Consider the following 144,179-nt stretch of genomic DNA (forward strand, 5'->3'; position numbering starts at 1 on the left):
TAAAACGGATAAACAGATTTTGATGTAGTTTTTTTGTTGAAAACTGGTTTGCCAGTGGTCATTGTTAGACACGTTTCATCAAAATCGGCTTACGATCTTAGAGGTAAAGTTATTAGGAAAAAAAATGCCATCTCTGGTAGGTAGAATTGACATAGGGCTCCAATTCCCAGACTGTTAGAAATATATGATTGGAGTTTTCGTCAATATCTCTTTCCTAGTTTTTAACCATAAACCTGCCTGATAACATAGCACTCAAAAACACGAGTGTGCTACACCTTTTTAAAAGCACACCAAAAACATGCTTACCTCAAATAAAAGTTTGCCAGCAAAAAAAACGCGCTTTATTTTACTCTCTGGCAACAATTCATTCAATTCATGTTTCTACCCTCCGTTTTTTACGTGGCAATGTAAACACACTTCTGTACTACACAGTCGGGCAAATGGTCGTACGTCAAATTTCTACGTGCTTTGGTTTTCAGTTTTAAACGAATTCACCCTATGTCCCATAAAGTTTGTGTCCATGGAGAACAGAATGACTAGTGGAGGTGTCATAACGGAGGGTTGCGGGATCGTTCGAAAGAGTTACCGCGGCCCTGGCACATAAAAGGCCTATGAAGGAATACGATGAATCTTTAGTCAGAGAAAGTCTGACATTCCCTCACCTCTGCTAACCCACAGCGGGAGGTGTCATTTTAAGATTTTTGCCATCGGAAAAAAGGTGTCATAACGGATAATCTCCTAAGAAAGTAGCACGCCAAAATGCAGATGCAAACGTTACTGTCTTCGCCCTTTCATACCATCCTTTTACTCAATCATTTTGTAATACCAAATACAGATGTCTCAAAGAACCCGAACGCCTCTTTAGTTCACTCGTAACTGATCGTTTTGATCATGCCCATCGTACGCATTTGACCTACACGAATGCGCCTGACCTACCTGCATTATGACATCTCTGCTTATCTTTCCTTATCCATGGTAAAGTCCCATAGATCTTGCTGAGTTCGTCTCGTTCAGATAGATGGGGTTTATTCTTATGGCTCATTGTAAATTGTAAATTAAGTGGCTTTTTTATGGCTCTGGATTGTAAAATTTATACTGAGTGGCTGTTTTTTTGGTTTGAATAGCTAAACGGCTATGTAGCTCATTTTTATTTGAGTAAATCTGATTTTATTTTTGATTAAGAGTAGTTGCCTATCCTATTTACTGCGCACGGGGTTTCGAGTTTTATTCTCGGGTCGGGCAAAAAGAGAATAGCGGACTATCGGTCTTTACTTCATCTTTATCTATACTAATATTATAAAGAGGAAAACTTTGTTTGTTTGATTGTAATGGATAAACTCAAAAACTGCGGACCGATTTTAAATATTCTTTCACCATTAGAAAGCTATATTATCTGCGAGTAACATATTATGCTATATGTTATCCCGGTGCGGGCAGTAGCTCCCACGCGACGCGGGTGAAACCGCGGAAAAACGGCTAGTTAGCTATATTTATTATTTCAGATTACCACCAAAAGAACCAAAAAACTTTTTCTGCAACCTAACTGACAGAGCTTAGAAAAATATACTTATTTATTTTTAACTCTTCGAAAAATTTTACGTTCACACCCTAGACTAACCTCACATACATATTATTCCGCCCAAAACAAACCAACATACCAAAAAAAAGAGCCCAAACACAGCAAAAATAATTCGCCCTTACCACGCGGGCCCCGTACGCCATAAAATATATTTGAACACAATAAATACGTTTCTCTTTTATCGTTATTGGTACCATAACCGTAAGTTACCTGTGACTCGGTTAAATTAACTGTCTGTTGTGCGATTCGGCTAATTGTGGTCGGTTTTATTGAACCTCCGTGCAAATGAGACGTTATTGGATTTTCGAAACGCGAATGCTGGTTCGCGGTTCAGATGGGCTTAGATAAAATTTTATGGTTTTCCAAAATGTAAATAGATTGGTGAAAGTTTTGTTTTGTGAGTTTAATTTTGTTTTTAGTGTGTTGCGAATAAATAATAGCTGTTTTGCGAAAATTGTAGATCTTATTATTGTAGGTACTAATTGTAGAATATTTAAAATTATATTTCAAAAACTTACAGTAGCCCTGAACACAAAGAGCTGTAACAAGAATATCAATTAAAGATTCTTTTGTTAAATGCGTGCCGAATGCTCAAAAAAGAGGAGGTTCTTAATTCAAAACTACTTATTTCATTTTAAAGTTACCAAAACAAAGAAACTTCTCATAGCATAATTATTAGCATTTTGTATGTAAGAAAAAATTTTTGTTGTTATTTTAAGTTAATATATCTAAACATAGCTTCTGTCCGCGAATGCACCCACGTCTTGAGGTGACTTCTTGCTGCACCTGGATAAAAAAGAAACTAAGTTAAGAAAAGGGTCAAAGGTAGTCTGACAGACAAAGAGTTATTTCAGCATTTATAATATTACATAAAAAGCATAATAAAGATTAGTGTGATACATACCATAACACCACCTACAAACTCCTAAAATCATCCCCCAACATACCTATAATAACTGCAAAATAGTTCCTATCTGTACTCCCAACGAGTTCTTTGGCAAAGAAATTCAATTTCTACTCCATCAGGCTGATATACCCCAGTTTGAATTCCTCGGCGTATTTGCATGTTAAAATGAGTTGCTTTACTTAGAGGCTCGAATGGAAACAACATGGCGGAATGTTTTATTTGGCTTTTTTTAAATGGTTTTTGAGTTTTTTCTAGAATGTTTGCTTTTTTTGGTAATGTGTAAAAATAATTTGAAGTCGGCCCCGACTGCACCTGAGATACTTAAATGTTCCTTGTGAATTGCTCTATATGTGGGTGAAAACTGCAAGAAACTCTGCAGTAATTTTTGAGCTAATCACGAACAGACGAACGGATGCATTGAAGAGCTTTGTTTTAAATAGTAATATTATGTAATAAGTGTTTTAAATAGGTCTGTAATACTTAAGTGTCTTGCGGTTCAGAGGATACTACCTACTTCCAGCACCCGGATAACTTGACAGTTTGAATTCCTCGGCGTATTTGCATGTTAAAATGACTTGCTTTACTTAGAGGCTCGAATGGAAACAACATGGCGGCATGTTTTATTTGGCTTTTTCAAAATGGTTTTTGGATCTTTTTGGAGTACCTTTATTTGTTTTTTGCCAATGTTTATATTACATTAATGAGAGGTCTACCCCGGCTGCAAATGATATACTTAAATGTTCCTCATAAATAGCCCTATCTGCAGATGAAAACTTAATGAAAATCTGTGCAGCAGTTTCCAAGTTGGTTATACCAACAGAAAGACAGACGCAGCGGACGATTTCTATTATAATATGCGTATTATATGGGATTCTGTAATAAACATGATCTCAATTCAATTCTGAAGATACTCCTTCCTGCACCTGGCATTGCAAGTAGTTCTCTCTGAAATTATGTGGAACCTTGAAGAACAGCTAGTCTATATCTATACATATCTATATCTATCTATATACATATAATAAATCTGTAAAAAAACTGTGTCTGTACATTGAATATATTAAAAAAATAATAATTGGGTGGGGTTTAGAAACAGTAATGGAGCACAAATCCAAAAAAAAAATTCTGTCTGTATGTCTGTATGTCTGCATGTCTGTATGTCTGTATGTCTGTTTGTTTGTACACGCTAATCTTCGGAACTACTGGACGGATTTCAATGATTTTTTCTTTGTTGTATCAGTATTAAGCCTGGTCAACATATAGGCTATAATTTATCTTCGAAACTTGAAGACCTGGTGCAGAACACCAACAGACCAACAAAACTATAAGAGATACCAAAATGGTGCCATAGCAAAAATTGTTTCATGTGATAAGCATTTTCAGCTGAGATAATAAATTTTAAGATCTGGAACACCTGATGTGGAACCCCAAGAGCCCAGCTTCTCTGTACCATATACAGGTATGACGTTTTAGCAAAAGTTGTTCAACTTGATAAGCACTTTCTATTGACTTATACAAATTGAAGATCTAAAACACCTGATGTGGAACTCCAGGGGCCCAGCTAGACTATAGCATATAGAGGTGTGACGTTTTAGCAAAAGTTGTTCAATCTGATAAGCACTCTCTGTTGACTTATAAAAATTGAAGATGTAAAACACCTGATGTGGAACCCCAGGAGCCCAGCTAGACTATAGCATATATAGATATGACGTTTTTGCAAAAGTGGTTCAATCTAATAAGCACTCTTTATTGACGTATATACATCGAAGATCTGGAACACCTGATGTGGAACTTCAAGAGCAATACTACACTTAAAATGTATAGAAACGAATGTTATGAAATAGGTATGGTGACACAAAACCGACGATTATCCCTTTATACACTATAGAAATATGAACTCAAGGACAATCCCCGGTGGACGTCGTTAAAAAAAAAGACAATCCCTATACCATACCGCTAACTGTGGATGAAAATTACTTGGGCTATTGTGATGGGATGCTAATGGACTAGGAATGGGGAAACTACGGGAACTATGGCACCTGCCGATGACAATGTATTAGATACATGTAAAAATTGCTGGTGGAGACTTCGCCAGCTCACTTACTGGGCCCCCGGGAATCAGTCACTGAATAGCAACAAGAGGACAACAGGGACATGAGCGGCTGAAGTGTGAGAATACCTCGGCGGATTTTAAACGCAGATTACGCGCTCCCTGTGGGTCACTTACCACGAGGCATCCTCCGAGCAGGGCTACTAACCCTGCTCTAGCGACTCCACTCTGGACGGCCAAGCCAAGCCAGAGGCTTGAGACCCCCCCGTCATGGTTCACTCTGACCTGCCGGAGATGGGGGCAGTATACTCTCCCTGGAGAACTCAGTATATACAGCCCCGCGGTAGCTACTCCCCGTCATCAGCCTCAGATGTCCTGCGGTGCTTATATCTCATTATTATTGTCGTTATTATCTCAAGAGCCTTTGTCCCAATTATGTTAGAGTCGACTTCCAGTCACGATGCAACTGAGTACCAGTGTTTTACAAGGAGCGACTACCTATCTGACCTCCACAACCCGGTTACCCGCTCAACCCAACACCCTTGGTAAAACTGGTCAGACTTACTGGTCTGACTACCCATAACGACTGCCAAGAATGTTCAATGACAGCCGGAACCTACAGTTTAAGCCTTCCAAATAACGGTCATTGGTATCCAAAATATACGTAGAAAGTACCTACATACGAACTTAGAAAAGTTGCATTGGCAGGTACTTGCCAGACCTGGAATCAAAGACGCACGCTCATACTTGAGAGATTGGTTCTCTACCCACTAAACCACCACGACTTCCACTAAGTCACCACGACTTTGTCATCTATTTAATGTTTTTTACGTAATACGTGTAATATTTTTGCCACACACAACTTAAATGCGGACTAATTAGAATCACTACATTTATCCCTATGGTCGCGTCTATTGCGGTTCAGTTCTCAGCGTTTTGTTTAGTCTGCTGTGCTTTTGCCGTTGAAGTACAAAAATTAAATATATGGAACGTTTCTAATGCATATCCCGTTGTTTTCAAGTCAACGGGCTCTTAAAATTCAATATCAGACGATTAAGATCTTTGATTTTGCTGACCCCGTAGTCGCTGGCATAAGGGACAGGATCCGCGTACGAAGTCGCGGGCAGAAGCTAGTATTAAAATAAGTCAAAACTGTACCCATGTGCAATTTCAAAACTACCATTTAAATCGCACATAGCCAGGTCACGACTTTCTTAATAGGTCAACCACATGCCCTAAACACTTATATAAACGTCAAAATATAAGGTTAAACGTCCAAATTACGGGAAAACAATTGTAATTAATGCAAAATGAGTGAAACAAAGGGCCGAACGACATTCATTACGGCACAATTATGATGGATGGTAGAATGCCCCCAATTTACAGGGCTGCCTTAAAAATAGGACAAAAGGTACAAAAATCGCTTTTCATTTAGTAATCGCTCGGAAGTTTGGAGTTATTTTTGAGGGTTCCGTCTCGTATTTTTTTTTCGTTTTTTTTTTGTTTGTTTTTCTTTTTGGAATACGATATGCTTTTGTTTTTGTTGTGATTTGGACGTTCAGTGTTTTGTTTATTGATTGATTTTATGTAGTACAATATACAAGCATGGCTGTAGGTATAGTCAAACACACACACATTAGCATACTGTTGTTGCATATTAGCATATTTAGTTAAAAAAATACATGTGAATTGATAAATAACCTCCTCCTTTTTCAGTTAGAAACATGTTTTTAACATCTGCAACTATTCTGTATCATAACATAAAAAATCTATAAGATATGGAAAAGAAAAACCCTTAAAGCCTTATAGATATAGCACAGAAAATAAATAAAAACCTGGTTCAAAAACATATTGAAGAATGAAAGATCAATGGAGTATAAATACGAAAAAATAGCCTATTTATACTGATGCCCTATACAATGTCGCCATGCTACCCAAAATAGTCTCATTTCTTTTTATTACAAAGGCTTTTTCTTATCTGGCTTTCTCGATCATTGAATTAAACCCAAGACTTCAAAATTCTGAAATAAACAGGGCACAACTTTATCGAAAAAACCTCGATGCTTTAGTTTTTTTTTGCAATTCTAAAACCGAACCCTTCAGAAAAGAAAATCTAAGTAAACCTGTAAACAAAAGTTTACCAAAAAATAAACTAAAACTAAAATGCCGTAAGCGCAATGAAGTCAGGTGAAAGAATAAAACATTTTAAAATAATTATTATTTCAGAAACTATTTTTTCAGGGGCCAATTACACTGTTTAACAGCGCTTCCCCACTAACGTCTTTGTCACGCGTGTGTATATTAATGCGTCTTTAGGGATTTTAAGTAGTAGTGTAAGCACATTATGTTTAATATGATTACGGAAAAACAAGAACGAGAATGAATAAACATGTTGAAACACAAAGCTAATTATTAATTATTCTGAAACTGTTAGGTTGTTTTTTTTGTGACGATACAATCAGAATTAAAACAAATGATTTCTCTTTAATATTACACGTCAATTATACACGATTCTGTCTTTTCATTTACTCAATAAACTGTCAGTGTTCGCCTGAAAAGGGTATCAGATCAGGTTATAAAAATCACTGGAACAAAGTGCCGACCTTTTTTGAATCTATCACTTTTCTTTGACATTTATTCAAGAGCGGCGATGAAAATCTACTTCTTTTTACCAGCTTTTCCTGCATGTTTTTCTACATAAGTTAATACTTAGGTGTACTTTCCTATGTTTCTATCTTTCATAGTCGTAAGTTATGAATTCGATTCCTATACAGGACACTACAATTGACTTAGAACTGGAACTTTTGTGATGTGATAAGTATATCTATTTACAAGTATACTATTTATATCTATTAACAGAAGGCAATTTTAGAATTATTCACTTAGTGCAAAAAAAAGTAATAATGAATGAGTCAAAATAACATTTTAACTTATGCCTTCTTTTATAAGGAATAGCAAAAATAACGAATCACCTTAATTACAAACGTGTCCATTGCAATCTTAAGCCAATAAAGATATCAGGAATAAAAATCAGCTGTCTTAAACAAATGATGATCCTTCTACAATCGCCTGTCAATTAACAATGAGCAATCAAAGCAAATTAAACATTGGAGGTGTCAAAATCACGCGCCAATCTTCCAAATCCTTTGGATCCTGCAAATCAGCACCAAAGAATTATCGCCTCCGAAGGAAAGTAGCACCTCAATAATTTGTCTAATTCATTCAATAAATGTCGTTACATTGAAAAGGGGTGCGAGTAAGGGGTGCTAAATAATCAGCGGATCGGGGTGTCCAAATCCCCCCTTTCCCTCTTCCCGAAGGTCGTCCAGTATTAAATTATTTCGACGTCCGACATCTGTGTGTCTAAAATTTGTAATTGAGACACGAATTTTTGACCCTCCAGGACCTTTATAGAGCTGTTTGCACGAATTTTTGGTCTGGGTTAAGTTTTATGATGACCTAGAAATTAGGGTATTTTAATTATCATAGTGTATTATTAATAGCCAATGTGTATTATTAGCAACACTTTACACGATTGCCCCATTGGATAACGGTGATGGTTTCGGAAGAAACGTTAAACTGTCAAGCACTACGAACATTTTGGCAGTCATTACGGTTAGTTAATAACCAAAATGTTTGACAGTCAGTCTTACCATAGGGTATAGATTGCCCGAGACACTGGACTGAGGAACTCAGAAAAAGACTGGACAGACTGATGATGAAATCAAAACCTAAAAATGCTTCTGCAACTTACCCGGATTCTTTGCATACGGATATAGGACCTACCTATGTTTATATAGTCCCTTTTCATAACACTCTTTCCACGTATTTCAATCGCAAAAAACTATTTTTTCTGTTTCGTTTTATGCAAAGCAAAACACATTACGAAAATGCAAACCATATATTTTTGACTACAAATACAGAAAGTACGAGATCGCATGTCTGTCATGAAAAATATCAGAGAATAGATTTTGTAAAAATGCATTTTCAGTAATCACTAGCATTTGTTCTACGTCGGTAAGACAGCCTTTACATTTTTTAACATGTCGGATTTAGCTCGAACGTATTCAGTGGTGCTAGTTTTTTTTTAAGTACGAGTATTTGACCCAGTTTAAGTTTCTAGGCCTTTTAACGAGGGGGTGGAAATGTATCGATACTTTACATGTGTAATAGGGTTTTTTTTCTAACATAGTGATTCATTTTGTGTGTTCACCAGTTATGTTTAATTTGTCCGAGTACGATTGTGACCAAATATAAAATTAACACCTTTTTCGTTTTGTCTGGGACTGCCAAAATTCTAATTTTACTACGTATGTACTAAACCTGTATAATTGAATATTGTTCTCAAATAAGCATATTTCATTAATAAAAAAAATACTGAAAAAAAAAACACTCTTAATAGCTGAAGAAAAATACTGTATGATTATCGAAATAAAAATATTTTTTGTAATTGCTCCCAATTCATTGACTGTATCGTAAAAACACGGCAAATAATTCCAGCCCATGAATATTAAAACCAAAAATCCATGATATTAACAGCTCTATATAAATACAGGGTGTTGCGTGTGACCTAATTGTGGGTCCGACGGACCTTCACTCGAAATGGTGTTTTTTTCTTTTTTAATGTCCGAACTTTGAAGTCGTTTTTATGTGAATTTGTATATCTGACTTTTGAGTTTGTGTTTCTCATTTGTAAATGTGAAACATTTATGTCACGTTGCGAGTTATTAATTTTTGTTTTTTGACAAATGTGTTTGAGTATTTTTCGTAGATTTTTTAGTGTTTGGGATGCGAGAATTATAATTTTGCGTTAATTATGATTTGAATATAGTTTTTAATTCTATTGAGTCCTTCCTTTGTGATTTCAAACAAAATTCATGGGACACGGGAATATACTGACTGCAATGTTTATAAACACCCCTGCTTCTGCGCCGTAAATTAAGATTTTTTGAATAAGATGCAGCGAACAACACTGCACTTGACCGTCTTAAAATAGTTATCACGCTAAATCAAAGCCAAAATCATTCGTTGAGATTCAACATCATTTGAGAAGGGGTGATGAACAAACTTCCTAGCAATAGTTATTTAAAACGGGAGAATTATTCATAAAAATTATTATTAAACACCAAACACCTCCAGACCTCTAAACTTTTTATTATGAAAGATAACTTATATAACCTAACGCGATATACGAGAACCTAATTTAATGTTGCAAACGTAAAAAATACATAAAAGTCGGTCCGCCGTTAAAAAGCTTTTAGCTAATTAAATGTTTGAATTAATTTTTTAGACCCATACAGAAGTTATGATTTATAAAATTAAAAGTACGGAGTATAATGCCATTATAAAATTTGTTTGGATATACGACTTTTGGGTATCTACGTGACATCATACTTTTATACCTAAGGGATAGGCCTTAATTTCAAAATATGTACTATTTTCTGGCTTTAGATGTCAAAGGTGCGACAAAATTGTAAAAACCTTTTATATAACCTATTTAATCACTCCTAGAACTATAGATTTTTTTAATCGTTATTATGAAATCAATTTTATTACAAGCTATTTCACAGTTGTTTCGTCCAAATCGTTGACGTCAACCGGGATTGCTTCATGCAACCGGGTAAAAAGTAGCCTTTGTCCTTTTTCTAACTCACTCTTGAGTATCTGTGTACCTTTCATTTTGATCGATTCAGTCGTTTTAGCGGTGAAGTTTAACAGACAGACAAACTGAAGCGCGCTCACAACTACCTGTAAATTTTATTTCGGTTATATATTAAAAACATCACATTATCCTATCAATTAACTAAATAACAATAGCCTTTTTCATATTTTTCCAAATAAAATTGTATTTTTAGATATCGAAAACCTACTACTAATAATAACTGTTCCATTTTTAATTCGCACGTCAAATATAAAATATTGCCAGCCTCAATTCTCGAATCATACCAAACGCTGATTGCCACATGAAAAAACGTTTTCCATTTAAAAATTTCATAACTTCTCGTTTGGATGCTAATTTTCATCAATACTGTGACTGAAAATCTGCATGTTTGTGTGTTGGTACGATACTAAAACTGTTTTTATTTTTAAAGTAGAAAAGATTGCTGTTTTTACTCTAGTCTAGCAAAAATGGTAATTTTAAAATTACTGGACCGCTCTTAACAGCTAAATAGTTTTTATTGGAATTCAATTGAATAGATTGTGATGGGAATCAAACCTAGTATCTCTACGGATAAGGTTAGCCGTATCCATAGTAATACTTGCCACCAAAAAGACAATGAAACAAATTAACTGAAATTATAGACATTCCTACTGAAAATTCTATAAGAAGAACTTTCCGAAGGTACTACATTCCACACCCTGAAAAGAGGGAATCAAATGGTCAAATCTTATTCTTCAAGGTACCACCAATCTCCATGCCAAATTTCATCTATATTGGTTCATCCGTTTCAGTACGAAAGCGTCACAAACATACTCTATGAACATTAATAATAAGTACCAAGGTAAACATGAAATTCCTTTTGAAACGTATCTCTGAAAATTATACCAACTTGTAGAATGTATGTTTAGAGCCCAGATATCGAATGTCTTGTCAATATACGTATTTGTTTAACGTCTTGAGATCAAAGGTAATACGTGTATCTTGTATATTCGATAGGTAGAATAGCTTGATCAATATTTTGTATCTACACTTTGGTGCAAATGAAATGGATCACATAATGTTATATCGGGTGTGTCGTTCACAATCACATTAAATCTTATCGCATATACTTTATGATATTCTATGGCGAACTGTAAAAAAAATATCCTAATCCATTCAGTGGTTTAACCACAGGAGTCATTTTTCGTTTTTATAATTTACAATATCATGTGTAAAGCAGAGATAAAGTTAGGAGTATCGTATGTTTTGATCAGTTGACAGCTGTCAGTTTTCAAGGGAGAATTTCAGTTGTTTGTAATGACTGACTTTTACATGGTGTTCTAATTTTTGCACATTTTTATTCCATTTACTTTGTTTGAAAAAATCATTTTTTTATTTTTACGTATTTTTCTTTTATCTTTGTGTTAATCGACATATATTAACCAGTATATTAACGCATTTAATTTAATGTGATTATGAACGACACACCTGATATATTTTGAAGTAAACACTGATAGTGGTTGTTTGAGCTTGCATGCATTCCTTATTCCTTCCATTTCCCTCTCCTAGTTCCAAAAACTGCCACTCACCAAGCGAGACGTGGCGCCACCGTCAATGCAAAAAACTCGCGAGTGCCAAAAAACACGACGCCGGCCGCCATAACATAACAAAATACAACAAAATAAATTCAAAAACTATGTCTAAACTTCAATAAACTTCTTGAACTAATCAAAAACCCCTGCAGGGAGTTACTGGGCGCCCATCATACTATAAATAATATGTGTACAAGTGATCTGTTTACTGTGTGAGTGGATCAAGTTGCAGCAACCGGCGGAACTTTGTAAGTACCTACTGATTCCTATTTCCCATCGGTCCTGTGTGCAGCTTTCCATAAACCTCTCACAGAAAATCTCGTCCAGACTTACAACCTGGATAGATCTGTTAAAACCTATTGGTCTAGGTAAACGAAGCGCCGTTCAAGTCACACCAGTGGTGTTATTTTAAATTTTAAGGAAACAGTTTAAGCAGGGTTTTTTTTTCTGAATAAACAGTCATATTTTGATATTGTCAACGTTGGGCTAACTTTGAGTTTCAACAAAAAGGTTTTAAATTCGTTATGTGAGACCAAACATCCGAATTGAGAATCTCCTCCTTTTTAGGAAGTCGGTTGGAAAAGTAGGTATTAAATAAAAATAGTTTATTTCAGGTATTGTGCCCATAATGGAGTGAGTAAATACAGAACTTAACATTCACCACCTACCCCCTATAAACAAAGCAAAATTCAAAATCAAAAAATAAAAATTAGCTCCGCGAACACCGTTTAATCAACAAATTATTCAGGCGAGCGGTCCCAGATACGTCGCTAGCGTTAAAATAAATAAATAAAAACAAACATACGGGTCGGGAAAAGGTTAAAACGTTTGGTAGATAACCTTAATCACCGCCCAGTTAACGACGTGTGAGGGGTTTAATCACCACCAACGACTTTTAGACACGTTTTTGCTATATATTGTGGATCACCAGTTTTAAGGTTTAATAGGTATATATTTTATTTTGACCTTGAGTTTTTTAATCTGAAGGAAATTTTGTATTTAGTTTGTATTGGGGGATCAGAGGATGCGGGATTGATGAAAGAGTTACCGCGGCCTTAGCACATAAAAGCCATATTAGCCGAAGAACCGATAACCGTTGGGGCAAACGAGTTCTAGAGTGGAGACCACGCCTCGGCAAACGTAGTGTAGGACGTCCTCAGGCACGGTGGAGTGATGACTTGCGCAAGACGGCTGGCAGGAGCTGGATGCGAGAAGCCGAAAATCGATCTCAGTGGCGTGCACTTGGAGTGGCCTATGTCCAGCAAGTGGACTGCGATAGGCTGATGATGAAGTACATAAAGGAGATAAAAAGGAGTATAGTGGGTTTTAGTCAGTATGTCTGATATTCCCTCACAGAGGGTCATTTGATGATTTTGTAGCAAAAAATGGGACTACATATTATTATGATGTTATACGTTAATGATCTTCAAGAAAAGCCGCTATCGCTAACTGTTAGAAAGTAATCTGTACATAATGTTCAAATTATGTACCTACTTTTCCACTCCGAAATTAGCCAGTAGTGACATAAAAATAGTCCCAAAAATTGCGCATGCTCGGGCATCGAATTACTGTTTTCAGAAAAGCAAAGTTATTTGTTGAGCACTGTCATCATCTATTTGAAAACTTAACTTATCATAACACCTCCATTGACAATTCAATTCATCACTAAACCCTTCAATATCACCTCACCCTGGTCACTATAACCCTAAAACACTTTGTATTACAAAGATTGTCCTGCCATAAGGACGGCCCTATATTTCACTATCGACGATCAATTCTAGCCCAAATAATAGTAAGTCCGAAAAGATGGTACAGTCAACTTCAGGTCAGTGGTAACAGTTTTATATGAAAATCGTACTTATTACTATTGAGTTAAGGTGCATGACAGTTACCACTGATGTGCGGTCTACTGTACATTGTGAATTTGGACCTTTTTCCGATCCAATAGTTTTTTAAGCGCCACTGTAGGTAGAATGAAAAGAAAATTGATAAAACGTTTCTTTTCTTCGAACTGTGTTTAGAAGGTTTTTTGAGAAACACTTAGACGTATCTTTGGGTGAGTGCTTGATGTTAAAGGTTTTCAGTAGGTCTAAGAATACTGGGAAATAGGTAGTTCTTAGAAGAAAATAGTAAGCTATGTAAGATAAGATGAAGAACACAGAGTTTAATCATGAGCTTTTAAGAACACAGTTTTGTCGTTTTAAATGGGCTTATATATCAGTATGAAGATGAATTAGTACATAATACAACGATCAGGTATCCGGCCGATATCAAACCGATTAAAGTTACCTTCAAAATAAACTATCAGTCCACTATTGAATGAAGAGTTTAGTCAGCAGTGTACAAGTAGCTTTTAAGACAAAGTCATAAGTTACTTTGCAATTTTTTTTTAAATAGAATATCAATAAAATTAAATGTCATCTTTATGACATTGCTTCAATATTCAAATTAGTTAAATTTTGAAACCCCTTACGCGACCCATAAAACCTGATAGAAAATAAAAATAATTAGATACACTCATAACGTTATATTAATAACAATCTAAAATAAGAACACCCAAAACACTAATTAGGGCCAGAAATAATTTCCAAAGTTTATTAATTAAACGTACCCACATAATGAAGGTCATTAGAAAATTACATACTAACTAATTACTTATCTTTGCGTTAAGGAATCTGTAGGGAGGGGCTTTTCCTTTGATGTAAGAATTATATAGAATGTTACTAATATGGCTTTGATCTGAGGAACTCTGTTGATATAAATATGTAAGGTAGGTATTGTACTGTGTACTTTGTTTGTGATAAGACAAATACTGGTTCAATGTACGTACCTACATGTGTAACTGCATTCAAAAAATTTCTTTTACCATTTTACATTTGCTTTACATCATAACAAATATTTTTACAAAAAAAAAAAACTGAATATCGCTAAGCATTTCAAACTGAGTTCAATTCAGGATATTTTTCTAATTGGCCCTCAACAAAGGGCTTTTTTACTTTACGATCGTATGTCGTCCAATTAGACGAATACGATTTTTCCCCTTTTGGGTATTATTAGAAAGAATAAAGTGACTTATTTCATTTCAAACGAAAATCTGTATGTTACATTTTGTTTTTAATTAAACTCTTTTGCAAAAAAAACGAGCACTTATGTGAAATGTTAGTTTTAAGGACTTCATGTATGTATGTTAAAATGATTTAAATGACTGAAATATGTTACTACCATCAAAAGGGTTAGCCAAGCATGCGTAAGAGTGTATATGGGAAGAGTGTTTATAGACTTAACAAATAGCAGAACGTAGCTATATTATTATATGATATACTGTTCTTATTGTTTACTGTTATAAAATTATTCCCTGTATGTTTAGCGGCCAAAATAATATCAAGTATAATATGAAAGCCAATGACAATTCATAGACTTGGAAAAAAAAAAGAACGTAATTTAAATCCCAATAACACTTGTTTTTTGAAACATCTAAGCTAACATAAAAGCGGACCCTAACATAGTTGGGAAAACACTTGCAAAAATAGATAGTCGTATCGTAATCGTCTCGTTCGTATGTAAAAGTCTTTAAAACTAATACCACTGCAAATTTTCTTGATATTTCGACACCCACACGCGGTTCATGCAACATTTTTCTAGAAAGTACTAATTATTTCTGACTTACAGGCTTCAGTAATGTAGTGCTGTACATATAGCACTTTCGTGTCTGAATATTTCAAATGTGATACAAAGAAAAACATGTTTTTTTGTTTCATGAAAAATAAAAAAAAACTTAACTTTTTAATGTCATTGAGTTTCTAAACAAAGAAAATGTGACCTTTGATTTATAAAACGGACAAAAAAATCACGTTTATTGTATGGGAGCCTCCCAAAATATTTATTTTATTCTAGTTTTCAGTATTTGTTGTTATAGCGGCAACAGGAATACATCATCTGTAAAAATTTCAACTCTCTAACTATCACGGTTCATGAGATACAGCCTGGTGACAGAAGGACGGACGGACGGACGAACAGAGGAGCGAAAACAATAGGGTACCGTTTTACCCTCTGGGTACGGAACCCTAAAATGGAAAGATCGGTTATTTCCTTCTTTGGTCGGTCGGTCGGCTATCGGGTGGATCCTTTATTGTATTCATTGTTTTTATAACGTCTAACTGAATCCGTTCAAAATAAAATGTCACTTTACTTGTAACATCCCAAAATTCACATTTCTCATCAACAATGGCGAACTATAATTTGGCTTTCCTACCCGACATATGGCGTTTCTACCATTGCCAGTATTTCAGTAGAATCAAGCATGCCGTAAGGCCGTCCTTACGGCAATAATGGTCCCCGCACTCTGGAGACTAAATAGTCGGCCGACGGTTGACCCGATGGATGGCAAGAAACATTTTTTAAAGAAAACAATGTTTTCAGTCGGTCTCATACCGGCTAAATAGATTTTTGCAATGTGTTCTACCATTCACCTTTTTTTATAGGAAATCATCAAATGACTCCTGCTGCTGTAGGTTAGCAGCGAGAGTTAGTGTCAGACTCTTACCGACCAAAACCCATCATGTTCCTTCGTAGGCCTTTTATGTGCCAAGGCCGCTTTAACTCTTTCGAACAGGCACTATTCACCTTCATACAGATTTATGAGCTACAAACTATCGGCCGACTAAAAGTTTGCAGTGTGCTCTTAGGGTATTACCGTAGAAGGTGAGCTTAGTAAATGATCGCATTAAAACCGAATCGCGTAGGGGGTGTGCATACTGGAATTCTGAGATTTTATTGCAGGTCATAAAAGTGATTGAAGGAATGATGTGTGGGTGACTTTTAAGTGAATGAGTTAGAATTATTGCTTTAAGGGCAAATTCTAAAAGGCACGAGATTGCAGGATTTATTAGGTGTAGGTACCTAGTAATAGAAGATGGGTTAAGTAAATATAATCTTATCAAAATGATATCAGTTTCAATAGTAAGTATTTTAATTTTTGTAGCAATCAGTTAGGCCAGTATTAATGAACATCAAGTCATTTACTTTTATGACATTCAAAATTCAATCAATAAATCTAGAAATCTTGAAATGTTTTTATTATAATTTAATGACAACAATTTACACATATATTTTTTTTAATACCAGAAAAAAAAATCATCAAAATATATAGAAACTTTCACCCAACCATACTCCATAACAATTAACCCCCAAATAGCACCTACAAAAATAGGACTTCGTAACCTCTTACTACGGTGAAATTCGCAAATTGCACTGCGTAGCCCTCACCGAACGCTAAGTAATAATTCTTATCATTTTAATGCTCCTGATTTTTTCTTTTTTTCACCATCTTCCTTTCCTCACTTTTTTTACGAAATTCAAAATTTAATCCAGATACCTTCAGTACCTTTTTAAATTATATTTTTAACACAAAAATTTCAACTAATACCAAAAAAAAGAGGAAAAAACTTAACATCCATGACTTTCACCCACCCATACTCTATAACAATTAACCCTCAAATAGGACTTCGTAACCTCTTACTACGGTGGAATTCGCAAATTGTACTGCGGCCCTTACCGAATGCTTGCTAAGTAATAATTATTTGCTCTAAATGATCTGATTATGGCTCTGAGAACAGTGTGTTAATGTTATATGAAGTACATTGACTGTAATGTAGGAAATAAGTGTGTGTTTATAATTAATCTGTTAGTTTTTATATGGATGGTGGTTGGTAGAAAATGGTTCGGTTTAAAAAGTTAATGTATTAAAGTAAAATACCTAACTTTAACGTTAAAGAAAGCTGAATTAACAATGGATTGTAAAACCTTACAAAAATATGTGAGCCTAATTTCTAACTAAAGTAAAAGGGGAAAAAATTGTGTTTTATGACAAAGTAGCTTCGAATAATGTTTTCATTTTGAACCTCAATAAGCTTCTTTCCATGTAACCTATATAATAATTTGTACCCGTAACACTACATTACAAAAAACACCATTAATATTCCTATAACGTGAACTAGCAAACGTACATTTGGGACATAAAGCTGATTTATCCGGAAATTACCGGTTTGTGACACTTTCATGTCACCTTAATGACACGCAGGCGTAACACGTAACCCGTAGCGGCCGAAGGGTTAAGTAATGATTTTTAGAATAAATAGTATGGAATAGTATTGTGTTCGGCCTTTTATGGCGTGGCGATGTCGGCAAATTGGTGATCGAATATTGATATTAATGGTATTGGTGTAAACTGTACCTAATGTAGTACCTAATGGGTAGTTTCACTAGTTCTGTAAAGAAACGAATCTGACAGAAATTACAAGCGGCTTTTATCTGGCAGATAGTATTAACTATCGGATAAGCAATTGATACATTATCGGTAGCAAACCCCGCTATATTGCGATTAGGATATTTTTGAACTTGACATTTAAAATCTTTAGCAGGATATGTATTTTTCTGCAAGCCTGAAATAGGTATTCTATAATGCAAAAAAGTCAAACAGCCTACTTAACCCCTTAAGTACCAAAACAAAACATTGACACGCAAAAACCACACACAAAAGTCCCCATTTCAAAAAAACACACAACACACAAAAAAAATAAGTAAGTATAAAAATAACCCCGTATTATGATATTGCAGGGCAAAGCTCTTTGTGACGTGAAAAATTATTATCGAATGGCGGCATTTTTCACCTTTCGCTGTACGAAATTCGCGAGGGTAGGTAAACATGAGTTAGAGTTCTAGATGGGGTCCAAGATTGATGGGGTCTACGGAGTTTGGGGGTCAGATTTATTGTGGTTCAGGATGGGCCACTCCGATTATGATGGGGGGATAAGAGGGCTTCAACTTTTGAAGGCTTTTTGATCTGTTTACAGTTTTAAATTTGTCTTTTTTTAGTTTTGTGTTAAGTAGGACCCACCATTTGGAATCGCGCTAATTTGATGGTTAGAAAGAATTTTTATAAGGCCATTTGTTGTAATCAGTATAAGGTTATTGTTTTTTACGTGCACTTTTATTTTATTTTATGCTAAGACAATGTCTATATATTTGTTATGCCGCAGCCGTCCACTACACAATGTATGAGTTGCTTTAGGAAGTAATTGATTTTTGAAACAAGAAGTACCTACAGCCTGCCTGAGATTTTTTAAAAATTATTTTGTTAATGTATTCCTTCATTTTATGATGCACAGAAAATAGATTAAGAGTTGAAAGAAAGATACTAGTTGTCAGACTTCCTGGACACTTAATACTCCTAACGATTGTCTAATAAAAGTAGTAACCAACAGATTAAGTAATTTGTTTTCCAAATTATAGAATTTCCTTACCATAATCACAAACATATTTTTTCCACACTCTTTATATCCATGTAACAGCATGATTTATGAAACCCCCGCCCGAACATTTCAATTAGGAGTTTGACGAGTCACTCCAAACAGTTTGTATTGATTTATAACAGCCAATCGCCTACTTATTTACTAGGAAAACGTAGGAAACTTCCTGGAATGTGCCATTTTTGTATTTTGTTACAAGTTTTGTGTAAGGGCGGTTGTGAAACATATAAAGAACTATAGCTAAAGCTCTAGGGTTTCACTATATACTTATAACTTGTATATGTATTTATAATACCTTTATATATAATTATATATATTTATAACTTATATATAAGGAAAAAGAGCTAAAGCGTTATCTACTTGAGCATTCTATCGAAGCAATTTATGCTTAGTATCCTATCAATTTTTTCAAAGTACTTATATGTGTGTCCTAAAAATATACAGAGTAACCTTTCGTTATTCTTCACAGGTAAGGAAAAAATAGCATTAGCCCGTTTTGAAACGCACCCTTACAACGCTTTCACACTAGTGAATTTACCGCAAACAATTGACAAGTACCGGGTGCTAACATTCGACCTTTAAAATAGGCAGATTTATGCTGCCAAGCGTACTCGCTACGTATGATGAAAATCCACCAGTGTAAAATACTTGTAAGACGGTTTTTTTATAAAACTCCAAGATAAATCTCGAGGAAACGGTAGGCGACGGATTTGTTGACACAGAAAATATTTATTTGTTATTTTTTAACCTGTCAATACCACGGTCTTAACGAATCCAGTTCCGCAAAAGGAATATTAAAACATTTCTTTTTCAAACCTCGAGAAAGAAAATAATATTTTAGTTAAGAAAATGTGAATTATCCTAGAATTGAAACTAGGTCTTGGTCGGAGTTGCGTCTGTTTCTTACTGAACCAGATGTGTCTGTAATCTGCATATAAATTGTAGTGAAGAAGGTGGAAAATTGTATGCAACAAGTCTGTTTCAGAGAATAGTATTAAGAAAAAAACTTTAACCTAGTGAAACCGCTGGATTTTGCTTCGATTTTGACAGTCAAATTATAACAGTAAGTTTATCTGTAAAATCAAAATTCGAGTTCTTTTTTCATACATATTTAATTGTTAGGAAGTACCTTATTTAATTGAAACATTTACATTAATTTTAAAATTGGTAAAATTATATACACTTTGATATCAATATATTTAATTTTAGAGACTGCATTACTCACAAATTATTCCCAATTAATATCTTACGATTAAGGTGAGCTAGTGAGCGATTTGTTTTGACATATATCGGGACCGCGATTGATAATATCACGGCTCATGTCGTATGTTCACATATTATGTAAAATATCAAAAAACCATTTCATTTAGAATTTCCCGCTATCTTACAGTCGCGTCTAATCTAAAGTAAAAAGTTACTAGATTCTACAACTATAAGCCTCGCTTTATTATAATTGTTTACTTATGAGCCGCGATAAAGTTTTAATATCAGACCTGTCCAAAACACGGCTGTGCTATTTACACGCCACGGCAAAGGCCAGCTGGTGGTTTACAGGGTTGCTACTATAAGAAAATTAAGTGAATAAATATTATGAAACCGATTAGAAAAAAAATATATGGCCATTAAATTACACCACTTTTACATGTTAAACTTTTGGTAGGTCAGTCTAACAAAGGTAGCCCATGTACCTGGGTTGAGAACGTTAGATATGCAGTGTTTCCACGTAAAATACTGGTACTCAGCGGCATCCGCTAAGACTGGAACATAGTTGAGAAAAGGTTAGGAAGCCGGTGTTTATTGGGTGGCTACCTTTACATGAACAACCAAAACCAACCAGGTTAAACTTTCATCTTTTAAGCAAGTTTTCATATATTTTTAGCTATTCTGTGTATAATATTTTAAACAGGGCAGAAAGAAGAATCTTTAAAATAACGAGTAAATATAACACTCCTTTAGTCCCAGCAACTTCTCTTTACATTAAAAACATATTCAACCACCTAAGTTAAGTAGCAACCCTATTAATTGAACCGAGTACCTACTAAGGAAATGAGCGAGAATCTTATGTAAGGGTTAAAATAAATTAAAACGATAAGCTTTGAAACGAATCACCGGGCACAGTTTAAATTTATTCTCTCGTAAACAGTTGTGAAGCTACGTACTAACGTTCGTAACAATGTCACTCACACACGCATGTGCTCGATGCACGACACTCAGTACTGACAGCACCGGTTGCACCGGTAAAAGCTCGTCGATGCAATGAGTGTGTAAGAAGATGTGTGTGTTTGAAGTCTTGGTGTGCAAGCCTAGTGGGTAAAGAGCCAACCTCTTAAGTATGAGAGCTTGGGTTCGATTCCAGGTTAGGCAAGTACCAGTGCAACTTTTATAATTTTGTATGTTCTTTCTAATAATATCTTGGATACCAATGACTGTGTTTCGGACGGCACGTTTAACTGTAGGTCCCGGCTGTCGTTCAACATCCTTGGCAGTCGTTACAGGTACTCAGAAGCCAGTAAGTCTGACGCCAGTCTAACCAAAGGGTATCGGGTCGCCCGAGTAACTGGGTTGAGGAGGTCAGATAGGCAGTCGCTCCTTGTAAAGCACTGGTACTCAGCTGAATCCAGTCAGACTGGAAGCCGACGCCAACATAGTTGGGAAAAAGGCTCGGGAAATGATGATGAAGTACGTAGCGTCACAACTGTACATTTTTATTCTGTGTACCGGGTGTGTATTACTCGGGCAGTGAAAAGGTTGATTTTTAAATACACTTCAGACGTTTTTTTATTTGGTGTCAATGACAGCAATTTTGTTTGCGAAAGTAGGGCAAGATTGGCCGTTGATAGTATTTTTTTCTTTGTAGATAAAAGGGTACAAGATAATGGCTTTGGCCATGTTTTTTTATGTGCTAGGTTAATGTAGTGATTATAATGTGACATGGTTTGGTGACTCAGATCGTTTTTTTTTTGTCATGGAGTTGATTTTTCCTCTATAATATGACTTGATGTCTGTAGTTGAACACACGATAAAAAAAAGTGATGATGATGAGGGCGCTACTGGGTAGTTGGAATCTAATAGACTTACAGTACAGTGAGTAGGTTCTTAAATATGTCTAACCTATAGCTGCTCATTTTAGAAGTGATCACTTTACTGGATGAATTTCCGCTGCGCTATTTCCACCTTAACCGAATTAAGAAGAAAACTATATATATTTTTGATGCTCTGAAAAATAAAAATCCTTAGCACGTTTATAATAATTGCCCATAAATTAAGACACTCTCCCAATAAACACTGTCCTAATAAATTAATAATATAGAAATACGATACCAATACCGGTACATTCTGCTTTAGTTCAGTTAACATAGACACAATGCTTCTCAAGTCACGTACGTCTACGTCTAACCAACGTATACAATATATCTATACGTACAACACACGTATATAATATATCTATGCGTCTAACAGACGTATATTGTCTGCAGCTGAAGCCTGTAATATGGGGCTGAAATATTACTTCTAGATATTAGACAGAATCTTAGTATGTAGTAAAGGTTTTCTTGTTGAAGTAACAATTTATAAGAAAGAGTTCGTGGGTTAGTAACAGCTTTTACTGTGTTCAAGGATAGGCTATGTTATACACTTTGTACGAGAGTGAGATATGTCAACTGCTCGCCGCCAAATAAAACAATAGAGAATCAAATATTTTTCGCGTATATCTGCGCTCCAGCTATAACGAGTTAGGTTAATTTTGTTCCTAATTTTGACACCGATTGGTTCCTTAAGTAATAAAGTATCAATCCTCAATCCTCTATCCACCTCTAGCCTCAATCTCGAAAATCGAACGAACACCATACCGTAATATGCATATATGTATGTATTGAGACAACCTTAAGAATGCCAATAAATAAGTTCATACAAAAATCCAGCTGGATATCTCAAAATCCTAAATTCTTAACTACGATGACTGGACTGGATTCGGAAAAATCATGCATATCATCCCTTAAATCATCAGGTAAGCAAAACCTCAAGGTCCAAAAAATCCTTTGTACTTTGTACAAAAAATAATAAAAACCAATAATGATGTTTGTACTTCACTATATAACAACACCGTATCGAGCGTACACCTAAGTTCATTATACGGACCTACTGTCAAAGTCAATACATTACCAAAATTAATGACAGGGTTACTTTCTATACCATGGAGAACAAAATCACTAGCGGAGATGTCATAACGCGCTGCGGGTTGTTCGAAAGAGATACCGCGGTCCTGGTACATAAAAGGCCTACGACGGAACACGACGGTTTTTAGTCAGTAAGAGTCTGACACTCCCTCACCGCTGCTAACCCACAGCGTGAGGGTCATTTGATGATTTTTGACGTCGTTAAAAAAAGAGGTTATAACGCAAAATCTCCTAAGAAAGTAGCGCGCCAAAATGCTCCGCCCTCATACACCTTCTTCGGAACCTGCCTGTTATTTTCAAAATAAAATCACCAACCAATAAAAACCAATCATTGGCAGATGTCACAAGGAACCCAAATGCCTCGATAGTTCTAGCAACTGATCACGCCTACAGTACGTTACTTGACCCACAATAAGGCGCCTGACCTACCTTGCTTATGGCATCTCCGCTATCTTTCCTTGCTCCGTGTTCTATAACGTATAGCCGACCCTGACCAAATGACCTTCGATTGTAAGGGTCGAAACCGGCCGACTTGTAAATAAGTTAAGTATTTCAATCAATAGAGGTTAATAAAGTTTCTTGATTGTAAAATTGTTGAATAAATTAACACTGAGATTCATTTAGGTATATTTAGCTGTAAGGTCACCAGTTAATATGAGAGTAATTACAGCCTTAAATGTAGGTATATTATGTAATTTACTTAGTTACAATATCTAGCATCTTTAGCTTTTTATAAGAGCACCAACAAGGTAGGTCGAATTATTTCTTAATTATTTGAAGACCTTTGGTTTCTGTTTATACCGCGGCGAGGGTGTGAAGATCGTTCTCTCCCGAAGTACCCATGTTTGGTGAGGATCTAAGTTAGATAGAATAAAGAGAAGACTTATCTTGAAAGAGGATATATTCCATCAGATCTCTCGGTGGCAATCTGGCGAGGAGACATTTAGTAGATAACTGCCAATTTTTACTATCCGACTAATCTGGTAGACAGCAGCAGTTTATATATAAACTAGCTTCCACCCGCGGCTTCGCCCGCGTCGAGTTTGGTTATATCGCGTTTCCAAGAGAACTCGTCAAAAGTCCGGGATAAAAACTATCCTATGTTCTTTCTCAAGGTCAACTCTATCTCAGTAGGTACCAAATTTTAGTAAAATATATTCAGTGGTATAGACATGAAAGCGTAACAGACAGACAGATTGAGTTACTTTCGCATTTATAATATTAGTAGGGATTGTATACTAGAAAGAATGCTACCTATGGGTCACTCTCTGATACGACAATCCGTCATAAACTCATAGTTCAACTCACTACATAACACGAAGAGACTTTTTAATATACATAGAATACACAGCTATATATAGATAGAATATCTACGCAGCTTACTTACCTCCCTTCATTATAACCCCATAACAACAAAGAACTAAACCACAACACAGCATCCAACTTCAGCCTATCCAGGTAATTCTAATTGCATAGATTTGGCCCTGGCACCACGCCAAGTGTCGTTGAGAGGTGGCAACCAGATTAATTACAAGAGATTTACTGTTATAGGTCCCGTAGTTGGCAAGCGTTCTTATTTATAGTAGTAATGATTTGTTATGCTCGTTCAATTGTGCCCGAAAGGCTTTCGGGATTGGTGTTTGGGAATTGCGCGTGATTTTGTGGGGAGTGTTTCTGAAAGAACCTTATTTTTGGAGAGTGTTGATGATGCGTAGGATTCTTGCGTTTCATTTAAATGATGTTTGGACCCATAAATCTAAGGCTGTTTTCAAACCAAACGGGCTTAGAGCGAACGTATTTCTATACATATGAATTCACTTTTTCATTCACATCTAACCGATGATACGCTACGCGTAGAAGCTTATATTCGGCGGCTGACAGTCAGTTTGATTTGGACGCAGCCTAAATGTTAGTATTTTCCAAATTAGTGTATCAAAGAGGAAACATTTTTTAACCTACGGGACGAGGGTGAAACCGCGGGAAAACGGCTAGTACATAAGTGGATAGCTACATAATTTACAAGAATTCCAAAATGATCAACCGACACGATTGAAACCACCTCAGACATTATTAATATACAATGAAAACCTCTATTTATACATTCAATGGGCACATTTGAATTATTTACAAGAAAATGGCCCGTCCGTCCGTCTGGCGAGCGTAACTTCAATTAACACTAGACAAAGGATGGTGTTATGCAATACGGAGATATTCGCCAATGGACGAATATGGGGGGATTGGGGACTTAAACTTTATTGGGGCCGTTCCGGATTGGGGATTTTGAGGTCCAGTTTTGATCTGGTTTCGACAGATTGGGGGATTCAGGTTTTGTAGGTATTTTTCGTTGTTTTACTTACCTGTGGTCGTTTAATATTTTTTGGGTGATATGTAAGGATATTTACTGGCTAAAACTTCTATATAAGGGCCATCGTAATACCAGGAATTTGATTTTCAAATGTTTTATTTAAAAAAAATACAAATATTGCTTGCCTTCATTTTATCGTTTTTAAGTCTTAAAGATAAAAACAAAATGTTTCACATACGGATAACGGACACTTTTGCATTGTTTTGCAATTAACAATTGAGAAAACTTTTAAGTTTCTAATGATTGACGTTGGTATTGAGCGGTCCATCGCTACAATAATAAATTAGAAATAAAACAAACTTGGTAATTGCTTTAATTTTTGACACTTGGACAATAGATATCCATTTACTTTATCAAGTAGAAAATCTATTGAAATATTAAAACAATGAATGTATTTTCAATACTCTGAAAACAAATAACACTGCAAATATTGGCAAATTGATAATTATTATGTTTTAATTAATATAAACTTCTACCTGTTTCGGTGTATTAATTTTCATGATATACAGTATCAGCATCATTATTTTAGTAAAACAATTTAAATTTTATTTGTTACAGCATTTTGTTTACGACTTTGTATGTATGTATTTCGAAGTTGTGTACTCAAAATTCATGTGGTGATCCATGTGTGACTTGATTTGCGATTATTTTATGACTAGCTTTCCGCCCGCGGCTTCGCCCGCGTGGAATTCGGTTATATTGCGGTATAAATCACAACTATAAGAAAACTTCTCATTCCCACGGAAAAATCTAAGAAGCGCGATGTAACGCTGGATACGATTAGTTGTTAAACCAAAACTGAATGGTACACTATATTATACGTTTTCCCTTGTGGAGCAAAAACATGCAGATTTTGGGCACTGGAAACCCGGGAACACGCTACATAGAGCTGACCATGCGAAAAACAATGTTTTTCAAAAACAGTTTAGACAATTAAACAAATTGTACCTACATCATCCCTCGGGAATTCCTCATTTTCGGGGATTCATTATCGTATCATTTAGCTTCTAAATTTACATGTTTATATTCGTTTGCAATATATTACCTTGTTTTAAACGACACACAGCGCCATCTACAATCCATCCATCAAGCAAACAATATTTTTGTTTTCCCTCGGGAATATCTATTTTTTTCGGGATAAAACGTACCCTATTATTTAATCCGGACTTCTAACTTTACGTCTGCAAAATTTCAAAGCAATCGGTTCAGTAGTTACGGCGTGAAAGCGGAACAAACAAACAAACAAACTCACTTTCCGATTTATAATATTAGTAAGGATTACGTCAAAATAATTAACTTTTAGTAAAATAAAGTTCCGTGAAACCAGGAATAAGTGTAGTAGGTAATATTAAACACACTCCAAATTACATACATACAATACTATAACGTAAAACATTTTCTGAGCTGCGTCTGTCTGTCTGTTTGTTTGCCATAAATTTAAAAACGAGTACACTGATTTTGACTCACTTGTCACCAATAATACTTAGACTGTTCTTGATGTAAGTTCATGACGAACTTTTACCCCAGGAGCAGCCGAAGTAGGCCACTAATAAAAAGTAAAAAAAAAAACATAATTTCCTTCTTGTTTCTATCACGCATAAAACCATCTCAATTAACGTTCCGCTGACAAATTAATGTGGTCAATGTATACCTGGGGCGTGGCTGCCTGTCATACTCTGCCTTAGCATGTCATTGTGCAAACTCACATTATTATGGTGGTTAGCTATGGAGCTTTATGATGTAATGCTATGTATGGGAATCAATTGTTAGTGTGTCTGAGTTCTATAATCAGTGTGAAATTTATACCAGTATTATACAGCTGAACAGTTTGTTTGCTTGAATGCGCTAGTCTCAAGAACTGTTAGACCAATTAAAAAAATGGCTTATAGAGGAATCATTTTGTTTGAGTTTTATCAAATACATATCAATGTTTAATCTATATTAATTATAATAAATCATAAGACTTTGACTGTTTAAATGCTCTAGTCACGGGAGCTACTGAAACAATTGGAAAATAGTCTGGAAAAAAGAGGAAGGCTATGACTGCTATTTATCCGGCTGCACGGAGTAGTTCAAAGGTCGCAAGTCAAACCAAAATAACTTATTCATACTACTAAATAACAAAATATATAACTTCAGATCACCCATAAAACGCACCACACTTATAACCAATTCGCAAATGAAAAAATAATAATCCGCCCTTTCATAACCCATAATACGCGGCCTATTTGATACGATACGTTGTTGTTTCATTGCTAGTAAAACCATACCGTAACGAGAGCCATAAAACGGTAAGAAGAACAAAATATTTGTTGGTATAACATTTCGCTACAGTTTTTGGGCAATAAAAATGAGATGGATGTATGAAAGCTGGGTAAATAATATTTTTGCAACATTATTTTTGGCTACTTACTAGTTTTGAATATTATTTTATTATAAATACATTCATGCCTAACATAACATATAATATAGATAGGTAGACAAGTAACATATATTTCACTGGATATGACAACGTCAAAAACCACACAATATGCAAACGTTTCGATACGACATGGATTGCTATAAATAAAAATAGAATAAAATGTTTGGTAATAAACATAAATACTCTAGACTAGTTTAGACGGACTCAGTAGGTATACTTAACATAATAGCTACCGTATTTACATAGGTACTTTAACGCCTGTTTTAATGAACTATGCTAATCAAAACACTCTTAGTGCTTCTAGTAAGTAAATACCTACCCTGAAATTCCTATTTACATAGTGTCTCTTAAATACTACTATTATTTCCAAGAGACAACAGTCTATGCACCAGATCTACCCCATTACACCCAATAACTCCCAGGAGCGTTACATCTTGAGACAAACAGTTACTCCCTACTTGTGTTGCCAGCCTTTTCTGATTATCACGAGCATTAAGCTGGCAACATTGCTTTGTTCACGGCTAGACTAGGAGTTAAAGTTTAACGTTTAGGTTGTTTGGGCAGCCATATTTGAAACGTTACTGGAAGAGTTAGGACTTGGTTAATGGTTGTCGTATCGTTGTTGTAAGGAATATTTTAGACTGGAGAAAGGTGTATGTAACAGTATGTAACACTGTGTTTGTCGTTCATATCATTTATTAAAAGGTGCAGTATATTTATGACGTCTATACCTACAGCTTCTATTGTCTCAAACATAGGACTCTATTTTTCTTTTCATTTCTATCTCTACGCTTAAATTTACGTTTAAAAATAACTAACGACAAAATTCTGAAATTCTGAACACATACCTAATCATTCGCGAAAAATATAGGTACATAAGGTGACTTTGTTTTAAAAATTAGTATCTATTAGTACAAGTTAAGGCCCGATTGCATTTAAGCAATCCATATTCTTACTCCAAACTCTTAGATTACTTTGTAACTCTTATTTCATCTAGAAAAACAAACAAACAGGTATCCATAGAAAATATATTATCATTCTTTTTATACTGTCAATATTATCAGTAAACTCGTATAAACCACAAAGAAAATAACCGTCAACTTAAAGTAAACGCAAGCATCCAGCAGTTATTTCGACCGCAGATCAAACCAGTCTGTCTAGATTTCTGTGTGTCCAGCGACATCTTGCGGTGAAGTCATGAGGTTGAAATGTAATACATTTGCACGAGTGTGGCTATTTTAAGTATTGTCACATTCCTTGGGATTTTCCTTGTGGATGCGCTTGAGGATAAGGAATGCGGGATATAAAATAATCAAGCTATGATTATTTTATATGTTTGAATTGTTTTTTTGAAATTAAGACATTGTAGATTGTAAGATCAGTTTTATTTAAATTCAGAAATATTAAAAAGATATTATGTCATTTATTCAAATAAGGCTTAAAATCAGCACTTGAATGTCGAGTTTACAAAAGACAGCTCCCAAAAATGCCTGTCCTTCGCCACTTCCTATGTGTTTTTGCTGGGAAGAAGAAATGATGGAACTAACTCCCCTGCAACCTACGGTGGCTTACCTATATTTAAATGGTGTAATCCACCCTTAGAGTCCTATCCCTTAGAGTTATATCTAATATCATACTTAGACTAATCTTGTTCGATTCTTGGTTTAGATCAGTAATTGAGTAACAAAACTTTTTATGTATGTAGACACGATAATTATGAACGAAATAATCGTCTTTTCATCGAATAAGCTGCAGGTTTAATCACCTAACAAACCCTAGTGTGACCATGTGAACCCACATCCGACTAACGGCCTCTGACGTGAAAGAATCAAAATTAAATGACATACTTTAAAAATCTCTTAAAAATTGCTACATTACATGATCACACGTAACATTCAAACATACTTTTAAAATACATATAGGTATATCATATGATGACAAATGGTCTCCTAGTGTGACTTGCTACATAGCGGTATATCCACTTACATTTTCTCAGAGACACATACAAATCATTAGTCTTGTGGTCATCAAAAGCTCATTTTGTTATTTTTTCTAGCATTGCGACTGTTTGTAAAAACGGTAAAACTTAAGTGAGATGGGAGGATTGGACTTACTGCGATGTGTAGGATTAATGCTTGGAAATGTTAGCTAAGTTATCGATAGTTACAAAAATAACTTTTACTATTTGAGTCCATCTAGATGGGAAAATTCAAAATGTCTATACTTCTATGTTATAATTAATGTCTGTAAAGTAATCCACTTTTTTATATTATCTACCATTATAATAAATTAATCATTTTTTGTTTCTACCGGGTTACCAGTTGAAGACTCCGAAACTACTAAACCGATTTGAAAAATTCTTTGACTGTTGGAAAGCTACATTATAACCGAGTAGCATAGGCTATACTTATTTTATCCGGGTACGGGCACAAGTTCCCACGGAAAGCGACTGAAAAAAAAAAATTGCTACTTTGACAAATTTTCATGATTTATAACTAAATGTTTCATTTTATAACCTTTTATCTGCTAAAAAAATATACGTACTTACATTGCTAACTCGCTTCTGACAATGTCTGAGATTTTACACTCACAGTTGACGTTTATTGCTCCGTCCCAAGTCATAATGTCGACAAAGTAAATTGTAAAAGTTTCACATACAATAAAACGTCTATCATCGGCCTAGCCTTTTCCCAACTATGTTGGGGTCGGCTTCCATTCTAACTGGATGCAGCTGAGTACCAGAGCTTTAAAATTAGACGAGTGCTTATCAGAGCTCCTCAACCCAGTTACCCGGGCAACCCAATACCCCTAGGTATGACTGGTTGTAGGACTTACTGGCTTTTGACTTCGTGGAACGACTGCCAACGATGTTCAATGACAGCTAGGTCAAAGATAATTCAATGCAGAAATAAAATAAAACAACAAAATAAATAAAATCAAAAGTTTTATTTGTGATAGCATCATTACAATTATTTTAAAAATAATGACAAATTATATTCGCATGCAAAGAACAAACACTGTATCATGCAATATTTTTATATATTTTGTGTTTTTTTTTTCAACAACAAAAAATGTTATTTTGCCATTATTATGCCCATATAGAGGTGCAAGTTTCTTCATGTAAAGCTTTTCCCGTAACTTATATATTTTTTCATATTTACACTTTATTGCAAGTAAAAATTAAAAGTGGCACACGAAATATAAAATTATTTATAAATTATAAACTATTGAATTCAAGGTCGACACTTCTGAATCTTAACTATTATGGAACTATTAAGTTGCAATCCTAATTTCTTTTCACTATATAATTATCACAGAAAATATGATTTTTCTACATCATTGACCATTTTTAGCTAAACAATTAATCTATCTAAATAAGTCTGTCGTAAAATTTGAAAATTATTAAGCGACAGCAAAGATGTTATTTTTTTTAAACAGCACATAAATCGATACATTACAGTTTTTTCTATAAAATTTATAAAATATTTATTTCAGTCTGTACCTATAGTTTACATAACAAGTGAATTACACTACATTGGAAAAAAATGGAATCATTAAAAATCGACTATCGATTTGTCTATTGAGCAATCATATATAGTTCAAATAGGTATATATAAAAGCGTTAAACTGAATAAAATCACTCATGGAGTACCCGCAGACTAGAGACTTTTTAGTCGGCCGATTGTTTTGTCTGCAGTGTGCAGGTACTCATACAATGCGTATAGATCTTTATACAGGTTGTAACAAAAATATTTTAATCATTAAAATAGGTATTTAATATTTATTCATGCATTGTATTTACAGAAATGTACAAAAACACATGACATTGTGTTTAGAATTTTATAGTTCATTTTCGATCAAAATAAAGCGTTTGAACGCAGAAATAAAAAATACAAAGTCGACGTTGTATCGTAATTTTCGTTATCCAATAAATTATTTAAGTCATTACAATTTTATTAGACTGGGTGCAAGAGAGAAGAATTTCTCAATACAAAAAATTTATCAACAAGATTAAGACATTTTTTTTTATACATTTTTCATAATAATTCTACTATCACCTACTATGAAATTGACCTCTCTTACCCCAGTCAAAGTCAATTAAAAATCGATTTTTCGATTATTTCTATTAACAATTTTATACAAGTCTTCTGACGTATACTAACGTATATACAATACACCTCAGTCGTTTAGGAACAAAGTAGTATGTTACACTTACAACTTTTTACACAGCTTATTGTTCACTTACTAGTCTTTAACCACCACGGAGGAAGGAAATATAGCGGAGATGCTATAAGGCAGGTAGGTCACGCGCCTTCTTGTAGGTCAAGTAACGTGACCGAAACGATCAGTTACTATTCAACTAACAAGGCGTTCGGATTCGGCTTCCTTGAGACATCTGTCAAAGATTTAGATTGACTGGGTTCCAAAGAATTCGTATGAGAGCGGATTCAGTAACGTTCTTCGTCGCCCGAACACCCGCATTTTGGCGCGCTACTTTCTTAGCAGATTTTGCGTTATGACATCTCCGCTAGTCATTATGTTCTCCGTAACCCCGACTTCGCTATACATGGGTACCTTGCGTCGGTTGGCTGCTATTACCTGTGAAAAATGACGACAATCAGCTTAAGTGATATTAAAAAAAAACCGTTCAACTTAAGGCAGAAGAGGCCATTAATTATTTTTAATACGGGAAACAAATTGAACGGGATATTTTATGTAATCAGCCTTTTCCGGTATGTCGGTTAGTAGAAAATTGGTTTTAGAATACATGCCATTTTGATATTATGTAGCATTGTAAGTTGTGATTTTTTAGTTAAAATAGGATCACTAACTTTTATACCTTACTTTTTCTACTGAAAAACGGAAATATAGTAGCTAAATTGTGATAGTTAATATCTAAAATTATGACCCTAATGGCCAGTCTCACCGACTACTGATACAGTCTCTGATAGCCTATATGAACTTATGTGACTCTAAACTCTAGGTTTCACAGGTCTCCGATAGCAATAGGCAGAAATTACAAACATTCTATCTAGCAGATAGTATTACCTAACTATCAGATAACTGACCAGTAAAACTGTGCCTATGTGCGTAAGAATAAATTAACTACGTAATTTTTAATTTCTAATTCACCAATACTTATCGCAAAAACATTGTTATATTAACGTAACTTTCCCAAATGGTACAAAATAAAGCTCGCTACCTGAAGTAGCGAGTAAGCTCAATAAATAATTCAAGTCTCCCGGTTTGAATGCAATTAGATTTATGCGACTTTGTGAGCACATAGCGTGTAAGCGGGTCTCACACTACCACGGTGCTGTGGAGCGAGCAGAGAGTATATTTAAATAATACTACTAGGGTGCGAAGGATTTATAATACTACGCATGTCATGGGGTAGACTAACCTAATGCATAATTATTATATGTATAGTATGAAATATACTAATTTACAAAAAAAATGGCTTTGTGCGAAAACAAAGTTCGTAACTTAAGTAGTTTTTGAACGCAGCTACACTAAAAAAAAGAATTTAGTAAGCTTAATAATTGTACGGATGTATACTTTATACGGATGCGCCATGCAGTTAAGTAGTTAATAAGAGACACAGATAAACCCGCTGGCAGCTAGTTTTTATACCTTTGAAAAAATATTCGCATTTATGGCAAACGTTAAAAATATGAGAGCCCGCCCGTTTTCGTGGCGCGTAGCAGTGTGAGACCCTACTAAGATCGATCGTAATTCGAGCCAAGTTTCTAAACACAAACAATTGAGTTGAATTAAGCCCGCGATGGTCGAACTTGCCAATATAACTTTGCAGACAGCCTAGACCGATATTGTTTATTTAGTGGTTTATTTGTTGCATTATTATGGCCCCAGACAAGTCTATCAAACTAGGTTTTTCATAGAAAAGCGAAAAAAAAGACTGTGTACTGTCGGTTACACTAGAAGATGTCAATTGCCTAATAAGCTAAGCTAAATTACATTTGTGAAAATAGGTATGTTATTATAGAAAATTATTAGTGTAAGGAAAAAGGTGGAATTTACTTAAACAAAGTTGTGTTAAACTATTCTATAGAATCAAACTATGAATTGAAAATAAACGCTCAGTTAATACATATCTAAGAGATTTTTTCATGGTAGTTTAATAAGGAGTTAGTTTAATTTAATTAATTTAAATAGCAATTAAAAAAATAACAAGTGTCGACCATAATCTTTTAAGTTATTGTAACCTTAGATGGAGGTTACAAAAACCCAAAAGGTTATACAAACTCAGCGTAAACTCTCAACTCAAAATCTTTGTCACCTAAAACTACAAAGGTAAAGCATTCTCTATAAGGAATACCGCTTACCCGTTACACCGTGTCACCTATTTACCTGTAGGTACCACCACTGAGTTTCTGACCGCCGAGTAGGGGGGAGGAGCCGGGGTGGACGCTGGCTTCGCTGTGTGCACTTGGTTGTTGTAACCTGTAGTTAGGGGTTACAGTTGGTAATGTTTGTAGTTAGGGGTTACAGTAAGTAACATCGAAGAAGTTACTACAAGTCGTAGTAAATGAAATAAGATATATTTTATGGTATGTTTAAGCTCAATAGTAAAAGAACGATTCATAAACATGAGGTAAAATTATTTCGATCAGACCGAAACATGAAAATGTAGGTACTGAAGTATAAGCTGGTGAATAATATATTATTATTATTATAATATATTGAAATTAACACTGTTTGATTAAAGTTGTTTGAAGGCGCTGATCTAGGAACCTATGTGAACCTATTTGAAAAATCTTTCAATTTTAGATAGCCTATTTTTTTAGGAATATATAATATCCCACAGGACGCGAGTGCAATTTCTGGCGGAACCTGTTTTAAGTTATAATAAGACTGCAGAAAAGCTTCAAATTGAAAAAAAGTCAGTATAACTTACCAATATTACTATTCCTCAAGTAAGGGTTGCCGTAAGCGGCAGAGTATCGAATGTCCACGTTCGACGGTTTGGTGTTAGGCTGGGCGTATATCGGCGTTGGTGATGCTGATACAAACAAAATAATTTCTATTTAACAAACATGGCAGATAAATAAGACATAGAAGGTATATGAAGCAAATATTTTCAGCCTATTAATACCATAAGTTACGTACCTAACTGACTTTCAGCAAATTAGATTTTAAAGGACAACAATTTACTTTTAATGTTTATGGGTGCTTACATAAAGAAACAGTTTGCTGGTACAGACAAACCTGTACGGGTAGGTACCGGTTGTAACTTACCTGTTTTTTTATAAGTGAGCCAATAGGATTGTATTAAAATATTATACCTGCACTGATCTGTCCTACCCGTACAGGTTTGTCTGTACCGGCAACCTGTTTCTTTATGTAAGCACCCTAAGATAGTATCATTACTTGTGTAGCCTTTTCCCAACTATGTTGGCGTAGATTTCCTAAACAGATTCAGCTGAGTATCAGTGTATTACACGAAGCGATTGCCTAAATGACCTTTTTAACTCAGTCATAAACAGTCATCAATAAATCCAAGCATTACAAAAATATTATTTGTATACCTACTGAAATTCACAACACATTACTGCGAAACTCAGACCATGCTAAACTACATCTGGTCTCAATTAAAACAAACAATAATAATTTTAACTGCAACAATTTAACGTTCTAACTAAAGTTGGGAACTAGTCGGCGTCTACTTTGAACTTAACATGTAAAACAAAATTACTAGCGGAGGTGCCATAACGGAAAATCTCCTAAAAATGCGGGTGTTCGGGGGACGAGGAACGTTACTGTTTTCGCCCTTATACGCCTTCTTTGGACCTGAACATTTTTTGTAATACCAAAAATCGTCGAGAGCAGTCCCAAAGCACCCGAACGCCTCTTTAATTCACTCATAACTGATCGTTTTAGTCATGCCAATAGTAAGAATTTGACCTAGAAGAAGGCGCTTGACCTACCTGCATCATCAAATGACTCCTCCCGCTGTGGGTTAGCAGCGGTGAGGGAGTGTCAGACTCTTACTGACTAAAAACCGTCGTGTTCCGTCATAGGCCTTTTATGTACCAGCGCCGCGGTATCTCTTTCGAACAACCCGCAGCCCTGCATTATGGCACCTCCACACATCTTTTCTTACTCTGTGAAACTTACCATCACCAACCGGGAGACCCAAATTATTAATGGCGTCCGTTTCGTCCGACTTTATCGTTCGTTGTAAAGTGTTGTTTTGCGATCCATTGCCAGCTGACAAGGGAAGCGTTGAGGCAGTGTCAATGCTTCGCGTCAATGATCCTTGAAGAGACCTGGTGGTGGAAATTGTCGGTTAGTTTTGGTGTGTTAGGGAGTGGTGTTGAGTATTTTAGCATATTGTTGGGAGTTATTTTGAAACCATGTTGTATTCTAGGATTGTGTGAATATAGAAAAAAAATGCTTTCCCGGGCACTAGGTACTACTATGGTTACAAAGGGACATCACTTACAGCCAGTTTCTTCATCAAAAGTTAAAGCCAAAGTAAAAGTCAAAGTAATGTCTAAAGTAAAAGTAACGGTTAAATTCAATTTTTCTATGAATTTTGCTGTCACTTTAGCCTTGAAAAAACGAATTTGACCGTTACTTTAACTTTAGACATTACTTTAACTTTAACTTTTGATGAAGAAACTGGCCGTTACTGCTCTTATTAAATACCTAAGTCAAACTAGATAAGTACACAAAATACAATTTCACATGCACATGCGTCATCAAATGACTGCCTTCGGAGTAACAATGTCACGTTATTTGACTAGATCTATTATAGCTTTCTAATGTCGCATAATGCAGTGTTATATACCCATACTGATATCCGTCATACTAGGGTTTGTTTCAAAACAGATGAAAATAATTATGTTATCTGGCACTATTTCAAGTAAACAGCAGTTTACACGTATCTACCACTGTAGCTTTATATATTTTTATATTCGAAATAACTAAAACCACAACCACCTATGACTAAGCTAACACAGACAATAAAGCTACCAACATTGTATTCTACCACTATATGGAGATAAAACTTATTCACTGGTCAGACAAATCTTGACAATAACATGAAAAAAATAACGTATTTTATTTTATTCTCACATAAAAACTACTATTGGAAGATCTCACAAAACTAGCTAAACGAAAAATCTAGAGAGAACCACATTTTTCATGTCGAATAAAGGCCATCTCACATTGATGGAAGATATCGCGACAGAATACTTTTTAAATGTTTTGTGTCAAACATTATTTCAATAAATGAATGTTGTAAATAGCATTTATCTACATTATATTTAAATGTAATGTTTTTTACTTTATGTTTTCTCTCAATATTTCTTTTTTTAAGAGAAATATTTTAAAATGTTATTATTTTATAAATAATATTCTATAGTTAACTACTTTTGATTTATAAATTAAAACTAACTTGATCTATAACTAACCTTTTTTGATAAATTAAAAATATTTTGAATGAAAATAAAAACGTAGTTATAACGTAATCTAGAAGCCATATTCTTTTAGGATTTCATTACTATTAATCTTTGAGTCTACACTTTAATTCTACAAATCCTAAGATTTATAACCTAAAACTAAAACAAAATAGAAACTATTTACCGTAATCATGGCACTATACACTGTCTTATCTACCCAGTTACCGAGGCGTTAAGTGGGTGCGAACCCTTAATCCCCTTTTAAGCCACACAATAAAGAAAATAAAAATAAAATAATCATGTACTTACCTACTAGGTGGGTCGAGGGGGGGCGACTGTACCCGCAGGTGGGGCGGGGGGGCGTATCCCTGTGGGTAGTCGTACACGTAGCCCGCGGGGCTCTGCCATGAAACATGTAATACCACCTTTATTTTACCGCAGTAGGTTATGTCGTAGGAAAATGCAGAAGGTATATTAACTTAATTATTACAATAACATTTATATTGAAAGAATTATTGGTATAACATTATAACTTTACTTAAAAAAAGAATAGTAAACAATATATTCGCATTGCTGTAATACTATAACTAAATAGAGATTAGGTGAAAACTGGTGAAAAAACAGCAGATTTTAAACAGCCAAGATGATTTTGATGAAACGTATAACGGTAGACTTTGCCGTTTGCAAACCAGAATTCAATTAATAAACTACATTAAAATCGTTTCGTTCGTTTAAAAGCTACGGTGCCGATAGACGAACTGACGTACAGACATACAAAGGGGTCAATCTCATAACATAAAAAACATATTTGTGACCTAAAAGGACATAACCAAAAGGACGCAACTTTATAAACGTTTAGTATTTTAAATAATTAATCATTTGTTTCAAGTGGGTTTACTGAACTAACTCCCACAGTGCACACAAAGGTATTATTTCAGATAAGTTGTGACTGTCAAATTGGTTTCTTTTTCGCTTTTGTAGTTTGATCTGAATTTGAGCTTGCGAAAATATGTTTTTTGGCCTTTGTTGCCACATTAGCCCGGCTTTTCTTTGTAATAAAAATAAAGTGAAAAACGTTATGGTTTACTGAAGTTTTTCGACCGTATTTTAGATTTTGATCGACGTATTAGGTTTTGGGAATAAAATTGCTTTTTTTTGTATTACAGTAAATCTCTTTTAATCTAGGCTGGATTTATTTTGTTTGTAGATGATGTTTGGCGATTATTGTAGGCGTTCAAGATTACCAAGCATTTTCCTTGGATTACTTTTTTTGATAAATCTGTTTTTCTAGACAAAAACACACGGTAGAAAAACAAGTTTACCCACGTCCTGTTACCTTGTGTAATTTAAGAGGAAATTTAATTCCGCATGTTTTCTCATGTGTAACAAGGTTTACGAAAACAAGTTATTTTAATCAGCTTTTTTTTCCTCAAAAGAAGCGCCTTTTTAGACATATCCCACACTACCACGAGCAATTGAAGGTCGCTTGTAAGTACTTTCGTTTACATACAAAATTCGAACACTGGAGTTGCTGATAACGCATAAATATGCGTCGTATCAGACGCCTATCAGAGTCAGTGCGTGGTAGTCTGGGATCCGCCTAAACACACAATATCTAATAGGTGTTAATTACAATGATTATATTTTTATTACAGTTTAAGAGCGTTGTTGATATTATCCTTAATAATATAACTCTAAAAGTAGAGTTAATTTTTTCTTTCGGGTGTTCGCGTCATAATTACACAACCAGTTTAAATGGCATTTAGTACACTTATAGTCTTGAGCCTGAGAAACGACATAGGCTACTTTTTATCCTCGAAGTAGTTCCCTCGAGACATGGGTGGAACTGCGGAAAACTGCTAGTATTGTACATACAAGTTCACATACAGAAACTTAAAGGCATAAGTTAAGATTACTACTGGGCCACTGCTGCGTTTTATTATTAATTTTCAATTCCTTTGCTTGCATTGTTCTGATTGTGAGTTTGTAGGTTGTGTTCAGTTTCAAACAATTCTTACGTGTATGTTCGTAATTTTCAGTTTATACGGTTATGGCCTGAATATACTTGTTTAGTTAGATAGTTCATTTATGTTGATAAAATGTAGTGTATGTCGGGAATGATAGATCAAATTCTAGTACCTATAATTGAAATTGTATATGTAAGTTTAAGTAATTACCTGCGTCTTCTGATTTCAGTTCTTTTAACCAAAAACCTATGTAAGTACGTAATTTCTACTTTTATTATTATATATTTATATTTTTATATCATAGTCGGCCGGTAGTCTGATAAGATGAATACTTAGTAGTATTAATACGACCAGTATCAGGCTGACCAAAATGTTTGGCAGTAGGTACACAGTAGCGTAAACTTTGACCTCTTGTAAGTTGTAAGCTCTTAACCTGGTACCTACCTTAAAGTAAGGGTCACTATACGTAGGGTCGGAGTAGTCGTTGCTGTATCGGAACTGCATCAGAGGGTCGTCGTGCCTCATGTTCGGGAGAGGCACGGGGCCTGCTAGTGGAAGACCAGCATGCAGCTTGCTGTCTGAACGATCGGAGCTTGTGTAGTCCTGTGAATGGGGATAATATTGTAGAATTTGGTATCTATATACCAGGTGGAAGATTCTACTAACTTAAATGATTTGCGTAGGTACATTTGTTCGGGAAGAAAAGGTACATAAGCGCGAGTATACTGCTAGCATGTATTGGTGCAAAAAGATTGCTTCAGAAACATTTTTGTTTTGGTAACACAGTACCGCAAATTTGTGTGATTGTATCACCGAAACCATAATATAATGTATAGCGAAAGCGATATTTAAAAAAATACATCCACGGTTAATAAGTTAAAACAAAAAAAAAACATGTTTGAAATGAAATGAGTTTGTGAAAACGTTTGACAAGTTTACAAAGTTAAACATTTTTTAAACTAGCATACTAGTACTATGTACTGAACTTTACATTCTAGTTACACATAGATAGGTACATAAGATACACCAAGAAAAGTTTAACTACTATACTTAAAATTCCACCAAAACTTACCAATTCATAGCTCCCATCGCTTTGAGGCAGCTGCAGCTTCAGATCACTAATATTAGAACTCCTATCACTCTCCTTATTATAAACATCTCCCGTCGTCACGGTAACGTCAGGCTTCTCATTCATCTGACCCTTCTTTCTTCTTCTTCTGTGGCAGACGACTACTAGTATGATGAAAGCCGAGAAGATGATGATGCCTGATGTTACGCCGATCAGAATTATGTAGAGTGGTAGGGTTTCTGTAAACAAGATTTGGGTATTAGGATCTGTAGATAGGGTTATTAAAAGGGTGGTAAAGTTCAGAACAATTTCTATAGTATTGTTGGTTTAGAAATAAAACTCTTTCTCCACAATAAGGCCTAGAATCCAGCAAAGTGGAAAGTAGAAGTCTTCACAACCCCAACTTTTCTGTTAAGTCTCTGATGATTTATTTATTTATTCGTATTTTTGGTCCGCATTTTTCCTTTTTTGTTGTCGGAATATACAAGGTGTTGATTTGCATTTGTGCCATAGTTCAGGAGGAGGACATACAATACGTAAATAATCGATTGGAATTACAGTAGATGGGAAATAACTAATATGCACTGCTTATTTTGTCATTGTAATGTCGTGGTATTTCCGAAGTAATCTAATTTTATGAATGAAATTTATGAGTGATCGTTGCGTATGCTCTGTGTTTGCGTTTGTGTGAGGGTGCAGCACGGTTTTAACGCCAGTAATATACGCGCCAAGTTTAAATAAGGCTAGATGACATTTACGGAATTCCGAAAAAAAAAAGAAGAAAAATTACGTACCAATTTTTTTATTGATTTGGGTCGAGAATCATTAGCATAATTACCTCCTTGAATATGGCACGGATGCAAATCAACAGCTTGTATAATATATTTTCTATATTTCTAAAAAAGTAACTTATGTGCAAAATCAAGCTCTTTATTCTCTAAAGCAGAGACAGAGGAACTTCAATATTTAACGGAAAAATACGTGCTCATATTCCTTTACTATTTATTTATATGGACTACGAAATCAATATGACAAACAAACACATTAAAACTTACTCAAAGGCTTTAACATAATCGCAGCGTTAGCATTTCCATACTCATTGGTGACACTACAATTGTACTGTCCATAGTGTTTAGACTGGCTCGCTCTTATCACTAGGCTGGATTTTATCACGCCATCTGGTAATATTTCTTCTAATGTCGCATAGTCCTGGAAGAAAACCTGTGTTGTAGCTTTTTTTGGGTGTAAAATGGGCTTCATATTAAGTACTAACTATTCGTTGTGGTTCCACCCATGTACTGAAGGAGCTATTTCTCGCAGTCGGTTAAAAAGTAACCTATATCATATGTCAGTACTATCTAGACCATTTGTGTGCAAAATTTCATTGAAAACGCATTAGTAGTTTTGATGTCAAAGTTGCGTGAAAGCTCGAAAGACATATTTACTTTTGTATCTCTAGTATTAACAAGGATGTCGAGGAATGAACGTCCATCTATTTTAGAATTTGAAAACAAGTTAGACGCAAGCTATTTCCATAATAACAATAAATCCATTTCGCTTAAAAAGATAAAATAATATTTACAAACAAAAAAATAAACTGGTTTTATAAGACCATTGACATTATAATGGATATTGGATATAATAATGCATTAATAATTCTCAACGGCCACAAACCAATTCTTTGTAAAATAGATATTATAAGTTCAAAGTGTGTATGTTATGATAACTTGGTAAAACGACTGAGCAGATTAAAATGTAGTATTGTTTAGAAGAACTCGTGAGAGGGTTGTAGGCATTTTACCAAGTGCCGAACGGGGACGCCAGTGAAACTGTAAGAAACTTCTAGTACTAAATAGCTACTGATAACTCAAAACTCAACATTATTTCTTTACAAAAGGCTGTAAAAGATTTAACTTTGAACGTCAATTTGGACAAAACTTAAATTCAATAGGAACATTTAACTGAAAACCGTACATTTTGAAAGTCAATTTCCACAAAACGCAATCCCTAAAACGCCCACCCTTCACAACATTCTACATGTTTTCACTAGGAATAAGTAGGTACACTTATCAGAAACACAAAACTTACCGGATCCTGTATAACGCTGATCTCCCGACCCTCGAAGTACCACCGGATGTCATCAGGCTTGGGCACGGAGCGAGAGGCGCATTCTATGCGTACACTCTCTCCTTCCATGCCGAACTGTGTTCTGTTTGATAGGATTGTGGGCGCACCTAGGATTGTAGAAATAGTATAATTAGGTTATTTTATTATGGTTCACCTTTTAAAATAGATTCGGTTTTTTTATCGGGCGTTACTTTGCGGAAATCTATAACATTAAAAAAAACTACCCTATCATTTAACATCCTAACATTCAATTTGATACATTACTATACTAACCAATGACTTAGAGCTTGTCTTACAGGTTAGGAGAATTTTATACAGGACAATGAATGACTCAATTAGTGATAAGCCCATTTAAAAAAGTGTATCTTTCTATTTCAAAAGAAATAATATATTTAAAAGAAAAGTCACAGAGGTGAATGCACTTGGAGTTATTTCATGACATAAGACATTTAAATATTTTTCTTTCGAGCAATTTGTACAGAAATAACTGAAAGACATTTTTGCATGTTGTATTCAAATAAATAAATAAGAAAAATTGTTTTAAAACAGTTCAATGCTAAGTAGTCATGACAATGCACTGTAGCTTTTTTATATTCGAAGGATGTTCGACGGGTACCTATTTGTGTGAAGAAAAAATAAATATATGTTAAAAGAATGAATCTACATACTTTTGTTATAAATAAAACCTACTGAAATTAAGTAGAAATCAAAGTAATCTAATTTTGAAATCCAGATTCTGTTAATAAGTAATCTGTTCAAAACTTATGAGAAATGTGGAGACACCGAAAAAGGCAATAAAAGCATTTAAGTCCACCATATCATAAGTAAGAAAAACTTACTCTTAATAAAAATGGTGGCTTCGCTCTCGATCTCAGGATACCCTTCCTCGATGACCTTGCAGATGTACCGTCCTGCCGTCTCCCTGTTCACGTAGACCTTCAAGTTCGGGGCCTTTCCTTTGACCTGCTGGAAGATATCACACGTTCACGTAACACTGTCTTATAAAGTTCCAAAATTGGAAAAAATATGGTGAAAAATGTTGGGGACAGATAAACATGAAAGAAAGATGAGGAAGAAGGTAGAAATCAAGAAAGTGATTAACACAGACAAAAAACAATAGGCAGTAATGAATCTCAAAGTAAAGGATTACCAGTATTACCACTATTAGTCAGCTGAGCTTAAATCAAAATTAATTGATCGCAAGGGTATAAAATCGGAATTATTATTAAGATTACATGCTTATCAAACCAATGTTGGGATATTGAAAATAAGATGACATACTCAGCAATTGCATTTGTAATTACCAGACCGTAGAGACATAACACTCCATCAAAAACAAATAATACTGATGCAATCAGGCTGACATTTTAAACATTAAATATTTGTACAATAATCGCTCATCTTCATAATAAACACCGAATGATGAGTGATCTAATATCCCCACATGTTTTTGCGGTCAGACACGATGTTAGTCATCAGGAATACTTATAGGATTGACGTAATGTTTTCAGAGATATCCCACATAGCTGGTTATAAAATAAAATTTTAATATGTATTGCTATTGCAACCACATGGTTTCCTTAACACAATATTAAGATGGGTGACTAATTTGTTGATTTAGTGATAATAAGCCCGACCACAAACATATGTTCTCATTTGAACTTCCAGGTCAGACATTTTTTTTAAGTCCTTTAATAAGCATAGTAAGTACGGCTATACTCTTTCCTTACTCACCTACATTTTTTATTCGATGTCAATTAACCACTTGTAGGTCGCTTATTACAAAACAATAGAAAATCAATTGTGTCTTGCGTATATCTGCGCACTAGGGTTAAGGATCAAGATGCTGAAAAAAAATAAAACAATTTCTCTGCCCTAACTCTGAAAATTGTCTGTCACTACAAAATACATCGATTGTACCTGACATAACATAAAGTATAGCTAATTCGTCATGGGTTCCGAAAAGACCTGTTATTCCACCATATACACTTACCCCTATCCGCCCGGCTCGTGGAACAGCCACCGGATCACCTGCAGCGGGTGGCCATCCACATCACAGCTCAGCACCACGCTGGATCCTATGTCTGTCTCCACGTCCTGAGACCTTCCCCATCATGGTATTCACTTACCCCTATCCGTCCCGGCTCGTGGAACAGCCACCGGATCTCCGGCTGCGGCTGGCCGTCCACATCACAGCTGAGGATCACGCTGGATCCTATGTCTGTCTCCACGTTTTGAGGCCGTGTTCTGAATGTTGGTGGGTCTGGGGACAAATGTATTTGATTGTATTTTAAAGTTCAAAAAATTAATATTTTGTCAGACGTTTGTATGTTCTTTTAGGTACATAAAGTATTTTGTAGATTTAATCAACTATTTGATTATAATTTCAAATGCCTTATTTCTTTACGGGCGGCAATTTTCATAGAAACAAACGTTACTAATGAAAGTAAGATCAGTAAGCCAAAAAGCGACCAACACTGAGATCTCAATATAAGATGATGCTTACAGTTATTTCGTCGCTTGTTCACATACTGCAAATTATCCTTTCACCTAGTAAAGCTTTATGAGCCTATACACTTTCAATTACAAATGCTTTGATCTCATTTCTAAACCATAGAAAAACTCCTACTTTTCTAACACATTATCATTTCCCTCAACATGTTCCTCAAAATCAGAGCATACAACTATGACGTCACCGCGCCCGCGCACGTTGTTATGGGCAGTTGTATCATCAGTATAAACACGGCGGTTGTTTATACCCACAGAATACCGGAGCGTGACGCCGGTGTAATAAAATGTTTAAAACATTGGCTGAACTATTTTACTTGAATAGACATGTTGAAAATCGAAGATCTAGAGCAGTGGTTCTTAACCTTTTTGACATGAGGGACCACTTTAACTAAAGTTTGTCTTGCCGGGGACCACCTCATCGGTTTACCTAAATTAGCACTCATTTCTTTATTATGTATCAAAAAAAAAAACTGAATTTTTGGGTCAGTTCTACTCAAAGCTGAACGCATGTCGGCAGTTGTGTAGGTAAGCAAATGCAAATAAAGAAAAACTTGCCTATGTAGTTTCCAAATGCGCGAGCGAAGCGAGCGCGAAATTTTTATCGGACTTAAACCAAATACTACGTAAAATGTAGCCCAAACGTACTTAACTTTTTGTTTGTTGACAAATGCAAAAATAAGGGCATACAGTTTCTGAATACGCGAGCGAAGCGAGCGCGAAATTTTTATCGGACTTCAATAAAATATTACGTAAAATTTAGCCCAAACGTACTTAACTTTTTGTTTGTTGACCAATGCAAAAATAAGGGCATTGAGTTTCTGAATACGCGAGCGAAGCGAGCGCGAAATTTTAATTATTTTTTAAGACCCAAAACCAAAACCACGTAAAATGTAGCCCAAACATACATTTTCATGAATGGGGGACTAGGTACGACACACCCGATATACGTCCGTGTGAAAATCCCCGCTCGCAATTACAAGTCGATAAAAATTGTCGTCAAAGCTAAGCTTCGCGGACCACTTGGAATGCCTCCAGGGACCACCAGTGGTCCGCGGACCACCGGTTAAGAACCACTGATCTAGAGGCTACTCCCAAAACTAAATGGAGGGATGAAGTATATGAGAGAGTGTTAGGTGTCCGTGAACGACGTTGAAGATAGAGCGAAGTGGAAAAGATAAGTCAGGAACATACCAAAGAGTAAGATAAGTCTACCACAATGTGGGAAACAAAGCAGGGAAGAAAGACACAGTTACCTCACTTGCGTAGTTCGTTCTGAACACTTAATTCATAGAACTACTCGATGATTGTAATCGTAAACATACAAATAGAATATAAATCGATCTAATACAAAGTATCTTAAAAACTGACCACATCGCATTCAACATTCATATTTACCATACAGTCTTAAAAAATAGTTTAGAAATTAAAAACTAAATGTTTCAGTACTTACAAGTAACTTCTAACGTGGTATTTCCTTCGCCTTTTCCCACAGAGTTGCTGACTTCACATCTGACCACAGCTTTGTGGTGTTTTCTTGTTACATTAAAGATGATCTAAAACAAAATAGTCGAATCAGCATTGCAGCATGCGTCATACTTTTCCCAACTGTGTTGAGTTCGGCCTCTTGTCCAATCAGATGCAGCTGAGTATCAATATTACATGGAGTGACTACCTATCTGATTCTTCAACCCAGTTACCTAGCAACCCGATACCCTTTGGTAAGACCAGTTGTCTAATATTATAAATGTGAAAGTCGAGCTTTCGCGCCAAAATACTGAATCGATTCAAAATTTAACACCCATAGTCTGAAGCCCGAGAAAGCATAAGGACTACTTTTTATCTTGCGGATAATTGTTTTCCTGAAACGTAGCCTGCAAAAGGACACAAGCTACTCTTTACCCAGTTGCAGAAAGTGGGCAGCTAGTAAAAAATATGTTTATGATATTACTTGTGTCAAAAGCGTTATAAATGACACAAAAATAATTTCTCACTAATGACTGCAGTACTGTTACATTTTTCAGTAGATGACCAAATAAAATTCAGTCGTTTTGCTAACGTTACGTTTGTTGCTCATTGTTGCTGAATTAATGGCTGTTGCTTGTTTTGTTGCTGCTATTGCTTATTGCAAGTTGATATTGTTGAAAGGTGACTCAATTTTGTTGTTTTGTTATGTCATATAGTTGGATATCATATTTTGTTTTTGCCGTTTATAATGGACTATGTAATACAGTATTTACTGTTTTGCTTGAAAATTAAGTGATAAAACAATGACAGATTTTTTTAATGTCATGGTTTGTTGATTATGAGGGATCCATTTCTTTGCATTAAATAATTACTCAGTAGCGTCCCGCATCCGGATGAAAAGTAGCCTACGTCTTTTCAGGCTCATTAAAATTGGTTTAGTAGTTTTGACGTTAAAGCATGACAAATGTAGGGAGTTATTTTTGCATTTTTTCTTATACTATCTTCTTAGAATTTAACCTTCAAGTATGTTATGACTTGATATACACTACAGTTCCAATAAAGACATTGTGCACACAATATTTACAAGTTTACATGCAATTTAGACTATGAATGACATGACAATGACTGACAATGACTATGAATGACATGAATAAATGTCGGACACTATGTGTCCGACATTTATTGCGAAATCTCCTCAACTGTGAAGCGCACTGTCAGACATTAATGTCGCAATTTGTCCGGCGTAAGTAACAGCTTAAATAAACGTTTATGTTAATCTTGAGATAAGGATCCCGAAATTATTATTCTCCTCTGAATGTATTTAAATGAGGGCTTTCCTATATAAGGTTGGTGGAAAGAAACAAAATATTCTTAATGCCTATTAAAATTATCAGTATCTACTGAAAGTAAATGTTAAGAGATAGGTATGATTTGAGTATTTTTTTTTATTCTTGACTAGTTTCTGCCAGCGGCTTTTCACCTATACACCCAAATAAAAACCTAGCCTTCATAAATGAGCTATCTTCAACTTAAATAATTGCTGTTTGTTTACTACTACTAGGTTGCTTATAAAAAAATATTCAGCGTTAGATAGCCCATTGTTGAGGAAAGCTAGGCAACTTTGTATCCAGATAAAACTGCTGGTGGGAAGCTAGTGTATGACAGGCGCAAGAAAACAGTTCCTATAATAAAAGTACCAAAATATAGAAAAAAATCTATTACTTAAATAAAAGATTTCACTTACCATCTCATCAGCATAATCACCAACTACCGGATTATTATTGATATACCACCGGTATATCTGAGCCGGGGGGTTTGCGTCGACATCACAACGGACCCTGAGCTCTGACCCCTCGGGGATCTTGCGGTTGTGACCAGAAGTCATTGACACATTCACTTTTGGCACGTATTTGACCTATAGGATAATTTGTAAATTAGAAACTGTGAAGGTGTGAGTTGACTTTCGAGATCTCCATAAAAGCAATTCTAATGCTGATATATAATATATGTTTGGTGGTTAAGCAATAGCCTCTTGAGTACGAGAGTGTGGGTTCGATACCAGGTCAGGCAGGTTCATTCATTTGAGGCAGAAGAACCTTAAAGTTATTTTTCCTTTTAATTTGGGAATTTTTGACAACCCACTCACATTAAAAAACTCGCCTTTTCAACTCAATCACAATATCATCCATATAAAACCACTCATAACCCTGAACTTCTTGCCTCAAAGAACCATTAATCAGGCTAATTAATACAAATTACCTCTATATGTACAATAGCCATCCTTGGCGCCCTATCAGCTGTGTTCTGTGCTTGGCACGTTATAGTCTGATTGTGGTGAGCCTTAGCTGGCGTTAACCGCAGCACTGATCTGCAATTGACAATGCATAATTAGTTGGTGTACGGTGTCCGTTTAATTGGTTAATTGAGGGGATATCTTGTTCTGTTGTGGTAAATTAACCTTGGTAGGAATATAGTGATGAAGACGCTTCTAGCTTCTGTTAGGGTAACCTTCATGACCTTATAATAAATATGAAGGTTTTCCTAGTGGCAAAACAAAAGACAAGGGTCAATTCCCACTGAAAGAGCAGCGGCCGGCAGCGGCCGTAAGAGCACGGAGAATGTAAGAGGCCGCGCTCGCTCTCAATCACTTGCATTTACGGCCGCTGCCGGCCGCTGCTCTTTCAGTGGGAATTGACCCTAATGGTCATCATAATCAATGGATCCTTTTGGGGGACAATTTGTTTTACATGATTTAATTGTCATATAGAAGTTAATGTAACCTACGGGGCATTGTCTTTTAGAAGTTAATATATAAAGAATATGAAGTACTAACCTGGTTTTATACCTCTGTCCGTCTGGTAACAGTTCCACGGTGCTTTTGACGTGCTTCTTTATCACGGATTGGTTGCCGTCCAACCAAGTGATCTAAACGGAAAAAAAATGTGTCAAACCAATAATGCAAAAAGTTTAGAATCAAATAAGTATTTTCCGGGTATATAAATCGCGACCTTGTTACACAGCAAAAAGCTGTAATAAATAAGTTTAGGCCCGGTTGTAATCGTTACTGATAGAGTGTCAGCTAGTTATTTGCACTACATGCACTTTAGATCATTTACACTATCAATTACCAAAATTATGTCATACAAACCTCAGAAGCCGGTTTGCCCCCCGAAGAGACGCACTCGATCTCAACAGGTTGACCCTCAGTGGCATCGATGAACGCTCCTCTCAGTATCCTGGGTGCTTCGGGAGCAACCAGCACTGTGAGTTGAGCGTAGCGGGAGCGGATTGCTGGCTCACCTGGTAAAAAGAGATTGGGAACGTTAGATTAATGGTGATTTTTTGGATACGATTGAGAGAACTTTTAGCTTTCTTACGGTCCAAATTCACTACAGCACAAAATTTTTTACGTAATTTTTTTAAAGTACAGTTGTTTTCTCAGCAAACTAAGGCCTAAGCCATGGTAAACTTTTATTTGAAACAAAGTTTCATCAACATATTGCTGAGTTGCTGGCAATACTGCTTTGCATAGTTGATAGTGGAAGAAACCATGAATAGAAGAATTTGTTGCGATTTTAAAATGATTACTGATTACTTCGTTTTCACTGTTTTAATGTGAAATTAATATACTAAAATTAAATAATGAAGGAATGAATCTTTCATACAAGCATTAAATTAAATGTTTCTAAAAATATTAAACGTTTCGCAAAGCGTGATATATCGTATATTTTGCTAATCATTTTACATTATTTCATCTGTGCGTTGCTTTGCTGAGTCATATGTACATAAAATAGAAATAACTGTAATTTTCAATGACTTGAAGTAAATAAAAATATGATTTGTAATTACATATTTTGTTTAGCTAGGCTTCACTATACATGTTGATTTCCTGTACCATTAATTTCATTTTATTTTAAATAATTTTAATACATAACACTTTGTTATAGTTTTGACAATGTAAAACCACGTAATAATCTTAACGACTTCGAAAGCCACCGCTGGTGAAGACATTAACAAAAGCTTAGACGTAAATCTCTTTTGTAGTTTAAGTACTTAACTGTTTTTCTCATGGGAAAACCAATATCTAGTACTTAAAAGGACAAACTATAAAACGCTTGAGACTCATAGTGTGATGTTATTGGAAACTTTATTAAGGTCTTCACTTGCTACTGTATTGTAAAATTTAGATCAACAGCTGGTCAATATTGTTATCTTAAAAAAAAATATAATTTGGGTCCTGTCAGGAAATCAACACTTAATCAAAGGACCCTTTCTGCTGTGGGTGCAGCGTGAGGGAGTGTCAGACTCTTACTGACTAAAGCTCAACATGTTTCTTCTTAAGCCCTTTATATACCAGGACTTTGAATGGAAAACGTTGTTTGTCTTGGTATGTATGATTATCATTAGCCTTTTTACGATCACTCTACAGGGCTGTGGCCTCTTCTCACACAGAGAAGGAATTGCTCAATGCGGATTGGTGATTCCAGACAAAGATATGACAGTAACATGATTTCACATACACTCAGCATTATGACAAAAAAAATATGGAGTCATACATTCTTGTAATATACACACATTATATTAATAAATACCAATAATAGAAAATTATTTCTCATAACAAGACAAAACATACATAAGACATATTTCTCATTAGGAGTTACAAAAGTTCCGTTATTCTTTCTATTAATAATTATCTACATACGATACTCGTTATCGTTGTAAGTGTTCCCATTATATCTCATAATTGAACTATTGACAATAACTAGGATACTGGTGGAAACAATAAGCTTGTGTCCTTAATTAGTACTCTTATGACAATTACAAACGAAAGAGATCTAATTATGGAAACTCATAATTGGCTGATGATGATCGTGTGATCAAAATACTTACTGCTTGTCTGTCGGCTACACTATAATGTCTTAACTAAGAATATGTTTTGGAGCTTAAAGAATAGATAAAACACATTGAGGCAATGAGAAAAATCATCATCGTCTTCCTGCCCTGTTCCCAAGTCATTTGGGGTCGGCGCAACATGTCTTTTTCTTGCATTCCTCTCTGTCAGACGTCATACTTACATCCACTCCCTTCTCCAGGCATGGAGAAGTATACCTACCTCTTATTCATAGAGCGATTTTTGTAAAGTGGTCCACTCACAATTCTAAAAACACTGCAGATAACAGCTAGTAGGTATTATGTAGGTAATATTTAATACAACTCACCATTATGACCGGAGCTGACTTGGCACTGATACTGTCCGTCATCTTCCAAGGTCAGATCTTTGATGTCTAGAGAGAAGTCCCCTGAAACAAACGAAAGACGTTAAAATTAAACATTTACATCCAATATTGGACATTGTCAATAATAATAGAGGCCATAATAATGCAATGGTTAATACGTTTGCCTAGTGGTCAAAAAGTCGTGAGTTCGATCCCCCCCCATTTATGCTCTTCATATTAGGTTCAGGACAATTATTATCGACATTGTAAGTATAGTTCTCAAATGTATACCATTTTACAAGCTATGTTATCAAACCACTAAAATACACTCCCTTACAATATTACTTTTAAATCAAAGTCTAAAAATAAATCTCTGAATGCAATCACCAGCTATTATTCCTCCCTCATTAATATTGCCACTCAGAACAATAAAACTAATAAAGTTATCTCTAAAAGATGATCCTACAGCACTTTAACTGGGTCTCCTATTTAATAAGCTGACAACCCCGTTTTGTGCCGGCTCGATAAAAATGAACGTCGCTCCGGGATTACAATACTTCAGTTCTTATAATTAAATATAGACGGATAATTTTGTAAGGTAGACTATTCGTGGATTAGGTCTTTCAGTTTATCGAGATGATGATATTTTAAATGTTTTTAGTTTTTGCATGTCTTTTGTTTTAGAAAGGTTGTGGAAAAACTTCGATACTAATTTTGGCTATTTATGCTAAAATTCATAGACACTTGCTTAACAGCTATGATTAGTAGATAGAAAGATTATTCTTTATAGTGCACCATAATAATAATTCACAATACTGTAAAATACAAACACAAATAGTTTGGCGGTCTTAACGAAAGAGAGCTATTTCTTCTCGACAACATATACCAAGATGATAATACTTTGAAGACGTATGTTTTGTGACTTTTTTTTTCCGACGTCAAAAATCATCAAATGACACTTCCCGCTGTGGGTTAGCAGCGGTGAGGGAGTGTCAGACTCTTACTGACTAAAAACCGTCGTGTTCCGTCATAGGCCTTTTATGTACCAGGGCCGCGGTATCTCTTTCGAACAACCCGCAGCCCCGGCAGGCCTTGGCCCTGCTGGGCCCCGCTGGGTATGTTTTGTGACTGACTTACATTTTTGTATAGTGTAATACATTTCACTAATAGTTTAATAATAATGAGGTCCTCAAACAATAAACGTTATCGAAATGCTAAGAAGTCTTCACTTAAAATGAAAGCTCCAATTTCGAACAAAAAGCTTTTATATCTACAAGTAAACTTTAAGGCCTTCTCTATTATTAAAACAACGGACGAAATAATTAATAACAACGGACCAACAAATACTTTGCAGCCAATTAAAGTTGGTAAGTATTTCAATCAAAGATTCAAGTTACACTTTTTGTTTTACACTTGAAGTGGAACGAAAGTAGCCACCTTGGTTTGTCGGTAGATTGTGAGACAAAGTTGAGATGTAGCTAGTTCTTTGGTTTGTATTTTATCAACAAAGTAAGCTTTACTAAGTTTGATTCTGTGAGCGATCTATTCTTTTACGGATATACGGAAGCTAGAATGTCTGAAACCGACCGCAACATTATTGGGAAATAGCCTACAGCGGTTAAGCTGTGTACAAACTTAACTGTAAATAAATCTCTTAAAAATAATTAATACGATGACGAAAAGATTGGGATAATATATGCTATAGTAATACGATCATGAAAAAATTGGTATAGATAGAATAAATTAAAACTAGAAACCGATTCATAAAGACCGCACTTTAAATAAATAGAAATATATCAAAGAATAAAATATTACACTAAGCTACAATTTTCTCTAACAGATTTAACTTAAACAGGACCAACATTTAAAGTTGCGCTGACCCAAATAAAATGCACGTAACCATATAAATGTATGTTTGCACAGACCAACAAACCTACATACGTACATAGAAAAATGAAATATCTTTTTCCATCTGCCCCAGCGTACACAGAAATATAAATAAAGCGTGTCTGCAGAACGGACCAGAGAAATACGGTAAATTTCATTTTTAACTGAGTGAAAAGAGCTCAGGTTTACGAAGCCCACTTAAGAAGATCGTTCGACGTCTAAGATAATATAGACAACTGGAAAAGCCGTGTCTTTATTCGTGGTAAAGACACAAGATTACCACTTACATCCGTATTCACATATGTATGTGCGTCAAGGTTTCATGGCATTCTCAAACTCAAAATAATTATTCAAACTTGACTGCAAAACAGCACTATTTGAAAGTCAAAATTTACCAAAGGCAGCCCCCAAAACGCCCACTTTTCACTATTATTGATCGACAATACAGGACTGAACTATATTACTATTTATTGAGTTGCCTCGCCACTTCTTGCAAAGACATTTGTGCTTATAGCGGTTCCAGTATTTTAAATGTTCTAAGTTCAACGTGTCTTTAAAATGTTAAAAATACATTTTTCATCGCCACGGTAAAAGGTGCTGAGGTAATCTTGTGTTTACATCTGACCATTGTTTTTGGGGTTATATTAATGGACGTGGGAATATTATCAGGTATAAGAATTTGTCGATTCATTAATGCAGATAGATGCTATAGGTACTCGTATGTCCCTAGACAGACAATTGTCAAATTAAAATAGTTGGAGTGAAAGTATGTATATATTTTAATTTTTCTTTTTGTTATCATATGGGAAAGCTATACAATTTTTCGGTACATGTCATCCTTTTGTGAACTCTTTTGCATCCACTGGCTGTCATAAAAAAAACATAGGGACATCGTCTTGTAAGGAATCAATTGTTTCTTAATGCCCTTATATTTGTACTGATGTTTATAAACAGTATCAAAAGGTGCTATTAAAATCATCACCTACCTCAGTATTAGTCCCATAACACGCTTATCAGTTGTCTAGAAAATCTTAAATAAATCTGGCAAATATTTTTCATCATACACTAGACGTATGTCAGGCAGTTAACTTGTTGACAAGCTAATATCTTACTATCTGTGTGAGCTATTCTTAAACGGTTCACATTAAAAACATTGTGATAAAAGAAATCTTTCATTGGCAAATATTTTCGGTACTTTTCACCATTCCTGCCAGATCTATTTTTAGTACAATCAGTCTAGTTTTTAAGTGTTGTTTTTACCTATATCACGAGGTTTTTTGGACACAAATTGCCTTTGAAATTTTACTATTGTTTTTCTTCTGCCAAATAAATTGCGTATAACCTTGAAAGCAATCCACGTTCGTCAAATATTATTGCTTATTGCTAGCCAAGATTTGAGCGGTCATTGACTTAGTTGCGTAAATAGTCTAATAATACCGACTGATGCAAAGATATGAAATGAAAAGTGAATGGTTTTTCTTTATATTTAGATGTACATACATCGTAATATAAAAGCATCGCGCAAAAGTGGCTTAATGCATACCTTCAATGTCTTATTGCACAAGCCGAACCTATCGACTGATGCCCAAATTCAGTACTAAGACAACTTTGGTCTGCCTAACTTTTTTCCAACTATGTAGTGGTAGACTTTACATAAAAGGCCTACGAAGGAACATGATGGGTTTTAGTCAGTAAGAGTCTCATTCTCCGTCACCGCTGCTAACGGTCATTTGATGATCGTCCATCACAGAATAACTACCAGCTTTTTAGAAGATGCGACCGCTTGTCACTGACCTCATGCCCAGTTACTGGTTGTCAGATTTTCTAGCTTCTGACTACCCATAACGACTGTCAAAGATGTTCAAATGACTGCCGATGCCCACTACAATTTAACATGCCTTCAGAAACATGGAAGAACTCGTCATGACAAGATGGTCATCCATCCACGGACCCACTTAAACATATGATCGACGCATGTGGCTGATACTTAGCCACGAGCTCCTCAAAGAGTAATACGTGTAATACATTAATATATTTTTAGTTGCTAACCCTATTTCTATGAATCTTGATAACATCAGTCAGCAGTGCGTGAGTCTGTCTTACACTGAACGTTTTTAGATAATATAGTCATTGTTTACGCGTACAAAAATGTGGGTAATTAAATAAGTATTTTATAGTACATGTTTATTAGGTACGCATGTATTTATGATTGTTAATTCGCTTGTATTGAAATCGGAAATTATATCGCGCCGTACATTTATTGCTGGTAAGAAGAGAATTTTATGTAATGCTGATGAGATGTATAGATGAGGGTAAGGTATGTATATTTGTTCACATTTCACGCAAAAACTACGCTATCGATTTTGATGAAAGTTAGCAGAAATACCTATAGCTGATATTAAGTAGACGTAGGCTACTATTTATTCATGTGTGCGAAGCAGTACCCTTGAGACGCGGGAACTGCTGTCGAAAATTCTAGGAACCAAACGCCATATTGAAATTGCCAGCATACAAGGCATAGGAAACGTCATATCAAACTCTATCTTGATCGAAAGCTCCTTCCACTTAAAATATCGATTTCTCGAAATATCGAGACATCAAAAGATCGATCATTCAACACTTTGAATGGTTATCGAATCAAAGCTCGCGAATCTTCAAATAATAATATGACGTCATGAATGGTTTCCTTGCAGGGTTACAGAGAAATTATGTATTCTTAACAATGATCGATATTGATTTAATCGGTTATATTTTTGTGTAATGAACATGTTGTCATCAATTAAGCATAATTCTAACTAACATTAAAAATGCAAAACTAACTCCGTTTAGCTGTCGCGTTTCCACGCAAAAACTACTGAACTGATTTCAACGAAAATTGGTCCACGAATAGTCCAGATACTGAACAGGTTTAAAGGAAATTTGGGTCTGAGTAAGGACGTAGGCTACTTTTTAGGGTTCCATACCCAAAGGGTAAAACGGGACCCTCTTGTTTTCGCTACTGTGTCCGTCCGTCCGTCCATCCGTCTGTCATCAGGCTGTATCTCGTGAACTGTGATAGTTAGAGAGTTGAAATTTTCACAGATGATATATGTTTGTTGCCGCTATAACAACGCATACTGAAAACTAGATTTAAATAAATATTTTGGGGGGTTTCCATACAACAAACGTGATTTTTTTGTCCGTTTTATAAATAATGGTAGGGAACCCTTTGTGCGCGAGTCCGACTCGCACTTGGCCGGTTTCTATCTAAAGGCAAATATTCCTCTCGGAACCGCAGGAAACCACTATACCTACTAATAATTTCTTCCATCTGAGTGCCGCAATTTCCTCAGGATGCAAGTAAAACTGCAGTCAACAGGCAGTGTAAACAAAGATACTTATTACAAAGATAGGGCAGGTTATCTTAAAGCTCATCTTTGGACTATAAATAGCATCCAATTATCTTTACCTTTATCTTTACCCATCTTTCAATAAAACGAGGAAGTATGAAACCTATAGGCTTTTGTTATCGATTCCTTTGTTACTATCGCTTCAATAGTAAAGTGGAGTTTGATTATTATTTTTGGAACAATGTTCCTTAATATAGGTTGATAAATCGTTGTGTTATTGAAAAGCTTCTGTCTACAGTCAGCGCACACACTTTTGGCCTGGGCGCAAACAACAGACTATTTAGTCGGCCCTTAGTAGGTTTTTTTTTGATAACGTGAATTCAATCAAAGTTTTTAATCGGTCTGATACCGAACAAATACCTAATCGTTGTTAGGTGTGTACTTCCATTCATCTTCATACTAATTTTATGAGCAAAAATCAACTAACAGTCGACTAAATCTTTGTATTTTATTATCTAGTTTAATTTATTAGATAAAGAGGTAAAATATTAATTTTACCATCATCATCATCATCAGCCTATCGCAGTCCACTGCTGGACATAGGCCTCTCCAAGTGCACGCCACTGAGATCTGATTAATTTTATACTTTCTCAAAATAACCCTTTTTCAGCATTTATCCCTAAGCGGAAAATTCAAATTCGTCTAACTACAGACAATACCATATATTTTAAGCCCACGAGTATTTTCGAACTTGTCCCTAATTCTTACCTAACAGGTGCTAGACTAGTCTACCCCCCTTTCCCCTTTACCCTAAATACATCAAGTGCTTAGTAATTTACCTAAATATCTGTTCGTGCGTTATTTTTTTCTGGCGAGAACTCGTGTGCCAAATAATCGAAAGTTTTTTTGTAAATGGTTGCGTGAGAGCTGGGTAAGGTAAGGGTTCTGTATGTTAGAAATAATTGATTTTATTTTATTGCATGACTAATCGGTTAACGTAATTTAATTTTAAATTTATTTTATTTTATGCAAAAAATGTTATTTTTTTAAGTAGCGAAAGTATTTTTATTTTGCATAAAATAAAACTGTTTAATTAAGGCGAATTTCATTATTAAAAATAACAGTTTACACAAACGCCATTTTTATTTCACTAAGTTTCAAAAGCCAATAGTATTTTAATCTAATTTACAGATAAACTATTTTTTTTTTCTTAGATAGATCTGGTAATAGCCGTCTAACATATTTCATGTCTTACACCACTGAACCCTAAAAGATAAAATTGTTCTGGATACACAATGTGTTCACACGATACATTCGATTTACATCTTTATGTACAAGACATAAAGTTTAAAATACTTTGTTTACATACGTTGGTGTTTTAAAAGTGCGTTTTTATTTACAACTGAGTCATGGCCAAAATGCGTAGCGATGAACGACCAATGTTTTCTTTTATTGCAATAAGGAACATACTGGGCTAAATTATTTCGGAAAAGCGAAGATTTGTTAATGGTTCCTCTAAACCCGGTCATATTTTTACTCTCATAATAAATTATGTAGAAAATTCAACTGTAATAGTCGGAATACTTGAGTCTGACATTAAAATCCTAACCTGACCTAAGGAAGACTGGCAGAGAACGCCTAAGCCGTATAGTCCGTTTGAATCATGTGTATAAAATATTTTAAACAAATAAATAAAATGTATAAATAAATAAACCGTGAGAATTGTTTCTGTTTTTTTTTTTTTCAGTAAAGTACATAATAAGTACTCTTATTGCACTCTGTAATGTTTTTTTTGAGGTGCCCGATATATTGATCAGATCAGACATAATAATAATTTCATTATAATCGTATAAGGCCGGATGCAGGACTCACGAATGCCTTTATTATTTTGTCAGTAATCTCCGGTAGATAACGTCTTAATTTAGATGCCCATGATTTGCAAGAATTTTTGCGACCAGAACATCCTTCTTCTATTAATTAATACTTTAAATATTAAAGGTTAAGATTTTACTATTTCTTTCAAGAAACTACTATCCATTGTTATGGCTTCTACATTAGAATAACACTTCTGATAGTTTTTCTTCAAAATGACATGAAAAGAATTCCTGCGTGTTTAGGGATTCCAACTATATTCGTTATTAGCTGTTTCCCACACTTTCATGCATGTCCCGTAGAAACTACTCCCCAGCCCAGGTAAAATATAGCTTATATTACTCGGAGATAGCGTAGCTTTTTAACGATACAAGAATTTTTTAAATCAGTTTAGTAGTTATGGAGCCTTTAGGCTTGGAACCGCGCTAAGCAGACATGGAAGCAGTTTTGTACCGAAGTGTACCGCGCGTCCTTCGCGATGGACACAAACAAACGAACACAAGAAAATACTATTCATAATATTAATAATCTTATATTTAAAAATATAAATAATATGTTGTAAGATAAATAAATATTAATAATAGATTGTAAACATACCTTCTTCGTCGCTCCCAATCATAGCATATCGGTCGTATCCGCTGAGGTTGCGGTGTGTGCCGAGCCCGAAGTCGTCCTTTGTCCATTGTAGCGCCCCCACTTTGTTCTCGACTCGGCACGGGAGAGTCACTCGCGAGCCCACTATGGCACTCTGTGAACAAAATACGAAGGTTAGACAGGAAGAATTAAAATTATATGCTTAAAAAACATCCCAAAATTATTGCTGCAAAATATCCTAAAGTTTAGCAAGAAAATAAATAAAATTGGAGATAAGAAGAATAACAGTAATATGCACTTAAATAAAAAAAGAGTTAACTGAAAATTGTATAAATATTTCTAGAAATAAAAGTATAGAATATTCTATAAGTAAGGTCAAGTAGAGGGGGTTTCGACCTAAAGGTCTTAACCTAAGGTTAAAAGAATAAGCTTGATCTATAGTGGCATTTCATCTAATCAAAGACATCACTATTGTTACTGAATTAAGTTCGCAAAATAATATACCATTATCATTCTTATTTGTTAATCAAACAAGTCATACAATTTCAAAACCTTAATCCGTAACAAAGTCGATATTGTACTACACTTTTAATAAATAAAATCGATTTTATAATCGGTTACACATTGAAATCGAGTAAAAAATAACCATCATTAAAACCAAGGTTATTATCGAAACTGATCGTATTATCATCGAGATATTACGAAATTGCATTCACTACTCAATTATGGAATTAAAATTAATAATTGTTGGCTGAAAATTGTGTATAATAGTGGCATTATTATTGCTAAATCACATGCAATTTGTGGATAATGTAATATGTAATAATCGAATTGATTAACCTATAATGTTTGGTGTTTCGATGCATCGCAATCGCTATTCGAGTATGTTTTGTAATGATTTGTGTAAATCGAATGCTAGTCTAGAAATGATTGTCTTTTGTTTTTTCCTTTTGCAAGGGTTGTGGGTGGCCAATTCTGCAAATGAAATTAGTTGGTCAGATAAAACCAGCATTATTTAACAAATTGAAACAAATATTTTCTTTTTTTTGCCTCAAATTATTCGAGGTACCGTTTACAAAAACGATATAGCTTTTAGCTAGATCCTCAATATGAAATAATGTCTTAACTTACTACGTAATATCTACCAGTGTGGGTACCTATATACCATAGTAGTACCTACTACCTATTACCGACATTTTCACATTGAAAGAATACACCTTCTAAACACAAAACCATGTACAAAAGCACAAAATATACTTACATATCTATCTATCTTAGTACAAGGACACTGTTGAGACACCCTATGTCATTACTTAGTACACAAACGCAATCTTTTGAAAAGCAGCGTTAAGCGCGGTTTTCTAAAGAAACCCGTACCGAGCTCGGTTTTTATCTTCTAACAGTGGGACTTTGAATCTAAGCACGTTTTATGCTTAATAGCTTAATTTTAATTTTTGAAATGAGGTTTTTAATTTTTCGTTGGTATAGTCGGCAATTTACGTTTTAAGCACTTCGGTAGTCAAAAAAGATATGACATGAAATACATTTTGAAAAATGATTTTTGAAAAAAAAAAATGGTTGTTAATACACAAAAGATATTCCATATTTCAATACAAATCGAAAAGACATCAAAATATATAAAAATGAGGCATTCAAGAAACTACCAAATAAGTCAATTGTTATTACAAAAAAAATACTAATCAAACAATTTATATTCATTCAACCATTTCTATGTATGTCGAACTACCTGTTCATAGTTATAGATTCCTTAAATACTCTAACTCGGCTTCTGATAGTCAGACACGGTTCTGACACAGCCTAACAAAATGCCTATGTAAATCAGTCTGACAATTATACATTTAAATTTAATCTGTGGCCCAAGTTATAAGAGGAAAGTGGGACAAATAATAATGACCCATAAAAACAGTATATCGTCTGGACTTTGACTTTTTGGTCATAATTTTCAAGTGTTATTGAGTTTTAATTATTTTTAAGTGGTTAATTAGTATCATGGTAATGGAAAACAATTTTTTATCTTTTTAACACGCTTTTATTATCTTCACTTGTAACTGATTAAATAATATGTAAATAAGAAAATCTTGGAATCTTAATTTGATCCACTTCCCGGTCTTCGATTAGGATACAATTTTGCACACGCTTTGAGTTCTGATGAAAATACATTTTTTGACAATACATGACTAGCGTGTTTTTTAGTTCTTAAAACTATTTTTGTTATTTCTTTAAGTTTTTTCCTTTGCGTGAAAGTTGTGGAAAGATAAGGGTCCACACGTTAATGTATTTATTTCGGGACACCATCACTATACCTCTGTAAATGTCACCCCTTGTTTTTATGTCACCCTAGTCACGCGTACTATTTCCGTGTACATCTATTTTTAAATACGGATGTTGCAGTCTTATCTTACTTAAGGTATTTTCGAAGACTTGCCTTAAACCAAGTTTACTTCTTTACTTCTAAAATTATCATGATAAAAAGACATACTTTAATTAATGCCTTCACTAAGAACAGTATAAACTAAGTCTGGCAAAACTATATAAAATCTTTTTCTTTACTATAGTATAAACTTTCTTAGCTAGACGTGTATTCACTTATAATTGGAAGATATCTAACTCAAGTGATACTCACACATGTCATTATTTGCTAGCTTTCTCTTCAAATTAAGCAAGTAATGCTATGTAATAGTAAAACTCATGATTACAGACCACGGAGAAAGGAAAGATAGCGGAGATGCCATAAGGAAGGTAGGTCAGGCGCCTTCTTATAGATCAAGCAATATACGGTAGGCGTGATCAGTTACATAGAACTAACGAGACGTTCTTGTCAAAATCAAAACCAAGCTGTCAAAGATTGGTCTTGATTGATTGGTGATTTTATTTTCAAAATAATATGCGGGGTCCATAGAAGGCGTGTAAAAGCGGAGCTAGTAACGTTCCTTGTCCCCGAACACCCGCATTTTGGCGCGCTACTTGCTTAGGAGATTTTGCATTATGACATCTCTGCTAGTTTTGTTCTCCATGTTGCAAACATAAGTCTTATGGTTCAAGCAGATTTCTACTATTTCAGAGTATTAAATTAACAGTTTCCTTTAACGAGCTTTATTATTGCGGAATAACCGTCAAATAATGGACAAATAACTAACTGCAGAGTAATTAAATGTACGACGGTTACTTCATTTAGAAAATATAATATTAAATCTAACTGACGTTAGTTTTATATTGAGAATTGTTTCTTAAAATCATGCATCAGCACTTATTAATAATTCAGCTAAATATTGTAAAATTATGTACAAAGTGAAGTGATAAATGATTTATTTATTTATTTTGTTATATTGAAGTTGCTTTTTCACGCAGTTCCAACGGCATCCAAAGAAAACTATTCATCTGAACCGGATAAAAATTATGTCCTTTTTCAGCTTCTAGGCTAGATAAATTGTTATTTGAACCGGACTAAATAGTCTCAGTAGGTACTCTTGACGTGAAAGTGCGACGAACAGGCAGATATACTTTAGAATTGATAATCATCATCATCATCATCCTCCTGCCCTTATCCCAATTTTATTTGGGGTCGGCGCAGCATCTTTTCTTCTTCCATACTCTTCTATCTGCCGTCATCTCACAAGTAACTGATAATATCAGTAAGGAAAAAAGAGAAAATGATTCTTTTGTTTACATTTACGTAAAAGTACTGAATTTAAATAGAAATAAAATTATTGATTAGAAACGCTTTCCTCTCATGGCTTGAATTCCTACCTAAAATACTCAGTTTACGTATTCAAACTATTCAAAAACTGTCGCCTCCCGTGTTTACATCAGATCAACCCATAATCGTATCTAAATTATGTATGTATGTTTGTATATCAAGATTCTGCTAATCTGCTATATCAATATTCATGAAACATTGATTTAAGAATAGGCGTCTACATAATTATCATAAATTATTCAACTGATTATTATCTTTTATATAATTTATGCATACTGATTTTTTATCTGTAGTCTGATTAAATGGCAAGAAAGAATAATTTGTGTATAAAAAAATATTTATTAATTAGAAAGTTTAGTTTTATTTTAAATAATAGGAAAGGCATTCTTTTGTATTATCTTTAATTATGATTTAATATTAACTATATAAATTAAATAAAAACATATTGTTGTTTAGGTTAGAAATACCACTATTTCTTAGAACTTGCGCAATATATTAAAATGAATTAGTATTCAAATGATATTTTTTATTCGTCATTTAGCTCAATAGCCCATGGTTATCATAAAAGCAGAATTGATAAATGAAAAGTCGTTAAAATATCGTAAAATTCTAGTTAATGTGTCGCTGTGTTGTTTTAACTATTAATTAAATTTAAACTTTAATATAATCTTTACGCACTGTGTAATGAGTTCGCCGTGCTTTTTAGTAATACCGCATTGGTTTTGAAAATGAAAATCTTTAAAAAAGAAACTGTTAAAATACTAGCTTTTTCCAAAAGCCCCGGGAGAAACTAAATAGGTAAAAAATAGCTAGACTATGTATCTGTATATAACTTTCATTTCAATCGGTTCAGTAGTTCTGGCGTGAAAGCCCGTAAACAGATCGACATTACTTAATTTTAATTTTAAAATTACGTTACTTTTGCATTCTAAATATGTATTAAAGAGTATCAATTTTTTTAGAAGTCGGTATTTTATTTAATCTTTAACTTAAAGATTAGTACCTACGAGTAGAAATAAAACTAATTAACCAATGATATCTGTCAGCACTGTTAAATTTTAATTAACTTTTAATGGCGTTATACATTTAACTAAAAGGTTTTATTGCTATTTTTTTAATGGTTATTGACATAACTGGACATTTTTACCGTTAATAATTTTATGTCTTCTTCAGTTATCTTAGTAAATTAGTTATACCTTTAAGGGCCGATTTTTTAATCATCAGTTAACTTATATCTGAGGAATTAACTAGTATAGCGTATTGACATTTTTTCTATACAAAAGCTGCCGAAACGTCAAACATATTCTGCAGATAAAAGTTAATATATCTAATAATAATAATTAATTATTATCATGGAATTTATGCTTGTAAATTATTTACCATTTAGGTATGTTTTTTTACGAAAGTAACATTATTTACTTTTTTGGCTACACCATGTTCTATCCTTCAACGAATTAAACAAAATAAAACTTTTTACTAACACCCAAAGCCCTTCCAAGAAGGATTTGTTTATAATAAAAACCTTATTTATTTATCGACGTTTTAAACATACCTGATCTTGCGGCTCCATCGCGAACCTCTGTTCTTGGTAACCATGGCAACCGACTATCAACAGCAAGCACAACAGGATCTGAATCCCGACATCCGGCCAAGCCCATTTCCGGCGCCTTTCCGTTCTAAATTTGAATTCGGAATCAGCCCTGCGCGCGCGCAGCCCTATAAATGGCGTTCCATTTTCAAATGTCTCTTTGTGTGATGCCGCCATAGTTTATATGTGTGAAGCATATTGATGAGTGATTTCAGTTTTTTGGTTCATTTGTGTTGGTTTTTTTCAGAATATCCTCGGGAACATTTTATCTGTAACAAAATAAGAAGAATGTTAAATAACTAATTAATGATTAGAGGTTTTTTTGTTCTAACCAATAATATATATATATAATTATATTGTAAAAATAATTAATTTGAATATGCTGATTATGATGTCAATTCAAAATACCTACTACATAGAAAAACATTTTTAATAACCTTTTTTTTATTATTATGTTCACAAGTGATCATGATTACCTACAATAACCAGCCGATTTTAAAGAATAGTTAGCATAGTTTTATTAATTACCCAGAAAATCTTAGTAAATTAATGATAGCTTATTGAAATGAGACAAAAACCATTCAAATAAACCATCTTATTATAAAACGAGATCTAAAAAGTACCGGCTTTAGTTCTAGGATTAGACAATTTACTTCATTTCGGGACGATGGTCTAAACCTAGGACTAAAGCTGGTACCTATTTAAAACCACTTTCTGTAATGAGGTAAAAATATTCTTAAAAGAAGCATAATAAAGTGTTAACATAATATTAGTAACTTTTAAATAATAATTAAGTATTATAAATTCGACATTGTTTAGTGGACCCCTGCAGCTATATATTGCATTTTAAACTAGTTTTAATAAGTTATTACTATTTGATCGTTCATTAATATTATATTTTCTTAGGAATGTCACATAAAGTTTATTTCAAGTCAACTTATTATTTATGGATTTGATAAAACTATCGCTTATGATGCATAAGCTACCGCTGATGACAGTGAAATTTTGTTTCTACGTAATAAAATTAATCGGAATTCGTCTGCACTTATTATTTTTGTTCTATTTGTGATACAGGTAATAATATATTTTTAACTATAAGACACAAGTATTGGGATTCTATAAAACTCGATCAACAACTCGCATTTCACTTCGATTCGTAATGTCATTTCATACTTTAGGGGAGGTAGGGGAGGGATGGGCACTTTTTCACATTTATTGCATAAAAAATCAGATTTTACAGATAATCAACTTTTATTGCCATTTCTTATGTTGTGCTAGATAAAATCAAAGAGCTATCCTAAAAATTACAATCAGTTTCAACATTACGAGATATTTAAACGGTTTAAATAAAACCATCGACACGTCAAAATTTTGTTTAGTCTGACATGCTTTAGTTGGTACTTACGTAGTGTTTAAAGTTACTTTTTGCTTTTTATAGGGTTTATCGTTTATAACATTTTGTCATAATAATCGCGTACTTATTTGGGTCGGGGGTTTTTTTTAATTTATAATTTTATTTTATTTCATGGTTTTTTAAAGGAGCTCCTTAATGTTTCCTTCTTTTTATGATGGGTTCGCTAATGCGATCTCAGCCAAAGGAAGCTGTTTAACAATCCTCATGACAAACTGGCTCTGGGAGAATTGCACAGATTGAGAAACAATAAAGATGGACCTTTGTTGATTCAGGGTTATATATCATTCTAGGGTTTCATCCGCCACATCCCATTTCCAGCATTAGGTTCTCGTCAATTAGAAACATGAAGAAAACTAGTCAAGACAAAACAAACGAGCCCAAACTCGATGGGTTTACTAAAAGGCAGTTTAGGGTTACCTATCTTCGTGTCCTAACAGCAGACCAGCTCAGTGGTTCCAGAAGACATTAGTATTTCAAATTTTAGATCCCACATATGCTTGCAAGTAAACTGAGCGTGTAACATTCCTATCACACCTAACAAACGAGCTGATGACCTTGAAGACCTGAACCGATTTCCACCAAACATAGCTAAGAACACTCCCGAATGACATTCCTTTTAAACAAAAAAAACCGCATTACAATCGGATCATCCGTTTGGGAGCTACGATGCCACATACACACACACACACACAGACACGTCAAACTTATAACACCTCGTCGTTTTTGCGTCGGGGGTTAAAAAGAATGGTTTGCGACGGGAAATTCCTAAAGATTTAATATAACGAGCAATACAAGAGGTATCAAAAGGTTAAAAAATAAAATTAACAGCTGATAAATATGGAGTCCCTAGATCAAGTTGGCAACGGTACCTGAAACAAGATTCTATAAAGGATTTTAGCGCAGATTTATAACCTCACAAATTTTCACTGAAGAAGAAGAACAAAATTTACAAATTATACATTACATGGTATGTCCAAGCCTCCCTACCATAGGGAGCATTGGACACTTTTGACTTAGTTTATAAAAAAAAAATCGGTAAAAAAACTTAAGTAAAACGGTTATTTTATGTGCACTGAAAACTAGAAAATAAAAAATAGTTACTTACCTGTCAACCTACGTAGGTGGTCCCGGTCATATTAGACTAAAATAAAAACGTGGGGCCCATAAACTATTGCTGTAGTACCTCTTCTAGAGGTATAATAGGTGTGGATTGCATCGACTTACTATAATCGTAACTGGAGATTTTGACAATCAATCATTAATAATAGAAAATACACATACCTTTCATTAGTTTTCTCTTTATAACGATCCGAAACCGCAACAAAATATTTAAGTACTTTTACGAGTGTTTGTTCTTGATAACTCACAGAAATGACAGATAGTCTATGGATGAACACCGTTACCAGTCGGTAACGTAAACTACCCAATAAAAAAAAAACTATGATCAAATCAGAATAAAAGGACCCCCTTTTAATCTGATTTGATCATGTCTCCAACTGCCCATCTCTCCCCTACCTCCCTATAGATAGACAGATTTTGGCAGATCTGTCAAAATCTCGACTTTAATTTAGTTCAACTTGTCAACACGCTCGATAGTGTAGCGCTAGTGTAGTTTGACAATGTCAATCACGAAACTTTAAGGTAGAATTCCGTGGGTCGCGATTGTCGCAGCCGCGCGCGACAAAAGTCAACCTATGAAAATGTATGGCACCGCTGCCGAGGGCCGCGACAGTCGCGCGCGGACGACGAATTTCGTGAGCCGCTGGCGGCCGTACGCTTCTCAACATGGTCTAGCGCTTAATAACATCTATAGAATTTTAGTAAAACCAGAATTAAATTGTTGACAATGCCGCGAGCAGCTTACGAAATTCGTCGGCCGCGCGCGACTGTCACGGGCCTCGGCAACGGTGCCATACATTTTCATAGGTTGACTATTGTCGCGTCCACGGAATTCTACCTTTAGATCGAAGTCGAAGTGAGAGTGATGTCGAAGAGTTGTGATATTTTATAGAATCGACATGAAGATATATGTATAGAAAACATGGCGCTTGCTCCTATTTTACAAAAGTTTATTACAAACACCAACATATTACCATAATATATCAATAGGTTCATACATACGTTTGCTTACATTGTTAAGGAAAATATTTAGATGTACAAATGTTTAAAAAACGACTCACTTATGTTATGAACTCGTGACTTTTGACAATAAAATAGTCTACGTTAATTTTGACCACCAAGTGACCCCAAACGACATTCCAATCAAGACACACAAGTACGTATATAATTAAAGTTTTCTCTACAATAAATCACTTTTATTTACGTCCTAAGTTATTTTAATAATACAGTTATAAATAATTTATATAATCCTTTAGAACATAACTGCTGATCTTATGACACGAATTCTTAAACAGTGTTTTTTTATTAAAATTTATGTTAATTAGTCTGGCGCTTAGTAGGTACTTAATAATCATAGTGTTTTTATATCTTTACTATAATAGTATTCTCGTAAACGTAAGTATCTATAATCTTTTAGAATTAGGTAGTTTTGGATATAAAAATCATCACTCTAATCTCTATCTATTTTTTACTATATTGGGGTCGGCGTCAATTGAATTATATCGCCTGTGGTTTACTACTCCAACCAACCAATCAAATAGTCAGTTAGTAGCCTTTATTCTTCCCCGCTCAACGGGCTATCTAAGCCTGAGAGACTTTTAGGTCCAGTAGTTTCTTAGATTAGCGCGTTCAAACAAACGAACTTTTCAGTTTCATAATTCCTGGCTTCCAACTACCTATAACAATTATTTAAAACCTACAAATTTGAAACCAAGGGCTTAGAATGACCAGGAAAGCACAAAACTTCATCCATAGCAATTGAAACCCTACTAGATATGCCAAAAATATTTTTACTAGCGACTTTTTTTTAGATAAGTACTTAATGGCACAGTGTCATTAACCTATTTCTTAAAGTAGACATTTCATTCATCAAGTAACGGTACATTCAAGTACAAAAATATATTAGAGTACATTGAACGACAATATCGAGACACATGTTCAGTCCAAGCCATGTGTGAAAGTATCAATTACATAGATATGACATATCTGGATGTGACAGTTTTGTGCGTGAGTGTACTGTTAGGTGACGAAATGCAGTTGATATTGGTTTTTGTTGGTATTTGGTTCAATGATGTGTGATTGGGAGGGTGTGATGCATTGGTGACATAACTCATGTTTTTGGAATTTTGGAGATAACTTTCTAAGTCAAAAAAAAAAGAGTTGATTAACATTTTTTTTAATAGAAATTATTACGACAATTTTCATTTATTTTAACTTCTAACTCAAAACATATCACACTTATCTTAACACCCTTTGATCATAACACCATAACACTTTTACGACCATCAAACTACGCTCAGCTTCCCTTCAACTTAACACCCTTGTCACATCCATTAAGCCAACATCTTAAGACCACATGGCTTTAAGAAATATTATTTCTACATCTCCTTTTTATAATTATGTGTACTTTACTTAATTATCATCTCCCACGGGACGCCCAAAAGGTTTTTTCCGTTTTTTTTTTTGTGGCTGACAGTTTTTTTTTATATATCGTCTTTTGTTTTATTTTTAATAGACGGGGTTTAGTGGTAAGTGTGGATGTTAAGAGCATGATGTATGTGTGTTTGTGTTGAGTAATTAGAATACTCCTTTGGCTAAGTGATAGAGTATGGCTTGAGATATATTTTTAAGGGGTTAATGCGTAAGCCCCATAGAAAATGGAATGTGTTATGAAAAGAAAACTGTGCTCAACACTGACTTGGGCCTAAGTTCACCGACAGTATAAAAACCTTTGTTTTTTTTTTATAGAAAAACTTGTACCTGAAAATTCATAATAAACAGTGTGCTTGGGCTTAGGTCATAGGCCTATGTTTGTGATATCTATATTATTTAAGAAAAGGAATATCAACAGGATACTTCGTATCTATAAATACGGGAAGATAAAAGTTCTGAATCGAAAGCTATTGTATATTTATTGACTGTTAGCTCTGTGTGGGGTCCCTCAATTTTCTAAGGTAGATTACATATACAAACTGGAAGATGGGTAATTGTATGTAAACCAATGTTAAGGGTGGGGCATAGCTGTAGATTCTATTATAAAAATATTTAGTTGAAGCTGTAAAAAAGTCAATTTCAAATTGAGAATCTCTTGAAAAATAAAATTTTGAAACTGATAGTTGAAAGACGACTGAGAGTTCGAAAATAAATTTATAAACTTATAGTTAGTATTTTGAAGGCATAGATTAGACAAGTATGTGCAAATATGCATGGTTAAATAATAATTGGTCACTAAGCACCTAGAATAGAGAAGACAAAAGCAGCTTTTTCAATCCAACATTGCTCAAATAGGCAAGGCAATTTTCAAGTAAGTATACAACTTTAAAAAATCCTCTTAAAGCTATATCTTTCTTCACCAAAACTTCCTTTAAAAACGCTGCTCTGACAAAGAAGAAGCACTGCATTTAAAAATAAATAAAACGTTACAGCTATTGTTGCGCACGCGGCGCCATAGTTACGCTAGATATAGAACGTCTGGCATATGTGTACTACTGAATAAATAGAGGGAACTTCATCCCATTTAGCTTAGAGTATTTGCTTTTGAAATTAAAGGGGGTTTGAACCATAACCTACGCAAGTAGTGTCTATTCTTGTCATGCTTAATGTCATCTTACGGGCTAGTCCCGCCGGAGTCAGGGTTCATGAGATACAGCCTGGTGACAGATGGACAGTAAAGTCTTAGCAGTAGAGACCCTTTGAATACAGAACTCTATAAAAACAATATATTCAGACTCCAAATATACGCACCTTACTCGTGCCATATTTACCACGGTGAAGGATCTTTTAGCGATTTCCAAATACTAAAGGGGTAGTTTTTAGCATTTCCAATTGAGATCAATGAACGAAATCATCATTTTGACTCAAACATATTATACCCCACGTAGTGAATTACATTAATGACGAGGTGCCCTAATGCTTAAAGTGATTCAGATATTTTGGACATGGATACCGCCAGACTAATTACTACTTGAGCAGTATAAAATGGAATTCATTTTGGAAAAAATAACAGGTAGTTCATAAACTACTCAAAGAATTTTCAAAGTTCTTCCCCACCACTACTACCGACATGGTAGATAATTTTAAGTCAAGCGAAGACAACGGGAGGACCTAAAGTTCAACGATCGGCCCGATATAGATAGGAATGCAAAACAAAACCATATAGACAGACGGACGGGATATACCTACTAATGATGTTTTAGCTGAAAGCTCTGAGAAACTCACTGTGAAATATGAAAGCAGTTAAAATCTCTTAAGAGAAGTGCATATAATTGTCGTTTGTATGATTAATGCTGAATGGTTGGTCGCAAGGCGCGACAGCTGTGCACGTGTTCTCAAGGTTTCGATTTTAGTGGGCTTCTCAGAAACTTTCTTGAAGCAACCCATTGTCTGGAAGTCGTGGTGATACTCCCTTGTATTGGAGAGCACGTTAATGTCAGTCCAGCGCCTATTCTGATCTCTCTCCAGTCGTGTAGGATTGACGTATCATCTGGTTATGATAGTAAGAGAATAGGAAGTGGACCTGTGTCTGTGAAATTGCTTGTTTACTATAATACTTCCTGAGTAGCTATTTATCGCTTTAGACTCGAGACTTGCTTGCACCATTACCTAAACTAGTTTTTCTCATATTTATCTTGGGACCTCAAGTGTGCATAAACAATGAAGTGAAGAGAGCTTTAAAACACCCACACATTGCCTGAAAGTCGAACTCCAAACCCCTCGGTTGACAACATTTTGTTAAACAAAAATCGAATTATTCGAAAGCGGAAAAAAGCGTAAATGAAGCGAACTAACTTAGCCATTAAAGCTTACAGGACTCATTAGCATCACCTAAAAGTTAGGGGAAGGTAAACAAAAGCGAACTTTCAGGTTTCAGCCGAAACATTGTTACAGAAAGTTTGTGCGCCAGCTTTTTGATGGAACCTATCTTTTCAATTTAATTTAATAAATTATTTTCGGGTTTTACACGAGTTGTCCAACTTTTTGTGTAGGTACTGTGATTTTGGGCTTTTTATTTGTGACGTTAGCCGGTGTTTCCGTTCTGTTTTACTTATTAATGACTCGTTTTTGAACAAATTGTGTACATTAATACCGTAAAATTAAACAAGATATACATAATACTCTTTGATATGGTAACACCCCTTTCTATTACTACATTATTTTACAACCCATTCTTCATGAAACACAAACTAAAAATTTATCTTAAATCATCTGTTCGGCAGCTACAATATCACAGATAGACAGATAGAGGCACATACATATCGCCCCATCATTTTAACATCTGGACAAAAACCTAAAACAACTACTAACACATGTTACTTCACAACTAAGCTTTAAACATTTAAATGCACACATAACTTAGAAAGCAGCCCCATGCAATTAATCGTACCGTCTGATAGTGCCATGTCCCATGTCTCCCCTAGTTTATCTGAAGACAATGTAGTGGGAATTCTTTAGTGCTGTATCTAAGTGTGCTAGTTTGGTGTGTGGAATTTTGTTCTAGTATATAGAGGGGCTCGTGGCTAGTTAGTAACCCGTATAAAGTAGTAATAGTATGTATATAGTAAGAGGGGTTCATGGCTAAGTAACAGCTGTATGATTTGGTTAAAGTAACGTTTAGCGAGGTGGGTCCGTGAATAAGTGATCATCTTGTCATGACGAGTTCCTCAATGCTGTTTGGTCCATGTAAACTCAAAGTCAATGATACTCAGCTGTATCTGGTTATGTCTGGAAGTCCACTCTAACATAGTTCGGGAAAAGGCTATGTACCTCTAAATAGTTCAAAGGTATATAAGGTTCATATGATTACAGGATTTGACAACCGTAAATGAGAAATTATATATCAATTTGGGCATCTTATGTATTACCCATGAGGTTTACTAGTTTAAAAATCTGGATAGGTTGCCTAATTATTGCATAAGACTTTATTCATATGACGCTATGTTTGTGAAATTTTAATTAGTCATGCCTATGAAATAAGCAGTGCTAAATGTTAGACCATATGCCATAATTTGTTTTGAAAATCATTGTTTTGAATTGTAAGTATGTATCTGTCTATTGTATTAGTGTTTCGCGCGATCATTCAGGCATAGTCCTTATGGTTATGAAAACATTTTTTTTTATTAGTTTATAAAAGAGATACAAAAAGCGATTTAGGTAAACTACAATAAATGACCTGCAATTCTGTCACAAGTTGTAAAAATATGCATGAAACTAAAATACTACTAAAGTTTTTTATTTATTTATGGAACTTTGAAAACACGTAAAATGAGAGTAAATTTTAGTAGAAAATGCTCAATTGAAAGTCGTTGAAGTTTTAACTGTTATTTTCAAAAACAATTTTGGCATGACATTATTTTTCTGTTTTTCAGTACCGTTGTTATTTTATGTAATAGACAGAGTGCTTCAAATTCTATCGCGATAGAGTTAACTAAATGCATTGTTGTACCGATAGGACTATATTTTTTTATTCAATTCACTTTGTTTAGATTTTCAATTTTGTGTCAGAGATTGTGTTGACAAATGTCAGTACTTACATGATATGTCATGAGTTACATCGATCATTTTTTGTAACAAATAAATACTTTTAGGTATTATTCAACTGAAATATTCTTCTTTTTTATTTCATTTGAAACACGCCGAAGCTAACTTTATTTTAAACTAGCTTCCGCCCGCGGCTTCGCCCGCGTATAGTTCGGTTATATCGCGTTTCAAGAGAATTCTTCAAAAGTCCGGGGTAAAAACTATCCTATATTTTTTCTCAAGGTCAACTCTATCTCTGTACCAAATTTTATTAAAATCAGTTCAGTGGTTTAGACGTGAAAGCGTAACAGACAGATGACAGACAGACAGACTTTCTCATTTATAATATTAGTTGGGATTTTAACGTCTTACAACTAAGAAGTAAACCTACAGAAAGCACGTTATGACATGAAAAATATATTTCAGGCTACTCTGAAAGTTTCCACGAAGAATTTTCAGTAGACACATATGTCTAAATAAACATAGCATTGTTAGTAGCCCATGAAGTCATCCTATATTTCAGTCTAGACTAAAGGAAGATCTACATCCGTTTAGATCTAAAATAATTCGAAGTTGAGAAACTTAGGAGAAAATGTATTTAAAATCTTTGTTTGAAATATGGCCGTCAGACAGAAAGTTTCACCTGTGGTATATTAGAAAGAGATAAAAAGTAAAAGTGAAATTAAAGTATCATTACTTTATGTTAGAAAGACTGCTTCTCTTTTATATCATCATCATCATCAGCCTATAGCAGTCCACTGCTGGCTCTTTTATATAGTGGTATATAAAAAATATCAATTTTATAAAGGTTTTTTAGTTGTTTTGACCGAGCTTATTAAGGAACCACAAGACAGATTAACATAATTATTTAATTGTTACATAGCCCATGCAAAAAGGAAGGCTATAGGCAACATTTTATTTGTGGTGGAATGAGCAAGTTCCCACAAGACGCGGGTGAAACCGCTAGCAGAAACTAGTTTACGTAGTTTTTTCAGTAGCTTGAACAATAAATAAAAAAAAACTTTACATATATAACAAAAATACATAGTAACATACCGAGTCATATATTCAGACTTTCTTTGTTCCAAGTAAGTTCCACTTTTATTACCAGAGTTTTTCAGGAAAAATGCGTTCTGTAGACGCTGAAACGGCGTCAAATAAGCATTAAGTTTCCGACATTCATATTTTATAGACTAGCATAAAAGTACAAAAAAACTAGTCACTATTTCGCAAGAAAAATATTAAAGTCATAGAGAAAACGTGAAAGTATGTTTTCTGAGAATTTGTTACACATTACTCTCTGAAATAGTTTATTATTTTGTGCGTATTTAGAATTTAAAGAGGTCGGCCCCAGATTTTTCTAATATAAATAAATCTGCTACGCGTACCTAGGAACATTTAATTTTGTTTACATTACTTATAGATTTTCACACGCAAATAACATCGCGAAACCATTTTATTCTAGCATTAAAATACAAATAAACACAATCTTACCAATTAATAAAAAATTCTTGAAAAAAATCCACACAATAAAATCACAGAACAGATTTAAAATCCGTTTTCCGAACAACACTCAAAGACGATGGTTAACGAACAAAAGATCCGGGATTCCGGTATTCCGGATTCAGAGACTCTAGCCACGGATTTCGGGACCGCGTATCGTGGTGAACGCGTAGTGACTAACCGAAACCGTATTGCGTTTATTCTGTGTGTTATATTTTTAGAAAACGCCCCCTTGTTAGAAAATGTGCGTGCACGCATACACGTGGTCGGTATCCGGTCGAAGGGTTTTTTTCTAAATATTTTATTTGTTATATTATTGACATGCTGTGAAATTCTACAGTTTTGCTGTCAGAATTTTTGGGGTTAAAAAGGGATGCACTTTTTGTGGTATTTTTTGCTTATCTTTTCAACCATAAGTCATTAGGTTAGTTCATTTTTTTTGTACTTTCACGCCCCCAATTAACCTTTATCTCGATATATTCCCGCGGTTTCGTTTATATTTTATTAGTTCTCACACCCAATCAGTTACAAGTCAAAAAGTGTTTTATGACTTTCTCCAGGTGTTATTCAACCACCACGAACTTTAAGCCATAGAAAATTAACATTTAATAAAATAAATGCATTCAATCAATGCCTAGTAATGTGTTGAAATTTTTGAACTTGCTAATTTCAGGAACTGGACCGATTTTAAATGTCACAGTAAGATAGCCCATTTGACAAGGAATTCCGTAGGCTACTTTTATTCGGATGATCGGAATAGTTCCCAAGGGACGCGGGTAAAACCGTTGCAATGGCTAATATATATAAATAATATATGCTAATATATGTAATATATGTAATAATAATATATATATATATAAATAATATATATAAATAATAATATATAAATAATATATGCTAATATATGTAAGTTTCTTTACATCATTTCCATCTACTGAACAAAAAGCTGAACACGCCAGCATAACGATAAAAATTAAACAGTACGAATAGCTTTTCTTAAAATTTACCTTCCTCCTATCCTACGTAACTCGTAAAGTCAATTAGGGAAATAGGTTACAGTTATAACCGGGATGAATGACTGATGTAACTAACGAAATAAAACCTAATTAGACCTCTTATCCTATTTAAAATGTGGTTAAAATCACAATGCATATTTTAAATATCATCGTCTCGTTAAAACTAGCTAAAAATCTTCGAAGACTTTCGGGCTTCGCAGCTTTATATTGCCAATTTTTTCAATACAATTAACAATTGGAACTGACAAATTATCAGGATTCCAAGTAGCTTAGAATAAAACGGGTGAACACCTAAATAATGAAAATTCTAGAGGCGTAGGTACTGAAAAACCAAAGAAAATTCTATTATACAGAAACAAGTATAAACCTCCAACCTGAAACTTGCGAATACGTCCGGCGTCATAGACATAATTTATTTCACAATATCTTTCAAAACCTTAGAGCATTCAACCAACCGGAGCCGGCATAAAGTATGGAAAAAGATAGAAGAAAAAAGAAAGACGAAGAGATTTGATAATTTCTTGATATGCTTTATTATTTATTGCTTTGTCATAATTCATGTCACTATACTAAGTTGTTACAAATTGTTTAGCACCTCTGCTACACTAATGAACCGGTTACCATTCTCTTGTTCGTTAGTAAAAATTCCACTAAGTTGCTTATCGCGCTGTATACTTCAATGCGTCAAAACTAAAAATATGCTTAACTCTTTCTCACCTGTACGATCCATACGTTATTGCTTGTTTGCTCACACAGTTGTTTACCACAATATTACCCTCACGCTAATTAAACTATTGGTCATTTGCTTACAACAAACATATTTCTTTTTTTTTGTCTTCAACATTGTATCGATTATTCATATGCTTTTTAAACGACTTTTATTGCTATTTTGTAATGGTTTCTTTTTTGTTATTGATTTGATGCGCAATGGCAACTAATGCGAATGTAAGCTTATACGGCCTAAACATATTCTATCAGAATGTTCGTGGTTTACGAACTAAATCCGATATATTCTATCGTCAGATGGCAGCTTGTACATACGATATTATTATTCTCACGGAGACGTGGCTGTTGGATGGAGTTTTGAACTCAGAGTTTTTTGATGAAAGGTATATTGTGTGGCGTAGGGACAGGGATTATATTTTAACTGGTCAATCGCGCGGTGGTGGGGTGTTAATAGCTACTCGTCGAGAATTGTCAGTTACATGTCAACAACATTTTCAATCAACTGCTGAAGATCTCTGGATAAGTATGCATTTGAAGGACTTTAATACACGTAAGTATATTAACTTACATCTTTGTGGAATTTATCTTTGTAAACAAAACCGTGGTCTTTCTTTTTCTTCACAGTTAACGAACTTTCTGTCCAAATTAAATACATCTGTTATTGATAACTGTCCTGATAAATTTCTTGTTATTGGCGACTTCAACATGAGTGGAATAAATTGGGTCTCATCTGATGGCATATCGTTCGTCCCATCAAATCTTAAAAGTAGTGATGAAGTATTATTTGGCGATGAGTTATGTACTATAGATTTTAGTCAATATAATGGTGTGACTAACAAACACGGCAAAATACTCGACTTAGTACTTTCCAACGTGGCAGTCGGCGTCTGTAAATGTTTAAGCCCGTTGGTACCAATCGATGATTATCACCCGGCATTGCAGATTACAGTAGATCTTGTCGAAACGCCTCCTCTTGAGAGAGCATCACGTTTACAATTCTTATATGATAGGGTGACTATGATTCTCTTAACCGCGATATTTCTAAGACTGACTGGGATAATGAATTTTCAGTAAGGTCAATTGACGATTCGGTAAGCTTTTTCAACAGCATAATTTATAACCTCCAACTTAAATATATTCCCCAGAAACTTTTCCGCAACAAATCGTATCCGACCTGGTATAGTTCTTCATTAATTAAAATCATAAAGGAGAAACATAAATACTTTAAAAAATTTAAAACCTATGGTAATATAGCTGACGAACAAACCTTTAAACTTCTTCGCGAAAGGGTAAAATCATTGGAAAGTCAATGTTACTCTAATTACTTAAAACTTACCGAAACGTCTATAGAAAACAACCCTAAACATTTTTGGACATTTGTTAAAAAACGTCATAACACGAATGCGATCCCGAGCTCGTTCAATTATAAAAATGAAACACTGCGCACTGGTGAATCTATTTGTGAGGCTTTTGCAAAGTATTTTCACTCGACTTTTTTAGATCCCAACCTCGATCGTGATGGTGCTAGCTCTCCTTTTGCTCATGTTACGGAACCATCAAACCCTTCATCCGATATCAGTTGTATCACGGTAGACACAGAAGATATTATCAACATGCTTCGAAAATTGGATATGTCAAAAGCGCCAGGACCGGATAACATCTCATCCAAGCTTCTAGTACGCTGTGCTGCAACTATTGCATATCCTATTTCAATTTTATTTAAGAAATCTTTATCTTCTTGTATTGTCCCCCACATGTGGAAGTCGGCATTTATATCGCCAATACATAAGAAAGGAGTCAAAACAGAAATTGCAAATTATAGACCGATATCCAAACTGTGTACTATCGCCAAGATGTTCGAACGTATAGTATACAACCAAGTTTATTCGGCTCTAAAATTATCATTTAGTCCCTTCCAACACGGTTTTCTCAAAGGTAGATCCACTGTTACTAATCTTGTACTGCTAAACAATTACATCACAGACGCAATGGATCATGGTGGGCAGGTTGATGTCATTTACACAGATTATAGTAAATGTTTTGACCGGATCGACCATTCCATCCTATTACGGAAGTTAGAGGGGATCGGTATACGCGGTGACTTACTCAGATGGTTTTCATCTTACATAGAAAACAGGTCACAGGCTGTAGTATTAAATAACTACATTTCTAGCTGGGTTTCAGTCCCTAGTGGTGTCCCCCAGGGCTCCCTGCTCGGTCCGTTATTATTTATTATTTACGTAAATGACATCGATTCCTGCTTCACTTCATCCAAATTATTGTGCTTTGCTGATGATATGAAGATATACGCAACTATATCTTCAACAGCGGACATGTCAGCACTTCAAAAAGATTTACAGAGTCTTCAAAATTATTGTAAAAATAACAAGCTTGACCTGAACCCCAGCAAATGCTCTGTTGTGACATATTCTCGTGGAAGATCGGTTCTAACCACAACGTACACTCTAGGTGGTCAGGTCTTACCCAGATGTGATACTATTCGTGATCTGGGAGTGTATCACGATTACAAACTAAGTTTTGATAAGCATGTCGATGCTATCGTTGCTAAAGCGTCTAAGTCTCTGGGTTTCGTTATGCGATTATCTAAGTGCTTCACAAAAGCCAAAACTTTAAAAATTCTTTACTGTACTTATGTTAGAAGCCACTTGGAATATGCATCTGAAATATGGAACCCCTGCTATCACAAATACATTGACCGCATTGAGCGTATCCAAAAAAGATTTATAAAATTCTTATGCTATCATCAAAGAGTACCGTATCAATCAGTTAACTATCCCAATCTCTGTAAAAAATTTCATCTTTTACCACTGGCTAATCGACGTGACATCTCTGACTGTATATTTTTATTGAAAGCGGTTCAAGGTGATATAAATTGTTTTGAAATTTTATCGTCTTTCTATTTTAATGTGCCAAGTAAATCCAAAAGGTTCAATCCACCGCTAAGCGTACCATTATCAAATACAAATTACAGGCAAAATTCTTATTTTGTGCGTGTGTGTAGATATTTTAATAAGGTGTGTAAGCAGTTTGACTTCGACATATTTAAAACAAGTGTGACTTCGGTGAAAAAGAGTTTAGCATTGAATTTCTTTAAAAATTAAATTAATTTTTCCCATTTCTCAATTCAATTTCTAATACATAACATTTCCCTCAAAAAATCCTGTAGCAAAGTTATTGGTTTTGCGATTTTTAATTATTGTTTTTTGTTTTTGCTCAGGCGTTATAAGCAGTGTGTTGAGTTTGTTCTACTGTCCTTTTTATGTTAAACTAGTTTTAGAAGTGAAGACTTGTAATTGGCTGTCAGTTAGTCACACAATTAACTATTATATGTACTTAGCTGTAAGTCTTCCATACTCATAAATAAATAAATAAATAAATAAATAATTTAAAGAAGGCTCAATTTTTGTCCAGCGGGCTGGGAAAATAAGATGGTAATGTGGGACTTTCACCTGATAAAGTTTTCACCGTCTGTCCAACTCCCGATTTCTGTTTTTTTGACCTAACCGATTGTATCTGTATGCGACCGTGTCATGACGTGTACCTACATGCTACATTACGCTAAATAATCTACGACATTGCTTAGTACATTGACACATAAAAGTATGACCACCTGTCTCGAACCTTTGCCAGACGAGAAGGGACAACAATGGCGTCTCCAATTGATTAAATGCTCTAAGATGAAAACATTAAAACAGAACATATGGCTTATATTCGGTTCCCATTGAGTCATGGTATTCCACGTGGTGATCTTAACCAATTGTTACCACATTAATTATTCACGGTTATAATTAGTTTTGTTATATGTCTCGTGGACGTTGGCCTTTACCACATGGGATGCGAATATTGGTTTATTGTGATCCTATTATTGCACGCAATAAACTTTATAGAATATCTTAATTGTGTCTAGTCAGAGAGTCAGTATACATATGTCTGTTGTCTGTAGAAGAAGTAACTATTTGTCTTTCTGTAACGTGTTCATGTTAAAAAAAACTACGTTACACCGATATTTTAAAGCAAGGGCATAGGTTTCTTTTCCGAGTGCATTAAGTAGCTCTATCGAGACGCAAGTGAATCCTCGGGGACCAACTATTTCGCCATCTAACGAAATAAGAATTAATTTACTCTCATTTGAGTACCACTGAAAGTCCTATAAGATTATTCGTGATGAACGTTCAAAAATTTACCTAGTTCTAATATTTTTGTCCTAGTATTTTAATAGCTTTACAAATCTTACCTTTACACTTACGCAACAATTTAGCTAGTTTACGCATCGCACTATTTTCTACATACAAGAATTAATCATCGTCTGCTGCGCGTGGGCAGAAACGCACACTAAGGTAATTCCGTGTGTACGATATTATTAAAATGGAGCATGAAACACATAGATTTGATGTAAGACTGTAGTACGAAAATACTGTGCGATTATGTGTGTTTTTAAGTCTATGTAGACTAGGTATATAACGTGAAAATTTTGTTATTTTTTAACTGACAGGACTACTTGAAAGGGGTCCTGCGTTTGACCTATGATCCTCTTACGTACATATGTATGTTTGTTCACAATTATTTAGTTACTACGTTTGGCTCAACCGATTTTGATGCGGTTTCAGCATACCAACTATTTATCAGATTTAGGAGAAAGTTTTATGTATGTTGTTGAAGTTGGTCCTCTTTCTTTTCAAAAAGTTTTTGTAGCTTTGAAATTGAAGATAATTACTGTAGCTTAGAAGGTAAGTGTTTCAGTACAATAAAATACGTTGCAGGAATAAAAATATTAAGAATAGAAATATTGAAAATATATCAGATAGAAACTTGTACACTTTAAAGTCTAAAACTTTAAGCAATGCAGAGATATTGGCTAAAGATATTAACTGACATTATCTTCACACAACTGTTTCCAATTGTTCCAAAAATTTACGACAAATTACTAAATAAGTGCCAGGTTTTTGGTGGCAATTTTAATTTTGGCAATCTGCTATCTTGACCAGCTGTTGCTTGGTGAATAGATCAACCAAGGGCCTTTAAGAAGTAACCAGTTTCTGTGTGGTTTGGTTGTTTTGTAACCACATAATTGATTTGAAAAGATTAAGCGATTTAAAAATTACAATATAATTAAGCTCATTCTATACCCACCAGCAATATTTTTTTTTTTAAGTAACGAAAGAATGAACTGCATTATTTACTTAGATTAAAAGAAATTAATTTTGCTGTGAAAATGCTCTCGTTCTAGCTCTAGTTAGATAACCAGTTTATTATAAAGCCATTGGCCAAATCTCTTCGATAATCGTTGTTTCTTAAAAACATCGATCATTCTTTTTTTTCTGAAAAAATCATACGGTTAGATTTGTCCCAGTTCATATTTCCTACTTTTATTTCACTAACAAGTCACTGAAAACACTTTAATCTCCAATCTGTTTCACCGAAAAACAGAAACCATTTCCAGAAACGATTACTACATTTTATTTTCGTCTCTTCCACCAATATATCTTTGACATTTAGCAACGGAAGCCACTTCTATTCTATTCTATTTTTACAACAAAAACTACACTCAATTGTTTCAAGATTTCTTCCAATCTCTACTACAGTACCTAATTAACTAAAAATATATTTTCCTGACGAAGAAATTTAGGTCTTATTAGTAAAAGAATAAGGTTTATTTTAGTCTGAATTAAACCTGAAATAATTAATCTCTTTCGTCTGAACAACAAACCTCTTGAAATGATGATTAGCGATTATAAATTCCGTTTTGGTTATTTTGGTAGATCAGAAGTTACTACGCTGTTAATTGGGAAATTCCGCTCTGAATATTATAATTTTAAAAAGTCAAGTCTGAGTATAAAACTTTGGTAATTTAAGGTTTTAAGGAAAATATTCTCAAAGAAAGTCCACCTTATGTTTATGTATTTAATAAAAGCTAATAAAATATTAAAGACACCAAATCTGTGAATTGACAAATAAATAGGTAATGTTCAAGGTCCAAAATAAATTCTCTTTGCCTACATATGTCTAGAAATGTAATAATTTGTACGGACGTATGTTTTCTTGTCTGTATGTTTGTAACACTCTAATGCTAAAACTAGTGAATGGATTTCGATTAAACTTGACAGTAACGTGAAGACATTGTGCAGTGAATAACTTGTGCATAGGCTGCATTTTTAGCAAAGTCCAGTAATTTGTTATCTCGGGAAGCGTATTAAACCGTAGATGAAAGCTATTCTTAAAAAATATAACTAACAACTAAAAATAATATCACAAAATGGAACTAAAAATGTTCAAATGCGAGATGGAAAAGTGGTGTAACCAAAAAAAGGCACGATTCGAGACTTATATCCGAAGATCTACACTCCATTTTTTTTCATAAAATCCTAACTAAACACTCCTTAAGAGTTATAGCTGAAAATCTTTTGTTCTGGAAATATAAATCATTGCGTATTACCGATGGCCTACAAAAACTTTATTTTAGATTCTGATTTCATGTATTTTTGAAGAAATTTATTTGGTTAAGAAGAATATGTCTACATAATATTGAAATACGCAAATCCATGTGAGCAATAATCTTTATGATTTAAAAGCCATTTTCGTATATACATATATTGTTACAAAAATCTGTTTGTCTGTTTGGTTACTCGGATATTTTAGTTGCATTTTTCAGTCTTCCAATAAGATACAGTTTTACATTTTTGTTCATTTCTCCTCAAAGTCTGTACAAAACATGGTGAATAGAAATACAGGCACAAAACGATACCCCAAAGTAGTACAACATATTATTTTTTTATAAATTTTCTTATATGCGTTTACTGTTTATATAAATTGTTAAATAAATAAATAAAAATGGACACTGTCATTAGATTCCGCACTTGTTCAAAGAACAAGGATTGCCTATACTTTTGTATGAACGTTAAAAGTGCGGCCACAAAATATTTAACAAAACCAAATTATTTCCTATAATCCGCAAGCAAACACATGGTCTCAGCTTGTACAAAAGTTTTGTTTATTTATTTACCCAAAAAGCATCCTGCCGATTGCTGATGTACAAATAAACGGCTAAAATTAGCGATTTCACTAACAAAACAATGAAATGACGATCCAATGCGAACCAAATTCGTGTGCAACGAAAGAATAATGTGGCTTTTTGTTTATTTACATTAAGTGTGTGTGTGTGTATGTTATTGTTTTGCACTTTGAAGTGGAGGGAATAATAAATATAAGTTATGGGATTTAAATAATTTTGAAACAATGAATCAATTGCATTGTGATAAGTAATTGACGTGCACTTGGAGAGGCCTATGTCCAGCAGTGGACTGCTATAGGCTGATGATGACGATGATGAAGTAATTGACGTGTGTGTATTAAGAAACAGAGTATTATGACACGTTTTTAAGACAAACATTATGTTTTTTTTGTACCTATATATAATCGCATTGTGCAAAGACTAACATGTAATTAAAAGATTGTAATGACTTTTCTTAAATTAAAAAAATGTAGGTATACCATATTTCCGGAATAACATTGAAGAAAGATCATAGTTAATTAATATTATTAATTTCACTTCTAACTAATTAGATTTTTTATACTACGTTATTCGCTTGCTATATCTACTTTTCATAAAACAAGCTATTCTCAGAACAAGTACCACGCAAAAAGTATGCATTACCGGGAAAGTCCCGGGAAAAAAGTACGCATACCTATTTTAATTCCTGATGCGCTCGTGAAATTTACCTTGAAAAAGGGGTGCCAACGTCTGAGCTCCCTTTTTTGTCCCCTTTTCGTCGTCTCTCGCTAAATTTGTCCGCAGTGCACCGCTTGTTTTTTTCCCCCAAGTCTCGGCGAAATGCACCACTGTGTTATGCAAACGAAAATTAACTTTATAATTTGAGGAATATGTTTCATATTTGAAATTACGTTGGAGTTTTAAGATATTTTAAGGTATTCGGACTCGTTTTTGAGCTCTGTTAAGTCGAGTTTGCTCAAAGTCTGAATTTAAAATAACTGGATATTTGAAGCTTGTATTTTTTAGCTTGTCCCTTTGGATACGATTTCGATAATCATATAATATTGAACAGAAAATTTATGAGATATTTTTGACATAGTCTTTTTAACAAATTCCACTTCACTTCGGTATGTGACTTTTACATATTTTATTTTTGTCTACAAATTGCCCGTATTAGTAGCAGTGTGCAGTATATTAATAAGCAAGAGGATTTCTTTGATTTAGTTCTCCCAGCTGTTTTCACATGTCTGTTAAAAATGCAAGTGAGTACAGAAATAAATTTAGCGCCGTATGAAAGTAATTTATTAATCAGTTAACCAGATTTTGGGTATGGTACATAATGTTTAGATGTCATCTATTTGAGTTGGGCTTCTTAATCATTTTAATGGGTTATTTATTAGTTTTAATTAATGAAGACATTATTTTTGACACGAGTATATAATGGTCTGCTTTTTTTTGTTGCATATATGATCAGTATATGTATCTATTTATTTATGTATTTAACTTTATGCAGAATTCATTACACAGGCGGACTTAATGCCACAGGCATTCTCAGTAGTCAACCTTAGGGTGATGCAGAGATAATATGGTAGGTTCATTAATTAATTAAAAAGTATGTGTAGTTAAGACATGAGTACGGACTAACGACTGACAAAATCTACATTTACATTATTAATAGATGGTTTTTTTTGTATTTCCTTTTTAAGTTACATTTTCAATTAACCTTCATTAATTAGGTACTATAAGTACGCAATGTATTTTAAGTACAAATTGATGACGTAAGTTTTTCCAAAGATTTGATCTCGAAACAATGAACATCGAAGAACTTTATCCAAAATCTTTTGCCTACTGTTGAAGGAATTTTTTTTCGTCCCGATTTTATCAGCTTTTTTCCACTTTAATTTGAAATTGTGTCTCAAATCTTGACCACTGTGCATTAGAACATTTGAAAGGTAACTTGATACGTTGATTTTTAAGTATTGATAAGGCAACAACACTCTTTGGTAATTAAAACTAATTGGTTAGCCGACTGGTTACTTTTATGTTCTGTATTTACGATCCTATACTTTTAAGGGTATAAACATGTTCACATGCTTAGCGACGTGTAATCGCTCGTCGTATAGAAATTCTATTGAATATTAAAAGCAAGTTAATTAGCTTTTTTGGAAAGAAAATGGATGTATAGATGTTGTCTTTGTATGCCTAAACTTTTATAATTAAGCAACGGATTATGACGCGGGTTTTCCAACAGACAAAATTAATTAAAAATAAGGTAGAAGAATAGAGATAGAATGGTATTAGGTAGTTTGTAAACTAGGCCTAGTACTTTACAAATATAAAACCATTCTGTGCCGAATTTCAACCACCTTATCCGTCGGACCCTAGTAATATGATAAAATAGAATAAATATATGATGCAGAAAAAATATGGGACTACTCAGTACTCACCCAGCCCATATAAATATAGAACTTTACAAATAACACAAGTTAGAACAAGAATAGAACTTTGAAGATCGCATTAAGCTATAGCGATTTAACCAATTACCCGCTACCTCCTGTGCACCATACTCGTACCATACTCTGATTAATTAATATACAAATCAAACATGAGACAGTGTACAACTTCTGGAATACATGCCGGTTTGTTTAATTTTTAATTGAAGACCCATCTTCTCATAACGAGGATGTTATTAAATTGTACTGTAATGAGACAATAACAAGAAACATAGTAGTGTAAAACTAAAACAAATGATCTTCTTTAAACATAGTACTAGTGTACTATGCTTAAAGAAGATCATTTGTTTTTTGTTTATTCGTTTGTACACGAAAGGCTCCGAGACTACTGAATCGATTTGAAAACATAGGCTATATGTTAACCGGTTACAGGAGGTTCCCAAGTGTCGTCATAGCTAGTAGATTATATTCGCACCCAATAATGTCAAAAAAAATATTACTGTGAGTGTCAGTGTTATGACTGTGTGAAACAAAAGTATAGGAAAATTTAAGGGTCTATTTTACCTTTTTGTACTTATGTGTACATTCTAAACATACTTAATCTTGTACCGGTTCTAGATTTTGAAGGTTTAGCAGACGATTTAGCAGATATAAAAAGCTACTATTGTAATGATTTTAATTTATGTTACGTCACCATGTCTCCTTTAATATATTCCTTAAGAAACACACCTTCCTTTCTAGCAGCAATTATTTCCCCCCCATAAACCAGAGTTCACATCACAAATACAATTAAATTCGTATACAAATAACACGTCGAGATATACAAAGCAAGCAATTTGGTTAGACGCAACGACAGAACAGAATAGCACACGGTACATTACTCCGCCGAAACGTAGGTGTAAACGCATCGAAATAGGGCTGCTGCCAAGGAGTAAGAAAAGATGCCATAAGGCAGGGTAGGTCAAGCGCCTTCTACTAGGTCAAATACGTACGGTGGGACTGACAAAAACGCTCAGTTACTAGTGAACTAACAAGCTGACGGGTTCTTTAAGACATCTGTTAATGATTTTTGGTGTTACAACAAACGGGAGGGTTCTTAAGAAGACGTATAAGTATGGAGATAGTAGCGTTCCTCGTCCTCCGAACACTTGCATTTTGGCGCGCTACTTTATTAGGAGGTATCTTCACTAGTTTTTTTTTTTTCATTCACACAGTGTCATCCTTCACTGAAACATGGGTGTAAACGCATTTATGTAGGTTGCTGCTTATGTATGAAGAAATATTCACAATTTGAATAAAGGGTGACATATTAAGTATAATGGGCAACTAGAATCAAACTTAGTTATAATTTTGACGTTCATAAGTGCTTGTGAAGGCCTAAATGAAATAAATGATTTGACTTTGACTTTGACTTTGAATATGTCCAGTAACACTCGAAACATATAACACAAGCATAAGCGCAGACACAGACGTACTATATTTTCTTATTTCTTAGGTATAAACCCATGAAATGGCGATCCCAAACGATCGGCTCAGAGAGAGAGAGATCAGGCGCAGAACCGAGCTCTCCTAACTCAAGAAGCCACGTCACCACGTACATAAAATGTAAGTACCTATGTAAATGATCTCTATAAAGAGAAGAAACCAGATCACATCCATCATAAAAAACGTCTGACACTGCACAACAAACTGCAGAAGAAACAAACTTGTTGCATCCTAAATTAAACAACACACACAAAACAGCACTTTACATAAACAATGAAATTCACACACAAGGATCAAAATTACTAAATCCTAGGTTGTAAGCGACAGCCCTACTCAGAGTCGTGTTAAAAGCATTTGCCTAATTGCAGGGATTTGTCTCAGGTATGCTCACAATGCATCTTGAGGCGCGTTTGAACTGACACTTTACTTGCTCTGAGAAATTAATTGCGGGCGAGTGGGATTCGTTAATTTTTATGTAGGTATGTATGTATGTATATTTTTGTTAAGTTACTATGTGGTATTAGAAGGATTTGAAATATAACGTATTTCCCTTACTTTATGTAATAAAGATTTTGTATGGTTTTTACAGTGTGATAGTGTCTTATTTACAAAAAAAATATATAAGTACTTAATGTTCTTCAAAAATATTTTATAATCTAAATTTTTAAATCATAAGCAAAAATGTACTATTACATGTGAAACCTCTTTTCATTAATCTAAAGAAGGATTATTTCTACTTTTCTGACCCTCAAATTTATAAATCCTACAAAAAATAATAAACATCTGCCAAGCCTTTTCCCATCTTAGTTAGGATATAAACATATGCACATATTATTGAAAGGATAAGCCGTCCGCCATTCCTACGTCATAAAATCAAACTAATATTTATCCTTTCATTTCATAACTTAACTCTTAAAGCCAGTCGTTGATACGGCGACAGCTTAACCTGTCAGGCTTAATAAAATAATACGATCCAACTGGAAATCTCATTTGTTATAAATATAACTGGTAACAGCGCCATCTATGTGAGAAAGTAAAAAACAACTGGCAACATAAGTCAATTATCTTTACTAATATAATAAAGAATAAACCTTTTTTGTTAATTTGTTTGTCCCTAAAGGCTAATAAACTACTGAACGAATTTGAAAAATATTTGGTTGTTTGAAAGCTACATCTTCTCGAGTAACAGACTATATTTTATCCCGGTACGGGCAGTAGTTACCCCGTAATCGGCTAGATTTTTGTTATAAATGGAACTGCTTTGCGTTATCTATGAGAGACAGTATAAGACAACTGGAAAACAAGTAAATTATTATCAAATAATTTTATGACAACCTCAAGTACCTAATAAAGATGCAAACTAACAGTTTTATTACCAATTTATTGTTCAAAATTAATGACGGTTATTGTTGTAAAAAACTTAAAATCAATGATCCTTTTGTGTTATCGCTTAGAGAATAATAAAAATCTTTTATTAAAAATCAATTTAAATGACAGTTTATTCGTAATAGTATATTTATGGTATTTCAAACGAGGCTTTTTTAAATAATATTCCAATCAATAATAGCGGCCTATACCGTAAAATGCTTTTGCATAAATTGACAAAAGAGTATAATCAATTCGACTGTGTGACATGGCGTGAGTTACTAAGGACCGTTCTCAATATCGTATCTGGAGGTTAATTTGCTTATTAGAGATAGAATTTTGATATTAGCTCCATAAAAGTTTCATCTTATTCTTATCCCTAGTACCTAAGCAAAACTCATCATCATCCTCCTCCGAGCCTTATTCCCAACTATGTTGGGGTCGGCTTCCAGTCTAACCGGATGCAGCTGGGTAAAACTGCTTTACAAGGAGCGACTGCCCTATCTGACCCCCTCAACCCAATACCCCTTGGTTAGACTGGTGTCAGACTCAGTAAGCAAAACACATAATAGCTAGAATATTGTGAACACCCGTGAATCGATATCCACTGGAATCGATTGAGAATAAATATACGTTTTTCATCGAGTTCTCGATAAAATAAGAGTTGATGCATCGTTAGTCGACTGACTCGACTGTTTTGTAGAAGGACTATAATATTTTCACAACAGTTCTTAGTATTAAAATATTGTAAAGCGTTGATTGAAACTCTCCGAGCCTTTTTGAATAACAACTATTAAAATATCTCTTACAACTTATGACATTATAATAATAGGTTTTGCTTGAGTGAAAATGATGAATAGATATTGTTTATTGCGTTCCAAGAAAATGCTGTTTTATCTTTTTTATTACTTTAATACTTTGAGCCTTTTATATGACATCTCTTTGTGAATTTGAAAAGTTATTTGCTAATGATCTTAGTTTTTGATGTTTATTATAACAATGCAAATGCTTTTAAGGAGAATTGCTTTAAAGTATTATTTGTGAACAGTAAATTCAATTTTATTGAATTAAATACCGTTTTTGACAATAAACATTTTCAGATTATTTTCTTTTTTTTTCTTTCCAGTAACTAGCATAAAAACTAGACAGTAATGTAAACGAAGCATGGAATTCGCAACCAGACGCAATGTATCGTTTGGCACAAGAAGCGGTAGGCCCCAGTGTTGCCATCAATTATATTAATTTGTACCATGAAGGAAGAAGTGAGGTGTGATATTAGTTTAATTAGTAGGTAAACCAACGTTGTATTAAGTGGCGGATCAATAATAGATCATTATTTATTTATTTATTTATTTATTTATATACTTTTTGCACAAACAGTACAATGGCGGACTTAACGCCTTAGGCGTTTTCTACCAGTCTACCTTTGGGTGGTGGGGAAATAGCAGTGGTAGGTGCAGTTTTTAAGATAATCTATGTAAAGAAAAAAAAAGAAAGAAATATTTATATATATATAGAATATATAGACAATATTACATAAACATAATATATACATATATACATACATACATACATATTACATTTGCCATGAGAGACAAAGAAGTAAAAAAGAATCGAAAACAAGCTATGTCATCGATTCTGCCAATGTCTTGTGAATGTGATCGCGTAGTTTCTTTTTAAAGGAATATCGACTGTTAACCATCCTGATTTCCAGAGGAAGCTCATTCCAGAGAAGAATGGATTTAACGAAAAAGGAAGAATGAATGATGTCTGAACGGTGAGTAGGGCAGTGCAGAAGACGATTATTTGAAGAGCGAAGATTTTTGGAATGTTGAGAGCACATATATTGAAAGTGAGGTGTTAAATAAGAAGGTGAAGTGGGAGAAGATAGAATAGAGAAAAGAGTAGTTAATGCCCTCATCACACGTCGTTGTCTTATCGGTAGCCATTTAAGTTGCGCTCGATACGCTGACACGTGATCGTACTTGCGGAGATTAAAAACGAATCGAATGCAATTGTTGAGAAGCCGGTCGAGTTTATTGAGCAGATCTGCATTCAGGTCATAGTAGCAAACATCACCATAGTCAATTATGGGAAAGATTAAGGTTTGCATAAGCGTCGCCTTAACCTTGAACGGGAGAAAATTTTTCAGGCGATAGAGGAACCGTAGCGTGCAAGTAACTTTTTGACTGACAGCTGCAACCTGTGATTGCCAATTTAGCGTAGAGTCAATGTGTAGGCCAAGATTTTTCACAGTGCAGCTGTACGGAATGTGGATACCATTAAAAACTAAAGGTGGTAAGCCAAGACCATCAACCCTGCTCATAGCTCTCGAGCCCCCAATAATTATAGCTTGACACTTGGTAGGGTTAACCTCCACCCCAAACCTGTCAGACCAATTCTTCACCACTTTCAAATCTGCATTAATTTTGTCAAGCGTATCAATCAAGTCAATGGCCTTGGTGTGTCGATAAAGCTGCAAGTCGTCGGCATAGAGATGATACGAACACTGAAGATCATATTGCCTTACCATCAAATTAAATTATGAACAAAGCCACTGCCATTTAATGCCTAACTTGTGTGCAACATAAGGCTGTCGTCTTTTGTTTTAAAATAAAACAAAGTCCAGCTGATTCTCTCAACATCAATCGGTGTATAAACAATTGACAACTACCAGTTCAAAAGATGACGTTTAAAACCGAACGACAGATTTTTAGCGCTCGGAATTTATCCGCCCGTTTTAGCTACGCGCGACAAAAACCCGCGAGTGTGAAACCGCTGTTCAACAGGCATAATTATTTGCCGTTAACTATACAAGACAATAATTTATCTTCAAACTTTAGATTTCAAGATTCTTCATGATATTTCTGTCACTGTAAATACTAAAGGAAACGAGGAGGCAATAAAAAACATGAGTTCAAAGCTTTATCGTTTCCCATTGAATGAATGAGTGAACGAGTGAATGAATGACAGTTCCGGTGACGTCAGATATAAAGATGGAGTCCTTATTTTGGACCATGATTCCTTGAAATGGGATGTTGGGATAGGTCTTGCTTGAAATACCAAGTTTTTAATGAGCCGTACGGTTTTGGAAATTGTTGTCATTGCATGGACACGAATGTTGGTTTATTTGCATTACATATAGGTTAGTATTGTATGTAAGCCAGAAAGTATACAGTGGTACTAATATCTTATGCATGTGGTTCGACAGAAATCCTACATCAATAAAGTTGGGATATTATTATGTAAGTATACATCCCTTAACGAATTGTTTGAAGAGATCTTTGCCTCAAATCATTGTTACGAAAAAAAAAGCTCCCTATAACATTAAAAACGTCCATCTTAATGAAAGCTGGTTAAAAACTCGTTAAATAAACCAAATTATTCTTAAAAACGCCATGAAATCAATCGTAACCGAAAAATAATTACAAAGGAGGCAATTGAAACGCAATTAAGAAAAATAACTCCAATTTAAAGCAATATTTTGCATACTTAAAAACTGCAGTTTATATTTTACACCACAATTACTTTTAAAAACCTTTTAAAGTACCATTGACACCCCATCAAAAAGAAATAAAAATATTCTCTGTAATCGCCTGTAAATTGTCACTTTTTAACTGGTTCAAATAGTTATATTTTATGATCCTTATATCAAGGACATAGAGTTCATTTTTGAAGTGTAAAAATAGTATTTTGCACTTCATTCTGGTTGTTATTAGTGTCATACAAACGACAAGTGATTAGTAGCAACCAGTGTATGTTGAACTTTTGTAGAGTAAGCTATGTTGCAGTGTTACAAAGGTTTGAGTTAACGCACACATAGATAGATGTAGATAGTATTTGTGACATCATTGTAAAATGTCACTAGATATTCGATTTCGATTCGATCATGTCATCATATCATATACCTAGTATGTCATAAATGAGAAAGATTGGATGTGCATTTCTGTTACTCTTTCATGCAAAACTATTAAATGGATTATGATAAACCTTGGTAGTTAAAAAACAACTGAACCGTTATTTGTTTCAAGGATCGAACGATCATTTTGTATTGCGTATAGGAGTGACTATATTAAAAAATATAAAGCCTTGAAAACCCTTTTGGATAGTAACTAAAAAATAGACTATATAAAATGTCTAGCTCTGTGGTCAAATCTGAATCTAGTATGTACATTTTTAACTTATTTGTGAATTGCACACTGCAGCTCAGAACAAACTGGTCATACACTAAACTATCAGAATATCGTTTTTAAAGGTTGTATTTTTCATTTTATTTTTGTTACGTTGGCAGCGTGTAATTATTGTTTTTTGATCCTTTGACAAGCCGTTTCGTAATAAATTAATTTTTAACAAAATACTTTCATCATGGTTTATAATATTAATTATTATTGGTTAGGTGGAGGTTGATCATATCCTGTGTAGGTATCATCAAATATCAGTTATATTGGTTCTATTTTATTTATTTTGCAATATAATGAGAGCGGTTTTATTCTGAAAATAAGCTTTTTGACTATTATTGTATGCCCTAGCTAGATGTAACACTGCCTGCTTTCAGACTCTGGGCTGTTTTATGAAAGTTTCTAAAATCCGCAAAGCGATTTCAGCCCGATCCAAGAAATAAACCAAGGACTCTATGAATTGCAACGCACAGGACAGTTTTTTATTATATTGATTTAATTAACTTAATAATCTTCTTTGTTTGTATATGCTCCAAACCTTCGATCACAGTAAATATCACAATCAAATTATACAAGTCACTAATTATTTTATCTGAATTCTATGTGCCCTTGAATTACAGCATCAAATCACAATTTGGAAAACGTATATCCGGATTTAAGATAAAAATAACACATGACCCAATTAAAATATAATTCCTTTGATATCAATTTTGTTACATTTTCGACAGAGAACATTCACATGGCAAACGCTTGAAGTACCCAAAAAAGGTAGATTGAGTTAATACACCTTTTTGGTAATGAATAAGATCATCCGTTATGCATTGAACTCAAACGTTGACCCACTGTAATTCGTATTTTCTTTGACCATTTATATAAATCTTTCTTGTAAGTACTTCTTTTCGGTTGAAAATCATCAAACGAGCTCTCGCGCTGTGGGTGCAGCGTGAGGGAGTGTCAAACTCTCACGGTCTCAAACCCACCATGTTCATTCTTAAGCCCTTTTGACCAGTCCAACAGTTTAGAACAAAATGCATTGTATTTGTGTGCAAGGCTCCTTAAAAAGTACAAAATATACGGGTAAACGCCCAGCAGCTTTACTTATAAAAAATTCACTAATATTACGCACTTTTACTTTCACCTTAATATTACGCGATTAAGACCTAACACAGTATTAACGTTTCTTTTTAGCTTCAAAAGCCACTACAATTTATCTACCATTCCGTACAATTTGTTAGAAAAAGCCGTGTGAAACTCATCAAAAAACAATGTGAACTAATATTTCTCTACACAACACATTTGACAGAAGACTTGTAATTTGGCAGAACATTGCCGTCAATTTAAAAAGGTAATGATTTAGAAAATTGGATCAAACGACGCGAGTAAATGATACATTATGTTAAAGTTGATGATGATTTTTAGTTGAGTTATCATTTACGCCGTTTTTGTTTAACTAGCTGAGCTTATGCTCAATATTATAGAAAAAACGGGGCTTTTTCAGTACCATTGCAATTCAAGACTCGCCAATTAAATAATTACGCAAATGCTCATTAGATAAAATATATGAAATATAAAGTCTGACACTTGTTAGAGACTTGAGTCTTGAAGTGATGGCCGTTTTAAGCAAAAAATTAATAGATTAACTCACGGTAGAAGTGCTTAGAAACTGGTAAATGAAAACATTACAAAAGTTTGAAAATTACAATATACAAGTACCTAGTATTTGAAATGAGTCCATGGAGAAATAAAGGCATTTCCCGAATAAATATAAAGGCTTACACAGATCTATGATAGCGATAAAAAATGCCATTAATCACTTAAGATAGTCATTATACTCTTTAATGAATTCATTTACGAGTACCTATATACATGTACCTCTAGTATGCCATCCGACTCACCGGAAAATTCAAGTTTCATTTTATTAGCAAAATGATTAACAGCATACCAACAAATTAGTGAACTAATTAAGATGTTATTTTAGGCTATAAATAACTCATAAATACGTATATAGTCAAGTCGTAAATTTTGCTGTAATTAAAAAAAACTTGAGCTGCCAACGCTAGGATGTGATGATATAAATTAAATATGTCGATAAAAAATTCTATTTAGAGTTGTAAATAATTTTGATTATTTTTCCGACCCAAATATCGACCAATAGAATTGCACCATTCGACGTCACGTGGTACAACCTACATGGTATTATACTGAAAATTTTTTGAATATTTTCTCTGGTCGTTGCTATGTCAAACTGATAGGTTGTGGCCGACATTTGGGACGGAAAAATAATCCCCCGAATACCACACGAGCTTCAAAATTATCGGGTATTTCCCGATAGGTTCGTTGCAAACAAATGAAGGAGTCAAGTTTTTCAGGTTAAAAAATCACGAGCGCGAAGCGCGAGTGATTTTTCCTGGAAAACTTGACGACGAATTATAAGTGATAAATCATCAGATTATAAATCATTTTTCGTTATTAACACATGTCTAACGTTTTCCTAGGACTATTTTGATCAAATTGAGAGCTTTACAAACGAAGTCTGACTAAATTTCAAAATTTACTTTTGTGGAACTGAGTGTCAGACTTACAAGATTTTAAAAAATTATAGTGATAGTCGTATATTATCAAATTATTGAAGATATGACAGAACATGAAACGTAAATGTACATTAAAAAAACCGGCCAAGTGCGAGTCGGACTCGTGCACGAAGGGTTCCGTAAATTACAGTTAAGTCAACCTATCTCAAAAAAGAGATACTTTGATCAAACCAAAAATCGTTGAAAGAGTTAATTAGCATGCATCACCTCTATTTTTTTTAGAATTTTATACCCCGTAGTTATAAAAATAGAGGGGGGGGGACATACTTTTTACGACTTTGAGAGCTGATATCTCAAAAACCGTTCACTTTAAGAAAAATGTTTTTTAGAAAACTTTATATCATTTTAAAAGACCTTTCCATTGATACCCCACACGGGTATGTACATCGAAAAAAAAAATTTCATCCCTCAGTTACATGTATGGGGGGCCCCACCCCCAATTCTTTTTTTTACTATTTAGTGTCATATTTTTGTAGCGGTTCATACAACACATATTCCCATCAAATTTCATCACTGTAGTACTTATAGTTTCCGAGTAAATCGGCTGTGACAGACGGACAGACGGACAGACGGACATGACGAAACTATAAGGGTTCCGTTTTTGCCATTTTGGCTACGGAACCCTAAAAATCAAGTATTGGTTTATTGGGTTTTTTAAATTAATTTATTACTTCGTATTGTTTTACAGAGCCACACAAGGAAAATAAATCGAATTTGTCAAGTTTATCGATACAATCAATCGATATCCTAACTCGGTTTGTGTTAACACTGGTTTAGATTACCGATAACGATTGGTTTATGCTTTGTCGATCGTTAGTTTTTCTCATTTTACCGTTTTAACGAGTTGCTAATGATGTAAGATGGGTATCTTGTGATCAAATGGTGGGAAATATTGCATTCTTGTCTTTTGTCTCTTTTTTATAGTTTTTTTTTTGTAAATTATTCTTATTATTTTTTGTCTTTTTGTGAATGACGATGATAAAATATTTTGTGAAAAATGTGCATGTAGTTTTTGATTAATGTGAGATGAAAGGTATTTTAATAAGTTGGTCGCTGTTTTTTAATGGTAATATTATCTGATTGTAGATGTAATTGAACTTTTAGTACCTTTTAGCATTTTCATACACCATGTGTTGGCTGCAAACTTGGGTTATCCCGACTCACCTTATACTTAAGTCTTTTTCTCAAAAAGGTCTTTAGAAGTTCTTTTGTAAAACGCATTTAAAAAAGAACTTATAAATACATAAATGACTTTAAAAGTTCTCGATCACGAACTTGACATCACCTTATTACCAAAAGTACCAGATTTAGTACAAGGCTTAAAATGTCTAAATCTAGTACTATACCCAGTTTTTAAGACCACGTCTCATAATAAGTTAGGATATAAGACTGCCAGTTAAATACTTATGGAAAACCACCTCTGACTTAACAACCAACAGACACATTCGGCAGCTCTCAAAGATCAAAATATCGATAATAAACCCATCACTACTGTTTTACAGTTGCACCTTCCAAACTAGTTTGTAATGCAGGCCAATCTTATGTGGTGATTACTAAATATTTCAATATCATCCTGAAAATGTCAGATCCTTGATTGAATTAAACTTATAGTACTAACTTTTGCATAATAACTTTAATAAGGTTTTGGCTGCAAACTATGGGTAAACCCAATAAATATATTAGGCTAAATAAAATGATTTTAAAAGTCTAAATAATTAAAAATACACGATCACCAACCTCATTGACTGTGCTTTGTCTGATTTTATAAGACTGCTAGTAAAATACTTATGGAAAACTTTACCTCTGACTTAACAACCAACAGACACATTCGGCAGCTCTCAAAGATCCAAATATCGATAATAAACCCATCACTACTGTTTTACAGTTGCACCTTCCAAACTAGTTTGTAATGCAGGCCAATCAGATGCGAGCTGGCGAGCTGGGGCGCTAATTATTTTAATAGATATACATTTTGAGCCGGCTCCAACCACGGAGGATGGAAAGAACGGAGATGCTATAAGGTAGGTAGGTCAGGCGCCTTCTTGTAGGTCAAGGAATGTAAGCGAGATTAGTTACTAGAACGAGCAAGGCGTTCGGGTTCCTTTTTGAATAAAAACCAATCTGTCAAAGTTAGGTCTGGATTGATTGGTGATTTTATTATGAAAATAATGGGTGGGTTCCATAGAACACATGTAAAGGCGGAGCTCCGTCCCTTGAACACCCACATTTTGGCGCGCTAATTTCTTATGAGATTTTCCATTATGGCACCTTTTCTTTTTTTGGCGATGGCAAAATTCATCAAATGACCCCTCCCTCTGTGGTTTAGCAGCGTTGAGGGAGTGTAGACTTTTACTGACTGAAAACCGTCGTGTTCCGTCGTAGGCCTTTTATGTACCAGGGTCGCGGCAACTCTTTGGAACAATCCGTTATGGCACCTCTGCTAGTCATTTTGTTCTCCATGGTTCCAACTGGTTGTGAGTGCACTAGTTAGTTTTTTGTTTTTTTTTTAGTTTGTGGCCAAGAAATTATGTTGTATGGCAGGTAGTAACATAATTAGGTCTCTTGAGAAGATTATAAGTTGCTTGAGAAATTGATCTTCATAGGCAATATCGAACGATATTTTATATTAATATACGTAGCTTGTGTCGTAGTACATTTTATCGACTCTAGTACATAGATGAATACTGGTACAAGGACTGTACATATAGGTTTTCAGTAGGTAAGTTTACTACAAAACCAAAAACGTTGTGTTTGTATTACGATAGTCGCTTAGAAACCGAAATCATCATATCGAAGACCTGCGTAGCCTAGTACAAAGATTATAACCATGGGTTGCAGGATTTAACTATATGACGATAACCGAACCATTTACAATTTCACGACTGGATAAGGTTTGGTTATCGTTATAGTTAAACGGCGCAACTCAACCTTAGAGTGTCTTGTGTAAGTTTTGACGTATAAGCCAGACAGACAGCCAGAAAGAGTTATGCCCAATAAACACCTAAATTTAGGTATCTCGTAAGAGCATTTAGGGAACACTTACTATGAATATCATTTTCGCCAAAGTTGAGGTGTCCCTTATAATCTTTTAGTATAAGGGAAGCCCTTATTCTAAGTGATACTTAGTTAGGGAAACGTTAAGATATTGTTGGTGAAAACGGGTATTATTTTTGCATTTAAAATATTACTTACGATACATTCATTTCTTAAACAATGGCCAATAAATTCCTCATCCTAACAACAAACAAAACAATAGAAAACAAACAAAAACAAGTAAAACAACATAGAGTAACACAACACCTTCGAGATATAGTGAAGACATGCAAAGTCAGGCCTTACTAAAGAAATATTGATTACCGAAGCCCCGTCGCGGCGTCATTTAGATAATTCTAGACCTTATATCTTGGATCATTGAATGGATTGGATACGCCAATGACGATTGTACTCGTATGTGGGTATGTGTGTCGAGTCTATGCTTGTATTTGTTAATTTTGTCGATGGGAAATCCATGTGACAGTTACCTTACTTCTACTTTTTATCTGGGGGATTTTTATCCGACATCAAAAAAGAAGGTTCTCAGTTTGACGTGTATGTACCTATATCAGATATATCGGACCTAATCACATTAAATGCTATTTATACATAATACTTTATGATATTCTATGGCGAATTGTAAAAAAAATTACCTAATCCATTCAGTGGTTTAGCTAGATAGGTTGGTTAGATGCTCTTAGCCTTACAACGCAATTTGTTTTGAAAACTTGACATTTTTGCATGAGAAAAAAAGGTTGGAAAGAATGTTAAATACTAGTTAAAGGAATCTTTGCATTCTTGAAACATGTTTTACGATAGATAATTACGTATTTAACTATGTTTAAGTATGAAGAAAAATAGTAATTGTCATGTATTATACTAGTACTTTATGCACATGTCTAGAAAATATTTACGAAAGTATTTTCTTTGCTCAGTAAAATATATTTTCAACTTCAATTATGAAATAGAAAAAAATATAACATAGATATATGTCAATTATTTTGACGTAATCTAGAATTCTTTGACTTGACTTTATTTATATTCCAACAGAATCTATCATTATTGAATGTAAATTGACACACAATTACACAGAATTTTCAAAAAAAGAATCATTAAAAACAGTTTGCAATTCGACCAAATAAAACAAAGGAACCAATCAGCATTGAATATTGAAAAACAAAAGAACGTTCGAAATACAAAATACACAAGCAAATGTATCGAGATAGAGCCATCGGGTAAACTATTAGTACAGTTTAGATATATTGTCTTGTAAACAGTTGTGAACCTACCTACTAAAGTTCGTAAAAATGACACTCATACACGCATATATGCATAGACGAGCTTTTCTGTTCGGTGATGTCAGTACTGAGTGTCGTGCATCGAGCACATGCGTATATGAGTGACATTTTTACGAACGTTAGTACGTATCTTCACAACTGTTTAGACCAGAATAAATTCAAACTGTGAATGTATCGAGATAGAGCCATCTGGTAAACTATTAGATAGAATTGTTAGCGCGCCAATTTTTATTCAAATCCAGTGAATTATGTAAAACATATTGGTCGTGTGGGGCTACGTGGCCAGCATTTTACACTTTGTACAAGAATAGGAATAGCAAATAACATGTCGTGTGTGTTTTGGAAATGTACGGGAATAAGTTATGTCAAGCCGAGCAAGGAGCAAATATTTTATAGAGCCATAGTGAATTAAACAGATCGTTACGATTAACCAAAATGACTTACATCAGTCTTACCAAGGGGTGTCGTGTATAAGGGGTTAGAGAGGTCAGATGAGCAGTCGATCCATGATCCACTGGTCCTCAGCTGCACCCGCCCGACAATTATTTATGCCATCAACTGCATACCAAATAATTAAAATATTATTACCAGACGATTTGATGTGTAAATATGTTATGTTTTATTTTTCTTAAGATAGTATGTAAATTATTAAAGCTGTTATATAATTTTGTATTTAAGGATCACATCGACCATAAAAACAAAAGTAACACGTACAAGTTCGACGCAAACCGCTCCCATGAATCCCCAATGTTTTTCTTGAACCAGTACTTGGCGTATCTATGCAAATGGCATAACAAACCCTAGCACCCGTTGTTTTTACACAAACAATACAAAATAACTTCGCCGACTAACAAGGCTTTTTAGCCGAAAATATTGTACTTTTTCCCGCCTGTCACGTTTAAGCGAAATTGTGCTATCTTTGGTTAGAGATATGGTATGGATATGTTTTACTGTAGGTATTTTTTGCCGTGTATTTTGGCGAAATCAGTCAGGTTTTGGCGAAAACAAGATGTGTGTAAAAAGGAAAAAAATACTTTCAAAGGTACATGGGGTACCTAGATTTATTTTTTTTACTACCTGAAATTGCATTAGTTCAGAATATCTAACTAAGGCCCATAGAAAATAAAAATACATATAAATAAAAAGTATGTACTCAGTTAGACTGATATTCCCTCAATCAAAAGCGGGTTATATAGAGCAGATACTAAAACAAAAAAAAAAACAATCAGCCATCAAAATTAATACAGCTAAAAACTCTTTTTTTTTTCATTACAATCTACTGTCAGATGAATGAAAAAAAAAAACAAAAAAAAACGATAGTTCAATCAAAACTGTTTGCATGATAAAACTTATATGTTCACCAAATAACCGGCGAACGGAAATGAGAGCCAGATATTTTGAACATAGTGAACAAAAAATATAAGTATACATACGTACTTACGTACGTGTGAGTGTATGTGTGCTTTTTAACCGGTCGGTATAAGGTAGTAAAAGATTTGGTGGCAGAAGTTCCAATCGCATACGCCTTTGGATATACTCCTACGCTGTAATATAGTCTTTCCTCACGGTCAAAATATCAATCATCTAATAGGAGAAAGTTATTTTGTTTATTTTTTAAAAATAACACCACACATTTTTCCTACTATAACAACTGTAATGAATAGACAGTTCACTAGATAAAACAGTGTTTTCGCTTATTCATATTTTTAAACTTGTACAATAAATGCTAAAACAATACTATGTATTTGCCCCTCCAATCCTCCTAAATTGGTCCATAAGTGTCAAACAATAAGTACTTCTAGTCCTCCTAATGCAAACACATTCTTTATGTTTTCATTAGGTCAATCCAAACCAAGAATGCAAAATTAGCCCAGAGAGAACCAACCTGTACTCCGCTAAAAAGTTGAACTTCTGTCTCTACTCTGTATAATGAGGTGGAAATGACGCAAAAGGCTGGCTCCAAAATAAAATACAGTTATGAAAGTATACGCCTGTTTGCTCCGTGAGTAAATAAGGGTAAATAAATTGGTTTAAATCATGCAGCGTTATAATTAATTTTCGGTTTTACATTAATCATTTTTGAAAATTGATACGAAACCTGCCTCTTAGCGTTTACTCTGTAAAGGCCATCATCATGTAATAACCATCTACCACCATAATCCAATACAGTTGCAAAACATTAAGTTTTAAGTTTCATCATCAGCCTTTTTTTGTCCCACTTCATAACACAGGCCTCTTCTCATACAAAGAAGGAATGAGAACTGAATAGTGCTAATCACAACGCATGCTCAAAGCAGATAAGCCATTTAAGACTTCAAAGTCCAGGTTTCCTCCAGATGTTTTTCTTCAGCTTTACTCAGTCATCAATAAAAAATAAATAAAAATAAAATTTGCAAGACACTTAAAGAATTAACCAAAAATCAGGTCTTAAACTTGATTCGTAGAACAAAATTTACACAAAATAACAATTATATAATTTTTAATTAGATTTTGCACAAAAATGACCGTTACAATTTAAAATCTACATCATCTACAGAAACAAAACAAATAATTACTCTCTCTACATATCCAAACACGATGTTTGAAAAGCCTGTCTTTCAAGACCCATAATAGGTAAGATCCGAAGAAAACAATCAAGTAAGACCCGTTTGTGATGAAACTAGTTATAGGAGAATTATCGTCTACTTCACTTATATGGTAACTAGTAATATAACTATTAAAGAGTAATAAGAAACTAGATTGTATGGTTGTAAGGTAGAAGCATGTGGAATATGCTTGGGTGATATTTTCTCTCACATTGTGAGAAGCTTGAAATATCTTAAACATCAGCTACGATACTTGTGACAATCCTTGTCGTCAGGGTTAGGAATTTTTAGAATGGCGGGAAAAGGCCCAGGCTTTTTATACCAGGTATTTTAACTCTTATAGTATCCCGCAGACTAAACAGTCGGCAGACATTAGGCCCGATGGTAAGTTTTTTATTAAAGAAAATCTTGATTTATTAAAGAAAGTTTTCAGTCGTTTTGATACCGGATAAATGAAACCTGATCTTTGAAATGTGCGTACTACCATTCATCTTCATACTTAATATGACTACAAACTATAGGTCGTCTATAAAGCAGTGTGCGTATGTGTACCTATGGCTTTTGGTCACAAATGCAAATCTTTGAGAATACAAAGAAAAACCCGTTTTGACCAACATAGTAACCAAACAGGAGATTAAACATAGCAACCGTCGTTAAGGCATCTAGTCAAACAGGTATGCTATTATTGATAAATACTAGATTCCAGATAGGAATCTATAGGTAATCTAAAAGAATGACTAGAAAGAAAAGACTTATTTTTTTATCAAGCAGGTGTTATACTAGGTTTAAAATAAAATTTACGTTTAAAGGTCCCATGTATCCGTCTGTCACCAGATTGTGTCTTATGAACCGAAATAGTTAGACCGTCGAAAGTTTTCAGCTATAAAAACGGCATGAAAAACTAGAATAAAATGAACATTTAAGGGGACTTCCATAATAATAACCAAATTTTTTGATTCTTTTATAGGTACGGAACCCTGTATGCCAAGCGCGAGTCAGTGAGACATCTACAGGTAAGATCAAAATCGACGACATAACAAAACATTCACACATCTCTATTACACAAGAAAAGATACACCACGGGACAATTAAATCGACTTAATTGTTAACTTAACAATGTCTATGAAATCGATAAACATTCCATGCTTCCCACGGGCGTGTAATTCTCGATTATCTCGAGTATCGATTAACAGTTGTCTCGGTCTCGCGACTCGATTTTATAGATTTTACGAGACGCTCTATTTGCTCGTAGATAAAGGTTTTATGGTTTTAAATTATTAGAGGTAAATGAGCGTATGATCGTTCGATTTTAAAAAATGGTTCGAGAATTAAAGAAAGCATGTCATGCTTGCTGTTGACTGTTATCTTGTGGGTGTTATGTCCTAGGATACATATAGAAGAGACCCTTTTGAAATTAATTGAAGAATTGTAGCTATCTTAGTACATGGTTTTTAAGGAATAGCCAGTTCGTACAGCGCTTTAACGGTAGCGCTCTTCTGCACGGAGCAAATGACAACTATCGATACAAATGATTGTACTTGAAATCTCGCAACAAGTTTTATGCGAAAATTAGTCGCGCTTAAAAAACTTACTCCAATCTCCAATTTGATCTAAGCCAGTGTGCAAGAGTATCCTGGTAGGCTAGACTTTTCTGAGGATTTTCCTTGAAAACCACATCATGCATATTTTTAATGATATAGCAGTAGTAAATAGGGTATTATTTTATGTCATTCTGAAGGGTACACAGTATAACATGTCTGTCTCAAGAACTTGTACGCTTGTACAATAATATGTGCGAACAATTTTGGTAGTCTCGCCATAATAATATCAATACCACACATTTTCCTCACAATCCACAAAGCAATCTGCATTTGTACGCCATCTAAGTGAATAATACAGACATCAGACATTTCAAAGACTTCTTTCCAGTAAATATATCTAATAATAAACTGAGTGCTGTCGGTTTAAGAAAACGTCGAGCAACGTAACTTGAGCTTAGTGGGTCAAGCACTAACTTAAAAGACAACCAACTGAAATGATGGCACTTGAAAAAAATATAAGTTTTTGTGAATATTTGAATGAAGTTTGCTATTTGTCAAATAGAATGAAGTGTTTGTAGTGTTTTGTGACTTGTACATGAATGTTTACACGGTATTTAAATGAAAACAGAGTTTTTAAGTTTGCCTTTTTGTCAATAATCGCCTTAAAGAGCAGAACTGATAAGTGGAACTTTTGTTAAGATACAGTAGATGTTATGTTAGCTTCATCATCAGACTTTTTTACTACCTATCTCACAATATGGCATAGACCTCTTTTCATTTAGAGAAAGAATTACCAATATTCACCACGCTTGTTCAATGCAGTTTGGTGATTCCATACTTTAGTCTAGGTTTCCTCAAGAAGTTTTCCTTCATTTTTACACAGTTATTGGCGTTCAAGATATACATAGATTTTCCCTTACAAGTAAATTATCCTTTTTGTCACCAAAAACTGAAACTAGAGCCACTATTTCAGCAATATCTCACTACTTAAATCGTTTGCCTAATTTACTCGCATAGTAAATTACCCACATACCTAAGGGACAATTTGTTAGCTGGTTTCGGTAAACGTAATGGCAGAAACATTTTAATAAGCTCTAATTGTCTATTCCTGTGTGACACATCAAATTAATTAGTTGAAATGTCACTTTGTTCTGTGCGATCGTCATTTGTCTTGTTTTTACATGCCGCTGTGGATTATTTTAGGAAGACAAATGATGGTTATGAATGAAATTAGTACATTTTTTGAATATTTTGAACTGTCGAATAATATTATTTAAACTTGAACCATTGAAGTAAATTACCTAATGGCCTAGTAGTCGAAAATATACGTTTAAATTGAGTGATAAGAATTTCCTTAAAATGTCAGTTTGCCTGTAATTTATTAACCAGCATCGACTATCGTTTTCACCAGTATCTCGTGGGAACTATTCCACCACCTGGATTAAAAGTAGTCTTTAGTATTTTCCGTTATACAGGCTATCTATATGTCTATATCTAACACTGAAGTCATTTTTCAAATCGGTTATGCAATTCCTGAAATGAAACCCGTTTTGTATTATACACGTTATTGCATCACGGTAGTACAATGACACTTAGATACTAACAAAAGCACTTGAGACATACCTCACATCATTCTAATTAACTACCACACAATCGTGACAAAACAATAGAAATAATACCGTTCCACGTTCACATATGAAGACATAATTAAATATAAAAGACAGGGGTCACTAACATATCAAACGTGACGATAAAATTTGTATCTTTAAACCATTCAAACAAATACAAAAACCGGATCGGGGAGCGATTGTCACTTGTCAACTTATGACCGACCAGTGTAGCTTGGCCTCTCAAATTGGCGCTACTGTCAAAAGGAACGTCAAAAATTGAGTGTGTATTTTTTAGTTCTTCATTTGGCCACGGGTCAGGTTATATTGGGTTTCTGCCTGAAGGAAAACAAGCACCAATTAACGGACTTTCTCTTTAGTCTCGACTTGTGTCATTTCCTGTCAATAGTGACGTTTTGAGTTAATAGATGGCGTTGTACGTGCTGTTATTATTATTATTAAATTGCTTTTATCGGTAGATTTTATCTGGTTTTATTGGTATTTTTGGGTCATGGTCCACAAAGATACGCTAGATTTTTGCACAGACTAAAATCATTTGCAAAACTGTTTATGAAAAAAACTTTTATTGATGAAAAAGCGTTTTTTGCGTGAATATAGGTTTAATGTTTCAGATATAAAACCAGCGGAGGTAATACAATTTGTTTATATTTTAGAGGCATTCAAATTGACCCATATTTCCATATTTTTATTCCACTCTAAATTTCGATCACCTAAACGAAGTGTAGCGAAACATTTTTGCCTAAAACTCGTATTTCGTGGCACCCAAAAATATTTTCAAAAATCTAATATCGATACTGAAAACTGCAAGCCTGTTAATAAAAATATCACGAAACCACGCCATGGAGACAATTCAATTAGTGGTCGAATGTCGAATGAAGCCATGTTTTTTTTTTTTTCAAAATTTTCATCTAACCCGGTCTCTGAGTAAATGGGAGTCTATATTGCAGAGCTGAGTTTATTTCGTTCAGGAAAAACTTTTAGTCAGGCTTGCACAGTTTTGGGTTATTTTATATGTCAAAATGTAGGTAAAGCACTTTTTTCCTCTCCTAATAAAACCCTACACATTGAAAGGTAGCTTTAAGAGTTTCTAACTTCATTCAATTTTCAAGAGGGCATTCGCTTTTTTTGGTATTTAATTAGGTATTTACGCATTAAGGTGTACCAACAGAAAAATATTTCACAGTTACATTAAAACAACAGAAAATAAAAAAATGGTATTAGAAATTGACTAACTTTCTAGCAAATCTTCAAAATGCTGAATTTAAACTGTATCAAACACAAAACCAACGCGATGTATTATAAGACCCTCCATCCTTTGCGTGACATTTAACCAAAAATGTTGATTGAACGGAAAAGCTTGACTCAAGCGTTAATTGGCCGTCTGCATTTTAATTGTCACATTCATTAACAAAGGGTTAAACAAGTGAATGATTTGATGTATTCCTGGTATAATATAAATATGTTTGTTCGTGTCATGTTGCAAAATTATGATGAAGAGATCAAAGGGTAAACGTCTTGAATTTGACACTTTCAGAGAATCTGTCTTGTTGATGCTTATGATTTATTATGGCTTGTGCATGTAGATTTGGAGTTCATGTACCTTTTTGTATATAAAAAACTTTGTTAACCAGCTTTTTCCGCTTGCTACAGTTGCCTTTTGTCAATCCCTAATTTAAATTGGGCGGTTTTAGTACTTTTTCCGTTATGACGTGTGTGTCTGTCTATAGCATAATAATAACACACTTGAAAACGTTTTTAACTGGGTTTTATCACTAACTAGCTGTTTCCCCCGTGTCCTAGGAGAACTTCATCCCGTACTCGGACAGAATAGCCCTATCTTACTCGGGGATAGTGTAGCTTTCTAACGGTGAAAGATTTTTTTGAATCGTTTCAATCGTTTTGGAGCCTTTAGGGTACAAACAAACAAATGTTTCTCTATATCATAATAAGTACTAGTATAAAAAAGATTTAAGATAAACAAACTCCCTAACGACTTTATTTCATTAGTTCTTAAGGACGAAGGCCGTGATACCTACCTTTACAGTTCCTTCATTACTACTGAACTACTCTTCCCATGAAAGTCTACCCTGATGTCCTTCAGTCACGCGTTTCTCAGTCTGATCCTGTAATGTTCTGAGGTCAGACGTGTGCTCGTAAACATGGGTGCTCAGGTGTAGTCTTGTTTTACCGGTATTACGCAGTTCTTGTTGTTCCTGATATGGTACCAAGGGTAATGACAATATTCAAGAGTGGTGTGTCTTTGGACTTTTCGACAGCGAATATTTACTTCCTAATTCACTGGCCTATAATTTATCTATATCTTTACTAATATTATAAAGAGGAAAACTTTGTTTGTTTGTTTGTTAGGTTGTAATGGATAAACTCACAAACTACTAGACCGAATTTAAAAATTCTTTCACCATTAGAAAGCTATATTATCTGCGAGTAACATAGGCTATATTTTATCCCGGTGCGGGCAGTAGCTCCCACGGGACGCGGGTGAAACCGCGGGAAAACGGCTAGTGATGTATAAAGTGGAATTCTTGGGATTTGCAAAAAGGGACATGAGAAGGCAAGAGACAAATATGTCTTTAATAGAAAACTACGAAATAAAATGGCACGTTAAGGGACAATAAAGTATTTCCATATGAAAAGTTCTCTCTCCATTACAAACACCTGGTAGGCAAAACTCACTATTCTCCTTTTAAAGAAACGTGTCATGCATACAAACAGTATAATGTTGTAAAATACTTTTAAAAGCTAAAAAGTACAAGTAGGTAAGCTACTCAATAAAACCAAACTACTGACAACTATTTAAAGACTATTATCCAATATAAATAAAATTACAAATAAAACTATCCAACAATAAGTTTATTACACGTAAACTATTTCTATTTATACCTCAACAACAAGAAAAAGATGTTTATATACATTTTTATCGTAAATAAGACATCCTTGGTACAAGCAAAGTTCAAAATCGACCGTTATCAAGATAATAAGGTAGGTTCTTAATAACTTTTGTACCTGAGGATGGAGTAAGGTAATCTGGACTTTGTATCAAAAGGAATAAGGTAGAGATTACAATGTGTGACATATAAACGATTTCAATAAACTACACCTACGCACGAACATAGTTGTATTTAGAAGTAGTTGTAGGGATAATAGAATAGCGATAGACAATTGTTACTTGGTCTCTCTTAGGTAGACGGGTCACGTAGTTTTGGCACTAATTTTGGTGGTTTTGAGAGGTCTAGATAAAATGGTGGCTCACGGGTATTGTTGATCAGTATTGAGACATGATATATCTGCTTTTTTGGAATATTGTATTTATTAAACAAGCTGTCTAAGGTTTCACCTGTTTCAAAATAAACTTTTATAAAGATAAAGGTTGGTTTGTTTGATTCCTCTAATTTAAGGAACTACTGTACTAATTAGAAACAATATTTCAGTGTTTGATAACCCATAATCGAGATAGGGTTTAGGCCTTTTTTATCTGGGCGTGTAAGGCGGTTTCTATGGGGTCTCCGGGGGTAACCGGTGGCAGAAGTAAGTTTTATTATAAAATTGGTATTTTTTACAGGATTGTGTAGTACTTAGTAGATATTGTTGCTCAAAAACATTAAATAGTTGTCGGATATTTATTATGATAATGTCGTGTAGGTGGCTAATTAATCATGTACTTATCTCATAAAATACATTATTCTGTGTAACATTTACTTGAAGATATATTAAGTTAACCTTTGTGACTACAGAACCGACAAATAAGTTTTCTTATTACAAATGTGAACACCCACGTAATTTAAACATAGGTTTTTCACAAATAACCTTTACCTACCTACCTATTTTGTAGACTATTATATGTAATTTAATTTGGATGATAAATCATTTGAAAGAGATTAGGTACAATGTTTACTGTGAAAAATTCAAAAGTTTTGTCACGGCTAGAAAGAGTGTTACTTGTGAGATGACGGCAGATAGAAGAGTATGGAAGAAGAAAACATGCTGCGCCGACCACAAATAAAATTGGGATAAGGGCAGAAGGATGATGAAAAGCTATAAAATACAACTGTAAGTCGCATTTCTATTTTGAGCATAAATTAAAGGAGATGAGTATTAAGATATTGCTTATCTTAACAAGTTGTTAAAGTTAAACTGTAACAAATGAAAGCTAAATGGGATGAGGCCTTCTGATGGATGTCGCGGATGACGGAGGGATAAACAAGATGTAAACACATACATTCATGATATAGGTACATTTAGGTATAAAGAAGTATTCTCAGATCAAACAATTAGATACATTCTTGGTGCTTTTATGAATTGGAACTGATGTGATTTTTAAATTGTTTTATTTAAGTGCGGATGTGAGAGGTAGTGTTCAATATTCAATAGTCTTAATAGGTACTATTTATAACATCAGTTGGATCGTTAGATCAAACCCACCTAAGTATGTTTCTTCTAGAACCCTTTATTTACCAGGGCCGCTTTAACTCTTTCAAAAGTCCAACTTATGTGTTGTACAAAAATATTTAAGGTACATAAAAGTTGTGTCGTACATTTATTATGTACGACACAACTTTTAAAAGTGCCACAGATTGCCTCTTTGCCCTGTCTAACAGAATTTTAAGTCTAGACTGAAACATTTTCTGCAGTCAGTTTCCCGACACGAGCAGAATAATAAGCAATTTCACATACTGAAAGACTTTGTAGCTTGTATGTTATTTAGCTCGGTTTTAGAGCAAAAATATTTAGGTTCGATATCTGAAATTTTAACCTAGCTACAATGGTGAAAATGTATGAACAAAACACCATTGTTCAGGCGAGAGACATGAAATTGCTGAATATTTGACGAGAGCAATGCATTCTTCATTCTTCTCTTTCTAAAATAATCTCACAAATAACATTTTACTAGCCATATTGTCTTTCACATCCATCATGTCTTTGGCCGTCCTTTTCTTCTATATCCCTCTATATTCACGCTCAAATCCTTTCCCACATCGTGATAGTCATTTCTTCTTTCAATCAATGAAGAATCAATTTGGTTTTCTGTTCTTATATATATTTTTAAGTATATTGAAGACCCTAGCAACTAATCTCAGCTCAGCCAAGTCATTTGAGGAGAATTGAACATCAAAACAATATAGCAAAGAAATGTAAGTCTGTAAAAAGTCCTGTATGTAATTATTACTTCGTTCCGAGTAGACATGATTATTGCTTGTGCCTTCTCTCTTTGAAAAAAGGCATTTGCGATATGACGTGTCGTCTTTTGTTTGTTTTTCTTTTGTTTTGATTGGTTTTACAAACTGTGGTATTGAATTAAGTTGATGTGAGTTTGAAGTTGGCTATTTGACTCTTTTCGTATATTTTGTAGAGAGGTATGTTCGCACAGATCTTGTTGAAAAGCTGTGGGTGTCCAAAGTTAGCTACTATTCAATGTAGCCTAATGCGCATGCGTGAGGCGTTAAATGGCTAACTTCAGAAATGCTAATTTATTTGACTCGAACTGTACCATGATGTTCAGGAGTTATTAGAACTAAATCATTAACTATGTAATCCCAGAGTTATTTTTTAGAATATATCTAGATAATTCAATATACATAAGTTTAAGTTATACAGCTCATTAAACAATCTCTAAAAGCTAGGCACGTAGGTATTATTGTCAAGGTCTGCATTCTCTGAAAAATAAAAACAGGTGACTCCCCGTGTTAAAATTAGTATATACTAAAGTGTTTTCAGTAATCCCCCACGCGCCTATCTGACTTGGTAAACGTCACTTGAACCTAAATTTACTATTAGTCATAGTCAAAATAATATACAATGTGTCCTGTAAAATGACATATTTTTAGCGAAGATAAATTATTATTAGACTTAATATTTTTGTTACGTCTAAAAGTGTTAGCAAACTTGGCAATCATGTTTTCTGAAAACACAATACCTATTACCTATATTGTTTTTGAAAAATTACTCTTGCTACTTATTCTCTTATTACTCTTTATGACTAGAAACGATAAAATTAAATTGGATATGTAATACTTAACTAATCAACAATAAACATCATTATTAATCCAATGCCCTTATATCCTTATTTCCTATGGAGTTAAAGCAGCATACCTATCTTCTTCTATACTTCTCTGTCTTATATCATCTTACAAGTAACATTCTTTCCAGCCAGTATCTTTTACACAATCCACCCATAGTTTCTTTGGTATTTTTCTTACACTATATCTATCCATATTCATGCTCAATACCTTCTTAACAATATAATTCTCATTGATTCTGTCAATTAAAAGGTACCTGTACACAAACGTTTAATACTTATAATGTGTACCTATCTATGTCTATTCTAAAGCTATATACACACGTATAAAATGCATAACCCACAAATAACAGGTAGCCAAAAATTCTAAAATTAAAAGTTCCCTCAAAACAGCCTCACAAAGCAACATCTCCACAAAAATAAGACAAAATCAAACGAAAACACAACAAAAAATCCACCGCCATTGAACACCTGCCCTAATTACGATCCCTAACGAGTAAGTATCAAACCTGTTTATTAAAAAAAATATACAAAGTTATCTCTGCCGTCCTTCAAATGATTTGTAACTGTTAGTGTGAAGTGTTAAGGTCGAAAGTTGATCGTGTTTTTTGTTTTTGATATGTGATGTTGTGTTGTATTAAGACTCATCTCGATTCTCGAGATGTCTTATGTTTTTTGGACACCGACTACTTTATAATGTCTTTTTTATTGAAACCTTCGTGCGGTTTGTTTTAGGCGGAGGGCAGATACGCTGTAATCCAATTTTGGAGTCCATTGATAAAGATTTTGATTGTCTTCCCTGAGATTTCGGAATGAAGTGTTTTTTAGATTAGATTACTTAGGTACGGGCCTTTTAATGGAAAGAAAAGAAGTTCAGAATTGTCTTTTCTGGGTGTACGTTTAATTTTAAATTATCTAAGTTTTACGTGTTATGTTATTTTATTATTATGGTAAAAGACGTTAAATAGATATTAAACACTAAAAATATTTAAATAAACAAAATCTATTCTGACGCGCAAAACAATATTAAAATTAATACATATCATACTTAATCATGAATGTTTCAAAACACATTGATTTACTTTTTTAATCGTTGCGACATTAATTTATAATTATAACTTCATCTTACCTGTCATCCATCAAAATATTCTGGAGATATTTTATTAAAATCCAAAACAAAAGTCACACACAAGTCACCCACTGTCAACAAAGTTTCCAAAACAACACACAAATTACAAAAAAAAAAACAATTCCAAAAACAAAAAAAAACTGTCTATTTAAAAACACACGGAACTGTCAAAAAGTATTTAATTAAAAACAAATTTTACATTGTCCGCCGAATTCTCATTTTAATTTAAACTTTTCCCGCTAAAAGTCTGCACGTCAACAAGTTATTTTTTTTTATTGGGAGGAGAGCAAAAAGGTTGTATTGAAAACGGCGCGAAACTCTTTGGGCGCGGGACGTCAAAACGTCAGACGTCCGTATAGGCGCCTAGTTGACACAGAACTGGGGGTCCATACATACAATGCTTGCAGTCCAGTGGCTGTACCTTTTGATTATTATAAATATGTTTACTATAATTGGTTTATCTTTGAGCTGTTTTAGTCCGGCATTGTTTTAATTTAACATATGTTTCTGTGATTGATATGGTTGGAATTTAAGTAGAGATAATAATTTAATTGAAATTGAAATATCATTTTGGACAGTGTTTTAGAAATTGAAAACTAAAATAAAAATACGTTACCAATTAATATTATTATTTTATGTTGTAAATATTTCAGCGTAGAGAATATTAGGTATCTACTATTAGTTTCATTGGAACTAGTTTTTACTTAATTACGATTCTTATTAATTAAAAAAGATTATTCTTAATTAGTTATTAAAATATTAGTTAGGTAATAAAAAATATTGTCTGTAATATTTTAGTTTATTAATAGTTAATGAAGTAACAAGAATGCAATATGAAAAATAATGCCTGATAAATTCCCAAAAATGAGTAGGTATAGATTGGCAACCCGTCAATGCCTAGTGCGATGTTATCGACTTTTAACCCTCTGAATGGTTGCCAAACATGTTCCTAAAGTAGTGCTTTGACACAAATTGTACTGCTTTTACACACATTACACGTTATGTATGTGTATGTTGGTCTGTATGTCAGGAACTTTGTGTTTACAACTACCGTAAATGAGAGATTCATTTTTACTCGACTGCAAAAAAGGGTTGTTTTATTGGTTTGTTATGTCGTTAACATGGCTATGATTTTGTTTCTGAATTTATTAATAAACAAAATATTTACTATAAAATAAAAAAAATACGCATCGAAATTCACTATGTGTCTGATTAATTCATGGCTATTTAAAACATTTTTTATACATGTACACCTAAGTCAGTAGTATTACTACTAAGATTTTTTGACAAAAAATACTCATTCAGGCAGTTTTTTTAAACTAACTTTAAAAAAACTATACTTACAACTAGCTAGCTATCAGATTTTTTCCGTTAATATTTTATTAATTTTACAACTTTATCTTCCATAAAAAGCAACTCAGAATTATTTTTGGATTCATTTTAAGCAACCGATAAAAAACTCGAATGGATTAATGGAAATGTTGATGATGTTTTTTAAATCAACTTTTGTTGAACAACTTTTTTCTCAAAAATAAAACCGATTTCAATAATATACCTAAAAGCTCTCCTTAAAATCACTTCAAAATCGGTTCAGTCAAACATACAAGTCTAACTGAGAACCTCATTTTTCTGAAGTCGGTTGATAAGGTTTAATTCCCTGAACGAACATAGTCACCATTTTGCCACATCGACCCTACGGCCAGTTCACTACAATAACTACATAGACTACATACATACAGCTACACAGGGCTATTCCACATACAAATCACGTGAACAAACACACAGACAGACAAATATCTGTGGCCTGAACAAATGTTTGGTTTCATTCATGGATTTCGTGTGCATGGCAGACAACGGTGACTGGCTGTGTAGTTGAATTTAAAGGGTTATATTGGCAGTTGTATTGTGACACAATTTTGGGCTACATTTATATCCTTACTTAATATTACAATAATAATTGGTAGTTGTGTTGTTATAGAATTTTGGGGATGTATCCCTACTTGATATAATAAATGCGAAAGTAACTTTATATAAATAATTCAGTATACCTACTAAGTAAATATGTTGGGCTTTCATGCCAAAACTACGGAACCGATTCAAATGATATTTGGTAAGTAGTTGCGTAAATATGTATTATAACAGACTGTCTAAGCCTGAGAAAGGATACTGGCTACTTTTTAACCAGTTGCAGAAAGTGGTTTTCTTGGGGAGTGGGCTAAACAGCTAGAAATACACAAGCAAAAGAGTTTGTTTAGTTAAAACATAGAACACTATTTTTTGTGTCAGATAGTTCCGTTTATCAATTGAGGCTATTGGTAACTTTTATCCAGATACGCAAAAAAAGTCCCCAATGTACACGAGGCTTCCTCGAACAGACAGCTAGTTTTGTGTATATTTTTGCAGCATAAATTAACTCATAAAATAACTAGATCACCACAGTATGACCTTGGTGAACTATTAGCGGTATACAACTTCCTTACCACGGGTTTTCTCGCGCTGCTATTGTTTTGTTTTATTCATACACATAACAAAGGTGATTCTCAGAGTTTTTTCCCATCGTTTTGAGAGCATAACACATTTATATGACCCTTTTTTCCGTAAAGGCAGGCTCGTTATGTGATTGTTATAAGTCTTCGAGAATTTGAGTGAATATATGGTCTGCTTCTTCTTTCGTGTCAAATGAAGCGAATATATGGTTAAAATGATTTTCATCCCACCATCTCGGAAAGAGTAGTTTTACCCTTTGATATCTGAGCGCAAAAGCCGTTTTTATCCTCTAGAGCGGCAAAGTGATTTGAATTTAGAACATCGTGTGCAATACTCCATTTGTGACAATCTTGATCCTACAATCTTGACCTTTCAAACAAATACATATTAAACAAATAAAATACTGCTTAAAATAATTATTCAATTAATTAAGTAATTTTTATTATTGTTTTTACATAGATTTTTAACCTCGTTTCATTTTTAAACTGAGTTTTCGACTAAATGAACTTTAATAGGTACATATTTTTAATTTGATACTCATATGTGCGCGCCATTTTGTTTTTTTTTTTAATTTAGTAATTTCCTCGATGAGGTGGGATGAAAAGTTACGTGTTGCACTCGAGTGCAAAGATTTTTCACCTTGTGCTCTTTTGATTCCCTCGCTATCGCTCAGGATGCTAATTATTGAAACACTCGCTATGCTCGTGTTTCAATTTTAGAATCCTTCGCTTGCTCGGTCATCAAAATTGAGCCCGCGGTTAAAAAGCAACTTTGCACTCTTGTATAACAAATAACTATTATGGTTGAGTGAAGAGATAGTACTTAAAACTGATTTGTAAAGACCTTATGCCATTTCTTGGTGTCCACTTAAAAAAAAAACATTCAAAAGGACGTTTATAATGCTAGCTGCCGACTGCAACTGCCAACCGCGCTTGCCCCTTCTAATTATTGCCCGCGGTTTCACCCACGTCCCAAGGGAACATTCTTTCCGCATACGGATAAAAGGAAGCTAAGGTGTTATGATGTATACTATACTAATATTATAAAGCTGAAGAGTTTGTGTGTTTTGAACGCGCTAATCTCAGGAACTACTGGTCCGATTTGAAAATTTCTTTCAGTGTTAGATAGCCCATTTATCGAGGAAGGCTATAGGCTACTTTTTATCCCGGTACGGGAAGTAGTTCCTGCGGGATGCGAAACCGCTGGCAGAAGCTAGTACCCTATATTATGGACATGTTTTATCAAAATCTGTTCTGCAGTTTTAACGTGATACTCAATACTCAATACGTTTATTGCACTCCATATGTTTTAAAGGTGTTACATAATAATATAGTACAGTATGGACCCTGTAGGGCACGGCAACGTAGAAGAGAGGAGGACGCTAATTTTATTTAGATTACATACATACATTATAATACATATTCAAACCTTCATATGCTCCACAGAAATAAAGCTGTAAATAACATAGATATCTAAACAGTGTGTATTTAAAGTACCTAAATTCATGATTTAAAACCTGAACTTTAAATTAAATCTTGACCTTATATATTACCACAAATGGAATAATATTACATCATCATCCTCATCCTCCGAGCCTTTTCCCAATCACGTTGGGGTCGGCTTCCAGTCTAACCGGATTCAGCTGAGTACCAGTGCTTTACAAGAAGCGACTGCCTATCTGACCTCCTCAACCCAGTAACCCGGGCAACCCGATACCCCTTGGTTAGACTGGTGTCAGACTTTCTGGCTTCTGACTACCCGTAACGACTGCCAAGGATGTTCACTGACAGCCGGGACCTACAGTTTAACGTGCCATCCGAAATATTACAGTATAGAAAATTAAATGGTTTTGCTCCCGGCTCTTACCTATTATTTCTCAAACAAATTAGCTGTCTCTAACTTATTAGAACGACCTAGTATTCTGATATTATTTATTATAAATTACATTTTGTTGGAACTAGCTGACGATATATTATATTATAATACTAATTTTAGCTGGCGGCGTTGCTTGACTTTTATTTGACCATTGAGTTCGTGTTGAGAGGTAATATATTGTCAATAATAGCAAATACGTATTAAAAAGTAAAATATCTATCTATTATGTTCATCTCAACTCATAAAATATGGATCCAAGTATGTTGAAATTTAGGACGAATTTGTATTAAGTTTCATGGATCTGAAAATATGCAACAATGTTTTGAAACACGTAGGAAAATTTACAATGAGTGTTTTAATTTTACCGCTTTAGACTCATCGGCACGAATCTTGAGCGCTGACCTTCACCTGCGCAGAAGTGATTTAATAGCAAAGAACCAATCCCGAATGACGGCCATGACGCGATGTGCTGCTTTAGCCCGCCCCCGCGCCTCACTTCATACCACAAAAGGGACCCAATAAATTACTTCTGCGCAGGTGAAGGTCAGCGCTCAAGATTCGTGCCGATGATTATAAACAAATATAATATTTCGATTTACTTAATTTCTGAACTACTCAAATAATACGAACCTATTTTTTTTTGTTATTAGATTCTCAAGGAAAATAAATTTAATGAATGAGGAAAAATACTAAGCTTTTTCATATACCTACGGAACATCGTAACATTATCAGCAGTTCCATTTTAAAACTATTTACATTAACGTTTTAGATATTGCTATTGCTATCGCCATCGCACAATCTGTATGGCTATCGAATAACTATAAACTTTTATTGACTTCTTCCCGTTAATCTGATAAAGAGACATTATGTTCGTAAGTTTGTGCTCGAGTCGATCTCAGGAATTACTGCACCGATTTAGATGTTGTTTAAAGTTCTACATGTTTTGTGGTATTTGTGTTTTATATAAATGATACTCTATGAAATTACAAAACAGTGATGTTATAAGTACTTCATAATTTTATTATGTGATAGATTTGATTTTTTCTTAAAATAATTGTTTACTATGAATTATCAAGAAAATTGGAAAGCCATTTACCGTTGAAAATTATAAAAGTTCCTATGTACTTTAAATTAAATAGTTTAATCTCCAGTTACAACTTTACCTAATAGCCATCCAGACCTACAAATAAAAACAAGCACAATAATAAACTATTCAAGTACAAGAAGTTACGAAGTAAATACATCAACTTGATTTAATTCTAATTAATCCGCTTTTAATGTAGTTTCTAGTAATTAATATGTTATTTATCATTTTGTACGGATTCTAACTAGTCTTGATAGTAAAGGCTTGGGTAGACAATAGGAGGATGATTAGAGTTACAGCCTTTTTATCGTCCCACTGCTGGGCTGCGGCCTCCTCTCACACGGAGAAGGATTGAGCATTAATCACCTCGCTTACTCAAGGCGGGTTGCTGATTTCAGACTATATAGTCCAGGTTTCCTCAAGATGATTCCTTTTTATCAGCCATTGGTGTCCAAGATATACTTAGAAAATACATACAAACTTAGAAAAGTTGCATTGGTACTTGCCTGACCTGGGATCGCACCCGCGCTCTCATACTTGAGAGGTTAGTCCTTTACCCATTAGGCCACCACGACTTTTTACGACGATTAGAAGTAATTCATACAAAGTAAGTAATTGATTCATTAAAATTAATTTCGTATGAGAATAAATTCTTTGATAACATTCTTTATGTCTGTCATTTCCTAGAAATAATTATTATCTTTCTGATTGTACAGTGCAACAAGTTATTTTCTTTGAGGATATATCAAGAATTTGATGTGTGGATAACGTTAAAATGTATCTTTTTAGCCATTTCTCTTTCTATTCGTTGCAATATGAAATAACAATGATATCTCGGGAACTCTTTGGGTGGTTTTGATAAAGCAGCTGTCAATTGTTTTTTGTCGCCAATATACTTTTGACATCGCCCGTTAGAAACGAGCGGAAAATCCACTAACATTGAAAAATAACAAATTAAATTCATTAAATAGTTCAATATGTACGAAGACAAATGGCTCAGTTGTAATAAAAATATTGTGTCACCAGTCCATTAAAGTTGTCTCAAAAAGGCTTCAGAGCGTTGGCTTCGGCCCCACGTTCGCCTTTGAAAAATCTGTGACTCTATAGACCCGTGGTCAGGTAGGGACATAGGTATATATATAATAATCGTAGGACTTAATCTAGACAAATACGAGAAAGACGTTCTAAATCTGATAAAGGGACCACCCGAAGTAGAGTTATTTTAAACCTGTGAAAACGCTGCAAACCGCGGGATTTAACAGCTACTATAATTATAGCTAAAAATTCACAGCGACTTCTATGATCCTGAAACTGAACTAAAATTAATATTTCAAATGTCATCATCTGATGTGCACATCTCCTAAGTTTACTATTTTATATTTCGGTGGAGCCTGAGCTACAAACTATGGTTAATTACTTGTGTAATTAGAGTTCGTGCATACATCTTCACGCCACATTCATTATAGGGTAGGCAGGTAAAGTATTGCTTAATATCTTTTAAGGTGTTATAATGTACTTAGTTTTGATAATGTACATATATATCTACTTCTATATAATTATCTTGAAGAGGTAAAGTTTGTGAAATAGTGAGTTTGTGAGAATCTAATCTCCTAAGTACTGAAACAAAAAATACTAACTGTTGAACCGGGTTCACCCGCCTCACGAGAGAACTTCTTTTCGTACCCGAACAAAATATAACCTATGTTACTCGGGGATAGTATAGCGTGCCAACTGTGAAAGAGTTTTTTAAATCGGTTCAGTTTCGGAGCCTTTAGGGTACAAACAAACAATCATGTTTCTTCTTTATTATATTAGTATAGACTACAGAACATAATTATACTCATGAGACAAATAAAGCTACATACTTGTATATCAGTCGACCGCAACAAAATAAATACAAAACATGTAGGATGAGATCGTTCACCTAACTTGAGCTATTCCTGTGTTTATTAAGACAGTTATTTTCAGGCAGACTCCCCGGCTGGCTAGAATTCAGTCTGGATTGTATAGCTATAAATCTGTTAGTGTATTTGTGTAGGATTTTTTGGAAAATATTTCTATAGTTCCAGCGATAATTCCGATGAACTCAAAATTGACTAACTATTGCAAAAGATACCCAGAAATAAGTAGGTTAGGCACTAGCTTTTTCTCTGGGAACTACTTCCTACACCTAGTTAAAAAGTACCCTACGTCCCTTTTCAGAGTCTAATACAGACCCCTATGTATACAAAATTTCATTTAAATCGATTCAGTACTGTCGATCTGGCTGGAAAGCAGGCACGTATGTTATTGTATGATAAATTCAGATAGCGCAGTTTGGAAGATGAAGATATGTTGCGGTAACCTAACCACAAATATAAAAGCTAAGAGGAGTAGGTATTTAAATCACCTTTCTGTCTACGCCTTGAATAGCTCGAATCCCGAAAATGAACTCCCAAAATATTTTTCCCCCAGAAAACACGAAAAAGAGGAACGAGCAAGCACACGATAAAAAAACAAGCGCTCAACTTAGCTGGTCGTATTATAAAGGCAGGTATTTCTAGCCAGACTGTTTGGCTATAACTCAGCCTGCATCCAGGGTATTTTTGTCTGTAATGCCCATTTGTTATTCTCTGTTATCGAAGTCCTGTTTTACAGCGACTGAAATAGGCAGCACTTTGTGATAGATTGGTTGTAAAGGAGTACGTTTTGTAGCTTATGTAGTGTTTGAATGATTGATTAAGTGACCTGTAAAACTTCGGACCCTACAACACTACTTCAATGCCTCTCTGTCCGTTTGTCGGTCATCACCATCATCAGCCTTTTTATCGTCCGAAAGATTGAGCGTTTGCAGCCACGACTGCTGAATGCGGGTTGGTGATTTCAGCCCTAGTCCAGGTTTCCTCGAGATGTTATCCTTCATCTTTGATATACTAAGAAAGTACATACAAACTTAGAAAAGTTACTCTGGTACTCGCCTATCCTAGAATTGAACCCACACACTCATACTTGAGAGGTTGTGCTTTACCTACCAGGCCTCAGGTCACCAAGCTGTATATCATAATTTATAAAGCGTATATGTAAAATAGGTAAATATTTTAACTTCAGCTTTATCAATATTTCTATGTGGCTTCCTTCTCATCTTGTACTAGTTTGAGTATTAAATAATTCCACTTAACACTAGTTCCTAGAAATTTTCCTCAGTTAAGATGATATTGCAAATATACTGCCTTCCCTTTCAATAAGTTCCATCGTAAGTGGAAACTCTTAAACCTTTACTCAGAATTTGTTTGTAAGGCTTGACTTGAACTCATGAACTTTGATCCAATTTGTAACGTAACGTTACTTGGAATATTTTTAAACAAAATCGGCTTTAGGTTCTTAGAATTTTAATCATGTTATGACAGATTATCGATTTCTTAGAACGTATCAACGCGATTGACAGTTATGAATAACCTCTTTTTTAGGTAGGTTAATCTTCTGCATAGTGTTTTCCTTTTAGCGGATCGGCTTCCAGGTTTAAACGATGCAGCAAGACAAACAGTGGACAACCTATCTGACCTTTTTAACCGAATTACCTTGGCCATCCGATAGTCTTGGTTAGACTAGTTGTCAGACTTTTCAAAGTCTGACTTCCCGTGACAACTGAAAAGATATTCAAACGACAGCCCATCAAATTAACGTCCCTCCCGACACAGTAACCATTCAGCATAATTTACCATACAAAACAAGTGCATCACTGTATAAGAAAAATAATAAAAGCGATCTTCAAAAACCCCATTCAATTTGCCCATTCATTCAAACCCAACACATTAGTGTCAAACTTAACACAAAAGATCACTAGCTACCGTTTAACAACACCAAAAACGTAACACAATGGACGATAAATCGCTCCAAAGATGCAACAACACAAAGTTGCAAGTACCCCTTTAAAATCGTTGCACCTTCGGAAGCCTTACAGTCTTTCTTATTATAACTGGATTATTAAATAAAACAAGCACGGTAGGGTTAGCTTGCCGTCTTATTCTCGCGCCACGCGACTGTGCATCTATCTCTTTCTAACTACAGTAATACTCAATATGCTGTCCCGTCCACACGGCACGCTTATGTACCTGTCTCTTTTCCTCTGGGTGAATGCTCTATACATCCGTTGAAACTGGTCCAGGCTGTGACAGGTGTAAAAACAAGCTGATGCCGAGACTGGGAGAATTCTTTGACCAGTCGAACGACAGATGGTCAGTAACATACCTATAGGTAGATATTGTTCACGTTTTTTTGTGAAGACTATTTTTATTTGCATGCGTTTTTTGCGTGGTTTTGGGTCCATAGAGATCGGTTGGTTTTAACCTCTGTGGAATGTTTGTTTTTTAATAGTAACATATAGCCATATGGGATAATACGTAGTTATTAATATAATAGTTTTGCATTATTATGGTTCTCTAGTTGAAGAGAAAATAAACAAAATAGATTTAAAAATTCCTTTATGGAAAATGATTTAAATATAAGCAATTCCAGAAATGTGATATACATTATTATTTTACATTATTAAATTCATTATTTATTTTGCAAGAATGCATTCCACGAGTAACAGTAAATCTTATGAACATCGGATGATTTCCTTGAATAAAATATAGTTTTATAAAATCAGTAAACCAGTAATTACGTTAGCAAACCATAAAAAAAAAAACATAATACTTTTTACAATATTGGTGTCATTTTTAAACGACTTTCCAAAAGGGAGGTGTTCTCAATTCGATCCAATCTTTTTTTTCACGTTCGTTCATACACAAGAAACTCTTCAAAGCCCTCAAATGTCTTTAAATAATTACAAAAATGACAAGTATTTTAACACCACAAGTATCAAGATTAACAGTATATAAATAACTTGCTACCTGGATACTTTTCACATATCCTAAGCATTATGACATTATGACACCCTAGCGGAGAACGTAAGAACTAATTGCAGTATATTTACATTCTCTCCTTATTAAGAAGAACATCCTTAGTTACTGAGTCGAATGATAAAAAACATAGCCTTATTTAGCATTGAAGTAAACATAGGCATTTCACTTATAGAATACCTGTAGTTTTTGTAGTTTCGTAAATAAGTATATGTATTATCTATACTAATATTATAAAGCTAAACAGATTTGCTTGAATTCAACGCCTTAATTTCAGGAGTTACTGGTCCGATTTGGAAAATTCTCACATTGTTATATAGCCCATTTTTCAAAGAAGGTTATGGGATACTTTTGCAGGCTATGGATTACTATCCAATGGCGCGAAGTAGTGCCCACGGGATACGGGTGAAACCGCTGGTGGAAGCTAGTTTTCACATATTTTAATACATATTGCCATATACTTGTATGTACTTACGTTGAAGAAACAGTCAAGTTACATAAAATATTAACCCAAGTCTAGACTGGATGCCCCAAAACACGACTCGCAGTGAAAATATGGACTGCAAAAGATTCCGCTAGTTATAAAACAAAGAAAATACACTAGAAGATCAAACTGACAGATTTAGTTAAGAAAATAACAAACTACATTTAAGTACTATTAACATTTATTTCGAAGTAACTTTTAATAATTGTCTGTAAGAAACAGAAGCACAAGTATTATTAAATTTTAATAGAAAATTCTTGACTTAACTGCCTTGAAGTTGGATGAAAATTAAACTTTAACTTACATCCCTACTATCCCTACTAAAATTATAAATGCGAAAGTAACTCTGTCTGTCTGTCTGTTACGCTTTCACGTCTAAACGAATGAACTGATTTTAATAAAATTTGGTACAGAGTTAGAGTTGACATTGAGGTAGAACGTAGGATAGTTTTTATCCCGAACTTTTGAAGAACTCTCTTGGAAACGCGATATAACCGAACACTACGCGGGCAAAGCCGCGGGTGGAAGCTAGTACTAGATAAACTATAGTTAGTAGCACTTAACTTAATATCTAACTTGACAAGATTATATGATTTAAAGATGGCGTATATTTTTATGTAGCTCATAAGTAATTGTACACCTACTAGATGTTATTTCAAGGTTTCACACAGATTCCTTCAATATTGAGAAAATGGCTTAATGTGTGAGGATTATTACGTTATAATAAAGTCTCGAAGATTTAAGTATGGATGGTTCAAATAACCTTCATTCCTCATCTTTTCTTTATTATTTAGACGCTCTACCATTACCATAATCCCATTAATGTACTTTATTTATTTTACATCCTATTTTTAATAATTAAATACAAAAATTTGAAAGACATCCCTTTGTTGTTATTAAACAAAATCTTGCGTCACGTCTGCCTGTGTGTTTTGTGTTCGCGTTGAACACAAAAAATAAATCCATTAAAGAATTTTCATGCTATTTGCACTATGCTATGCTATATGCATAAAACCAATCAAAATTGAGGTTTTAGAACATGAATATTACAATTATTGATTCCGAGTTTCCAAGTGATTAAATCTAATAAATGGCAATGTTATCCATTATATGAACTAGCTATTAATATTAAAACAAGATTTTAACGTTATACGTAAACTGAAGTGTCAAGGCTGGACTTTCAAGCATAAATTCAAGTCAAATTATGTAAATTCTTCAACTAGTGTTAACTATCACATATAAATGGACTACAGAAGATTACTTACCTGATGTCACCTGAAATTACGGAGGAAGGAAAGATAGCGGAGATGTCATAAGGAAGGTAGGTCAGGCGCTTTCTTGTAGGTCAAGCACCATATGGCGTTCAGTTACTACAACTAATTAAGCATTCGGGGTCCTTGTCAAATGAAAAGATATCTGTCAAAGATTGATTGGTGAATTAATTTTGAAAATAATGGGTCGGTTCCTCGCTAGTAATGCTCCTCGTCTTCCAAACACCCACATTTTGGTGCGCTACTTTCTTAGGAGATTTTGGGTTATGACATCTCCGCTAGTCATTTCATTCTCCTTGCCCACATCAGATTACAAACCCGATGTCACTTTAAATCGATTAAAATCCCGATACACGACACTATCTCGATTAAACGTAAGCTATGATCGCACTTTCTAATCGATCCTGTACTGATTTATTCGATACTGCCTCTCGACTCGATAAATGTCAGCGGACAGATGTATCAATTATCGCGAAGATTGCAAAGATAAACGTCATTCTATTTAAATCCTATTAACAAGTTAATGTAATCCAATAAACGGTTTTGCATACATTTAACGGGTATTAGAAATGAGTTATATTAAGCTTTTCTCATAAATCTTAATGAAATATCTTTCATTAAAATTATAACTGCGCTAAATGACTTATCTTCTATTACTTTACAAGCTTCCGCAAGCGGTTTCATCCGCGTGTCTCAAGAACTTGCATCTAATAAAAAACAACCTATTGGCAATCTAACACTGAAATAATTTTTCAAATTGGTCCAGTAGTTTCTGAGTAAACAAATGTTCTTCTAATTCACAACAAACAAACGGACTCTTTATAAATATTACCTAATGTAAATTAGGATATGTAGTAGGATATCACCATATACTGGAGAACGTATAGTTAGGACAAATTTGCAGTTTTTTGAGGCAGTCTTTTGGACCCAAATATTTGCGTAGACCAGTTTACGAGACTAGCAAATTAATATCAACCAACTTCCTATAAAATTTTAATCCCACTTATTTTTAGTCGATGAAAAATAATAAATTACAATAATTAAGGTGTAATACGATATTTTTGTTGTGACAAGTTGTCAGTCTTTCTGGCTTCTGAATGTTAATTATCTTCAAATGACAGCCAGGACCACTTTTATGACTGAAACTGGTTTTTACAAGGAATCATGTCAAAAAGGTCACCATCCACGAACTGTGAGTTAACCACCACATTAAAAAATGTTGTTCTTAATTAACTCTATTTATTATAAAAAGTCTAACTTCCGCCAACTGCATTCGCCCTCGTGGTATGTTCATAAAAAGTAGCCTATGTGTTAATCCATTGTATCACCTATATACATAGCAAATTTAAACATAGCAAATCGGTCTAACCGTTTTTGCGTGAAAGTCTACAAACATACATCCATACATTCTCACAAACTTTCACAATTATAATATTAAGTAGGATAATATTTTTTTCTGCACGGCAGAATAGGAGCTTGTGGGTACGAAACAGCCGGGTCGGTCGAACATAAAGTACATAAATGCCTGTCGGATTAACCCGTATTACTGGATTGAATAGGTCAGTTAGTCAGTCCAACACTGGTATTCAGCAGCATCCAGTTAGTCTGATAGAAGACCGCAATATAGTTGGAAAAAGAGTAGGCTAGATGATAGAAAAAGACCATAATGCTACATCAAAATAATATTCTGGATTAACCTTATCAAGCGGTGGGTGAATTATCGTGGGAAGGAAGTACACGCCAATATTACCCATACACGTACAGAAACCTCATCAAACCCATAACATCCAATAACAATATATGGTATATAAATAAAAGGTACCTACGTAATACAAAAAAAAATCTTTCCGAAGGTAACGAGTAATTACGTCCCTTGTCCAACACAAGCGTATACTTCCCACGCCTGTGGTTCGTATACTTATGTTATTTGTACTTAATATCTGCTTATTTGTGATGATCAGGTATCTATAGGTCCTACTTATTAATGTTTTGAAGGTGAAGAGTTTATTTGTTTGAGTACGCACTAATCTTAAAAACTTCTGGCAAGATTTAAAATCCGATTTAAAAATCAGGTCTGTAAGATTTGCGTAGAAGGGTCTAGTTACGTGTTCTGATTATCACACTCTACATATTTATATTTTACTTGAACTTTTCATAAGCAACATACAATTTACCGAATAGCAATCACTTCAAATGACTCGTAACTCTCCCACATTTGGAAATGAAATCCCGATACAAGTGATCATGTAGTGATCAAGTACCGCCTAGCTCTTAAAACTACTAGTCTGTTGAATCAATTAAATCTACAAACTATGAATACATCATACTCTATTCTGGTCCGATGTCACCACCAATTTGAACTCAGTTTAACGTCACTCAATATAACAGTTCATGAACTATGACAATAACTACCTTCTATGCCAAAGGATGGCTCCCCAAACTTCGTTGTAAATATATTTAAGCCGCCCCAGCGCTCGGCTTAGCTGAAATTACTATGGAGTCGGGGCACACCGAGCAATGTACATATATCTACGTATAGCTGCTCATATACACCGGGTACGTATCGGTAACCGATTTTTTGTAGGAGAAAAATAGAACACATTGATAGCAATGGCACATCTTTGGCGGTCGTCACGAGTAGTCATAAGCCAGAAAATCTGAGAACCAGTCTTACCAAGGAGTATTGGGTTGCCCGGGTAACTGGGCTTAGGAGTTCAGATAGGTAGTCGCTTCTTGTAAAATACTGGTGCTCAGCTGCATTCGGTTACAACATAGATGCGAAAAAGCTAGGCAGATGATGATGATGATAGAAGATCCTATAAAAATCGGTACGATTATTACCTGTCCTACAAAAAGTCTGTCGTGGGCAGGCAACCTAAAACAACGAACGTGGAAATATTTTTCAAAAGGCTTATAAATATTGCAAGAAGAATAAATAAGACGTGGAGGTGCGACTTTTACCTTTATTTTTCGGATGCAGGATGTAGCTTGCAGGTAGACTTTTGTAATCTTTTTGTGAAGTTTTTTTTAAGAAGATATAACCTTTGGTTCAAGTGAGCATTTAAAAGCCTGGAAATAAGCAAGCAATGAAGAAAGGAAAAGAAAGACATGAAGACCAAATAACATTATGATAAGTACAGAAGGAAGATTGTAATTTTTCGAATGATAATCACATTATTCACAAAAAAATACGATTGCTGGTGTCTCAAGTTATTTTAAAATTAATTCAATTTAAATTGTACCAAAATCCGGACATCATTATCCTCCTGCCCTTAACCCAAATTTTATTTGGGGTCGACGGAGCCTGTTTTCTTTTCCATATTGATTTGTTGTTTTCTCTCAAGTAACGTTCTGTATAACATATCATTCTTCATATTTTTAAACAATCTTTCCATCTTTGGTTTGGCTGAATCCATGCATATTTAAATAAAACCAAAATGGCGTACATTTGGATCCCTCCCGTTACACCCAACGCCCAACTATCGACCAGCTTACATCCACTAAATACGACATAACCAACAAATGTATGGAAATTATTCTGTACCGAAACCCATTCAGTTTGCATTTAATCCCAGATTATGAAGGGATTAAGCTAACCCTTGAAAGTTCCTACGTCTTTACGTGGTTTGGTGCGTGTAGGACATACAGAACAAAATGAATAGCGGAGGTGCCATAACGGAAAATCGACTAAGAAAGTAGCGCGCCAAAATGCGGGGGACGAGGAACGTTACTGTTTTCGCCCTTATACGCCTTCTTTAGAACGAACCATTTTTTGTAATACCAAAAATCGTTGACAGATGTCTCAAAAAACCCGAACGCGTTAGTTCACTCGTAACTGATCGTTTTGGTCGAGCATACAGCATAAATACGTATTTGACCTAGAAGAAGGCGCTCGACCTACCGGCATTATGGCATCTCCGCTCATCTTTCTTTCTTTACTCCCTGGTGTAGGATAATTATTATTTTAATCCCGGTTTGTGTGGTGTGGGCCGTTTATTGTTAAGCTATTAGATAGTGCAAAATTGTTGTTTTGGACTTATTTGTAATGTTTAGTTTTTGTTTGTATGTTAAGCTATGGAAATATTAAGTGGGAGTTAAAAGGAAAGTACGTGTAGGTAGAAGCGATTCCGGGAAGGACTAAATAGGAAAATTTTCCAATTTTCCTCTACTACATTATAATGGACCTAATAAAATTCATTATTTATTAATAGCTGGATTATGGTTAATATTGTCCTTAGATTATCTATTCAAAGATGAACTGCAAAAAAAAGTACTTGGCAATTGGCCATAAGTTTCGTTGTAAGAATTGAACAGTGAACACACACATACTGTTTACACATAAAAATATTTCCATTGTTAAAAAAACGACCACACTAGTTGTCGACAAAAACCATAAATTGTACGCAATTACAAGCATATTATACAGTACATACATACGGTACTACAAACCGGATAAAAGTAATTTAGTTAACAGGCAAAGTCGGGCCATTGTAAGGGTGCATCTACACGGTGCAAGTAGCTTGCGCATATTGAGTCACTTGCGCAGGTTACATGCATTTTAAAACACGTGCGGGTATAGCGACTCGCGCATGTACCAAAGCAACCTACCCACCCGCGTGCTCTTGTCACTTGTCACTTGCGCATGTTAACTTGCTCCAGCTACTTGCACCGTGTAGACGCACCCATAAAGGCAAAGACAGGTGATGGCAAAGTTTCTACCAACGCCCATCGCTGTTGCGTGCGCTAATTACTACATGATGTGTATGGATTGCGAAGGTTTAGATAGCTTTCGATTTTCTTTTGTTTTATAAAGCATACAAGCATAGTAAAGGCAGGGTTTGGCCGAATAAGAGAAACTTTTTAAATGAATGAAAGTAAATATAGATACTTCTATTACGGGTCTGCTGGAAGAGATTTCATTAGAAATAAGCGGTAGCTTTGTAATATTTTATGTTATTACTTCTTCTGTTATAATCATCGGCACGAATCTTGAGCGCTGACCTTCACCTGCGCAGAAGTAATCTGTTGGGTGCCTTTTGTGGTATGAAGTGAGGCGCGGGGGCGGGTTAAAGCGGTGATTGGTCCGCAGCGCATCGCGTCATAGCCGTCACTCGGGATTGGTTCTTTGCTAATAAATCACTTCTGCGCAAATGTAGGTCAGAGCTCAAAATTCGTGCCGATAACTATATGTGTTTACTGTGGACATGAATGTTATTAAATAAATATAATACATGGAATCCTGAGCATGTAATAGGCTACCCTTGATTCGAATGTATGAAGTAGTATCCTTAAAAATACTTTCAAACTATGGAAACCAGCAAAATATGTTTTCTTTTGTCACATTTTTATTCTGACAGGATATTTATTTTTGCTCTCGGCCCCGTTCATGAATCATATATTTTTTTCCCATTCTTTTTTACTTTTGCCTTATGCATATTTCAATTCCACAACATACCTAGGTACTTCAAAGTTACTACTATAAAAACTGTTTATATTCAATATACAACAACCAATCTGATGAAAAACCTATTAATTCAATAGAACCACATCTCTGTCTACCCACCTTATAAATCTCTGCCCGTAAAGAAGGATTATTTTTATCGATATAACGTGGGATTATCGGTAATTATTAAGAGGGTGGTGCTAAATTTAGATTTTAATGGAAACAGGAGTATCACAGGTATGTTTTTTTTGACTGACATGAAAATGAGGCAAAGGAAATTGCTTTCGTCCTACATTGATGTGGATGGATTATAACTTTATGGTTTATTTGAAATTGTGCTTTAATTGCAGGTAATTAAAGTTGAAAATTGAGCTGTAATCGACTGTGAACGTTGTGGTATGGTAAATAATTCGAGATAAATATCGACCTTTACCTAGATATATTATTTATAGAAGAGCTCATATCTAAGTAATAGCCACAAGGGTCTATCGACCATAAGGCACAGCAACGCATGATGTGGTTGTTAGTCGATGGGTCACCAACTTGTCTTGACTCATTTCTATATGTTCCGAAAGGTGATTAAAATTTTTGGGTCTCGGCTGTCGTCTGAAAATCTGACAACCAAAAAAAACGGGAAAGAGTTTGGCAGATGATGACAGGTTTGATTTTTGTGGTTTAATTTTGATGGCAAAGTGTGATAAGCAGTTGATTCTACTTGTGATTAGTGCTTGTGCCTTTCCACTATCGTACATCAGCACAAAAGTCACTCATTTCCTAATTATACGTTTACATAACCTCAGGCCCCAAAAACAAACTTGCTAAAACCAAAAAAGCATTACAACTCACTCATCTTAAAACACTCACTTGCAAAAAAAAAAGGGAATCACAAATACTCGCCCAAGTTTCTCCAATATTCTTCTCCAGTGTTCATTTTCACCGCATAACCGTGTTTAAGTTCACACACGTACCACCGGCGGCGAATCGTAAAATTTAACCGGCGCCCCTCTGATAACGCCCGATAAGTTAATTTGAATTTAAAAATGAATCCGGTGGGAGACACCTCCGCATGATTCTTTGTGGGGCTGTTAAAATGGCGGGTTTGTGGTACTTTATTGAACAACGTGCTTTGTTCTAGGTCTTCTTCTTCTTGGGGAGACAATGGTAAGAAGTTTAATACTTATTAGGATCCCAGTAGTGGCTATTAGGTCTTTCAATGTGTAGTGTTGAGGCCACGGAGGAGAAAAGACTAGGCACATCAGTTTTAAATGTGTTTGGTTCACACTAAATAGGTGTTTTAAATATACTGTTTTCTTAACAACTGAAAATGATCACTCTCCACACAATGAAGGCATAAATTGATATGTAACTATAGAAATTTCTTTGTAAATAAAGAAAGAGTGAACACACATTTACTTTTACGCAAACACATATCAGTAGCCAGAGAAATTTATAAACGTTAAAGAAAATCTTTTGGACATCATATTTTTTAGATATAAATAAAACCTCTGTCAATTAAATTTTACAAGACAGACTAGTTACACCGTTTTACTTACTTTTGAACAGCGAACATTCTGAATCTAACATATTTCGCAATCTTTTCCCGCTTACTTCATAGCCCCAATCTCAAGAATAACCATTTGAATTGATACGCGCGCCAGCACTTATTAGAGCAAGGAAAGTATTCTGAAGTGCAATCCTATTATGTGCTATATGTGGAATTTTCCTCTAGACGACTGTGAACATGTTAATGATGCTTATTAGCTTTTATATGGAACAAACATTATAATCAACGATGGCAATTGTTGGTGAAAGTTTAAATTTTCTTTATTAAAAACACATTTAGGATAAGAAACCACAATAAATTTTATGGAATAAAATTAAATCTACATTGAGACTCACAGGCCCAGATAAGAACTAATGTTTCGTATGCAGCAACTGCCTAGTTTTTATTAATTTTCTTTAACTCACCAGCACGCATGCTCAGCGCCAGAAGTATGGTTGAGTAATGTAAGGAGGATTTTAGGGGGTGCCAGTAGTCCAACAGTCTGCGTCTTTCGGCTGTGATTACTACTGCCTAGAACTTTATTACGACTCATAAACTACTGAGCTAATTTCAAGCGGTTTCCACCACTGGATAGAGTGATCTGCAATTTTTTTATGTGCCTATATTCTGCTATATACAGCGGGGATAGATCGATTTTTTAATAACATAACATAGCTACTAAAAAATAAAATACTTACTTACTTCCACAAGGGCATACAACATAGTTATTAAGACGTCGGCACATGAAAAATCGCGCTCACATCCGGAGGTGTAGCATCCAGGAAATTATGTTGACGTGAATCGGCAAGTTTCGGTAGCGCGCACATTTGCGACGCGACTGGAAATGACGTGTTAAAATTAATCTATACTAATAATATAATAAACAAGACTTTTTTGTTTGTTTGATTGGGCCCTCAGAGGCTCCGAAACTGCTAATATGCCGATTTGAATAATTCTTGCACTGTCTGGAAGCTGCCCATCGAGTGACAAAGATATTTTATCCGAGTACCTACTTACGGAAAGAGGTTCCCCCGATACGTAGGTGAAACTGCTGGAGAACAGCTAGTTTTATAAATCTTTGTAGTGGATAATTTTAATGTTAAAAATAGAAATTGGGGTTCCACAAGAGGTTTACTTAGAGTTTTAAGGAAAACAATATTTCCAAAAACTTTTCGCAACTTTGTGTAAATATTCACTAAGTAATAATATAATCAAGCAAGAGGAGTCTTACTCTTATCTAAGTATTTTCTATTTGATATAAAAACAAACTCGAATATTGATATAGTAAGGAAACCCCTTAAATGCTAACTCCTACATTAACCTCGAAAATCTTGCATTAACGACTGCGACTATTAATCGCAACTATACCATTATGACGTACCGTGAATGGTCTAACCAACCATTGGAAGTTCTGTTTGCTAATTACTCAAACTTCGCTATTGTTGCCCATTCACTAGCTTACAGTTTCATCGATGAGGCAAATAATGGCCACCCACGGAGGAAGGAAATATAGCGGAGATGCCATAAGGAAGGTAGGTCAGGAGCCTTCTTGTGGGTCAAGCAACGTAACTAACGAGACGTGAGAGATCCTTGTCAAATCAAAACTAATCTGTCAAAGACTGGTCTTGACTGATTGGTGATTTTATTTTGTAAAGTAATGGGCTGGTTCCATAGAAGGCGTGTAAGGGCGGAGCTAGTAACGTTCCTCGTCCCCCGAACTCCCGCATTCTGGCGCGCTACGTTCGTAGGAGATTTTGCGTTATGACATCTCCGCTGGTCATTTTGTTCTCCATGTAGCTACCATACTAGATTTAGACAGCTGACTTAATTAGAAGTTGGCTTTAGTGCACATTTTGACGGTGGATATCATCACGCTTGTTTTGTTTGCAGGGTAGGCAGAGTGTAAAGTACACTCGAGGTTTGGGAGAGATGATTAGGCATGTGGGTGAATTTTATGTAAAGCGGTGAGATAGTATTTTGAAGGAATTTATGGACTATCAAGTGTTGAACTTTTTCACATCTATATATATAATCTATATATATAAAAGAAAGTCGTGTTAGTTACTTCACTTATAACTCAAGAACGGCTGAACCGATTTAGCTGAAAACTGGCAGGGAGGTAGTTAAGAGCCAGGAGAAGGACATAGGAGTTTTTACTACAAAAAGTAAAAAATACAATTTGTTCCGGACATATGGCGCCATCTATTGTTCAAACCAAAAAACTGCCGGATGCCACTATTCCACGCGAACGAAGTCGCGGGCAAAAGCTAGTACCTGATAATGAAATTGTCATTATAATTACAGTACGTCCTATATCCTCCTAATTAGGTGATCTGTGAAAGCTACCCACCGCGACGCGAAAATAGCAAACAGTTCATGAAGCGTCTAACAACACGTCATTTCTCCCGGATGTAATAATTTTAAATTTATAAACATTAAAAGCATATTAGAATATCCGATCACCAAAATATTCTATCGTCAATTTCATAAGGACACCTGTACATTATAGATTGTGGTAGCTTAAGAACATACAAAAAGTTACAGCGATCCAAAGACATTACAGTTTTACATGCACACTAAAAGGATCATAACTTACCCTCATTTCTTTACATACCTCTAAAAGGTCCAACACAAATAAAAAATACACAAACATACTAAAGGAACATCGTTTATTTTTACTCCGTTCATAAAGAGACAAAATAACTTGGCCTTCTTAAATAAAACTATAAAATGGACATCAAATTTTACGGTCTTTTAGATAATCTAAAAATGCCTTAAACCATGATTATCTTTGCGATATGTATATGTTACTGTAAAAACCCGAACTATCGTAAATCCTAAGATTTTCCAGTAAAACCTAAGATTTACCGACATGAGTTGGTAAATGTAAGAATTAATTATAAAGTAACGATTTTTTCGGACTTCTACCATTTCAATTCAATACAAGCTAGGTTTTACATACATCTACATCCCCAATAGTTTTATTTATACAACTTCGAAATAAAAATTATTTAAATGTTTAGAATTTTGCGTAAGTTTTGAACTAATGGTAACTTAAAACAAATCACGGTAAATTGATTTATCATGTTTTTATTCCACCAATATTTATTTACCAGTCCACATTGGTGAAACCTAGCATGTACTGAATTCGAATAGTAATAGTCCGAAAAAATCCTACCTTTATAATAAATACTTACATATAAAATAAGATATATATAGGATTTACCATAGTTCGGGTTTTACAGTAACATATATACCTTTGGGGGACCAAGCTCTAGGGAAGTTCAAATTTTCCCCCAAAGATCGAACTTTCCTACCCCCAAACGCTTCCCTAAGGAAAATTGAATTTATACTTCATTCCCCCATAAAATGCCTATGCCAAATTTATTTAGACCATTAGCATATTAAAACGGCTCTTACCTGTGTAGCGTTAGCAAAACAAGTTAGTAATTGAGTTCTTGTGTTATAAGTTGTTTTCTTTGAGTTTCGGTGTCTGAATGTACCTGCGTGTTTTATTCATATACTTAGGTATTTTAGCTTTTTTTGCTGTAAGTGGATAGGTACTCTAGACTGTAAAAAATGTCATTATACAGCATAGGTACAGTTTTTTATTGTTATTGAGATAAATTAAATGTTTTATAGTTACTACCTAAAATCTTATGAAGAAAGAAATATTCTATTAGGCATACAAAACCCCCATTGGTCATCCTATGTACCTTTCAATAAGAACACTTCTCAAAAAAAAAAAATACAAAAAAAAAACGTACCGTAACATACTTTTTCTGCAAACCCTACCAAGGAGGTACTTTAAATAATAAGATCAGTACTTTTATACGGGAAATAAAATCTAGATATGTGTGCTAAAAGATCGCAGTCGTTATGTCTCCCGTCCTGTAAGACTGATAGCCAATCGAAACTCTTTCTACAAGGAAATTGTCTTTACAATGCTGTGGATTGTGTGAATAAAATTAGGTTTTATATGGTTCGGTTACATGGAATCCTTACTTCCCTACCTAATATTATAAATGCGAAAGTAACTCTGTCTGTCTGTCTGTTACGCTTTCACGTCTAAACCACTGAACTTATTTTCATAAAATTTGGTACAGAGATAGAGTTGACCTTGAGAAAGAACATAGAATAGTTTTTATCCCCGACTTTTCAAAGAGTTCTGTTAGAAATGCGATATAACCGAACTGGATGCGGGTGAAGCCGCGGGCTCAAGCTAGTATTATTATAATGTGTTGAAGGAAAGTATAGTATACCTCGTAGTTTTCTTCTGAGGGATCGCTTATGCACTTATATGATTGTATGAGTTCAATACTGTATTAGTACTAATATATAAATAATTAGTAGTCATATTGTCAATTTATACGGGGAATAAAATCTAGATATGTGTGCTTAAAGATCGGAGTCGTTATGTCTCCCGTTCTGTAAGAGTGATAGCCAATCGAAACTCTTTCTACAAGGAAATTGTCTTTACAATGCTGTGGATTGTGTGAATAAAATTAGATTTTATATGGTTCCGATACATGGAAATTGGGTCATCTGTCTAGCCTTTTCCCAAGAATGTTGGGGTCGGCTTTCGAGTTTAACTGGATGCAGCTGAGTACCAGTGTTTTACAAGGAGCGACTGCCTAGCTGACCTTCTCAACCCAGTTACCCGGGGAACCCAATATTCATTGGTAAGACTGGTTGTCAGATTTTCTGGCTTCTGATTACCCGTAACGACTGCCAAAGATGTTCAAACGGCTTTTGACTTATACCCATCTAAAAATACAAAAAGACATTTAAAAACTGAGTAGATATCGTCCAAAACTTAAGATATTGTTACCATCACCCGGTAACAGCCTTTTAACTTTCCCTAGAAGAAAACTCAGTCGTGAGTAAAATACATCGTAAACTACAGAATATAAACAATAATATGACACTAAATTAACATAATTTACTATACTATTTGTATAAACGATTTTCATAAAGGAATATTACAAAATATATAAGGAATATTTTTAGTATATAAGAAATAATAAGGAAATAAGGAATATATAAGGAAGGGAGGGTAGGATATAAGGAATATTGAGGTAAACGAGTTCTAGAGTGGAGACCACGCCTCGGCAAACGTAGTGTAGGATGTCCTCAGGCACGATGGAGTGATGACTTGCGCAAGACGGCTGGCAGGAGCTGGATGCGAGAAGCCGAAAATCGTTCTCAGTGGCGTGCACTTGGAGAGGCCTATGTCCAGCAGTGGACTGCGATAGGCTGATGATGATATAACACAGATCATCTGCCTAAGTTACAACAAATACCCAGAATAGAAAGTTTCTTAATATGTTCAAAATTACCCATAATATCCAGATATGTATTTATAGATATAAGAGAAACAAAATTTTCCAGCCAAAGCTCAAGAAACCTTATAAGTGATCGGTTATTTACGAAATAAACAGAAATTGTGTTAAAATATTTCTATGGGAAATATCGCAAAGGCTTTTATGTTGAAGTTGAAACTCGTGTAACTAAAAGATATTATAATAACGGGTGATTTTTTTGCTGGTATCTTTTTGGCAACACCATTTTGGACAGATCACGCGTGAATCGTGTCTTGTGTCATTGTCAAACTTGTTCAGTATGGTCTATAATTTAACCATGAATCGACTTACGAACGAACAACGCTTGCAAATGATTAAATTTTTCTATCAAAGACGACAATGGCCGAAACGTTACCGTGAATGGCGAGCGCTACCGTGTGATGATTGGCGATTTTTTTTTGCCCAAAATGGAAGAATTGGACTTGCCTGACATGTGGTTTCAACAAGACGGTGCCACATGCCACATGGCACGCGAAAAAATGGTCCAATTGAGAGCCGCCCTCGGTGAACAGTTTATCTCACGTTTTGGGCCCGTCAATTGGCCGCCTAGATCGTGTGATCTAACGCCTTTGGACTATTTCTTGTGGAGCCATGTTAAGGCTCATGTCTACAGGGAGAACCCGGCAACGATTGACGCACTGGGAGCCAATATTGAAGCATTTATTCGTAAAATACCGGCTGATATGTCGGAGAGAGTGTGCCGAAATTGGGCCTTGCGAATGGGCCATCTAAACCGGAGCCGCGGCCAGCATTTGCATGAAATCATCTTCAAACATTAAATTATATTGACCGTTCTATCGATTCCAATAAAGATTTCATCAAAGGACAATGCTATTCTTTGTATGGAAGTTGGGCTCAAGTGCTGCCCACAGTAACTGCATAGTGTATTTGGTTCCATAGGCTTATATTAGATCCCAGACCAATTTATTTCGAAATCTATCCCAGGAGTCCTGAGAAAAACTGGTTTAACTCTAATTCAATATTACATAAAATAAGCTTACGAACTCTTAACTATTCCACTTTTATTACCTTAATTGAAATCAATTATATTCATTAACAAATACGAGTTATTGTACACGACAACTTTTTTTTAACCGACTTCCAAAAATGGAGGAGGTTCTTAGTTCATTTGTATTCTTTTTACGTTTGTACATGCATAACTCCGTCGTTTACCAACCTATTTCAACAATTAGTTTATTGTTTGAAAGGGCTTACTTCCTCAATGGTTCCTTTGTCATCCTGCCCAGGGTCTGGTGATGGAATCTCTAAAAAAACCGGGAGCGACTCTCGAAAATTGTAGACACATATCGAGCAAAACCTTGTCATTCGGGTGCATGTCTCAGACACCACAAAACAGTAAAGGTTAAGATCTGAACTGACAATGGAGACGACAGAGAGACGAGGGAACTCCTCAACGGTATCTACTAACTACCTCGTGTTCGAGCTTATTTGATTCGTCTTGATAAGATTTTTCTAGAAGATAGCTCATAGCGCAGGCGCCTTGTAGACTTAAACCGTAAATTCCAAAATATTGCGGCAATTGCCTTTTTTCAGGAAATCAGGGTCAGTTCTTATTAGAATCCAACGCTTTTAGAATTCATTATAAAATGACAGTAAAAAAAAATAACCCTTTCCCACATTTCCCAGTACTGGATCCTGACAGCCAGATCCTGAGCATTGAGATTGACAATTTGAATAAGACTTATTTGGCCGAAAAGTCTTATCAGACCAATTTCTCGGGACCCCTTTGACCTATTTCAAAAATATTTGAATTTCGTGTTAACAGTGAAGTAAAGACCCTTTTTCAATCACTCCGACTTCTGGGCAAATGGCACAGGCTTTGTTAAGCGACTGTTCATGTTGAATATTAGAACCGGTTTTTCTCGGGACCCCAGGGAGCGTTTTCAAAAATATTTGGATTTCGAGTTAAGAGTGAAGTAAATAACCTGTTTTGACCATTCCGACTGCTGGGCAAATGCCTAAGACTTTGTTAAGTGACTATCTAAGGTGAACATTTGAACCGGTTTTCCTTGGGACCCCAGGGACCGATTTCAAAAATAATTTAATTTCATGTTAAGAGTGAAGTAAATAACCTTTTTTAACCACTCCCACTACTGGGCAAATACTTAAGACTTTGTAAAGTGACTATCTAAGGTGAACATTTGAACCGGTTTTCGTCGGGACCTCAGGGACCGATTTCAAAAATATTTTAATTTAATGTTAAGAGTGAAGTAAAGAACCTATTTTGACCACTCCCACTACTGGGCAAATGCCTAAGACTTTGTTAAGTGACTATCTAAGGTGAACATTTGAACCGGTTTTCCTCGGGACCCCAGGGACCGATTTCAAAAATATTTTAATTTCATGTTAAGAGTGAAGTAAAGAACCTATTCCAACCACTCCCACTGCTGGGCAAATGGCTCAGGCTTTGTATAGTGACTATTCATCGAGAATATTTGAACCGGTTTTCCTAGGGATCCCAGGGAGCGATTTCAAAAATATTTGCATTACGTGTTCAGAGTGCACTAAGGAACCCCCTGGAACTACTCCCACTGCTGGGCAAACTATGAGCCCAGACCCTGGCATTGTCCTTTTCAAATTTTTTGTGTTTTTTTTGAAAATCAAATCCTATACCTCTTAAAAAATCACCCTTTATAATAAATTTGAAGTGTGATTCATTTTCGAAAATGTGCCCTATTTTCAAAAACTAACTTAGAAAGAAAGATACAAAATATCGAATAGTTCGAAACTAGGTACAATCATAGCAGAAAGTACTATCGGAACATTACAAAAGCCATGTTCGCTTTGAAAATGAGTGTTTTAACTCACACATACATACGTGTTTTAGTTGGAACTTCTTTCCTCGATAGGAACAAAGAGTAGGTAAGTCGTTTTATATGTAGGATTTTGTTTTCAGTAAGAAAAGTAACGAAATAAAAAAAAATATTATGAGAGTAGTCGGTTAGTAAATAATAAAATATGAAATCTGGCTAGGTTTTACATATTGAATAATGTTAATTACTTTCAATTGTTAATAGGGACAGAGAGTATAATATTTTGATATTTGTATGCCTTTACAAGTCATATTATTTAAATTTAAAAGACTATAATAAACAGCTCACTAATACTCTCATAAAAAAGCTTTTAAGTGATGATTATGACTTTTAGTATTAAGTAAACATTTATTATTGGTAAATCATATCAAATACAATCGTGTCTGCTAAATAACTTAATCTTTGTACTAATCCCGGTTACTATTTTGCGCAGTTTTAGTCGTGTTTGTTAACAGAAGTCTTTTGTGAAGCACAGTCAAGTTAGCACGTCTAGTAAACAAAATGCATTTTACAAAACTCTCCCATTTTTGTATTGTCTGTTTCGTTAAAATATTCTTTGGATTTTCACACTTTTTTGTGTGTTCATTGTAGTTTTTTTTTTAAGTAAGTACAGGTATAATGTGTAGGATTATAATAATAATAAACTCCGCTCGCGGCTTTGCCCGCATGGTGTTTTGATAAAAACGTGCCTATGTGTTAATCCCGGGTATCACCTATCTACATTCCAAATTTCAACCAAATCGGTCCAGCCGTTTTTGCGTGAAAGAAGAACAAACATACATCCATACATTCTCACAAACTTTCACGTTAATAATATTAGGAAGTCGGATATAATATTAGTAGGACTAATAGGATTGTACGTAAAGCAGACGAGAAAAGCTAAACCCTGGATTCTAAAATACTTATTTCCGGGCTCGGGTAAAACCCGCTGCAACTTTTCTGAAATATAGAAAATAACCATTATTATTTCAAAATGCTACAAGTCATAATTCACAAATAATATGTAAGGATACGAACTTTTTACAAATAATTCATACTTATTTGCATTCCATAGCGTAAAAATAGTTTTGAAGACGCTTATAGCTTAGTACAATTATAGACCCAGTTAGGCACATCAGAAAGATATTACAAAATTAATATAGTTACAGCCTATTTTTATCGTCCCACTGCTGGGCACAGGCCTCCTCTCACACGGAGAAGGATTGAGCATTAATCACCACGCTTGCTCAATGCGGGTTGGTGATTTCAGACTATATAGTCCAGGTTTCCTCAAGATGTTTACCTTCACCTTTTTATCAGCCATTGGTGTCTAAGATATACTTAGAAAGTACATACAAACTTAGAAAAGTTGCATTGGTACTTGCCTGACCTGGATTCGAACCCGCGCCCTCATACTCGAGAGGTTGGTTCTTTGCCCACTAGGCCACCACGACTTTCACGACGACAAAATTAATATACCACATTATAATAACCACGAAACTCTAAGTCTATTATTCAATTTTCCCATAAAAATCCTTGATCAGATAAAAACGTAATCTTAATAGGGATCGCGAGCAATTGGTCGGGCCTCACGTGAAACGCCCACTGTACCATCAATTCTCTTAAACGCTGCGATTTAAATTTCAAATTTGTCCTCATTCAAATCGTGAGAGGAACAAATGCCAACTCCTGGGTTTCAGGATTCTATTTCAATGTTTTCTAGATAGAATTGTTCTTATAATGGCCACTTTAGGTAGGCTCGGTTCTGAGAAATTCACCTTAGAAAGGATTTTGGTAGAAATGTCGTAGTTTTGGTACACCTTTTGTTGGAAAAACGCTTCTTCCACTAGAGACTAGGTGTTCTCAGAGCTGAGTATTTTCTTATTCTTAAGAGGCGTGGACATAGGCAATGTACGATATTTTGTTCACTACTGACGAAAAACGTACCTATATCCATATATACCTGCCCCGCTCCTGAAATTGCACTGATAGACTTTGAATCGTATTATCGTCAGAAGAATGAATGGATACTCAATACTTGAAAAAGTGCTCGAATCCTGCTTTTATAAATGATCGGAAAAACAAAAAAAAAACAGTACAAATCTTCCAGATCCATTATCAGATCAGTTTGACAGTACCATATTATTGTATTTACATCAAAAGAATATAAGAATAGGTAAGATACATAGAACTGCCAATTTTCATAGCGTTAGTTACATAGATTCTTACATAATTTCATACACATCGACTTAATATAAGCATGTTAAAATCGAAGAGAACACTGAAAACTAAACATTAGTTTGCCAAACATTATTCAGAATTGTATAAAACCAACAATAACCACACAAAAACCTCTAAATACACACAACTAACATAAAAAAAGCATTTTCCAATTACTCTCGAAAGTAAAGCCGGCAAATAAAAGCCGGTATAGTAAGAAACCTTATAAGGAGCTTCGGTCCAATAGATTAATACCCCGTCGGACCCTTGCGAAGATTAAGTAGAAAAACTTTAGGGTTAAGTTGTCGGGTACGGGTTAACTAGTGCCACCCGAAGTTAGGGTGTAAATTTTAAGCATCGTTAGCTTACATAAGTGCTTGGTTGTCGCTGTGTGCGTGTAAAGTTGGGGGGTTTAGGTATTTAGGATTTGAATAATCTATCAGTAGGTAAAAACACATATTATTATTTTAATTGCTATATAAAATAAATACAATTAAATTCGAGGGTTTCTTTTCTTGGGCAAAAACACACTTCTATACTGAAAATTCTATTGACATAAAATCATTCAAGTTTTTCCTAAAGTAGGTATTAAGCGGAGGTCCATATTTGCATAAGTATGTAACATTATTTATGAGGTACATCGCATTGCATGTACCAATGTTTCAGTATCAATTATTAAAAGCTAGGTCGTTACCAAATAGATATCAGGCTATTCATGTAAAATCCTACATACGAAAATATGGATTCTTTGGCTGACCCAAGAAGACAACTGCTAAGCATAACAAAGACCATACAATTTCTTAAAAGCACTAAAATTACTACAATTCTACTAAAACACATGAGAATTTAATTACACCTACTTAAATAGCAAACTAAAACGCAATTACCTAATTAGTAATGAAACCAGCAGCTATAATTAGCACCTGGGTAAGGAGCACTTAGATTTATAGTCCCCAGTGCGAATCCTGTTGCCCCACTAGAAATTGCACTGAGAACCAATTTATGCGCAACTTAAGATGCATTTACATTGTTAATTTTAAGGAAAGCGCATTTTGAAATAAATGGAGAAACAATGAATTTCTAGCAAATCCTCTTTGCGACAAAAAAAGGTTTCATATATTGAAAATACTGCAGTGAAGTTCAATGCAAAGGGTATAAATATCTGATAAACCTATACTCGACTGAAATAACTTAAATTAGGTACTGTTTAGAAAAGTGGTAACTCGCGATTGGTCAACTCTTTGTATCATCTTTCACACGTTTGATTCATATTCACAATTAAGTAACC

General features: G+C 34.5%; 1 protein-coding gene across 4 annotated transcripts; it reads right to left on the reverse strand.

The window, feature by feature from the left end:
• Window positions 1-32,144: 32,144 nt before the first annotated feature.
• On the reverse strand, window positions 32,145-113,819 carry LOC110380858 (irregular chiasm C-roughest protein). Of its 4 annotated transcripts, none has more exons than XM_049851502.2 (20): window positions 113,429-113,819; window positions 64,770-65,074; window positions 59,503-59,653; window positions 51,821-51,901; window positions 49,750-49,901; window positions 49,435-49,526; window positions 48,861-48,969; window positions 48,346-48,516; window positions 46,588-46,690; window positions 44,756-44,889; window positions 43,466-43,589; window positions 42,588-42,733; window positions 41,555-41,708; window positions 40,503-40,738; window positions 39,875-40,033; window positions 37,773-37,864; window positions 36,175-36,326; window positions 34,955-35,059; window positions 34,408-34,500; window positions 32,145-32,634 (listed from the first exon to the last, which is right to left on the reverse strand). In XM_049851502.2, exons 2-20 carry the CDS (start codon window positions 64,980-64,982, stop codon window positions 32,597-32,599), a joined length of 2,505 nt encoding a protein of 834 aa, XP_049707459.2. In that variant the 5' UTR covers window positions 64,983-65,074; window positions 113,429-113,819; the 3' UTR covers window positions 32,145-32,596. The 4 variants fall into 4 exon arrangements, with proteins under 4 accessions (XP_049707459.2, XP_049707457.2, XP_049707460.2 ...); XM_049851500.2 differs by having other exon boundaries at window positions 43,466-43,592; XM_049851503.2 differs by having other exon boundaries at window positions 34,383-34,500; window positions 43,466-43,592.
• Window positions 113,820-144,179: the final 30,360 nt, after the last annotated feature.

Source organism: Helicoverpa armigera, chromosome 28, assembly GCF_030705265.1.
Source record: "Helicoverpa armigera isolate CAAS_96S chromosome 28, ASM3070526v1, whole genome shotgun sequence".
In the NCBI taxonomy this organism is placed as follows: domain Eukaryota; kingdom Metazoa; phylum Arthropoda; class Insecta; order Lepidoptera; family Noctuidae; genus Helicoverpa; species Helicoverpa armigera.

Coding starts and splice junctions, on each gene's coding strand:
- LOC110380858 (XM_049851500.2), bottom strand. CDS start 64,982: ATGGCGGCATCACACAAAGAGACATTTGAAAATGGAACGCCATTTATA. Junction 40,034..40,502: donor GCGATGGGAGCTATGAATTG/GTAAGTTTTGGT, acceptor CCCCATTCACAG/GACTACACAAGCTCCGATCG. Junction 36,327..37,772: donor CCCCTCGACCCACCTAGTAG/GTAAGTACATGA, acceptor TTCCACCACCAG/GTCTCTTCAAGGATCATTGA.